Below are 144,179 nucleotides of genomic sequence, written 5' to 3'. Positions count from 1 at the left end.
TGTTCACATGTAGTGGAATTGGTGCGGATTTGCCATGTCACAATCTGCACCGTTGGTGGTAGTTGAAGTTGACTTCTTCTGGTCAGCAGTGATTAAACTGGTTTCTGAGTGAGTAAAACGATCTGCGATACTAATAAGGAGGTTGGGTGACACATTCACAGCATAGCACACCCTTCAATTTGGATACCTTTGTAATAATCCTATGGTTTTTATGTAGCATCGCTGGGTGTGAAGGCCCTGCTCACACCCACTGCTTATTTATTTTCTGTGGCGCGGGGAGAGGTTATGGGGTTGATAGGAAGTCATTGTTATCACCCGGTAAATAGGCCTGTGTGTTTGTGGGTCAGATTTTGATGTTAGAGGCATTCTTCTTAGGGCCCTTTTCACACTGGATGGAATTACGCCGCAGACAAATCTGCAACTGCGGGGTTCCACGATAAAATCTGCAGGTCTAACTGCGGATTCTGATACTGATTGCAGGCAGGTTTTCAGCCATTTTCAATCTGCTGGTAGTTTGCAGAATTTACTGCGGCTTGCAGTATGTTGTGCGGCCCCTTAAGGGATTGTCTCATGAACAGAAGTTATTCTGTAGCCATAGTTTAGTGGGATAACTATCTCATGGGGGTCCAATCTGTGGGATACCCACAAGTCTAGAAAATGGGGGTACTAAAGGTCACAAAATAAATGGGGTGGTCACATATGCACTACTGCTCCATTCCTGTTAATGGCACTGCCAGAGATTGAGTTCCAGTGGTCAGCTATTTCTAGCAGTCCTATTGAAATGAGTGGAGTGGTAGTGTGCATTCGTAACCATCTCTCCACTCATTTCGCAATCTTAGTGCTTTTGATAAGTGGGATCCCAATGGTTAAAACCTCACCAATTAAGTTAATTATCCCCATCCTACACAAGCCCTTTGAGGAGCTGGTGAGACCTGGTTCTTAGGGGCTTCGTAAGGACTGGGCTCCCAGGAGCAACCAAAGAATGTAAACCTTTTACTACCCTGGACCACCAGGGACTTCACAAATAACACTTTCACCGCCTTAGACCACCAAGGACATTACTATAAACCTCTTCAGACGTTTCTTGCATGTTCTGTCTGTGTAAAGGCAGATAGCAACTGACTGTTTCCTTTTAGATACTTTAATGGATGCCATTAAAGGGGTTGTCCATGCATACTTGCCCGCCCGATCTGACATTGAGCATGGAGATACACAGCTGAATGCTAGGTGGCTAGGTTGCCAAGGCCACAGTTCAGTGCCCTTCGAGTATCGTACATAGGTCCCATTAATTAGAATAGGCCCATGCATTATACTTGCAGGGTGTTGGATGGTTGCCCACTATGTATCTCCTTCTTGGAAATTTTATGAATAAATTGACAATTGGGTGTCACCAGTAGGTAGATTGGGTGGGGGAGATGGCATCCCGTGCTTATATATTTTATTAAGGCATATGAACGTCATAGAGTGGGGTCACCTATCCTAGAATAGAGAGCCACTCAGTAAGGGCGGTTCCTGTCCCAGCGGACCTTCTTCCCCCCTGTTATTACTGGAACAGTTACATAGGAAATGTCATGGTGGCAGCAGCTTTCCTTTGCAATATCAGCTGATTGCCGGGGGTTCGGAGAACATGACTTGGAACAGTTATCTGATCGCCCCGCAAAGGGGTTGTGCATCTTGGCATTTTAGAGAGGACCTTTTAGCTCACCTAAAATATGTTTTAGTAGCCATTATATCTCCAAGCACTTGGCGTTGACTAAGTATAATCAGAGACAAATTATAATATATATGAATGGGGATTCATATATGGAAGAGCCCATCCATATATAGCAAGTAAAAAATCACCATGACTTCAGCACATACTGTGGCTTTTCAAGTGTAAATAAGCATGTCTGTTATTTTGTGCTGTTGCCACATTCTTGCCAAAGAGTTCCATGGCAAAAATGACATGCAGTACTTGTATTGCATTGTATATTAATTGCTGATTTGCAATACAAAAACTGCTGCATCTGGGGTATGCATGTAGATTGTCGGCTTACCATTCCCATGGTGTGCACTACAGCTGACATCTGTATAGACAGCCTAGGAACTTTTTGTCTCTTCCCCACCAAGATAATAGTTAATGGAGAACAATCTCTAAAAAAAAAACCAGGCGAATAATTGTATTCCCAAGTATCTAGTATATGGGGGAAATATCCTACGTGGATGCATATCACTTCCATTTTTAGGAAGCAGAAGGAGTTTGTCTTTGTGAAGCGACAAGTGACAATGGCAGAGGCCCTTTATTAAATCATGGCTAAGCCCGCGGAGCTGGATGCTGATCCTGGCTGGAGTTTCTCACACAGCCGTCTCACTAGGTGACAATTAGTCATACATTGGGGGAGGGAGACCTTATCCACAATGACTCCATGATGAAATTAATAAGTCTGTGTGAATGAAGTTGGTCTTCCTACAGGATCTGTGACTGATCATTCATTCCCACCTTCATCTTATTACATGGATGCCTTTTTTAAAACAAGTTAAGAAAGAAGAAAGTAAAGCAAAACTTTTTTTTTCTCAAGTATTTCTGCAGCCGGCTCGCTTTTCATGTATGCTGCAATAAATGCGTCGTATACCTCTCCTTCAGGTAAGGGAGCATTCACTTCGTTAGATCTGTCACTTATAAATAGTTTTTGGAGCAAAGCAACTTGAATTAAAAGTGATATAGACTTTCTATCCCCCCCCACCCATTGATTTCAATGTGTTTAACATTCCGTTTATTTCCATACGATTAAAAAATAAAAACCCAGCGCAGGACAGACAGAATTAGGGCTCTTACTCAATTGCGTTTCACCGCTGTGATATCGCTGCAGTTTTTTAACGCGATTGTCAATAGGACTTTCTAATGTTAAAAACGCATCGCACAAAAAATCGCAAAACACAAACTAGCGATGCGTTTTTAACATTAGAAAGTCCCATTGACAGACGTGTTAAAAAAACGCAGCGATATCGCAGCATTAAAAAACCGCAAGTGAGTGTGAGCCCTTATAATGGAAGTTCTGGGTTGTGAGGTAGAAATGGGGTTAACAACAACCTAAGGCTATGTTCACACAAACATGAACTCCGTTCTTCTGAATGGATTCATACATATGAGTGATGGTTTCCCTCACAGCGATGCCGCATGCCCTATATTTTAGCGATTCTTGGAACTCATCGCCCATTGACTTCAATGGGTCACTCCAGAACATCACATGCCGTGTGATGTGCATGCAAGTGCGATGTGATGTTTCTCATCGAAATCAGCGGGATACTCTCACCGATCCTCCGCGTGCGAAACAAGTGCCGAAGGATCACAGTTTCCCAGAAGTGATGCGCGGCATTTTTGCGTGAAATACACCTTGCATCTGCAGGTAAGATGTGCAATATCGTGCTCGCCTATGTGAATGTAGCCTGCTTTCACACATGCAAAATTAATTCGCAAGACAAGGCTTTAAAGGGTTATCCAGGCAGTGTCGGCTGTTAGTGTCAGGCTACACCAGGGTCGAAGTGGACACCACTGCTCCAACCCCTCTGTAGTGGCCGGCGCTCGGAATTGCAAGTGCAATTAATAGCAGCGGCCACTTCACGGGGGGCGGAGCAGCGGCTTGTGCTCTGACCCTGGTGTAGCCTGACAGCCAGCGCTGCCTTTAAAACCCCCCTTTAATTTGCTGTAGCAGTTTTCTGCCCCATAGCCTGCATGTACAAATGCAGATTCTGGCGTAGAATTTTCTGCGTTTTTGTGTCTTGCAGAATAATTTTGCCCTGCATGAAAGCGCCCTTAGGCCTCCTGCACACGAACTAATTTATTGTTGCGCCTAATATTCTCAAACTCTTTTCGGACATCCTATCCGATGTGCGTGACACAGCAAATTGACATGAATTGGCCCAAAAAATAGGACATCCTGCGTCTATTTTTTTTTAATCCCATGTGAGTACACCCAATCAAAGGAGCGGGTACTATTTCCATCCGATTTTTGGACTAGTACAGCCTAACGATCACAAGTTTTTCTAAGTGTTATTGCAGGATAGAGCTGGCATATAATGCCATTTATAGTACCGCAGGATGAGGGTGTGAATAGCGGGGAAATTGGAAATTTTAACATTGCAGGTACTGAGGAGAATTTTCTGTGTGAATTTCCAGGTTTTTCATTGCTGCAGGTGAGGCCCCCTTCACACAAGCGTGTGTATTTGCACATACCTGAGCACTGCGTATTTGCAGAAAGTACAATGCTTTTTTTGTGTGTGCATTGGCGTATTTTACTGTACGTTTGGCGCCCACAAGGCATGCTGATTTTTTTTTTCCTGCGCAGTTTTGCAGTGTTTCACGCATCTTCTAGCATATTTTGCACACATTTGTGCATCCTCATTGACTTGTACAGGAAAATGGAGCATGCTGCATTATTTTTGCGCATGTGTGCATGTGAATGAACCCACTGGAATCAAAGGGTTCTGTTCTCTGTGCATTGCTCGCACAAATATGAGCGTGCAATGTTTTCTTCTATGGGACCTTTATTCTGGGCTCACGCGACCGTATTACGTGGGCTCTGTAGGCACGTGTTGTATGTGGTAGCTTGCAGGTAGTCAATTACATTGCTCACTCAGTTCAGCTCACATTAGCATGTCGGAATTGCGTGATCAACGCGCACAGAATAGAACGCAGCCTGTTCTGTTTTGCCATGTATATACGCCAGATATACAGCCCGTTGTTCTCTAGTGTCACGTATATGCTGCAGCCCATACACAATGACATTGCGGACGGGTTGTGGGTGACCTCGTCATCTCTAAACGACAGCCGGGAAGTACAAACCCCAAAAAAACGTGTGTAATGTGTATGCCTGCGTGAGTACGTGGACGTGCGCAGTACAATCTTCCGCCATACGTGGCTGTACACAGGGTCACGACCGGGTTCACTGGTGTAAAATGCGGCGTTCTACGTTTGCGGTCGTGTGAGCCCGGCTTTGGGGTCTGCTCGCACTTGGCACATTTGTAGCAGCTTTCTGCAGCTTTTCCACAAGCATTGACATGAACAGCAGAAATGCGTTCACAGAAATCCCCATTACCGTATATTCTGCTAAATAATATATATTTTCCTCTAGTTTCAAACTTTGCATCATTTTACCCCAAGATTAAATCAGCTAGGATGACGGGTACCATCCTTTTTTTTCACTTTTTGAAATTCTAGCAGGTTGCAATTCAAATGGATATTAATTCTGTAATTCCCCTGATTTCGTGTATTCTGAGTGGACGGAGTGTTCCCGGCCCCTCGGTGCACGGGAGCTGCATTTAACCTCTTCTCCACCGGCAGGCAGGCATGCTTACATAAGGCAGCGCTGCACCCTGTAATGTGAGGCTAGAGGCAGATGTAGAGGTGGAGCCCGGCTCTCCCAATCAGCTCGGTGACAGCGGCAGGGGCATTGCTTTTATTTTATGTATCATTAATTAATCAGTGTCAGCGAGCGAAGTGTGTGTGTGCGCTGCTGTAGCATGTCACATGTGGGGCTGTAACCTGCAGCCCAAATCCTCTTAGCTTCTCCCCCTCAATCTGCTTCTTAGCTCCGTCTCCTGCCAGGGTCTGTAATAGAGCCACCTGCAGTGAGGATGGAGCCTATACGAGGCATAGCTGCACTCCGGCTGACAAACAGTTAAAGTCCTAAAAGGTACGTGATTGTCCCAGCGGCGTGGGATGCCCCCGCTGTAGCCGTGAGGCCGGCGCTGTCTGCAGGCGCAACTGCTGCTTAATGACTTTGTAGTAAAGCTGCGCGTTATCCCGGCCCGTCCGCCGCCGCCGCTCCGAGTCATCCGTCATAGAAATCATTATTTTCTATTTGATGATGAGAAATGTTTGGCCTGCGTCTCCTAGGACGTGGCTTCACATGGTAATGGGAGTTGCGCAAAAGTGCAATTCTATGAAAAATGGGAGCACATCTGGACCTTGTTAGGCTAAATAGCCTTTTAAATCAGGGCGGGGGTGTCTTGCGCACACGTGTCAACATGCCCTGTGTGTGCAAAATGTACAGTACTGTGCCCTGATACGCACGCAAAGCTTCCTCGCTCAGGCCCAATGCACATGGCTGTCCGCCTCCGGATTCTGCTGCAAATGCTGCCCATAGACATGCTATAGAAAATCGCTTTTCTGTGTCCACAAGCGGAAATCAATTGCGATTTACCGCTCGTGGAGGGAAAAGTGCAGCATGTTCTATTTCTATGTGGATTCCGTGTGGACAATTTTACATTGTCGCATTTTACTCCCTTCCCCGCACCAAGTGTGTGTATATAATATAGCTGCTGTCCTAAATACTATATACTATGCTTGCCACATGCAAAGCTGCGTATACGGACGCATTCTGTTCCATCGTGGGAACAAGAAACGCCCATCCGGTGACAGAAGCCATTGGTGCCCAGTGGACCGCAGTGAGTATATAGGGGTTTGTTAGGCCGCTATCATGTCACCTGCCAAAAAATAGCGCAGTAGGAGGAGTTTTAAAAAGCAAAATAGTGCAACGTCTTGTACTATTTCACCATGATTTTGTGCTCACGCAGGTAATACTCACGGGTTTCATTGGCAGATACTACATGCGTGTGAGAACAGTAACGGCGTGTATTAAAATCCCTGAACCATAAGATTACCCGGGTCTGGAGCACCCGATTACATTTACACCGCCATCTATCCCCACACCCCTCATCTGGCGGCTCTCACACTCGCATTAGGCCTCATTTCAGGGTTTCCATCTTTTGCTCTGTTTTTGGAGAAAACAAACAAATAAAAATAATACGGATCCATTTTTTCTCCTTTTTGATTTCAATGCGGTTTTAAAAAAACGGAAGCCCTTCTGATATTTTGAAACCTGATTGAAATCAATAAGGGAAAAAATGGATCCGTTTTTGGTGGGTTTTATTTAGATTTCTCTCCTCCAAAATCTGCGCAGAAACGAAAACTCTGACCGTAGCGCTAACGCAGGTGTGAAAGCGACCTTAAGGCTCCTCTCCCGAGAGGATGACATGATTGTGCTGTGAATGGAGCGCCAGCATGTGTTCTCGTTGGCGTATCCGCGCTGCTTGCTGTAGATTTCTGCATTGCCGGGCTCGCTTACATCGGCAATACCCGTGCCAGTTTTGAACCAGCTTAGCAGCCTAATTAGTTCCCGGTGTTCTCAATTAACACTGCGAAATTGCGCAGTTCACACGTTATTTCGTCTGGATGGTGTGCGCAAATAATAGAACATGTCGCATATTTTTTCACTCACCGGAAATGCGGGCGCTAAAAGGCTGAATGTGAGGGAACCCACTGAAATAATCAGCAGGTTCTAATATCAGTGGTTGGCATGTGTGGAAACACCCGCGTGTTACCACAAACTGCCCATCTCGCTTGCAGAAAGGCCGCAGCCGTAGACCTGAATGCGATGCATTAGTGACAATTGCGCAGTGTGTTAGAGGATTGGAGGTCCGTCTCCGCTCTACTAGAATCCAGGCTCTTGCATAATGTTAGTGTTTGCTTCGCTGCTGCAGTTCTGTTACCTTGGCTACCTGCTCCGTGTGTGACTCCTCATGGTGAAGTGATGGCGGCGCTGCCGCTGACCTGCTAATTGTGGTAGACAGCTAGAAATAAGCCAAATAAGAAAATAGTGGTTTTTGTAGGATTTCCTAAGCATGCTTCTATCTGGGGCCTACCGGACGGAGGTAATTAGTTACATTCACCTCGCTTCTGTTTGATGATGATTATTTGTATTATTACTTCAACAGCTTGGGGGCTTTACAAATCACCGGAGCCGCCATCGCCTAACTTTTTGCTTCTTTTCTCTTCCAGTGTAGCTCCTGGGGTTGTTTACCCGGTTGCTAAAATGGCACTATTTTATTAGTTTATTCTTGTTGGATTATAAAAAAGACTATTTACTATCAAACACTGTTCTACCAGGGCGGCTCTCACGCCCGCGTTAGGGCTCCGCTCAGGGTTTCCATCTCTTTGCTCCGTTTTTGGAGGAGACAAGCTTAAATAAAATGGAAAGAAACGGATTTGTTTTTTTGTTTTTTTTGTTTTTTTAAAAATAAAAAACAATACGCAGAAATTAGGACCCTATTTGTTCACGCACACATATCTGGCGTGCGCTATTCAGTTGCGCAAATACGCGGCATGCTCCATATCCCTGTGCATTTGCGCAGGGAAAGAACATCGTGCAGTTATTAAACGGATCGGCCAGTTCAGTGACTGAGCAGCGGTGTGAGGTTTTTTGTTTGCGCAATAGTGCACAGCTCGAGCGTGCTAAATATCATGTAAAAAACAGAATTGCACACGTATGCACGCAAGGCATGATGTGCAGAAACATGGCATAACACACACATGCATGCGCTCATGGGAATCTGGCTATATGCTTTCCTTGGCAGTTCCCTGCTGTCAGTAGCCCGCGGGCAGCATGCAGTGGCAGCTTTGGGAGTAGATAGCCGGGAAATGCCAAAGAGCCTTGCATCGGTGCATTCAGCGCCTCGGCTCCTGCGAGGACATAACTTTACTTTATGGGGTATACAAGCTGGCAGATTACCTTTTAAACATTGCATTCTTCATGCTACTTATTAACCGCCATGTGATTTTGCAGGCAGCGGTAGTATTCGCTAAACCGCACGGATATTACCAATCAGTTTGAACAATGGGCCAATTTGTGGTAAAACCATGTCAAAATGGTATTTTGTCAACCTGGCAGCTACGCTGGGGCGGCTATGTGTGAGCTCGCCCTTCACAAGCCTCCTGTTGACTCAATTTGTGGGAAAAACTACAGAAAACTACAGATCTCAATCCCCCAAATACCCCAAGACCCTCCTTGTTTGTGGGGTGAACTGTAGCTTTTATTGGTACCATTTTTTGGGAACATAGAAGATATTGCGCAGCTTCTATTTATTTTTGGACGGCAGGGAGTAAAAAAAAAACACCAATTTTGCCACTGAGTTTTTACTTTTCTTTTTTTTTTTTTTTTACCAATACCAACATTTTATATGTATATATATATTTTTTACGTTTTCGCGAAATAACCCTCTTTGCAGGATAAAAAATAAAGTGAGTTCAGCATATTGTGCGGGTATGGCTCTACGAACGATGATGCGGTGCCAATATGCTGCATTTAATAAGTCGGTGTGAGAGCCCGTGCTGATACCAGGACCACCGGGTAGCATCGGACATTACTTGTACTGCTGCTGATTGGCTGCCTGTAAGGGGAAGACACACAGCTACTAATTGGCTGGATCTAGGGGGTTGATGCACAGCTGCTGATTGGCTAGCTATATTGGTGACCTAATTCGTTATCCATACAGCCAGCAAATCGGCAGCTGTGTGGGTGATGTCTTAGGCAACCCAGCGGTCCTGGCTGTAGCAAAGACTCACACTGCCTGATGGAAGAATTATTGCTCCCTGGCTGTACTGCACCAGGCGGAGGCTCGCTTATGTTCATGCAAGTGTGGAAAAATGCAATAAAGTAAAATAATTTTGAAAAAAATGCGTCTGATTTGCTCCAAACTTATTCTGCAGCAGGACAACGACCCCAAACATCCACCCAACGTCATTAATAACTATCTTCAATGTAAAGAAGAACAAGGAGTCCTGGAGGTGATGATCTGACCCCACATGATCTAATCATCCTCCAGCCTGCCTGCGATCACATGAAGACACATTTGTGGTTAGTTCTCCACGATGTCTAGAAAAACCTCTCTGCGAGTTCCTTCAAAACCGTATACAAGTGTACCTAGAAGAACTCGCGCTTTCTTTATGGCAAAGGGCGGTCACACCAAATATTAATTGGTTTTATATATCTCTTTTGTTCATTCACTGTATTTTGTTAATTCACAAAACTAAACTATTAACCCTTTCCAATCCATTGTCTGACGTCCGAAGACATTCTGATTGAAGGCTGTACAGCTTCGATGTCGGAAGACGTCCGGCAGGGTATTCTTACTGCGGATTACTGGCTGCTTTGTTGTCGGGGGCCTCTCCAGCATGTCCCATACCGCAGTACTGGCTGTAGCCAGCAGATGGCGCCATTGTATAATGGCAGAGAGAGAGAGAGCCCCCTAGGAAACCCTGAATCTAAAATTGGATTGCAAAGGTTAACCCTTCTATAGCTGAAAGCATTCTTACGTTGCAGCATTTTTCCCCACCTGCCTAAAACTTTTGTCCGGTCCTGTATAATCCATCATTTAGCTGAGATGCAGAAAACGGCATCTTCCAAAACAGCAAGTATTACATACCATAACTTGACAAAGAATCAATACACATGGTTGGATATTTGGGGTCGTTGCAAAGTTACATAAAGTATTTTTTTGTTCCATAGCAATCCATGGGGATTACATAACGGTAAGCCTACAACTTCTATCACAACTCTCGGATGGCAGCAAGTCAACATATAGCTTGGCCTAACCGTTTCATCTATGACCAGTTATAAACAGGATAGAAAATGGCATCGTTCAAGATCTGGAAACCAAGACCCCACTGAATGAAGAGGTCCGGGGTCTTGGCAAACAGCTGGCACCTTTTACCACTTTAGCTTTTCATTTGGGATTTTTCCAAATGTTGTGGTAGCCTCAGCACAGATTTCTATTGATTTTAGTGGAGTAAGACACTGTGTACATTGCTAAATAAATCAAGAATTTAATGTTTGGCTGCACAATAAATGAATTAAAAAAAATAAATAAAAAAAAAAATCCTCGAAGTGCCCCTTTAAGTGACGTGTCGGGGAATGTGGAGAGCAGAGAACCTCTTTCTCGGCAGACCTTGCAATTTAGTTGACTTGTTATCACAGCCTGGCAGCTGGAAGACATATCTCTTGACACATGATTTACAAGCACTCTTATCTCTGCAGAATACATATAAAGTCAACCTAAATTCTCTGCATACATTTTCCCTGTTGATTCTCGTTATCTTGGGATCTACAGATAAATGTTTTTCTTTCAATATTGACTTTCTATTTATCCGCCTGCCTTTTACATGCAGAGAGTGAGCCGAGTGTTCAGCTTGTCTCCTGCTAGATGTCGGGCTCCAGAAAAACCTCTTCTATTTCTGTATGCCGGTCGGTCGGCTGAATATATTTATTTTTCTCCTGTTTGCCGAAATAAAGAAAATAGTGCGCGTTCCATCTCCGGGGATTGTTTCTCCTGCCCTCGTAATGTACTTGTCTATTATCTCCACAATACTGTAAAACAATTGACAAGCCCTGCGCAGTAGAGGATGATTAGCGTGTCTATAAACTCGCCACACCTGTCAGTAATACACCGTGCCTTCTGGAGTCGGCCTTGGAATAATAATTAGAAAGGCTTGGAGTTCAGGACTCTACGAAAACCAGAGTGAAAAACCCTGTTGGCGCTGCGGAGGCCATATTGGTTGTCGCTAGAAATGAGCAAATTGATTTTTTTCTGATTTTGATGAGTTGCAAGTCCATAGAAGGCGCTGCGTGAATCAATTCGCTTATTACTGCCAAAAGGGAAACGGCGCATTGAGTCTCCTAATAAATCGTCAAACTGCGAACTAGTGATCGGTAGTTGCCACCTATGGTAGCTTTCTCGGCATCTAGGAATTTAAAGAGACCATTCCCAGTTCAAAGATTTATGGCTGATGCTTCCTCCTTTCCGTAGAAGTCAAAGGAGAGAGCACCGCGCAGACTACCAATGGAGGCTGTGGCGGCCCGGAGTTGTTAAATGGGGTCATCGGATCCCCTTTTTCTTCATAGGTTAGGGACCAGCACCTATTGGGCAGTTATGGCATACATTCTTAAAATGGGAATACCCATTTAACAAGTCAAGTTTTACATGCTCAATCTGTACAAGCGCTTTAACTTTGCTATGAGGCCCTTTTACACGAAACAATTATCATTTAGATTGTTGCTGTATCGCGGGAATCTGAATGATCGGTCGCTGTAAATACTGCCAGTGACATAGACCAACAATAATTTTTTGGTTATTGTTATAGTTTCTGCAGGCATAAAAATCAAAGCTGATCTGCCGGTGTCATCCATGAATGACTGCCAGTTTACTGTGAGTGGCGGACAGAAGAGATCTCCAGCCCGCTCCGTTCACTGAGCGATCATCACTCCTGCGTGAAAACACAGGAGCAGTTATCGCTGAGACGACCGTTGGGTACGCTGAAGTGCCAAACAGTCGTCTGAGTGATGATCGCTGGGCATCTCTCTTACCCACCAGCCTCCATTCACAGTAAACAGAACGACCGCCATTTGCTTTTTACACCTACAGAAACTGAACAAATGAATTATTATTCGTCGTTGAGTCGCTGCCAGGATTTACACTTAAAGGGGTTGTCTCGCGGCAGCAAGTGGGGTTAAGTGCTTCTGTATGGCCATATTAATGCACTTTGTAATATACATCGTGCATTAAATATGAGCCATACAGAAGTTATTCACTTACCTGCTCCGTTGCTGGCGTCCCCGTCTCCATGGCTCCGTCTAATTTCGCTGGCTTCTTGCTTTTTTAGACGCGCTTGCGCAGATGGGTCTTCTCCCTTCGGCTCGGCAGCAGCGGCGTTTTGGCTCCGCCTCCTTGTACGCGTCATCACGTAGCTCCGCCCCGTCACATGTGCCGATTCCAGCCTCCTGATTGTTCCGTGTAAACAGGCAGTCATTCATAAGTGAATGTCTGCCTGTTTACACAGAACAATGTGTCATTCAGTTCTCTGCATGCAGAAAATAAGTAAGCCTGCCTCCTCCGTGGAAGCCGCCGCCTGGGAACAGCAGCAAGCAGACGGATCTCTGCGGTGAGCTTGTTTGACAGATAGGCTCACCGCGGAGAATCGCGTCAATTTGCAGCATGCTGCGATTTGCCGTCCACGAGCGGAGAATTGCTAGGATTCTCCGCTTGTGGACAGGGGGGCCGCGCTTTCCGTAGCACCGCTATGGAAAGCGCGTACTGCGTTTCCCACGGCCAGATTATCGCCGTGGGGAACGCAATGCAAAAACCCCCGTGAACAGGCAGCCTTACGAACGAGAAGTCAACGACTTCATGTTTATCATTCAGTTGCTGCGTGAACGATAATTGGTCATGAGAATCTGGACTATAATCGTTCCGTGTGAAAGCGCCTTAACCCTTCTTTCCTCCCACTTTTACTGTTGGGAGGGAGTTGAGAGGCCCCCATTCACATTGGATGTCCAGCAGATTCGGATGACCGGTTGGGTTAACACATTGGGGGAGATTTATCATATACGACTCTTATGTGTGACCTTTGGTCCAAGTACTCCTCTATTATGAGAAAGACTCATCAAAAAGTCCTTGGCACTGGAGTAGCTGTGCGACTTTTTAGAAATCCAGTCTAAACCTCTCCACCACCTAAATCATACCCTTAAACTAAAATGACGTAACCAGGCGTGAATAATATAAAATAGTCACGCAGCTTTCATAAATTACTCGTCACTTAGACTTAAAAAGTCGCATCATAGACCAAAATCTAGGCGCATGAGCTTTCGTAATTCTCCAGTTGTGTCCAACCAGTTTTCTGCCTACTCTGGACCTAGCTGACCGTTCTGCGCTGTTCTGGCTCCATAGATAGATGGTAAAATACCGCAGTCAGCATATTTCTGTCCAGCTCAAGATGATGATTAGGATCGCAACTAATACCGCCAGATACAAAGCTGATCCCATAGGAAACTATAGGATCAGCATTGTCATCTTTTTCCCTCCAGCGTTTTTGTACTGCGCCTGAGGAAATCATGACGTGTGTGTCGAATATAAGTGAAGGCGGATTAGGCCATCGCCGTTTGGTTTTTAAACTACTTGGAAAGTAGTTGTATTTTACGTGATTTCTCTTGATCAGAAATGCACACTAAAGTTGGCCATAATTTCAGATCTACAACATTTTTTTGTAAAAGTTACAAAATTTCGACAATGTTATCACCACATCGAAAGGGGAGCTGCAATATTAAGAACGCTGAACTGTACAACAATACAGATAGGCTGCTTAGTTTTGTTTGCCCAAATGAAAGAAATAACATCTAATTTTTTTTTCTAGATCAAGATTGATTTGGCCATTTTAGAGGTTTAGGCCAGACTCACACGAGCGTTTCGGTATAGTGCATTCCGTGCACGTTTTACCAGTCTCCCTTAGACTGCCATGTTACTCCTTACACAAAATACGCACGCAGTAAAGATCGCAGCATGTTCTATCTTGGTGCGTATTACGCATGCATACTAATCAAGATAGGGCGGCACACAGCCAGTAGGCAATGTCGTTGCATACTGACTGTGGGTCGGGCGCATATATCTCACAGGCTGCGGGATACGGTTGTGTGAGCCCAGCCTTTAAGGGTTTATCTGGTTATCATATTTTAAAATTAGCGCCATAAAACAACGGGTACTTCTCCTGGCATCCACGCTCGCATGTTGGGTGCCATAATGCCAGGAGTTCTGAATGGTTACTCCGCGGCCTCCAATTGCAGGGACTTTTGTTCTCGATCAGTGGGGGCACCAGCAGTTGGAACCCCACCAATCTATTAGTTTTCACTCATTTAGCGGATAGGTGAAAACTTGAAAAAACTCTCTGGAATGAACCTTTTAAGAGGGCCTGTCATGGGGTCACCCGCATAGCTGTGTGAAGGTGCTGCCGATCACCCAACAAACAAGCGAATGCTTGTTTGCATCTTTCATAAACCGCACGTGTCCTCTTTATCAGTGGCACATCCTCCCATGTAAGCGGATGATGTGCTGGTGCCCCCATCCAAATCGGTTTTATTTAGCCGGGCGAAGGATCCATAGAAGATGCGAAAGCTCGCTATAACCTCATGTTCGCCATTAAAAGGTATCATATCTACAAGATTACTTGGTTTCCCTTACTGAGAACAGTGACAATCATGACTCTATATAGGGAAAGAATGATCATATGAGCCATTGTTCGTCAACTGGTTTTAATTGGCCTGTGTAGAGGCCAGGTAGAGAGATGCCAATTTCATTGTGGACCTAAGTCCAAGTTCTTGGCTATCTTCAGCAGTTCCATTGATGAGACTGGCGCAGTAGTGCAGGCGTGACAACTACTCCATTCATTCGGAGATAGTTGAGACCCTTTCAAAGCTGTATCAGATTTGCTAATGCTGTATATGTATTAGTATATTGGACATGACCACGATTGGTGAAGTCTTCGGCGGGTGCGGTTATGACGTAGCATCAATACAATAATGCTGTATAAAACATCTGCTATATACCGTATTACCACCAAGAATTGTACGGCACATTACAGAAGTCTGTAGTTTCACAGTCCTGATTTAGAGGTTTTCAGAAAGGATCAAATAAAACCTGTCAGACGTTCATGTCCCCTGCACACATTATCTACGTTTATTTCCATTCGCGGTTACTTTCCATGTTGCGCAGATATTTTACATTATTTGTAGCAGAATATATCTTGTGAAGTTGACTTGTATTCCACACAGGAAGTTGCGACATACGAGTCCATCCGAGACGACCATTTTAAACCACCACAAAATGTACTTGCGTTGTGGCGAATCAACAAGTTCCTTCTTGATTTACGGCTAGTCTGTATTTCCTTTTGATGATTTACTTAGCTTATTAGAACCAAGACAATGATTTAAGATGATGGCGATGCTAAACCATGTACAGATGAAGCCCATCACACATTGGCATGTCATGTATGTGTGCGGATGGCTGATTCATGGGTAACCTATGACCTAGGGGTAGAGAGGACCTGCCGACCCCCTGACATGTCTGTCTTAGTGAATACTTGCATCCCCCCTAATATAACAATTCTGGATTAGGTCCTTGTAGTATTCTGCGGTTTGCCATTCCAAGAAACAATCAGGCCTTAAACGCGGAGCGATTATCGTGTACGAAAAAAGTTCCCAATGATTGTCTGGTGGAAACGCCTGCAGGAATTGCGCAAAGTTGCTGGACGGCGGTACATCTCCTTGTGTAAACTGACCTCTGCTAGTCCCGAATAGAAGAGACGGAAGGAAAGATAAGCGACCTCGAGTGATCGAAATTACGCAAAAATATCGTCCCTACATATAAATGCATTTCGGTCAAACATTAATGCTCACTATATTCTAAATTGGCGCTTGTTTTTTTATCTTCATGTGTAAAAGGATCCTTAGGCGCGGTTCACATGGGGCGGAGTTGCCGGGGAATTTCCGTGCAGACTTTCTGCACGGAAATTCCGCCTGCGGCTTTTTATCCCGGGATTAGCCAGCAAAGTGGACGAGATTTACAAAAATCTTGTCCACACGCTGCAGCATGTCAATTCTTTCCCCGTTTCCGTGGTGGACTCTGTCCTCTCTATGGGGAGAGATGGCCACAGCGGAATGCAGAAGCTGCTTCAAAACCTGCGACGAAAGGATGCGTGTTTTGAAGCTGCCTTTCTCCCGCTGAAATTTTGTGGTATTTCCGTGCGCTCACTCCGCGGGATTTTAGTCACATGTCAACCCACCCTTAAAGAAAGATGCCAGATCCTCTTTAACGATATGTTCACACACAGCAGAAAAGCTGCGGATTTTCCGCATTAAAAACCAATGCTGTGGATTTTGACTCTGATTCAGCTGCGGATCCATAGCTGACTTCAGCCTGGATGCCTGGCAGAAGTAAAGGATAGCGCCGTGCCGTGATCACTACTCCATCCTGGCCCAGCAGTCTATACCCCGCTACTGCCATCTTTCCCATTGGAACAGGCAGCAGTTGGGGGCTTATGGACTACACGTGGTCCACAAGGGGCTGCTGCAATGGCCCTCCAACTTGTACTTCATCGCAACTACAGAGAAGTGAGGTGCTAACCAGCAGCCGGGCCAGGAGGACGCAAGCTGACTAGTGTCCAGACCTAAAATGTAATGAATGGGCAAGAATGGCGCTAGACACAATCGGTGCAGCGCAGATACCGGGCAGAGCTGGCAGTAGTGACCATGGCACAGTGTTATCCTCTATTTGTGACCCTTTTTTTTCTTAATGCTGAAATCTGCTGTGGATCCGCAGTTGAATACGAGTCGAAATCCACACCAATGGTTCTGTGGCTGCGGAAAATCTGTATACATATGAACCTACCCTAAAGCTGGTACATTGCTGGAGGATTCCTTCCGACTTCCCCTGCACAGCAGGATTGGCGCAGGCACCGCTGACTCCCTTTAGACAGGACGACTTATTGCTTGAGCGATGTCGGCGCTCGCTGGTGCATCCCATTTAAAAAGACAGATAAATCATTCACTCGTTTGCTCGCTAAATCGTTCAATTGCTCACATTGTATAAATGAATGACGACAACTGAATGATCGGTATGTAAACCGAATGATTAGCGAACGAGACAACGATTATTTTTATTCTTGCATGAAATGAATGATAAACGATAAGCGAACAAATTATCGTTTATTGCTCGATCATTCGCCGTGTTCACGGTAAACGATAGCGGTAAAATTTGAGCGACTGAGCATTTTCTTTAACATTTATCATTCAGTCTAAACGCACCGTAACAAAGGTGCTGAAATCCCACCCTTTTCTCTCATGGCAGCCGTCAGAGGATTATCGCACTGACCTCATAATCGGCCCTCTGAAATCGGCCATCTCTAGGGTTGTGCCAAACCTTGTGGCCCCCAGACTAGCCTTGATTCATTCACACTTGGCAAGTCTGCCGATTTTCCGTTTGGTTTGGTTGTACCCCCTTGGACTCCTATGAGTGTACATTGCTGGGCATGTAATAGGCAGTACACAGCATATACACATGTACCATGCGTAATAGGCACCGTAGCCTAGAATGGGGAATATTAAATAGGACACTTTTTGTTTTTCTTGCAAAAACATCGCAGCTGCTTTCGATTTTCTCGCACAATTTCACCCCGTTTTTTTTTGCGCGAACGTCAATAGGACTTCCTAATGTTAGAAATGCAGCACACGAAAATCGCAAGTTCGTGCTTTGTGACGCGTAAAAAAGGAGGATCCATAGGGAAATATTGAAGATTAAAAAAAAAAATCACACATTGCAGAAAGATGGGGCATGCCGCAATATTTGTTTTCTCATAACACGAGTGAAAATATCGCAAATGTGAAGGAAACCATTGGTTTCATAATGTTGCATTTTTACTCACTGTTGCAATTTTATCACCCGCATGAAACCACCCTAAACTGCACGTGTCTTTGGCCACTGTCGCACATGCGTTTTTTCCAGCGGTTAACGCTTTTTCAGCACAGCGCTAAACGCCCGAAAAAAGCTACAATTTTGAACCCTGCGTTTTTCAAGCACTGTCTGTTCTATTTACATGCGTCTTAAAACGCCATGCTTTGCCCACTGAAATGAATGGGGTGCAGTTTGAGCGCTGCTGAAAACGCGCTGGAATGTGGTTACTGCGTTTGTGCAGTTCTGGCATTCTTTTCATGTCTTTCTTGCCATGTGTGCTCACGCCAACTGCGTGGGTTGACTATACATTAATATACTGCAGATACTTGGACTAGAATGGTTAATTGTGACTCTTCCAACTTCCTTCTATTGGGACTGTGGAGCGCAGGAATTGAACTCCTGATCCTTGGAGGTGCTGCCCATCTAGAGCTTTGTGCAGATTCAGCGTTCTGCAGGGCGGTACTGCTGTGTATTATCAGCTTGTGTTGTATCCCACCAGGTTGTGATCTGTCTGTGCCAGGCTTGAGATGGAGAAGGCATGACAAGAGGACTTGTGAATTCTGTAGCGTCGACAAAAATATTCTTTTGTCCAAGCAAAAATCAACAACAACTTTGTCCCTTTCACTTTGTGCCTGCTGCAGCAGCCTCAGCGGGAGGAATTGTGTGCGCCCCTCCCTGTTGGTAAAGGGGGAGGGTCGGATCTCGCGGCTCAGCACTTACCAGCGGATTTGTGCAGCTAGTTTGCCAGCTGTCACTAGGAGTAGAGGACACAAGATAAGCTTCTATGAAGGAATGTTCTAGCCTAGTTTGCACTTTCCTTTCCATAGGGCGTAATATGTACCGTATGTCATATTAGCCATATATACAATAGTGCCAATTTTTGCACATATTGAATTTCATTTTTTTTAGATTTATTTATTTATTGTAATATTAAAAGTTGTTGGTGTTACATTTTGGGATGGACCTCCAGTAATTTATATAGGCTCTTTCAGTTGAAAAGTTCTTTGGCGCATCTGATGGAACTCGGCACTTATAGAAACTCATAACAAAAAGTGGTTTTTATACCAGCTTCCTCATTAACCCCTTAGGGACGCGGCCCTTTCCCCCCCCCATTTTCGGTTTTTCCTCCCTACTTTTAAAAAATAACAACTGTTTTATTTATCCCTCGACGTAGCTGTATGAGGGCTTGTTTTTTGTTGCAGAAGTTGTATTTTTTTTTTTTAGTCATACTATATAATGTACTAAAAAACATTTAACAAATTCTAAGTGGAGTGAAATGGAAAAAATGAAATTCTGGCATCTTTTTGGGGAGGAGGGTCTTGTTTCTGCGGCGTACACACTGCAACAAAATTTCCTGATCACTTTATGGGTCAGTACGATCACAATACCGAATTTATACAGTTTTTTTTTTTTGCTGTAGTACTTTTTATTTCTTTCCAAAGATTTAATTTTTAAAAATTATTTTCGGCCGCCATCTTCTGACAGCCATAACTTTTTTTTTTTTTTAAGTTTTCTGTCGACATAGTTGTGCGAGGGCTCATTTTTTTGCGGGACGTCCTGTAGTTTTCTATTGGTACCATTTTTGCAGTACATACAATGTTTTGATTGCTTCGTATTACATTTAATCTTGGAGATGAGATGACCAACAATAGCGCAATTTGGGCGTTATTTTTTTTCCCTGTCTATGTTCACCGTGCAGGACAAATAACGCACTACGTTGATAGATCGGACTTTTACGGACACAGCGATATTTAATATCTATAATATTTGGATTCTAACTTTTTAAAACTATTCTTTACATTGATTTTTAGTCCCCACAGGGAACAAGAACTTGTGATGCTTTAATCGCTCCTGCAGTATGATATAATGCCATAGCATTACCTTATACCGTGATCTAACAGGCAATCTCTTAAGCCACTGCAGTGGCAGTCCTGGGGCACTGCGAGTCCCCCAAAGACCAATCAGGGCATTTAAATGCCATTGTCAGAATTGACCGCAGCATTTAAAGGGTTAACTGCTCCGATCAGCAGTGCTGCTTATGAGAGCTCTTGAAGGTGGGATCGACCTCTATACAAACCTTGAACCTGCAGGACGAAAATGTACGTCCTGTAGCGTTAAAGGGGTTGTCCCGCGGCAGCAAGTGGGTCTATACACTTCTGTATGGCCATATTAATGCACTTTGTAATGTACATTGTGCATTAATTATGAGCCATACAGAAGTTATAAAAAGTTTTATACTTACCTGCTCCGTTGCTGGCGTCCTCGTTCCCATGGAGCCGACTAATTTTCGCCCTCCGATGGCCAAATTAGCCGCACTTGCGCAGTCCAGGTCTTCTCCTGTTCTCTATGGGGCTCCGTGTAGCTCCGCCCCGTCACGTGCCGATTCCAGCCAATCAGGAGGCTGGAATCGGCAATGGACCGCACAGAAGAGCTGCGGTCCACGGAGGAAGAGGATCCCGGCGGCCATCTTCACCGGTAAGTATAGAAGTCACCGGAGCGCGGGGATTAAGGTAAGCGCTCCGGTAAGCTTTCTTTAGGTCCCTGCATCGGGGTTGTCTCGCGCCGAACGGGGGGGGGGGGGGGGGGGGGGGTTGAAAAGAAAAAAAAAACGTTTCGGCGCGGGACAACCCCTTTAAGGGGTTAAAGGAGTTGTCTGCCCTCTTCTTTACTGATGACCTATTCTCTAGCTGCTCAGGACCCTCATCCATCAGCCGATCGTGTGGTCCACTGTCAGTGGAGCAGAGCAGACATTGTCATTAACTGTCGGCACAGGAAGTGCGTGCGCCGACTTCAGTCCCATTTAAATCAATGGGAAAGTTGCGCTACTATGTCACTTCCTGCTTCTCTGCTGGTCCGGATGTCACATCCAGTCCGAACCAGGAGAGGAAAAGGAAATGCTGAATCAGTACGGCCCTCCCATTCATTTCATTGGCAGTGAACCTGGCGAAGGCACTTTCTCCCCTGTCCGCTTATGACCATTTCCGTCTCTGGACAGCGGGACGGATGATCAGCTGATGGACAGGCGTCCTGAGCAGCGGACCCCTCTTCCATCAACTACTGAATGAGAGGGCAGAAAACGCCTTTAACTGTTCAACTTCTGTCTGATTCCCTATGAACATTGAGCCGGTCTGGTGATCTCAATAGCCGCAGATTTTCCTAAATGAACCTGTCGCTGACGTAACGCAGTTTCCCCCCATGCCTGCATTACATGTGCGGTACGTTACGCCGTCTTGTTGAATGTAATCTTCAGGATTTTGTCGTCCCTTCCTTCACCATATTTATTCAGAAATGCCCTTTGACACGGTTTATGGTTTGTACTCTCAAACAGTTGCGCTGTTCAACTACGTATAAGTTGTGGCACACGGCTATTTGGTGGTCACGTCTCAAGGTCACTTGGAAAGTCCACTTTGTTGAAGGGTGTGATGGTTTGATGAGGTTTATGAAACGGTCTAAAACAAAACCTCTGTTGCCTATAACAACCAATCACAGCTCAGCTTTCACTCCTCATAGTGCTCTTGAAAAATAAAAGCTGCTCTGTGATTGGTTGCTATGGGCAGCAAAGACCATTTTTCTTTTAGTCAGTTTTCGTAAATCTGCTCCATAATCTTTATCTATGTCAATTTTCAAGAGAACTGTAGAAAAATTTCAAAGTTATTTGAGGAATACTTGGGTTTCCTAATAGGAGAATCGCCCTGTATGTACAAAGTGCTGGCCATACGCCTTAGACGAACACTGGCTACTGGAAATTCTGGCGTTATTATTTCCCTGTCTGTTCACCGTGCAGGATAAATAATGCATTACTTTGATAGATCGGACTTTTATGGACACAGCGATACCAAATATGTTTTTGGGTTTTGATATTTAGGCGAAAGGTTTTTTTTTTTTTTACTTTTATTACCTTTTATTTTTTACTAATTTAATAAAACTTTTTAAAACTATTCTTTACATTGTTTTTTAGTCCCCACAGGGAACAAGAACTTGTGATGCTTTATTCGCTCCTGCAGTATGATATAATGCCATAGCATTACCTTATACCGTGATCTAACAATCTATAAAGGCATGGCTTGATAGGCAATGTGCAGTGGCAGTGTTGGGGCAGTGCTGGTCCCCCAAACATCAATCAGGGCATTTAAATGCCGTTGTCAGAATTGGTTCCTGATTTTGATAGAATTTTTTTTTATATACGGGCTGTGATTTCTGTATTAAAGGAAACCTGTCATTGGTATTACTGTATCTTGACGCCACCGGAACTGATGGGTGGAGAGATGGTTTAGGTTGTTTGACGGCCAGGTCACGCCCCCAGTAGATGATTGGCTGCAGTCCGGTGGCGTCAAGAAACAGTACCAATGTATGAGTTCTCCCTGGTTCCCACCCACCCTCCCATCACTTACCCTGCCCCCCTCCTACCATCTGCAGTGCGTGACAGTGTGCTTGAAAATCTGACTCTTTTCAGACTCCCATACGCCACTCTCCCATAGACTTATATAGGACAGCGTGGTGCGCACAAGACTCTGAAAAGAGTCAGATTTTCCGGTTGTGCACCAGCTTCAATTGGGGGATGATTATCACCAGAACTTGCTGTTTCCAACGAGAATTCAGGTGATAATTGCCCCGTGTAAAGTACCCTTTACACAAGGAGAGCCCAGGTTGCAGAGGTGCCATTTTATATACCATCTAACAAAGTTGACTACTAACAGCGCTGCCAAGTTACCTGCCAGCCATCATAGAACCCCAAAGCTCCAGACCAACATCTTGGATGAGAACGAGAACAGTTACTGAGCTCAAGAGCATGCAATTGAATATGCCAATAAAATGTAAAACGTGAAATCTGCGACAATGTCTGAGCCCCATTTTAACGACTATTATTAGACTTTCTAATTGCATGGGGGTAAACATGCGCCTCTCTAGATGTGAAGGCCACTTCTGCATGCAGCGTCTTGGGAGCACATTTATTGACTCCATTCCCTCTCCTGCTTTTGTAAATCACAAGGAGTTTTTGTTAATGTTAGAGTGCAAATTAGGGATTGCATCAGCGTAGTAAAGTAGGTCCCTAATGCGCTCAGGAAGCCGTAATTCAGTCATTAATTGCAGGGTAATGTGTGTTTATTAAACCATCTTCTCAGTTGCACATTGACGAGTCTGCGCTAAAACATTTATGAGCTTCCATCTGACCATCTCTGTAAGTGGAATGTTCCCCTTTCATGGAAAGTGACATTTGTCTCAATGAGGCTGAAGTAATGCTGCTTGCATCTACTGTTAAGTATTGCAGGACGAGGATGAACACGTAAGAGGAGAATCTGCCCCGCGTTGTCTGTTAATGCATGTGCCTATAAATCATGACGGTGCGTTTATACAGAACAATCATCGTTCGGATTCCTGCGTCGCACGAGAATCTGAAGGTTATCGCTCAGTGTGAGTGCATGCAGCGGCGAAACGCCAAACCAAAAGTGTTTCACTTCTTCTTCATCATTCCGTGTGTAAATAGGCCGCCGTTCACTTAGCAACGACAGCCTGCTTACTGTGAATGGAGGCGGTTGGCTAGAACGATCCCCGGCTCGCTCCACCTCCATTCAGTCAGCGATGCTCGTGCCTGTGTAAAAACACAATTATCGCTGGGTTGAACTGTCGGGCATCTATTGTCCAACAGATTGTCCCGTGTAAAAACACCCTAAATTGTACTTGCTACTTATTTTTATGTCTGCTTGTGCAGCTGTGAGTTCAGAGCTCAGTGGGCATTCACTAAAAAACGTTTTTTCTGTTTAACCATTTTCACACTGCTGATAAAATCATGTGAGATTTGTACGTTGCGGGCCGCGGAGGATCGCTACTTCCGCCAAAGTGATGCAAGACGTTTTTGCTACAAAGACCTCTCCCATCCGTGGCTCAATCGCATGTTTGTGAGTGTGGGATCATGCTGTGATTCACGGCCCAATATCGCACTCCCGTGTGAAGTTAGCCTTAGGCTGTGTTCACACGTTTCCTTTTATGTCTGGTTCTGAACTGCAGCATAATAAATGCAGTTTTATATCACTTGTGGTTTTTAAAAATCCTCATGTATTTTTAAAAGCTGCATTTTTTTTTTTAATTTAGAAAATCACAATCTGTTTTTTTTTTTTTTTGCTATGGTTCAAATGCGCACAACCCAGCTTCCCTCCCGCCGCAAAGTGTGAACACAGTCATAGTGTGAGTTCACACAGATGAATTACTGCAGCAATGTAAGTGAATAAGATTTTAACTAAATTTTGACTAGCAGCAGAAAAAATTCCCCAGTGGAAGATGGTCATGATGCGGATTTAAAAAATCACTCTGCATGCTCAACTTGTTGCCAAAATGCAGAAATAATTGCAGTGTAATGAGTGGATTCTGCAGCGCCATCCGCATGCAGCACCGCACAGACGCAGTATGGTCTTCCAGTTCTCACAAGCCATGACGGTTTAGTCTGCATTAATTACAGTGCATCGCCCCTGCTCTCCATGGAACATCAGCAGAAATGTCCAGAACTGCGTCTGACGCGTCCGGTCGGCGAGGAGCTCCTCGCCGCCACGCTTACGTGTTGTATAATGAATACTAGAGATGCACCTGTTGAGCGCTGAAGCATTTTCTAATGTTGGCAACTATTCCGTAATCAGTGAAGTGAGGTAAATGACTCATTAACAAACCTTTATATTATTGGTGCCCACAAGGTGACTAAATATTTGCATTGTGAAGTGTCTCGTTGGAGTTGGAGAGCCGGGCCGGCCGTGTTTAAACTAGTATTAGGTCTGTGAATCACCTCTGCATCGCAGGGACTTTGTGACACTGCGAAAACAAACAGCCTGTTCACGTGCAGTTATGCGCGCGCCATTCATTCACTGTATGTGGTTTGCTTTTTCAGCTAGTGAATGTAATAATGATTTTATGGCAGCGCCACATTACCAATGCCCCTATAGTACTGGTAGAATCAGGTTGGGTTCCGCCTATGAGCCAGGCCGCTAACCGTGCACTGCCAATTTCTCTGTATTGCGCATGACTGCGGCAACTCAAACAGTACGTTTTTTTTTTTGTTTTTTTTTTTTTAAAGCTTTGTATTTCCTGTGCTGTCGCTAAACGATGACGCGGGTAACCGCAGACCATACGCAATGTTAATTGTATATGGGCTAAGGGTCGGACACCTCCCTTGACTTCAATTGAGGCTGTTCACGCAAATTCCGCGGCAAAATAGAGCATGCTGCGATTTTTCTTCTGCTCACGGAAAGCGCAGTTTGTATGCGCAAATGTGAAGGAGGAATCAAAACCTCATGGCTTCTTGCGTTTTATTGCAGATGGCGATCGTGAATTCCGCAATTAGAATCCGTTTGTGTAAGACTGCCCCCCTTAATAGCATAATCTTATGTTTTGCATCGATATACAGTAAACCCCAGTTATCAGCCAATCGCAGTGCTGCTTTCATTTTACCAGAACTGTTTCAGAAATTAAATCTGAGCCCTGATTGGTTACCCTTTTTAGACCATTTTGATAAATGAGGTCCAGTATGTTTTAGGGCCCATTCACATGGATGTATTTGCGCATGCAATAAGCAGAGAATAGAACACAAATGGATTCAGTTCATTACTCCTTTTTGTGTGCGCAGTCCGCAAAGAAGACGCAGCAGGCTCTATTTTTGTGTGCATTTGCACACTTAGGCTGCATGTCCACCAGCGTAGCCATATCCCGTGGTGGATCTCAACCACAGGCCGCCGCTGGGGAGCAGGAGACGGCTGATGGTTCTCCACATTGAGCCTATCTGACATGCTGCGATTTGCCACCCGCGAGCAGAGAATCGCTATGCTTCTCCGCTGATGGACAGGGGGGCTGCATTGCTATGGAAAGCGTTCTCTGTGGCCGGAGTATCGCTGCGGGGAACGCAATGAAAATTCGCCCGTGGAGAGGCAGCCTAAAGGCCCCATTTAAGTCTATGGGAGGTGCGCAATTCTGCAGTATACTGCACAATTCCAGGATTTAAAAAAAAAAAACAAAAAAAACACATCTGGACCTCATTAGGCTATATAGCCTTTTAAACCTTGGGAGGACTGTGTGGCGCGTGCGAACTGGCCCTGCATGCATAAAAAGTACAGTACTATGTGCTGATACATGCAGACATTTACCTCATCCCTCTTCATCCATTGCACAAATACTTTGTATTTGCATGTACACTTCTGTGAAGCCCCATTAAGCCTGGTTTAGACACAACAATTTTTTGAGCGATAATCGTGTGCTTACAGTGCAAGGTGATTGCTGAAACGTTGAGTGATCACCTTGCGCTCCGAGAGGGGGATGCAGAAGACAAGTGGGGCTGCTTGTCTTCTGCATCTAGCTGTTCCCCACTTGGAGCACCCAGCTGTTATACAGCTGAGCGCTCCAAGCGGGGCCACTTGTTTTCTGCATCCAGCTGTTCTCCACACGGAGTGCCCAGCTGTTATACAGCTGAGCACTCTGAGTGGGGTATGAAGAACACAGCTGGACCACTGTTTTTCATACCCCACCTGTTTTCCGGGAGCGGGATACAGCTGAAACAATAGTATCATCTGTATCCCGCTGTGAATCCCTGATAACTGATTGCTGATTTTTCAGCACGCTGAAAGATCCGCGTCGGCTTAACGAAAACGTCACGATGTCAGTGCAGTTACACACAATTATCGCTCAAAAGATGACGTTGAGCGTTTTTTGCTTTAAAAAGAAACAAAACCTTGTCTAAACGGGCTTTTAGGCCGGACTCACACGAGCAGATAGTAATTGCTGATTCTGCTAGCGATTGATCAACGGTGGTAAGCGAATCAATCAAATACATTAAATTATGCAGTTTCGCTCATATTAGCGGGTCGGAATTGCGTAATCCATTTACGGAAAATAGCATGCATCATGTTCTATTTACCATGGAATCTGTGACACAGAGCCCATTGCGCTCTATAGTCGCTGATATACCCGCAGCACACATGCAATTACATTGTGTATGGGTTGCAGGTACCCGTGTCGTCGCTTAGGGACAGTGTGGGAAATGTCAATCGAAAAAAAAAGTTGTACAGCGTAATGTACACAGTCCTACAACAGTACATTACACAGCCGTATGTAGGGTCATGGCTGGGCTTACAGCTGGAATTCACTGTGGACTTCTGCATACAGCAATGTGAGCCCGGCCTTATAAAGGCTCCCTGTCCACGGTAGTGATTTCACGCTGGCCGGGGCTTCCCATAGAATTGCCATGGAAAGCGCCGGCACCTGTCCACGAGCGGGGAGTCATTGCGATTCTCCGCTCGCAGCGGGCAATTCGGAGAATGCGATAGGGCTGACCGGCGGAGGCTCCTGCTCCCGGGCGGCGGCAGAGCTTCGCCACGGGATACCGCATCGCCTGTGGACAGCTGCTAATTCTGTTGTGAAAAATGTATTTATTTTGTTGGAATGTTATGGAATGTTACTACTATATAGTCTGGCCACGGAATATTGGCAGAGAAGCACTACTGCGCATGCACAGGGTTTGTAATCTACTGCATGGTTGGCAGAAATTGTGATATTTCATTTCTAAACGGGGTAAAATTGAAACCTATCCTCAAAATACTTCATAACCCGATCCAAATTGAGTAGTAAATTAGTTGTAAATCAATCAGTGGTGCCCTGGATAAAAAAGCGACAGGATTTGGGTCAGGATTGTCACCGAACAGAAAGGGGCGCTGTGGAAGGGAACAGATTGCAAGCCCTACGGAAAACCACTTACTTTTACAAGTCGACTGGAAAAATGGAAGGCAAGCTGCAGTTGGAACAAAGTGGTGGTCTCATAGATCCAGGAAGAAACGGCTTGAAACGCCTTACATGGACTAAGCCATTTAAGAATCAGAGTTGCGAAATCTGGGAAAAAGTGTTCTCTCATCCGTCAACGACTAAAACGATGGATGATTGCTTCTTTTATGTAAGACGGAAGCTGGGAGAAGAATTCCCAGAGGACTGCATTGTCCAAAGAGTAACCCATCCAGACAAACTGATAGTTTGGGGTGTCATCTCAGTAAAGGGGGCTGCTTGTGTCTACACAGTAAAAGGAATGATGGATCAGATCAAGGATAGGAATGTGATTGAGAGGCACCGCTTTAATCAGCTCAATGAGTGTTTTGGGGATGGGAGTTGCACTTTTTTCACTGATGGAACTCGGTCATACGGCACAGAATGTGGTGCATGAGTTTAACAAATCCAGACTCGGGGCGCTTCCATAGCCGGGCAATAGCCTGAACTTGAGCCCAACCGAGAACGTTTGGTGCAGCACGAAGCATTAAAATATGTTGTTTGATGTTTGTATTCTTCTAATTCTACTTGGCAATGAGATAGACAAGTAACTAGTTGTACAACGGTGCGTCTAACCAGTAACATTACATCTAGATAATCAGCTTATAGAAACCACAGACTACACCTAATAAACCTAGAAACTTCCCCTGTGCCAACTTTTTTTTTTGGCAGATTATCGACGATAGAACTTGATAAACCGCCAACAACCTCGGTAATTGGCCTGTAACATGCTGACGTAGTGTGACGACTGCTCTGCATCTGCCATACCTATAATACAGGCATTGTATGTGCCAGTGTTCTACTACTGAGAATTGTATTTAACTAGTTTTACCTTTTTTATTTTAAATTCAGATCGGTTTTCTTCTGGTAAAGAATATATTTTAGTTTTGTATGCCCATCCGTTATATTGAACCCGCTAGTCCTTTATAGCATATGGGTTAATAACGTTTAATTTTTACAACATGGCAGTTTGTGTATATCTTCTATCTTCTCTTTTCAGGAAGTCCTGCTTACTTCCCCTTTCGTACTCTCTCAGCAGTCAATAGAACTGACTGTTGAGGCCGATCGGTGTTCGAGCCGTCAACACTTCCTGTTTATAGAGCAAGCAACTACTTACTACTCCGACCATCTACCAATCTGCAGCAATAGGGAGGTATTTGGCGGACAGTAGAAAGCTGACATCTATGAGCCGGATCTGCTAATAACATTGACGTGAACCAAAAATGCATCACGTTCCCCTAATAATATGGACCGCATAATCTACCGAACATCATATAGAAGTATGCACGAGTTACCATGGTTTTACATTAAAATATACCGTCATTCCCAATGCCTCCAGCTGTTTTCCATTTGTGAATGACATAACCTCTTTAACGTTAAAGCATAGCCAAAAAGTTAATGTTATGTTGCGGTATTATTTTGTGTAACATGCCTGTCACTAAGGTAATGCCAACCTCGTCTGATCCGCAGCCAACGCTGTCATGCTTACCATGCTCTACTAATATGCCAGTGCCCGTAAACACCACATTACTTGTATTGGCAAAAAGTTGGTTTTAGTAACATAGTAATTGGTTTCTGGGGCCAGTTCCCTCGCGGTGATTCATTGCGAGGTTTGTTAACATAATGGCTTGTAAATTAAGCACGGTTACGTTTGTCATCATTCTTCTTTAATTAGCGTAACCCGTACTGTAATTTTCTCCTTAGACGGCGCACTGTAAATATACCTTTTATTAGAAGCTACTAAAAATTTCTTCCCTGCTTTCTGCTCGGTAAAGTCAGTAAATGGGTATTCTGTATTACTTGGATGGGAGAACAAATCGCTGCCGAGATTCGGGGCTTCTCAGTGAGGAGGAAGTGTGAACGTCCATCAATAGGAAGCAGATTCGAAGAATGGATGGATAGTGCCGCATTAAATGGCACAGAATTACCGCAGCATCTACAGTATAAGCCGTGTGAAGGTGATCTTATAAATACCCACCAAATCCACAGTGTTTTTGAAAAATGCTGTGGATTCTAAATCTACAGTATGCCCATTTATGCCGCAGTCTTCAACCCTGGAAGTGCAAGCGTTAAAATCCAAAGCAGATCCGCAACAATGTACTCGCCATTTTTAGGCCAGCGGCATACGACCCGGCCGGCGACCCTGCGTACCTGTCATTTTCTGTAATGCGGATGACCGTGACGGCTTGCTGTCGGTCAGGCGCAGTACATTTAGTTGTTTTTTTTTCTCTAAATGCTCGTATTTCCTACGCTGACGCTAGACGATAACGCAGGTATCTGCAGCCTATCCGCAGTGTTAATTGCGGATGGGCCGTGGGTCAGACAGCTTCCGTTGACTTCAATGGAAGCCGTCCATGCGGAGTCTGCAGCAAAATAGAGCATGCTTACAAAAATTCGCGAGTATGCGGGAAAAGCTTTTTTTCCCCCCGATACCTTTCAATGCCTTTTGCTGCAGATCCTCCGTGCGGACGCCGGCCACGGATTCTGCAATTCAGTCTCTTCACCAGCCTTAGGTGTGGATTTGCAGAGTATATGAACGCCATGCGTGAAGGTACCTTTATGGATCTGTGCAGTAGCGATCTGTAATACAATGCCCATAGCCTGCTATACATCCATACCTCCGTGTGCCTCCGTTTTTTATACGCAGGCAGGTTTTTTTTCCTCCCTCACAGAATCCATGAAGCAAGAGGCGTCATTGTATGTTATTATACAGGTAAGCTGCTTTACAAGGGACACTGGGCCCTAGAACTGATTTCACACACAGTGTATTTGCTGCCGGTTTTTCACAGTGGCAAACCTACAGCAAAAAATACGTCGAAAATCCACGGCGACCAAATCCGCAACTAAGGCCACCTGCAGACGAGCGGGTCGGATCCGGCGGCGTGAATTCACCCGCGCCCCGCCTCTTTCATGTGCCGGCTGATGCGCAGACCGGAGCCGGCGGCCGGGTGAGTGACGTATTTGCGTATGTGCGAGCCCCGCACAAAAATAGGACATGCCGCGGTTTGTTTGCCACGCGACATTTCGCGCGGCCAAACCGCGGCCGTCGGCATAGGAGTGCGTATTGTAATGCACTCCTATGCAGGCTTTCAGCGGCGGAAATCCGGCGGGAAATCCCGCCCGTGTGCAGGCGGCTTAAATGGTACAGATTTTGTAGCGGATTTTCCTGCAGGTCTGCTAAGGGTTTTAGCCTTTTATATTCCAAGGCTTGAAATCTGCATTATAAGGCCATTATCACACAAGCAATTTTTTTGCTGCATATTACACACGCACGAAATAAGCAGCACTAAATCTCCCATGTATTTCAATGGGGCCTCTCACATTAGCGTTTTTGCGCCGCATATGTTACGAGTGCAAAATCACACGCAGTATGTTCTATTTTCAACATTTTAGTGTGTATTTCGCGCATAAATCGCCCCTTGAAATGAATGGGGTGATAAAAAAAAATTGCAGTAAATATGCAATTGCGCACGTAATACTGCTTTTTACTTCGTTTGCTACGCAGGTGACTATGCCACTGTGAGGAGAGAAAAAGATGTGACATCAGTTTGTCTGCGTTTTTACTGTGCAGCAATACGCAGTAAAACGCAGGCAAACACGCACAAGAAAGCAGCTGTGCATGCAGTAAACCGCTGCGTAAAAAAGCAGCATTTTCCCATACAGTCGTGTGAGAGCGGCCTGAGGGGGCTGCATCAATAGGCATGCTGAGGAATAGAATCTGCATCGCTTTTCAAGAAAGGTTTCCCCTCCGTGCAAGGAAGATTTTTTTGAGATCTCTGCATGGCTTGTCATGTAAATGCAGTAAAGCTCTCTGTGCGAAGCCCACGGTGAAGGGGGCCTAACAGCGAAGGCAACCATTTACAGTACAAGAACTGTGGATGCGGTGTTCAAAATCCCGTCCACATGGAAGGAAAATATTTCTGGGAATTCAGGACCGGCTGCGGACCTTCATAACTGGAGCATAGAAATTGCAGTTCTTCACTACATTTTTTTTTTTTTACCGCGTATCACACGCGGGTTTTGCATGTTTAATACGCGGTAACTAACGTTACATTACCAGGAATGGTGCCTAAAAAAAGTAACATGCTCTAACTTGGTGCATATCGTGCGCCAAGATTGTGTATGTACATTTGTCAGCACGCAGCAGTATGTAGTGTACTTCTGCATGTCCCCCCCCCCCCCCCCCCCATAGAAAACACGCGCTGGCATTTTCCCCCCCCCCACTTCTGGCATTTTCCCACTTTTATGACAACCACCAGTTTTCTCCACTTCTTTGATCATTGTGGTAATGATGTCACTGAAAACTGCAGAAAGTTTTGTGTGATCTTGAAGTCCATTGTATGAATGCTAACTTGTATCCTCTAACTCCCAAGGCGGCAACGTGAACCTGACCTTGTAGTCTTAAGTGTCCACATCTCCCATCACTTTGTATGAACTCCTTGTATTTCGCCAGCCTGGAGGTGTAAATCCTTGCCCCGCTCTGCCTTCTAACCTGCGGTGCTAATTTATGGGGACATTAGTCACACATGTTTCGGCCCTTTTGTTTGCAGTGGACACAAGGGTCAGAACCTATCATTACTCCCTCTGGGGCCCGGCCTGTCACTCCTACTGCAGTGGGCAGGACGATTTACTGCCATATAATAACCAGCTTTGATGGATACGAAGTAGATATTAATTTCCTTAAACTTGACCTAGTGGCTTGGTGAGGCTGATTAAGATTTCAGAATCGGGCCAGCTAATTTGTTCTTTGAAGGCTTTAGCTAAACGTACAATGGACGGGCTGCCATGACAAGCTGTGCTTGGAAGATGGCCTGTGGAGATAAGGGATGAAATATATGCTATCATCAGATTAGGATGCTTTGTGCCGGCGATTCTCTAATGTCTTCCTCATTATGAAGGAGATGAGTGGGCTATGTGCGGCCGCTTGTGGAGGGCCCATGGCTTGGATAATAATTGGAACAATGCGCCACTCGCAGTGCAGACGGGTACGTGCCGGCGGGGCAGTATTCTCCACTCAGAAAGGGTTTATCAGTGGAGAGGGCTGCGGCGCTCCCATTCATGTCCTCTATACGTGCTACCCGCTAATGATTGTGGTTTTCACGGTTATTTGCTTGGATTTGTTTTGGAATTATTTATTCACTTTTTATTTCCCTGTAGAATCCATTCTATAAAGAAACGTTGCCATCAGGCCGGCGTACAACAACCATATGAAGATTTGCGCACGCCTCTGTGCAACTTTTTTGCACACAGAACTAGGATTTTTGGCACGCGTAATGGCATATTTTCTTTTACTTTTTCCACCCACAGGGCACGCTTATTGGCGCTCTGCAAACAGACGCATCAATTGAAATGGTTAATTTGTCTGTGTTCTTCTTCCAGCAGTGTATTATGCATCTCCTTGCGTATTGTGCACGAATTTGTGCACCCTCCACATCGACTGCCATGAAGACATTTGGTGCGCAGAAAAGTAGAGCATGCAAAATACGGAAATGTGAACAAACCCGTTGAAATCAATGGGTTATATTCTCTGTGTATTGCACGCGTACATTTTGCGTGCGCATTACGCCTGTATGACGCTAGCCTTGGGCCAACTTCACATAATTGTATTCACACATGCAATACACCGAGAGTAGAACCCATTTATTTCACACGCGCATATTTTTTTCTTGCACATTTTGGTTGCCCAAAAAACACCCCAAAAAGCGCGCTATTTATTTTGCTGCGCCTTTGCGCACTCAGTCCCTATAGAAGTCAATGGGAATGCGCAAATGTGCTAGCAAGTGTGTGAAACACTGCGTAATTGTGCAGAAAAAAAGAACACATCTGGAAATCAGACTAATTAGCTATTTGAATTGGTGCGGCTTTGTTTGAAAGATGATTCCGCTTTCCTTTCCTTTTGTGCATAGATCACATGGCAATACTCGGTGAAAATACGGTCGTGGACATGAGCCTTTAGGGCTCTTTCATACAGGCAAATTTGCACAAAAAGACAATACTGAAACCCCATTGATTTGCATTGGGTTATTCAGACCAACATTTTTTACGTGCATATTTACGCTTGTGAGGAAAAACGCAGCGTCCTATTCTTGGTCCGTATTATAGACTGAAAGAGCCCATTGAAGTCAATGGATTGTGCAAATATGCATCATATATGCGTATTCACGGAGTATTTACATGAGACCACCGGGCCGGGCCTGTGATTTCTATGCACACGTGAAAAACACAGTTAATGCACACAAAAAAATGTAAACAGGGATATGCAGGGAAGAGGCACCATTGTGGTCCGTGAAGCACTACTCGGACCGAAAATAAAGGCTCCTGTGTGAACGGGCCCTTATGGTCTCCGGCTCTCATGGAAATGCATGATTGGTGGTTTAAGGAATCCATTTGTATAAGGCTAGGGTCACAAGGGACGGAATTCCAGCAGAATTGTAGCGGAATGAATGCACCGCGAAATTCCGCTGGAAAAGCGCAGCTTCAAAACCTATGGCTTAAGGCTTTGCCGCTGCAGCCGTCTCTCCCTATAGAGAGATATCCACGACGCATGTCCGTTACCGCGCGGCTTGGCCACAGCGTGGATAAGATTTTTGCAGAATTTTTGCTGGCTAGTCCCGGGATTAGGAGCCGCGGGCGGAATTGCCATGCGGACATTCCACATGGAAATTCCACAGCAATTCCACCCCGTGTAAACCCAGCCCAAAGGGGACTATATTAAAGGAAAATACATGAGATGCAAGTTGTTTTTCTACTGATTCTATATACATAACTGATTCTGCATGTTGTTAAGGCACCCAGCAGTAAAGGCCGTTTATACAGGACGCTTATCGTTCAAAATTCGTTCCAGTGAAGGAAATTGATCGTCCCGTATAAACACAACAAAAATCGTTTACTATTCATTCACTTTTCGTTTGCATATAAACCATCACTGGATCGAGGGCTTCTCGCAGCGTGTAAACGCTCCCTGCTCAGCGCTTCAGGCGGATTTCACACGGGGAGAGCGTGATATTGGGCCAAGAAACGCCTCGCATAGCTTCTGTGAAATTGTGATCCTTTTTGCGCACATTTCATGCACGAGGATCAGAGGTGTTTCCCATTGATTTCACAATCACTGCACATCGCACGTTGTACAAGTGCCATGTAATGGGCGATGCGTTCTGAGGAACACAAAAAATAGGACATGCAGCAATTTTATTCCTTGCAGCATCGCTTTGGGGGAGAACGTCACTAATGTGTATGACTTCATTCAAAAGAACGGAGTTCATATTCCCGCGAGTTTTGTGCATCTCTCAACGCACTAAATTTGTGTGAGATTCATGCTTGTGTGAAAGTAGCTTTGCATAGAATGTGAAGCGATGAGCGACAAACCTGCGATCCATCGGTGTTCTCTGTCTAATTTCTCTGCACGAGTGCTAACGACCTTAGTCGTGACGTCAGCGCTCATGCAGTTGTTTGGACAACTCTTGTCCCGTGTAAATAGGATAGAAGGCTCTGCTCACTTCTGTGTTGAGGGTTTAGTTGCAGATCCTGTTGTTTTTGATGCATTGCTGTTTTTGTCAAGCATCGGATGCCTTATAATGGATCTTATTATAAGCCAGTGAGGTTTGCCTTGCGCTGGATCCAGAACTGCATCATGGTTTCTGCTAATAGTGTAAACCTCCATGTATTAGCGGCCTTTCTTTCTTTAGGCTTCCAGGTCACGGGTTATCAGCAGAGCTGCACTTTGGACTTTTCTGATTACTTATTAGATGTGCTAGCCTGTTTGGAGACCACAGAGAGCTTCTTTTTGGTGCTGCTTTACTACATAGTTGCAGATATGTGCTATTCCCTGCCCATAGTGTCCTCATATGAAGATGTATAGCTCAGACTAAAGACCTGCTATCCCAGTAATGTATCCCCTTGATTGCTAAAATGAAGGGGCTTTTTACTTGCTACTGATCTCAATATTCACCTTCACACGTGGAGTTAATACGACACCCAAATAAACTAAAGTTCTTATAAAATGTTTCTGGATTTGATTGGATAAGAGAGTGCCACAAAACTGCGGCCAACCGCTGCGGAAAACCTTTCTTTTTCATACTGCATTTTGTGCGTAGTACTTTGGGCATCCCATTTATTACGCCTCCCTCACAGTGACGTTTTTTTTTCAATGGAGCCTCTCACACAGCCTCAGACAGCCGCTCGAAAATCGTTCTATTTTTGGGAGTCTGTTCTATTTTTGGGCGTTGAGCGCTCCTCATCAATGAAGAGCGCTAAGAGCCGGCATCGCTGTGGCCGAAAAGGAAAGCAAAACGTGGCAAAGCATCGCAATTTGAATCGCAGTGCTTTCAGCAACGCCTGTGTGAGGGAGGCCGGGCCTGGTCACAGCATGCTTTACCTATCCATCGATAAACAAGAGTATTGAGATGTGTGTATATGTGTGTATGTATATGTATATGTATATATATATATATATATATATATATATATATATATATATATACACTGCTTCATGTACCCATAGATTAAACATTGTAACCAATTGCTAATCTATAGGTACGTGGAGCAGTACGGAGTTGCAAACGACATACTTTTGACCACGTTTGTGTGAACTTTTTCTTTGTGGAATACATTCGTGTAGCATACTATGCTTTTCTGTCCTTTAAAAAAAGTCTATTCAATGTATACTTTTTTTTGTCTTTTTACTACATTAGTCATTAGAAGACATGGAAACCTAAAGCTTTACCTCTCAGTATGTTTAACATGTTTTTATTGTTCTCAAATGCCTAAAGAAGTGTTCAATTGTAAAACTTTTTTTCCATAAGAAAGACTTTACACTAAAAACAAATCCTTTTATGCAAAAATAGACCCAGATGTATGGAGCTCTATAGATAAAACACAGCGGGCGGGTTCACATCTGCATTCTTTTATCTGTTATTAGTGGATTTAGTTTTTTTCTCTCTTGAAAACAAAACAAAGAAAAAATGATTTCTAAATGACCCAAACATTTGTAAAATAATAGCTTTGTTTGCAGCGGTAGAAGTTCCTTCGGATCAGTTCTTAAATGTGTCGCTTTTTTGTTTGTTTGCAATGTGTATCTATTTTACAACTGCACATGTAATTGTATTAATGGACCCGCTAATTGGAACACAAATGGAATAGTTTGTGTCCATCGCCAATAGAGTACATTGTGTGTTTAAGATATATATATATATATCTATCTATGTTCAAAAAAAACTGAAACCAGATGAAACTGAAGCAAACGGACACAAAATAAGTCCTATTGGAGATTCTACTAGTTGGCTTATTTTTTTTCCTTCCTACTGCGCTTAGGATAGAACAGAAATACGATAAACAACATGCTGATGTCATCCTATACTTGGCGCTCATTCACATTTGCGCAGCGTATGACACGCACTCTATGCAGTGACTGGAACACATTGATTTCAATGGGTTTTATTGAGTTGAGCGTATTTTTGATGCAATATGCAACTGCATGAAAAAAAAAAAAAAATAGGCGGCTGGTCCTATCTTGGCCCTCCTGTCAGCGCCACTACACATGGGAGTTAGGCAGAAGCTACCACTCCGACCGCTGTCTGTATTGGTGGACCCTTGCTGATCAACTATTGAGGAAGGGTCATCAATAGAGATGAGCGAGCGTACTCGGAAAAGCACTACTCGCTCGAGTAATTTGCTTTATCCGAGTATCGCTGTGCTCGGGTCTGAAGATTCGGGTGCCGCTGCGGCTGACAGGTGAGTCGCAGCGGGGAGCAGGGGAGAGCGGGCGGGAGAGAGGGAGAGAAAGATCTTACCTCCGTTCCTCCCCGCTCTCCCCTGCAGCTCCCCGCTCCGTGCCGGCACCCGAATCTTTAGGGACGAGCACTGTGCTACTCGGATAAAGCAAATTACTCGAGCGAGTAGTGCTTTTCCGAGTACGCTCGCTCATCTCTAGTCATCAATGCTAATTTACCTGGAAAAGAAATGTGATAAGGCCCATTTAGACACAACGATTATCGCTCAAAGGCAATCTTTTAAGCAATAATCGTTGTGTGCGTTTATGTGCTCCGAGAACTGCTGTGTTCTGCATACTCCTGCTGTGTTCACGGAGCGCTCAGCTGGTATACAGCTGCGCGCTCTTAGCAGGGTATACAGAACACAGCTGGAGTGCTGTCTTCTGTATACTCCTGCTGTGTTCACGGAGCGCTCAGCTGGTATATGATGGCCGCCGTTTAGATACAACGATTAGCAGTGTTTTTTCGTGGCCCACAATCGCCAGCGAGCAAACTGCCCATAGGACTCACAATTTACGTAGAACTCGCACTAAACAAAGACGTGTCGCGGTCATGCGAGGCCTGCGAAGAGCAGAAGTATCTCAACACCTGTCTTAAAATCGCCCAGCTGTGGATACCATTGGTTTATAGGCTAAAATGGATACGGCACCCTAAGGCAGGGTTCACACAGGATTTAATGGTAACACATCCGCCTGCGGCCGCTAATCCCTGTATTAGCCAGGCATTTGGCCAGATTTTCCAGAAATCTCGTCCACACGGGACAGCGAATCCGTTGCGACAAAGCCGGCAGAGGCCAGTGTTGCGGCGCGGATTCCACGGCCGCAGCATGTCCATTCCCCCCCCCGTTGCGGCCGCGTTCTCCTCTCTGGGAGCACCGGGTAAGTACCGCAGGTTTTGAAGCAGTGCTTTCCCGGCGGAAATCTCACGTTTTTTTCGCTGCGGACAAACTGCGAGATTTCCGCCAGGAATGCACTGTGTGCAAACCCAGCCTAAGACGCTATTCACATTTTCTGTCAAGCGTATACGGTTTAATACAAAAACCGTATTGCTTGACGTACCCACTAACTAGAATTGGTGAATGTAATTCGAAAGTGCATAATTTCGATGTGTTAAAAAAGCATATTGGCAAGTGCCATATTACGCTTGCCTTTGTGCATGGGCCCTCACATATACCTATATTTACACTGAAAATGGCATCCATTTGTACATGGACATCCTTATGGGGACAGCCCCTGACATTGGCCTTCTCACTGTGCCCGAGCTCTGCCTACAATGGGCCTCACGACACAAGCCATTACACGGCAGCTGACTGGTTGCTATGGGCAACCGCTGCACGTCGGCCTGCGCCAGTGTGCGAAGATCTTGGGCCTAGTGTAAAAATAGAAAAGTAGACCGGTAACCCATAGCAACCAATCAGCTCTCAGCTTTCATTTTCCGACTGTGCTATGAAAGCCGCCGTGATTGGTCGGCTTCACTTCTTTACTTTCCCAGCGTTGCACTGTTCGTATCTTGTCACGGAGGAGTTAATGCGGCGGTATGGAGGAGTAGTGACAGGGCCGGCCATGGCTCCGAGGCTGTGACGGAGGTGAGGCGTAGGAAGAAGCCATTGGAGGGTTCGTTGCATAATCCCCAGTCACTCGCGCGGCTCCCCCCCTCCCCTCCGAGAGGAAACTGTAAATAACAGAAACCGGCCGCAGCCTCCTGGACCAAACTCCAGCGCCTGATCCCTCCATAGTAAACAGAGGGCGAGCTGCACGCCAATTGGGCGGCTGTCAGGGAGTGCGGGGAGGTGGAGCCGCCGGGCTGCTGCTGCTGCTGGGGACACGGGAGGCACAGTCACTCCGGGAGGTGGCACTCCGCCGGCTGATCATCACGTTCTCCCGCTTCCTAGCACGCTGGGACTTGTAGTTCCTCGGCACTGGATGTCGCCCCCAGGGAGATGATCCCCAACACGGACTTCGGATGACAGCGATGTGAGTGGAGGTAAAAACTTGGAAACTTTTTTGCTGAGGAAGCAGATCTAGAGCTTCACCAACATGGAGTCTGCGAGGAGGGGGGCAGCTGCTGACCTTGGTCACCACATGACCCCTGACCTTTCATGAGGCAGGCTGGGAGTTGTAGTCAGTTCTCCCCCCTCCTGGGTGTTTGGGAATCACCACTACGCTGGCGGCCGGCCATGGCAATGCACTGGTTTTGCATATGAATAGCAGAATTCATTGGAAGCTCAAAATGCTGATCTTGCGCAGAGCGAGAGGCGACTGTGCCATCAGCGGCGGCATCGTTAGGCGCAAAAGGCACAAAAACTACTTTTCTGCTTCTGTTGTCGTGAAGCGATTACCCTGGCGATGCCTGTCTGAAGTCTTTTTCCTGTTACCCTGGCAACAGGGGGAGTTTTTAGCATTGCGAGTCTTCCGGCGCCGCTACGGTATCTGCGTCTTCCACAGATGCCTTATTCCTGTTGTTATGAAACTGCATTCCTGACTCCGCCGGCCCTCCTGACAACTCGCCGAGGTGGAGTGCAGTTAAGCAGATACTCAGCTGGTTTCCCTTTGTAGAACCGGCATAACCAGTTTGCCCCCTCCTCCTCCTCCGCCTCCATTACTAATGACATAGTTTAATGATTATCATCTTGTTATGACCTTCCCGTAGTCATTCCAGTAATGGAGGGACGCACTTCTGTTGTGTTGGGTAGGAGAGGGGTACAATGTGTTGGTAGTGGGCCATGATTTGTAAAGAGACACACAGGTTCATGCCGGATCAAAGGTGAACACTTCTTTGTATCCAGGAATTGTTGGTTTGTGTATTGTGAAGCGTGTATATACTATATACAGGGGAGGGATTTAATCTGCCCTTTCACAGAATGTAGTGTCAGGCCTAATGAGGGGGGCAGGGAACCAATGGACTAAGAGGGTAATAGTGCTGTAACTGCCGAACATTACTGGGGTCTCATTACTGGTTCAGCTGCGCTCCGTCTTCTGGATTTGCTTTGTATTGGGAAACAAGTGCCGGACTATCAGATGCCGGATGGAAGCTGTTTTGAGCTGTTCCTTTCATCCGCAGGATCTCTGCTCAGTTGCATTTCGGTTGGACTTCCAGGTATGTTCACATGTAGTGTATTTTGGTGCTGATTTGCGCCAAAGTTCATAGTATACGAATGCTCTGCCGATTTGCACCAAAATGCCCGTCAAAATCTGCACCATTGATGTGGTTTTCACCACGAATCTGCAGCAGATTACACCTTTTCAGTTGAAGTCTGCTTCAGATCTGCAGCAAAAGCCACATCAATGGTGCGGATTTTGATGTGGATTTCATAGATTTTGTATGGATTTTCTGCTGTGGAAATCGGCACCAATCCCGCTATGTGTGAGTGCACACCGACGGTACTTGTTGGCCACAAGGATAGTGCAGCACTGTTTTAGCGGTCTAGAAGAACATAATCGTGGCAGATTGTATTTGGGTGGATTCACACATAGCATAAAAAGCACACCACTAACAAGTCCACATGGCTGGCATGTACCGATCCAGGCTGAAATGTCTATCATATGGTACCTGGAGGAAAGCCACACAAGTATGGGAGAATATACAAACTCCATGCAGTGGTTATCTTTGTGGGATTTGAACACAGGACCCCAGCGCTGCAGGGCAACGTTGCTAACCACCGAGTCACCATGCTGCCCTGTTACCTGGAAGATAAACTGCTGCCAGAGGCGTCTGACAATAGAACATCTGCACCTCCCGACGGAGGATGCATGCGTGCCGGGGTCCCGGGCACGATGGTGGTCGGCAGACCTCTAATGCGCATGGCCACCCTTACTGTTTATGGCTGTCTTTCATTTTCGAGGCCTATACACCAAGTGATAACTGCTTAGGCTCCATTTACATCAGCATTATGTATCAGTTTTTAATGGATCTGCTGTAAAATTGAAGCAAACTGCTGAGAAATGGATGCAGAACAGGAACAATGTGTCCCTTTTTAACAGAAAAGTTTAAGGCTGGGTTCACACAGGGCGGATTTGCCGTGGCAAATCCGTCTGCGGCCGCTAATCTCGGGATTAGCCAGCCATGTGAGAAATCTCGTCCACACGGGACGGCCAATCCGCTGCGGTAAGTCAGGCAGACCGTAGGCTTTAGAATATGCAGCATGTCTATTTATTTTTCTTTCCGCTGCGGCCGTGCTCTCCTCTATGGGAAGAACTGCGGGATTTCCGGCGGGAATCCACCCTGTGTGAACCCAGCCTAATGGATCCGTAAAAAAAACAAAAAAACACTTTGATCTCTGTTTTGATTGTGCTTCCGTTTCTCATCAGCTCGTTGATTATAGCCTGCGCATGTGTAGTTGAGAAAAACAGATCTGTTAAATGGAATTGATGACCGATAGAAACAGATACCATTCCATTTGCATCCATTTTTTCCTTGGCTTCAATGTAAAAAAAAAAAGACGGCCATACCGTCGTGGTTCAATTACTTTAATCGGAAGAAATAGCTCTGCAATCTGCGTGATTTGCGCCATCCAGAAATCGGAACCATGACTGAACAGATGCAAACTACAGTGAACGGAAGCCCTTTTCCCGCCTATTAATGGGACTTTTAACAGATCCATTTATTTCCATTTTTCTGGTCCAAGAACGGAGCAGAAAGTAATGCTGATGTGAATTGAGGCTTAGATGTAAATTACAGTGGTTCCACGATGATTGCCGTGTGTGAATGAGCAATAAATAATTGTCACAATTGGTTAGTGAAACTTAGAAATGATTGGTAGTTTATACCGGAAGAGTGAATGAACAGACAATAACGCGGCGCGGGGCGACCTGCTGGGCCGCTGACTCTCTGTACTCGCGCTGCTTTCCCATTTGCGTTAGGTTTCAGTTCAGGGTTTCCGTCTTTGTTTCATTTTTGAGAGAGACTGAAAGTGGAAAACACGAATCAGACTTTTCCCCCATTGGTTTAAAAAAAAAAAAAAAGAAAAAAAAAAGGGAAAACCGAAAAGCTTCAGTTTGCTTCCGTTTCGTTAGGTTTCTGTCTCCATCTGCAGCGTTATCTTTTTGCAAAAAAAAACCTGACTGAATGGAGGTAACGGATTTTTTTCTGCAGCGTGTGGATGCGGTTTTGAAAATCTTTTCCACTTTGCTGCTACGGCTTTTCTGTGCGACGGGTCTAATCAGAAAATCTGCAGCGAATCCGCCCCATGTGAATACATCCTTACTCTCTTACCCGTTAGTTCTCAACATTTTATCAAGTACTTTTGATAAAGGTGAAATTATTTTGTCCTAACTGTAGAAGTGCCGGGTGTTTCATCTGGTCCTTTTACACTGGCCGATTGTCGGGCTTGAACCTTCCTCTGAAGGCTCGTTCACACGATAATCAGGCAGTGGGAAAGGGTCAGCGATCAGCCAACAAGTGAGTCAATGATCCATCAGCTGATCAGCTGTACATCTCCCTGTGAAAACAGTAACACAGCCAGCCTATGGGAAGAAGCAATCATGATCGCCCCGCCCATAAGCTGATTTTTGGCCGTTTATGAAGCGAAACGAGTACCGATTATTGTGCGTTTCAAACTGCATCGGGGAAATCGGACCAAGAACTTGGCCAGTCTAAAATGACCCTTATACCAAGTGCCTGGCTGGGAAACACCACCCTAGAAGTTCACCTGGGGCAAGTTGAGATCTGAGGGCTTCAGTACAGACTGGCCCTATCCTCTTTCCTAGTACTATATAAATTGCTTGCTGTGATTCTCCCATTTAGGGCTCTTTCACACAAGCGGTTACGTTTTCTCGTCTGCGGCGTAAATTTTCATGAATGGACTATTTTCTGCAATCACAGCCAGAGATAATTAGCGTTTTCTCATCCCTTCACATGATTGTGAGCGTCGGTTTTAGTGAAAAAATACGCTGCACCCCGAAAAACCCTCGCTCCCTTAATAGAGGCACCTGTAAGCTTTTCGCAGCGGTTTTTTTTCCCATAGGTTCCAGAACTATCTTTTTACCAACCATATATTCGCCACCGCTGTATTTCGGTTGCATATGTTCCATTTTTTTTTTGCTGTGCAACGTTTTCCCGCGCCATATATTTGCTCGTGTGACCGAATGCATTGGAAACCAATGCCTCAGATGGTCATGTATATTGGTCGGCTGTAAAAACGCGCCGTGTGTGAAGTCCAAGTGCTAAGATGAAATAACAGAAGCCCTCATCTGGGTGCCCGATCGGCTCTTTTGGGCTCTCCTATAGTTGTTTGTGGACTTTGTAGAATATTGGAGTGTCTGCACCACCCGCCGATCACAGCTGAAGGGCACAGCGCTCATTTAGTGCTCCTACACCTTTGTTTTAGCTCAGCACTGGGGATGCCTCAGCACCTGGACCCTCGCTGATCAAAATTCCTGGCGTCTCGCTGACATGTCGAGCTTTAAAAAGGTTTGAGCTAAGCTTTTAAATCGCCACTAAAAATACGTGGAACCTCGCAAATTTAGCCTTTGATTCATACATTTGTCCAATTTTAAAGCCTATTGGGAAATATACCAAAATGTGGATGAAGCCCAGAACATAGACTGTTGGTATGTAGGCATTGGATTCTATTATTTCTTCTCCTCTTATACTCTTCAGTAGCATTTCATCATATTGGTAGCATCTGCTCTGCTTCTAAATGTTGTATAGGGGTGCGTTCACACGTCGCTGATTTGCTGCAGATTTCACTCATCCAAATTGAATTCAATAGAAATGGTGAAATCTGCTGCAGATCTGCACCAAAATCTGCAGCCAATCAGCGACTTGTTCACACAGCCCAACAGCCCTGTCGGCAAATACTAGCGCCCCGCTACGGTACGGTAACCTTATGAGCCATTTACCAATATGACGAAATGCATCAACCCTGATGATGCCGGAGTTCAACCTCTAAGACCCCCTACATTACCTGCCATAAGTACAGTTTTTGAGCCGGACGTGGATTCAGCAGGAAGGAGGAATAGACTTCTGTCCGTTCTGGTTTGGGGTCTAAAACGGCGTTGAAGGACTGCGGCGAGAACTGCACATGTGACTCCAGCATTCCCATTCTCTATCACATCAATGCTCCGATATCTTAACGGCTTTCACTACTTCTGAAATATCGTGGAATCACCTTTTAGAGGCATTTTCAAGAACATATTGCAAACCAGCATACCGCCTTTATCCCTAATATGATGATATTAGAAGCTTCCTCTAGCCGCAGGAGTGATCAGATTATAAACAGCAGGGCTGCCAGAAATCTGCAAATCCTCGCTGTTGCTGCGTAGATCTGTCAGCAGTCAGATTGTCTAATGACAGCCTGTCACACAGTTCATTGACGGACTACAGACTGCCCTGCTGATGGATGTGCCGTGCATTCAGGTGGGATGCGGTATTACCCGCACTCCTGCAGGAGGCTTGTAGGTACAAGAAACATTTTTGATAACATTTTTGCAATACTGAAGCTTTGCTGTTCTATGAAGAACATCTGTGTCTAAACAGAGAGAGGAGGAAAACTGCTGGGCATTATCACTGAGCTGCACATGTCGATCTGTTGGCTTATCGTTTCCTTTTCTTCTTTACTCTAGTTGCTGATATGTGTTCAAGATGAGTGGAATAGGAGATAATCCCTCGGACCCTTCCAGGGTGGAGCAGCGGAAGAGGAAAGAAAGTCCCGATCAGCTTGGCCCAAGGTAACTGTGCTGTTGGATGGTGATTGGGCAGTAAATCGTGAGATGTGCAGCGTGGGGAGAACTTGGTTTCCTTGGCTTACATGTTTAAACTTTGCACAGAATAAAAATGGCGCAGGACTCGTTACCATAGAGAGCTGCGCAGCACAACATTATCAGGCAGGTTTTGAGATTCCCTTCACTGCCGACCAACAGATTATGAAAACTGATAAATGAAAACTCAAAAGTACATTCATTGAAAGGGTATTTCCATCTCAAGATTGGATTGGCATATCCATAGTCTGGTAGATGTGGATCCCACCACTGGGGCCCACACTTATCACAAGTTCTGTCCTCCCCAGCTGTATGGGGTGGTCGGGATTACTGAAAGATTGGAGCGGCCTGCTTTATGCCACTTCCATAACCCCTATTGCAAAGAATGATGGTTCTGGAAACATCGCAGCACAGCGAACTATGCCATTACTGCACCTCCATTTACGGGAACTGCTCACGTTCGCTGTGCTACGCTGTTTCCGCAGCTCTTATTAACCTCTTTTGACTTACAGAAATGGCATAAGAAAGCCAGCTTGACTGTTTCCATAGTTCCATCCGCCTTAGGCTCCCCGCACACTAGTGTATTTTACGTTGTGTGCAGTCCTTGCTTATCCATGAGTATGACCCGGCCCCCCATTATATGTCTGAGAGCATGCACATTGACAGGCACCATTGGTCCATGTGGAGAAAACCTCATGGCGTGTCCTATTCCTGTCCGTTTAATGGATGAGAAATGGGGCATGCCAGTGTATGTCAACCAGCGGCTTCTGTGTCAATCAAACAGCACACGGACTTGTGTCCATGTACTGTGCAATGCGAGTTGTGCCCAAGCTTCTCAGATGCAACGCAAATACATGACTAGCGTGCACCAAGCATTAAACAGGAGTATTCTAAAAAAAAATGTCACACATATCGGGCTGGGTGGGTAGTCAAATTAATTTGATAAGTACGCCACCAGCATGACTCATGACTTTGTCTTAGTACAGAATTGTGAAGTCTAATTTTCATGCTGACCTGTCAAAAGGTAAAGACATGCTCTCAGACAAGGCCCTCCAAAACATACAACCTATCAGCCCTGTCCCCACTTCACCATCATCATGACTATGGGGGGCGGCCATCTTTCCTGAGCTGCATTTAACAGCATTTAGAGATATGCTTTACAGCAGCTTCATGGGCCATTCACACAATAAACAGGAGGGACCCCCCTGGTAGATGGTCACAGCATGACCTATTGTGATCCTGCGTTATCTACATCTAGCGGTTAACTCTCTGCCTGTGAGATGACTGCTGAGGACGTGACAGACTTTATTATTAAGCTTTGTGGTCAGTGTGAAAAATGCTGCATTTTAGTTTTTTTTAACAATCTCTAGATTGTGATCAAAAATGTAAAAACAAATCACCAGAAATGAACACAAAATGATATATAAAGGGTCATTTTCTGATGCCGTTAGTCCCTTTAACATGTTTGATGGATAGGGGCAACCATTTATCAGATAATGTCATTGTGTTTTTAATTGTCATGTTTCTCTGAAGTTTTGTCATTAGAAGTTTGTCTTTGGTTTCCTTAATAATGAGTACAATGTGACTTGTATGCGTGCCATGGACATCGGGCTGCACTACACGCATGCATACATGTAACCTTCTGAGGGATGTAGGAGGAGGGACAAGTCCTGTGACTAACACCATCTTGTGACTGTCTTGTGTGTTGGAGATACATATTTTACTCAGGACTGAAGACTAGAAACATTGTTTTAGCGTTGTAAGCCAGTGTGTGGTGTTACAGGGCGCTAATTCCCTCAGAGTCTTATTATCGTACACATTCCCATTAAGCCCATGCGAGTAAGGAATATTGCTCACATGGCTCAAAGCAAGTAAGCAGTACTAATCATATTCCATGGCTTATTCTGCCCTGTCATAACATTAATGTGCGCGGTCATGTACAGAAGGGAGATCTCCTCCCCTGGCCACTCATGTAGACCCATCAGCCAGATCCACACAACCACCACCTTTTGCCTGTGATCCTAGTTGGGTCACGGGTCTGTTTTTGTTCTTGTTGCAGAGCATCTCGCGATGCCTTTTAGAAATATAATGGTTTTGCTTTGTGGTTGGCTTCTTGCTATTTGTCTGACATGCAGCTCTTTCTTAAGGCCTCATGTCCATTAGGAAATTGGGGCCCTCATGGATTCTCCATGCAGAATCCCGCAGCTGGTCCCTCCTTTCCCGCGGACATGAAAATAAGACCTGTCTGGACATTGCTGATCTCCCCTCCGTCGTGGCCGGATCTTCTTTCTTCGACCCAGCCAATGTGCTCGGCATGTCGGCAGCGTGCCATACGCATGCTCCGTGCACTTTTTTTTTTTTTAACTCCTGCGCTCCCGCGGCAGAGCAGAAATTCAGCTGCGGGTGCACCGCGGATACGGACGGCTTCCATAGGCTTCAATGGAAGCCTGTGGGAGCCGCCCGTGTGGGAAACCTGCAGAAAATGGAGCATGCTGTGGGTGATTTCCCGCACATGCGATCTGCGCGGCAGGGACAAAGGACATCTACAGGTCTTTACTTACCTGCAGGTGTCCAATGCATCCCTATGGGCACGGATCGTGCATGCGGGACACCCACACGGCTTTGCTAAATCCATTTGCCTAGTGGACATGAGGCCTTAGGACAGCTTTACATGTTTCCTCAATTCGCACAATTTGCAACCAATTCCCGATAGTCTCAGTGTGTGAACGCTTGCAGGAACCACTTTAGCAGATCTTCAGGAGTGCTAACAAGTTTTATCACAAGATCATCACTGTGCGTAAATGATCCTTAAATGAAAAAAGATGTTGCCGTGCAACTGTGTAATAGCATGCACAGCGCTGATTGTGACGATGCATTCCACAATGTGTAGAATAATCGCCACACATAAAGACACATCATATACCTCCTTCGTGATCCGGTCCGGTGTTCGAAACGTTGATTGTAAACATATAATTGAAACATGTAGAGTCCCCATTGAGCTTGTGCCAGTAATTGGCTTGCTCTTGGCAGACCGGGGATTCTGGCTTGGGTAAGCTGGCAGTTCTAGGTCTATGGGCAGTAACAGAACAGGTTAGGTTTTTTCTGTCCTGTTTTATTGCTTTCACACTACCAATTACATTTAAAGGGGGTGTTCTCCAATTTTAATCTCTCGATAGCCTGCACCATACATTTGCGTCGCTGGCGCTATAGTTGTTGCCAAGCCCTGTAATTGTATGGTGCAAGCACAACTCTTCACTGCGGCTCTGAGATATATAATTACAGCTGTAGTCAATGGCGATTAAGTGTGGGTTACAACGGACCTCCCCTTGTTTACCCAATCTGTGGCCCTATGGCACTATTGTGGGGTGCCTATGGGTTTTATGGCATCTACAGGCCTAAAGAAGGCAATGTGGTCTGCCTTCCCTGTATGTCTATTAGGCTCTGTATACACCGACGGGCATAATGAAGCGATTGCTTAGGGTGTATTTACATTGGCTTTTTTCTGTCCTTTGCGAGATCCACAGAAATTGCACGTTGAAAAAAACATTATTTTAAATGTATATGTAATGTATTTACGTGGACTATTCTTCATGAGTGATGCTGCAAGATAGAAGAATTGCACTATGGCCTGTTCTTGAGAGACTGTTGAGGAATGGCCCATTATTTCCTATGGAAGGCAAAAAAAAAAATTGCTTTGCACTTTCATGTAAATGTAATTTTCATGTGACTGCGATTTGCAATTTTCTACTTTTACTATTGGAACAACATGCGATATTTCATGCACATGAAAAACAGGTGAAAATCGCATGTGCAATGATACATTTTTCTCATAAAGTGCATCAGACTTGCAGGAAAAATCTCAGGTTTACCAGTGCGATAAACTATATGGCACTCGCCCATGCAGCGCTTTTTCTTCCATCCCAAAACCGGGCAGCTGGACGGAAAGCAGGAAGACCCCATTACAATCAATGGGGTCCACCCAGCGGCGTTCTGTTCCATCCACAGATGGGACCGATTAGACATTGGGATTCCCCTTTTCTGTTTTCCAAGCAGAACAGGAAAGCGAAATCCCCAGCGCAGATGGTGAAGCACCGCAATCACTTCTGACAAATGATCAGCATGTACCTATTATCCATCAGTAGCCAACGATAGTAGCATTCTGTGCATAAGGTGTGTTCTAAACATGTACCATGAAGCAGCGAGGGCTGTCAGAGCTCTCATATATTCTCCTTCTCCAGCTTTACAACCTTTTTTCTTATTTAAAGATCCATTTACAATCAAGCAGATTAGAGCCAAGTCAGAAACTTTCCTGAAATGAAGAAAAAGTGTCTAGTTGTCTGGAGAAGTTTCCAGCAGCGGATCCCATCCTGTCATTACCGCGTTTATTCCAGAAGCCGTTGCGTTGATAGTTTTTTGGCATTTTGTCCACCTCTTCACGGCAGTTGTGTTGTTATGGTAGGAGAATGGGCTGGAAGCCGCGTCTGTTCGGATCCAACATCTGGACTCGGATCACAAGAGGGCTTTAGGTTTTTTTCCCTTGCATGCTATAAAAATAATCAAAATGATTATTAGAGGAAAAGTCACCATTATGAAGTGCGTACCTAAAAGTGTTTCCTGCCGTCCTCCACCACCTCGTTTTCTGATACAAATACCCTATGAAACACTTACCTGAAACCCACTGTGCTGCTGATAGGAACGTGCTAGAGATTATACATTCTAAACCTGCACACCATCTTGTGTTCGTGTGGCATTAGCACATGTTACATGTATGAATAATATGTTATTCCGCATTAGGACTTGACATCTACATGCAGAATAAGCGTGACATGGCCCTTGTTAAGGCCTCCTATGCATGGGTGTAACGATATCCCATGGCAGATCTCTGCCGCCGGAGAGCAGGGGAGAGCTGACGGCTCTCCACGCTGAGCCTATCTGACAGGTAGGCTCACTGCGGAGAATCGCTGCTAATCGCAGCATGCCATGATTTAAATCCTGTGAGCGGAGAATCGCTATGACCCTCGGCTCGTGGACAGACGGGCTGCGCTTTCCACAGTAGTCTATGGAAAGCGTTTACTGCGTTTCCCGCGGCCGGATTATCACCGTGAAAAACGCAGTGAAAAATTGCCCGTGGACTGGCAGCCTAACACAGATTCTATGTGAGAAAATCTGCCTGTGGATTTAGCTCATTGGGTTAAACCGGCATGCGGATCCACAGATTGAATAACCACAAAACCACATGAGAAATCCATGGCAACCACACATTTCTGAAATGGAATTTTCATTGAAATCCATGTTGGAAAAATCTGACGTGGATTTAGGCCATGCGAACGTGGCTAAACCTGTATGCTGCAAACCTGCGCTATCTGGGATCGTTGTTTCTTCATTGGCTTTCGAAGTAAATACACTCCAGTCTTTAGCTACGTTGTCAATACATTAATATAGTAAATCACCAGCTCAAAGTTTATTTGCAGTGGTCGTTTCGCACGCAAGCTTGACAAACACTCCATTATGGAGTTGAAACGTTGCGTCTTTTAACCTGCGTATACCAAGATCCTTTTTTGACAATGGGAATGGCAACACACAGCTGTCTATTGTAAATCCAAAATGCCAGCTCACCACACGGATACAACCTCGGATGGGTGCAGGCACACCCCACAGCAATAGAAAACAAAAACTTCTGGCACTTTGGTGCATATCAGGATAAAAGCAGTATTTTATTTTGACATCTTCCCAAAAAAAGTTTTTTTGCGCTTCCATGTTTCGAGCAGAGTTCTTATTCATAGTTCTGTCTATGCATTCATACGGTTCCATGAGGACCAATGGTCCTTATAGACAGGACGAGAATCTCACAATTCTCGTTTGCCCAAGCGAATGAGCTGATGGCATCATCACGTCCGCGCTTGTGCAGCGTGTTTAGACTGCGCGATTCTCGTTCACGAGTTCTGCAAATGTATTCCACCATGCTATTACAGAAACCAGAGACCTCAGCCGTTCTGTCACACCCATTGCTACAGTATAGGGAACATAGTGTCTTCTACTAGACATGGTGTGTGATGTGTGCCGTACTTTGTGGAGCAGAGGAATCTGCCCCAGTCGCCTGTGTCCGCCTCTAATATTTTTTCCCTTTCAATGTATTTTGCAGCCCCAAGAGGAGCACTGAGAAGCGTAACCGCGAGCAGGAGAATAGATACATTGAGGAGCTGGCAGAGCTGATTTTTGCAAATTTCAATGATATCGACAACTTCAACTTTAAACCCGATAAATGTGCAATCTTGAAGGAAACTGTGAAGCAGATTCGACAGATCAAAGAGCAAGGTAAGACTTCTGGGAAGTGGGTGAACCATCTGCAAACACCTGTACAGTTAGAACTGTTTGTATGGAGCCGGGTTCTTTAAAGGTGCCGTGCCAATTGGGACATTGCAGCTTTCCTGTACAACCAGCTTTGCCAGTCTTATTATATTTTCTCCACTTATTATTTTTTATATGACGTGTGTAATATTATGCAAGACTTGTCTTCAGCCAGAAGCTCGTTAGGATAAGACTGAGAATAGGTCTTGCTAAAACCACGCAAGTATCTGTCAAATTAAGACTACTAACCATGCCTTGTCCTGTCACATGCATTTACCAGAAGTACTTACACGGTTATCTACTGTCAGTTTCTACAGAGGGTTTCCATCCAGCTTTCCCAGGATGGAACTGGCAAATCTGCTCAGTTCTACAGCAATATGAATGAGTGCCTAGCTTCGAAAACTTGCATTTCAGAAGTCTGGAAAAGCTTGGTTACAGCAATATCTAATGGTGGCCATATTGGTTGGCCATCCCAGAAACTAAAATAATTGCCATAGTTAGAGAGCTACTTGAACAGCTTGACAGAAAAGGACTGATCAAGAATTTAGATGGGTTTTATTGATGACCTATCCTCAGCGATTAAAGATCTGCTTTAGTTTAGTAACCAGCACCCCATGCAGATCGTCTGTTCACGGCTCCATACGTTGTGCAGCGGCTCAGGATGGTACTTCAATGGGAATGAGGCTATAGCGCCATCCTGAGCTGCTGCGCAGCGTATGGAGCTGTCCTAGCTGAGGCATAATGGCTAATGGTGGAGGTGTCCCGGTGTTGGATCCCCACTGATTTATGGATGACCTGTTCTAAGGGTGCTTTTAGACCAGCCGATTTATCGTTTGAATGAGCGAATGACGTCAGAGTTGGCTCATTCAGACAAGGGATCATTCAGTCTTTGAAATTCGCTGTACAAATACGAATGAGCAAGAGCTGTTTACACCGAATGTTAAGTGAATGAGCCAACGGGGGTTCTTATGCCTGCTTATAGTGAACGATTATCATTCGTCCGAGCGTTGGCACGTGTTTAGACTGAATGAATATTCACTTTTTTTTGAATGATTGCTCTGTCTAAAAGCATCTTAAGGATAGGTCACTAATTTTAGCCAAAAAGGCAGAAAATCCTATTTGAACTGAAGGATTATTTAAAAAATGTGTATTTATTTTTTTTTACAAAGTAGTTCTCTTTAACTCTCTGCAGTAGTTCTAAGCTGGATTTTGTTTCATTCACTGTCCTCCTGAGGGTTTTCCCTTTGAGTAAGGCCGCCTGCAAACGGGCGGGTCAGACCCTGCATGCGGGATTCCCGCAGTGGAGTTCAACCCCGTGCCCAGCCAGTGACCCCTGCTTATCTGTCCGGTGTCTTTTCCTGTGCTGCCTGATGTGCCAGCTAACACGCCGATGTATATGCACTGTACAGGGAATGCTGCGCCGTCGATATGGCAAGGACGCGGCAGCCGCGTCCATTCTGCTACAATAATTTCAGAATGTCCGCGAGATGGACGGCTTCCATTGACTTCAATGGAAGCCAGACGTGCGTAGCCCGCACAAAATCGCAGCATGCCGCGATTTCTCCCTTGCGAGTGGATAATCGCAATTGAATTCCGCTCGTAGGCAGGAAATCACATTTTGTCATAGCATGCTATGGGCTGGATTTGCTGCAGAATCCGGAGACGGAATCCTGCTCCGGATTTTGCAATGCAAATCCACCCGTGTGCAGGAGGCGTAAATGAGTTTATGGCTTGTAGAGATATAGTTTGAACATGTTTGAATATTTGAAAACACAGGTCCATCAAGTGTAATCTATAATCCTACCGTATGGGTATTGCTGAGGGCAGGTGCCCCCCCTTTCCCTACCCGGCCCCCGTGAAACAGATGTCCGTTGCCCCATATTAGGAGGAAAAATTCCTTTCCTCCTCTACCACAGAATAAATCTCTAGATCAGCGCCCCATCTCCCGAAGTCTAGTACCCATAGCCTGTAATATTAGATCCTTCAAGAAAGGGAATCCAGACTCCTTTAAACCTCAGTGAATCAACCATTACAACGCTGTGTGGGAGAGATTTCCCCAGTCTTGCTGCTCTTACAGAAAAGACTCTGTAGTAATGCTGCACCCATCTTTCCTCTGGCTGTAGTGATGCTGCACCCATCTTTCCTCTGGCTGTAGAGGATGCCTCCTTCTCTTGTATCAAAAGATTATAAGAAACATCTCTGTACATTGTAATTAGATCGCCCCCTAAGTAAGTGAATCACCCCAAGTTATGATCTTGGTACTGCAATCCACCCATTTCCTTCATTGCACTTGTTACCCTCCTTTGCACCTGCTTCAGTTTAGCTATGTTCTTCTTGCGGTCCTTTAAGGCTGCTTTCACATCTGCGGCTGGGTTCCGTTTTCCTACTCCATTCGGGGAGCAGAAAAGGGGAATCCCCTGACCAAATGGATTCTTCTTTTGATGGAACTGAACAATGCCAAATGTACCCCATTGACTAGAATGGGGTCCAGCGCCAAACGTACCCCTTTGACTATAATGGGGTCTGTTCGGTTTCCGCTCAGCTGCCCATCATTTTAGCACTATTTTGGAACCTATGAATGGGGGTTCCCATGCAGTTGTGAACCCGGCTATATAAGAAATGCTGATCGCTCCTTTCACTGGCCTCCTCATAGGCTAATTCAGACAGTAGGGGCTCAATCACACAAATGTGTGCAGTTTTGGTGAGTGAAAATTGTGCCGCATTTTTTTTTTAAAACATGCACTGCATTTTTTATGTGTGCAAAAAAACCATCCAAGAAGGTCCAATTCATTTGAATTTTTGGGTTTTTGCTGGCTGTGTGTAAAAACACAGTATGCATGTAACAGACATTCACTGTTATTTTTATTTAACTATTTTTTTTTTAATGCTCCCATAAACTTGAATGGGTTATTCTGGACCAAAATAGGACATGCTGTCCATATTACATCCATAAAACATACAGATGCAAAATCCGCCCGTGTGAATGAGCTCTAAGGGGGATGAACAATCATTCATGTGATCGTTTGCCCCCCTGTATGGCTATCTTGGTGTCAGCAGCACATTCCCTGGTTACATGGGGAGATATCTGTTGACAACGGTGACTTTTGGTACCACATCCAACAAGTGATTGTGACACATTAACCCCGCAGTTGATCAGCTGAACAAACGTTTGGACACAATCATCTGCCCGTGTAAAAGCCCCTTATACACAGGGACCGAGAACTGTCCCCATATGCCAGGTGTGGGCTAGTGATTTGCTCTCCTTCGGGCGTCTGGGCCTTTGGATGCATCTTATGATTCATATACTGAATGAAGTAGTGTAACGTGCGGGACGCCTAATGACATTCCTCAATGTGAAGACTTCCTTCAGACATTCCTTGCAGGGAAGGACTCTACATTCTCCGGGCAGTGTGTAAGTAGCATCTGCAGGGCACCTGGGCACGTGCAATCTGGCACTGATGAGGGCATGGTGACGGAAGCAGGTTATTAATTAGAGGCACTTGTTAGCCTGTCATTACAAATTCAACTACCCACCAGTGAAGTATTTGCTTGCACCAGGCTTCTTGGCATACAAGCAGGTTTCCGTATATCACTTGGCACATGGGTACATGATCTGCCAGGTGTTGTGTATTTACAGCCCTCTGCAGGGTCCGGATACAACTACCATATACCACTCCTTGTGTAAGTCTATGGCATTAGTCAGATTTTTATTTTAAAAAATATCTATAACTACATTATGGCGGTAAATCTGTTTTACTGCGGATGATGCGCAAATCTTGGGGATCCACTTTTACAAGTTCTCCAGAGGCCCAGCCGGCTCAGGTACGACTTGTGTTTGTATCTCCAGGAAAACTTTGCTTTTGAGTTCAGAAGTTGTCTAAGTGATGTCATTACTGTAGTCTCTTGGCAGAATGTGGGCCACCCCGTCCCTGAGCAGACCCTCGGGTGCCCACGTTGCTTTCTGGTTTAATCTAAGTATGACTGTGCCATCTATTAGGGACAGAACTTGGTGAGGTGTGGCACTATTACCTGGCGATATTTGCAGGCCATACAGTAAGAAAGCTGCGACATTCTTGGCTCCTGGTTTACGAAATCTGGTGAATGAGTGTTTTATGTTGCAGCCATTAATGAATGGTATAGTAGTGTTTATCACGCCGCTGATCCCCTCCCCCACGCAAGCACTCCTAAAGCGTTCCAGAGAAGTATGAAGAAAGATGCCGTGTATCTAATTGTAGGCATTTTCCTCATATACGATCCCTGAAGGACCGCGGCCGCCCTCCAGCTCCCTTCTCACCTGAGCAGAAGCAGCTGAGGCTATTACAAACCTGTAAGGAAATGGTGGAAACAAAGCGCCAAAAGACAAGTACTACGAAAGTGCAGGCATAGGTTCTCTAAATACTGGGATATACGAGAGCAGACCAGGCGCCCTAGAATTTGTTGGATATTGGGAGGCGCTTGCACAGGTTTGTTTGTTTTTTTAACTTGTGTGTTTGCTTTGGGGGAGTTTCTTCACAGCTGCCAAAACCAGCCTTGTGATGGTAGCCCCAAATGGAGCTATTCACCGTCGTCAGTAAAACGGGCACCGCTTTGATATCCGTTCTACAAGGGTTCCATTAATTTCTATTATGTTTGGAGTATAGAATAATGGATTTGACTATTCTACTCTCCAAATCAACCCAAAGTGGAGTCCGTTTCCTTAATGTTAGTGACTGGTTCCATTGGGGGCTCTGTGCAGTTTTCAGCAGCGTGAAGGAACCCCCTGATGTAATCACACAACACGTAGTAAATATTGCTTTTCTTGATAGTTGGACACTGCAGCCAAAATAGGTACCCTAAAATCCAGTCCTTCAATGGCCATCTAAAGGCCGCTGGAGACGATGCTACATGCTTGGGTGTCTTCTCACGGTGAGATTTGTTTTTGTCTCTGAAGTTTCAGATTTTCCCCTGCATTCTATTGGGCCCGCTCGTGTGGCCGCTGCAGCGTTGTGAGTCCTGCCCTATAGTAGAATTATTCCTCTCATGTGTCTCACTTCTGCATTTTAGGTTTCATTTTTATATTGACTATCCGGGTCTTTCCGGTAAACCATTTGTGTAATAATACAGTTTCCGAAATTTAGAATAAAGTTGACATTCAGAGGCTGTTCATGCGTTCTTGCAACATAAGACCCAGAACATGACATTCAGTCAGACTTGCCATTTTGCATTGCTGTCCCCAATATTGCAGCATGCGTTGTTGGCTCAGTGTGTGAAGGCGGCAGAAGTATTCTAAAGGGGACACCTAACGGAAAGCTTTCCGAGCTCCGAGGTTCCTTCCTAAGGCAATGACAGGTGAACAACTGAGAGAGAAAGCGCAGCATTTAAATAATGTATGATAATGACCCGATATGGAAATTTTTGCAGTGGTTCCTGGTCGGTGTCTACAATTGCATGGGTTGTGGGAGCGGAGGAGGTAAGAAAGGACACATCCAAACTTCATAAAATTAGACGGCTGCATTCACACCTGGATCATCGATCGCTGCACATTGATTTCTATGAGATTTTTAGGCTTTCCGTTGGTTTCTGTTCCGTTCGCTTTCAGTTTTTTACTTTAGCTGGTAAAATAGCGCCACTTGTAGGGTTTCCCACAATGTACATTTATCACCTATGCACAGAATAAATGATTCCTATCCGATTGCTGGGACCCCTATGATCACTGGAACTGTGGAGCCACCCTCCCCCTTACCTAAAAGTAGGGGGCCTTCACACTTGCGATCGCGATATCGCAGCGTTTTTTTTGTTTTGTTTTTTTACACAAATGTCAATAGCACTTTCTAATGTTAAAAACGCATAGCACAAAATCACAAGTTTGCGATTTTTGTGTGATGTGTTTTTAACATTAGAAAGTCCTATTGACATTAGCATTACACAAAAACGCAGCGAATGTCAATAGGTGCTCAAAATTTGTTCGAAAGATAACTTTAATGACCCTTTGAGCAATCATTTTGCATAAACTACTAATGGGTAATAATGCCAATTAGCTTCATTTGCATGTAAATGAGGCTCCCTTCACTGTATGCAGATAACAGAGGGTGGTCTGCTATCTACATGCAGCTCCATTGTTCTCCCACAGGACTGCAGCTGAAAACAATGTTATATCAGCGCTCCCCACCGAGAATTACAGTGTTTGGTCCCTGCTATCAGCTAGCCAGCCTAAAGATGGTTTTTATGCTGAACTAAAAATAATCATTCGGCCGAAAAGCTAGCGATCGTAGCATTAACGCGCAGCGATTAACCCTCAAAAGACATAATTTGAACGAATTTTGAGGGATAATCGGTGTGTAAATGGCCCTTTAGTAGGTTAGATTGTTATCCAAGTCATGATTATAGACAAATACTATCAGACATTTATTTGTAATCAATACAGAAATCCTGCTAATTCCAAGGGGGTTCATTTACTTTTTTCTTGCAACTGTAAAGACTATCCTCCCTTTTTGTAACCAATTTTATTTTATTATTTTATTGGATATTTAAAAAAAATAACTGAAGTCTTAGGAAAAAAATCTCCACTTCTTGCAGTTCTGGTTCTGCACCTGCAGCCCCCATGCACTGCTGTTCGTTTCCATGGTTACAGAATGCAAACTAAGAGTCAAATTTTGCAGTCAAACTCCCTTCCACTCTCCCATTCTTCTTGTTTCTATCCGACCAATTATATTTTAGCAAGAAGTAGGGAAAGAGAAACATGAATATTTATTTGTAGTCTGCATGAGAGCCATAGGCACAAAATCTATTTCAAAGCTAGGCATTCCACAGCGGAGCAATAATACTAGTATTGTGGTGCCTGCAGGGGAGTCTACATTGTCCCTCAGAAGTGAAGGTGCTCTTACACCGGCCCGTAATAGTTTGGGTTCAGTGTAAATACATGCAGCGACTGAATGATGAATGAGAAGTCATTCGCTTCTTGTTCGTCATTCAGTTCCTGCATGTAGAATACTGAACGATGAATCGGCCCATCTAAATAGACAGTCGTTCACTTGTGCGTTAGTTTGCTGTACGGTCTGCCGGCCAGGTTTGTCCCACAAGCCTTGTGTTGGATGTTTGGCTTAATCGTACCACACCTGTAATAATTTGCATATCTGCATGCCGAGTTTTGCAGCAACCCAACAATTCTGCATTATTATTTCATTAATGAGTAATATAGATTATTATGTACATGTTGTTCTTGTAGTATGTGGGCTAGAGGTCCTCCTCTCCGCCGCGGAGTACGCCGTGCGCTCTTAGTACTTGGAAAGGATTCTAGTTTCTTTTCTACAAATTAGTGACAGATAGCGGTGAAATGTCATCGTATGGGTTAACTTTATAATAACCAAAAGTGTTGAGCGCTCTGCGATCCTCCTCTGTATGCTTAGTCATCTTGTCACGCGCTTCACAAAACAATTCCTGGCATAGCTGACAGTGCATCAGAGTCTCACTTTCTCAGCTAGGAAGGGAAAAACGGAATTGCGCCTAGGCCGGTGATATCTTTTTTTGGGGGGGAAACTGTGATTTTGCTAATAAGGGTGAAGTGTATATGTGAAAAGGGGAAGTGGTGGCATGATGTGCTGCAGGCGGCTCCCAGTGAGAACCAGTGCAGCTGCGCCCGTCGCTTGACGCTTTTTTTTCTTCCAGGCACTGTGGGAGTTTTCAGCAGCCAGATGATATATGGTACATTAATGTTGAAAAGATAAACAGATTCGGAGAGCGCAGGAAGGGCCTTGTGTTTTCATGCTAGCAGAATGCTTCCTAATGAATACGAATGTGATGCCGGCTTCACCAGGCCATATGGCAGCTTTTCTAATTTTAGTATTGTGCAGATGTATAATTGTCTCATTTGCTTACCTCCTAAAGCTTTCCTGAGCAGCAACATGTCCTTAACTCCTTTAAATCCCACAAGGCCTACATTGTAGGCAGGCCGGCTATTGTAAAGAGGCACATGGAAGATGCGATTAATGATCATATCTCACACAGTCCTCCCATTAATAGGTACTCTCCTCCTTACACACACTTAATAAAAGCCCCCCCTTCCCCACACGCACAATTTTCTTATACCTTTACTTTGGCTTTCACAAAAAGACACAATCATTGTTAACCCTTTTATGGTTATGACATATTTTGGACCTAAGGATGCAACGCTATTTGAGTTTTTTTAATCTCCTTGTTTCAAAATACATAGCATTATTTTCCTATTGACATAACTGCTTTTTGTGAGAAGTAGAGATGAGCGAGCATACTCTCTAAGGCAAAGTTCTCGAGCGAGTAGTGCCTTATTCGAGTACCTGCCCCCTCGTCTCTAAAGATTCGACTTCCGGCGGGGAGGAAGGGAGGGGAGATCTCTCTTACACTCTCCCCCCTGCTCACTCCCACAACTCACCGCTCTCCCGCAGCGGCAGCCGAATCTTTAGAGACGAGCGGGCAGGTACTCGAACGCTCGAGTAGTTTGCCTTAGCGAGTACGCTCGCTCATCTCTAGTGAGAAGCAAAATGAACAAAGAAAGCATTTTGGCTCCTTTTTAAAAAAAAATAGCATTTGGCAAGATAAGAAGTGTTTTCAGTTTATCATACTTGTTACGGTTGGGGCGATTCCAAACATAAGGCACTTTTTATCATTCTAATTATTTATTTCCTAACTAAAAAGAAAAAGTGCACTAAAAGGGTCCTTTCCCCCCTATTAAAAAATATAAATAGTTATTCCATCCCCACCCCCTTTTTTATGTTTTTTTAGGGGAACTTGCAATCTTATTATCAGTCAAATAATACACTGCAGAACTACTGTACTGCAGTGTATTATCACTACTCTTTTACATTGGAAGCCATGGCAACCCATCAGCCCTCTAGAATTTCATGGCAGAGGTCTGATGACTTAGAGGGAGCTGCCTCTCTCTTTTTTTCAAACCATACATGCTGCGATCAACATGGACTGCTGTATGTAAGGGGTCAACAGAGGGGGTCGGTGTTCTCACTGATGAAGCTGGAGCCCAGCTGTCAATCATAGCCGACCTCCTCCTGCTGTGGATCGTACAGAATCGGCTCCTGAGCTCACACCATCCATATGATGTAAATAACGGTCATTTTGCAGGAACTCCTCCTTCCCACCCAGCAAGTATATATATTTCCTGTGGTGGGAAGGGGTAATAATGGACGTTGGCTCTCCTGGCATGAATAATTGTATTCCCCATGAGATAGCCATTCTAGAGCACTCTTTTTCTTATAGCTTTGTGCTGTACTATTCCTCTGTTAATACTCCTAGATACTTCTGAATAAATTGACAAGTGGGTGTTACCAGCTGGGGGCATATTCATACACACCAGCATTGTCCAATCAGCATCAGACTGTAGGGGGCGCTCTTCTCTGATGGGGAATGCTAAAAGCCAGTATTCATTTATTCATCAATCTCTAGGAGGAATAATAGAGGAACCACCCAACGCAGCATTTTAAGAAAAGGGTCTGTGGAATTGCAGTGTCATGGGGGATACAAGTCTTTACTAGAGCTGACGGGTCATACTACCAAGAACCAGGTCTTTATGTGATGATGGGTTTGTTTGTAATTATCGGCTTAGTCCAATAATCTGGTAATGTTACTGTATCCAACATAGGTCTGTTGTGCTGAGATGGACTTATTTACTTCTTGCAATCTAGTCTGTTGGAGGCTCAGTAGTAGGAGTTGTTTCCACACTGATACAATGACACATTTTCTTCAAAAACAAATGTTTTATTAAGGCCATAACCGCTATCTGAGCACTTTACTGCAGCTGAGTCATATTGTGAATCACTATTGCCCAGCCTTTCCATCTTGGGGGCTGAACAAGCCGGGTGTTATGTGAGCTTGTTGTCTACCAGTTGCCTCATTCCAGTCACTGAGCGGTGAGACCGTGTAGGAAATGTTCGCACCTACTGTAGCTGGCCCTACTGTTTGCACCTACTGTAGGCGGTCCTACTGTTTGCACCTACTGTAGGTGGTCCTACTGTTTGCACCTACTGTAGGTGGTCCTACTGTTTGCACCTACTGTAGGTGGTCCTACTGTTTGCACCTACTGTAGGTGGTCCTACTGTTTGCACCTATTGTAGGTGGCCCTACTGTTTGCACCTATTGTAGGTGGCCCTACTATTCGCACCTACTGTAGGTGGCCCTACTATTCGCACCTACTGTAGGCGGCCCTACTGTGTGCACCTACTGTAGGCGGCCCTACTGTGTGCACCTACTGTAGGCGGCCCTACTGTGTGCACCTACTGTAGGCGGCCCTACTGTGTGCACCTACTGTAGGCGGCCCTACTGTGTGCACCTACTGTAGGCGGCCCTACTGTGTGCACCTACTGTAGGCGGCCCTACTGTGTGCACCTACTGTAGGCGGCCCTACTGTGTGCACCTACTGTAGGCGGCCCTACTGTGTGCACCTACTGTAGGCGGCCCTACTGTGTGCACCTACTGTAGGCGGCCCTACTGTGTGCACCTACTGTAGGCGGCCCTACTGTGTGCACCTACTGTAGGCGGCCCTACTGTGTGCACCTACTGTAGGCGGCCCTACTGTGTGCACCTACTGTAGGCGGCCCTACTGTGTGCACCTACTGTAGGCGGCCCTACTGTGTGCACCTACTGTAGGCGGCCCTACTGTGTGCACCTACTGTAGGCGGCCCTACTGTGTGCACCTACTGTAGGCGGCCCTACTGTGTGCACCTACTGTAGGCGGCCCTACTGTGTGCACCTACTGTAGGCGGCCCTACTGTGTGCACCTACTGTAGGCGGCCCTACTGTGTGCACCTACTGTAGGCGGCCCTACTGTGTGCACCTACTGTAGGCGGCCCTACTGTGTGCACCTACTGTAGGCGGCCCTACTGTGTGCACCTACTGTAGGCGGCCCTACTGTGTGCACCTACTGTAGGCGGCCCTACTGTGTGCACCTACTGTAGGCGGCCCTACTGTGTGCACCTACTGTAGGCGGCCCTACTGTGTGCACCTACTGTAGGCGGCCCTACTGTGTGCACCTACTGTAGGCGGCCCTACTGTGTGCACCTACTGTAGGCGGCCCTACTGTGTGCACCTACTGTAGGCGGCCCTACTGTGTGCACCTACTGTAGGCGGCCCTACTGTGTGCACCTACTGTAGGCGGCCCTACTGTGTGCACCTACTGTAGGCGGCCCTACTGTGTGCACCTACTGTAGGCGGCCCTACTGTGTGCACCTACTGTAGGCGGCCCTACTGTGTGCACCTACTGTAGGCGGCCCTACTGTGTGCACCTACTGTAGGCGGCCCTACTGTGTGCACCTACTGTAGCTGTAGTGGTCCTACTGTGCTGGAAAATCCATGTCATGGTTTATAATCATCTGTCCGGACTTGTGGAGGGCCGTTTTATACTAACGATTCGCTGATCCGTCGTGGGAACAGTAAAACAGAAAACATTTCCACTTTGCAGCCATAGAAATGCATTGGGACAGAAGGTCTTCAGTTTGAATAAGGTTCCCGCATTTTTCATCCCCATTCTTTTCTTAAACTTGCACTTTTATTTCCGGTTTTGGAAGTACACACGGGTGGTCTTTTTTATTTTTTTATTTTTTATATTTCTTTGTACTTAATGGCAGGCGGATGAAACATGAAGACAATTGTTTTTTTTTTTTATTCCAAATTTAGTCTTTTTTTTCAGTGGTGCCACCTTTTCAGTGGATGTGGCTTAGTGGTTAGCACTGCTGCCTTACAATACTGGGGTACTGGGTTCAAGCCTCATCAATGCCAACATCGATATTGGAAATTTCTTACAGCCATCACCTTCAGCATTACAAGGGAGCCGTGCCAAGGACGGAGCTGTCAGGGGGAAACAAAAAAACGCGGTTCAAAATGCGTAGGAGGAAGACCTTTTGAACCATAATTTGTAGCTATGAATACTCTTAGAATTTTTACTCTTTGAAGAAATTGGATTTTATTCCAGCGCTGGATTGTTTTTTTTAAACCTTCTGCCTCGTTACTCCAGAATTTAGGATCTACTCTCAGCTGTTGTTGAAAATAATGCATGCCTCGGCCTCTTTAAGGCAGGCTCACCCCTGTGTATATATGGAGCTGTGATCACCGTGATTGTGTATGCCTGCCCATGACAGTGTATCTCATGCTCGCTGCCATGCACTGGCTTCCTGGTTACTTCCCTTTTTTCTTTTTCGTTTCTTTTACTTTCCTTGTATTGTTTCCTAGCAACATGCATATAAAACAGAGCACCTAAGCAATGTAATTGTGTATGTACAGTGTCTTCATACGCACCCATAGAGAACAATAGGGCTTTATCACGCGTAATACACTGCGAAATAGAACCCGCTGCGTTCTTTTTCACGTGCGTATTATATGCAATGAATATACACAAGTGTGAATGGATCAATGAGAATGAATGTACTTTCCCTGACTCCATTCACCGCGTATCACACTCATGTGAGCTGGCACTTAGTGACGTTATTGGGGATAACAGCAGAGGATTGGGTACACTGCAGTACATAGATTGCAGTAGTCACATGTTACAGTGGTGCTAAAAGGGCTTCATGAAAACTTGTGCAGTTGATAAAAAAAAATGCTGTGGTTATTGTCAGTTTTTGTTGTGTTTTTTTTCCTTCCTCCGTCTTCCGCCCAACCTCATTGGGTGCCATTGGAAGAAAATTACAGTGGAAGCCACAATTACAATTTTAATTTTCAGTACTACACTGAGGTTTTCTATAAATACATGTTTTTCACAAGAAAAACCTCCATTAATGGTTTCCATGAAAGGGAAGGAAAAAAAAAGTGCGTTGGTAATCCTGCCTGTTGTATACAGAGAATTGATCTGATGATAGACAAGGCTACGCCTATAAAATCAATATACGCCACACTATAATTAGCAAGATTTCACAAAGGCTTATTGTAACAAGTTAATTAAGCATATTAAAAATGGCAGCTTTTCAAACTCCTAAAAGCATCTGGTAGTCGACCAATTAACGATACCGATATATAAGACCTGGGTTAGGTCAGAATTATTCCAGAACGTATTGCATGTATCCTAAATATTAAAATCATTGCTTTTAAACCCGGGTATACAGCAATATTCGATCAGTAACATTAGCGTCCTGACACGGTATCAAATATGTATGATTTACCATCCCTGGGTAGATCAGGTTTTACCAGTGGTGATTATGATTAATATTCAGGTTATATGCGACGTGCTGTGGAATAATTTTGACCTCCTCTAAGGCCGGGATCCCAGGGAACGGATATCCCACGGAAATCTCATGGAAGGTCCGCAGTGAGACTGCATGGCAAGTTTTCCTCAGTGGAAAGGCAGCTTTTCTGCCCGTGTTCCGCTGTGGAAATCTCCCTCCATAGCGAGAACAGAGCCCACAGCAGAATCGGCGATACCATTGACACGTTGCGGATTTGAATTCTGTGCCGCATGTACGGTTTTGCGCGGCTTTTCTGCAGCGTGTGAACAAGATTTTTTCTAAATTTGGCCAGTTTGCTGCTTAGTCGCAGGTTTAAAGACACAGGTGGAAATTGCGCAGTAGTTCGGCCCCGTGTGAACCCAGCCTAAGTCTTATATATGGATATTAGTTGGTAATTGTTATTAGATGCATCTATTGTGTTCACAGTATCGCTGACTTTTATGAATATGGAAAGCTGTAATTTTTTTATTGTGTTTTGCTAACTTGTTGCAATAAACTTTTGTGGTATTTTGCTAATTATGGCGTCCATTGATTTATAGCAGAAGTTTACCTATAAGGCTGGGTTCACACTTTGCGTATTCCCGGCAGAAATCCCGCGGTTTGGCCGCAGCAAAAACCGCGAGATTTCCGCCGGGAGAACCGCCACGGAAAAACCTGCGGCAGCTTTGAAGCGGCCCGGCCGCTCGCTTTTTCGCTGCGGCCAGTGCTCCCATAGAGGAGAGCGTGGCTGCGGCGGAAACAAAAGATAAAATGACATGCTGCATATTTTGAAACCGCAGCTGCGGCCGCCGCAGCCACGGTTCCAGCCTGACTTACCGCAGCGGATTGGCCGTCCCGTGTGGATGAGATTTCTGAGAAATCTCATCCACATGGCTGGCTAATCCCGAGATTAGCGGCCGCGGGCGGATTTGCCGCGGCAAAATTCTGCGCGGAATTTCCGCTGCAAATCCGCCCTGTGTGAACCCAGCCTAAATCTACGCTGTGATGGATATTCTTGGAGGGGCCCTATTGTTTGTGTAGGTGACCTATTGTTCGTCTTGCAAGAAAACGGCAGCAAGTTTATTTCCTGCGCACTTGTTTAATATTAGGTCAATGCATGAGCAGTAATTGATGAGCAGCATATATAATTATCATAAGTGTACGTTCCTCGTAGATTCACAACGCTTCAGACCTGCCGGCTGAATGAGAGTGAGCGTTCCCGTCTTGGCCGAGCTCATCGCTGTTTCCTCCTATCGCTACAGAAAGCCCAATTGAAGTGTATTTGGCACATACTGGAAATGACTCTATTTACTTAGGCTTCTGGAAGGGTGCTACAAAGCCCCAATGTATGTTCACGTTTCTCCGCGACTACATTACCGTAGCCCGCGTATTTTTCATAAAAGGTCGGATTGAGTTTGAAATCTAGGACAAGATTCAACTTAAACCCCAGAAATCCCCAGGCGCTGATTTTACTAGAGAGCAGTAGGAAACGTCTGTTTGCTCTTACATTTGCCAGATTAAAGTGCATTTTTCGTGTGTCGGCTGTAAACCAGGCGAACGTCAGTCGTCCAGAATAGCTTCATATTGATGTGGCCATTTACAGCTCCTGGTGGAATGGAGCTTCTACTACCTCTAACTTGTGTCTGTTCGCTCATCGTGTCCGGAGGAGTTCTCCCTTATGGTGATCTGCCTAAAATGGCGCCATCGCACTACCTAACGCATAGATTGGTTTGCAGTGTATTAGGGGGATTTTTTTTTTTTAAAGAATACAAGACATTTTTGTATTGAAAAAAAAAAAGTTTTCCTACAATTATGGAAATGGCTGCCAAAAAAGCAACAAAAGCCTCTTTGTAAATACATCTTTATAGTCCCTCATGTAAATCAGTAGTTATCTTATCAGTAGTGTGAATCTTATATGCATCCTTGGGAAACAAATGACAAGCTGACATAGATGGCGCTGAGCTCTTCATGCTTGTTGTGTGGCAAGGAGTTTGCTGGCAGCTACAACTGTGGAGGCGCTCTCGTCCACGAGACCTTATTGGATAATGGTTATGTGACTTGGGTACCTGGGACCTACAATCCATGTATTCAGCCATCTGCTTGTATCCGTATACTGGATTGTATCCACTGTGCACACTATATCATTAATCTCTAGTAGGTTGTTTCTGATTCAGCACAGTTTTGTTCGGGGTCCAATCGGGTGGTGGTGGATGGGGGGGACAGTTTATTTAGCCTCTTAATGACCACTCTATAGACTTTTTACGTCCTGCTTTGCTGGGCTTCAATCCCCAAGGACATAAAACGCGCTTCCTCTGGGAGTTAAAGCCCTGCAGGCTGTGGATGTGACCGGCCACACATTCACATTAAAGTCAATATAAAGTTAACAGCTTAGCTCCCCTTACGGATCGTACTCTCCCCTCCGCGATGTCCCACAGCGTTCTAGTCCTCCAGGACCTGACGCCGGCGTTTGCACATGTGCGCCAGACATCATTGCGTCATACGTACAAGCAGAGGATCGGGAGGCCAAGGAAATAAAAAAAAAACCTCTGCTCCTGGCTAGTAGCCGAGAGCAGGGAGCTGTCAGCTTTAGCTGCTGTTTAACAGCGATTATGTAGAAGTAAAAAAAAAAAATAAAAAAAAATCCATGCCCACGAGGGGAGATGACGTGACGTAACTAAGACACCCAGATTTATCCTCGGACCTTGCCCAGGCTTCTGCGCAAGCGCCCATCGCCAAGGTGGTGGCCGAATGCGCAAAAGCGGCAGATTGCCAGGGAAATTGAAAATCTCCTGGCTATCAAACGTACCCAAGAGTTTGGAGATTTCACGGGGGGCCGCGGTATGCAGGTCTTATGGATAACTGTGATTACATAAAAGTTTAAAAAAAAAAAAAAAGTGTTTCGCCTCCCGTCACTGATCTGATCCATGAAGGAAGGTGAAATTACTTATCTGAGGCCTACGGCGATGTCCCCCCGATGGGATCCTTATCCGTGGACCTTTCCCCAGCTTCAGCACATTCTCTCGTTGCCAAAATGGCAGACGCAATAACAGAAGCTAGGGAGGGCCTGGGAAATGTAAAATCTCCCTGCTCCTGGCTACTAAAGGTAGCCGAGAGCCTGGTGCAGTGACTAAGGCCTCATGTCCACGGGGAAAATCAGATCCGCTGCAGATTCTACATGTAGAATCTGCAGCGGGTCCCTCCTGCCCCGCGGACATGAGCGCCGAAAATAGCAATTTAAAAGTATTTACCTATCCGGCGCGGGCGGGGAATGTCAGCTGTTCCTCACGGCCGGATCTTCATTTTCGGCCGGCGGATGAATTCCTGACGCCGGCGGCACGTCGCCGGCACGTCGTCGACGTGCCGCGCGCATGCGCCGGGCACATCCGCCGAGCCGAAGCAAGGAAGATGCGGCCGTGAGGAACAGCTGACATTCCGCGCCCGCGCCGGATAGGTAAATACTTTAAATTCCTATTTTAGGTCTCCCGCGGATCCGGACGGCTTCCATAGGCTTCAATAGAAGCCCGCGGGAGCCGTCCCCGCGGGAGACCCGCATGAAAATGGAGCATGGTCCAGATTTTTTCATGCTCCATTTTTTTTTAAATCACTTTTATTGACGATCCGCGGGTATTTATGTACCCGCGGGTGGTCAATGCATCCCTATGGGGTGCGGATCCGCGCGCGGGAGATCCGCTGCGGATTTTAAATGTCATTTTGCCCGTGGACATGAGCCCTAAGGGCCGTGGTGAGCGGTCCTCAGTCACGTGATCCCTGTTATCAAACTGATGATAGCGATTACGTAAAATTTAAGACAGTTGAAGTTTGATGCTCCTTTTGGTTTGGGCCCCGTTGTGCATACAAACATAAGATTAGGGCCACAATGGGTATGTCTCTGAACACAGGACAACCAGGAGTATGCATTTTGGCATAAAAGTCTTCACTGAGATGCGTGCTGTACAAAAAAACTCTTTAAAATGACAAATGCTATAAGAATAAAATGTTTAATTTTTTTCCCCTTCTGCTATGCTCAGATTCATTCCAAAACTGAGGTATCAGAATACGCTATATACCCCTAGATAAATTCGTTAAGGGGTCTCGTTTTCAAAATTTGTGGGGGTTCTCTGTCGTTTTGGCCACTCAAGGGCTCTATAAGTGTGCTATGGGGCCTAGAACACCATCAAGTAAAATGTCTGTTCTGAAAACCACCGCCTGTTCCTTTCGGTTTGGGCCCCGTTGTGCATACGGACATAAGATTAGGGCCATAATGGGTATGTTTCTGAACACTGGAGAAACGGGTATCCATTTTGGGGGAGCAGAGCCTCATTTTCATGTGCACGGTGCTCTGCTGAGGGGTGTATACTGGGATGTTCTGCTGCAGATTCCGCCCCGTGTGGACCCATACTTGTATTTAGGTGCATTCTTAAAGTACTCACGGTATTTCGGCTGCTCTTTACACCTTCTAAGGATTCTCATTTTTCTACGCAGAAAAAGCAGCAGCTTCAAATGAAGATGAAGTTCAGAAAGCGGATGTATCCTCAACCGGCCAAAGTGTCATAGACAAGGATGCGCTTGGACCCATGATGCTGGAGGTATGGTGTCCGCTCTGGCTCTGCTGTCAAGTGGGCTGTTTGTGTTGTTACCTGCCGTTCCCTTTACTTGTACTCACAGAATAGTGTCTAGGTGATATCTGCATGGACAGCTGCTAGATTGTGCTGGGTGCTGCAGGGAGAGGGCATCTCTGCTGTTGTCATACAGTCTCGTTTCTGCACGTGTCCCGCTCTCTACGCTTCGTGCAGTAAGCAGCCTCAACTTTCTGTAGTGACAAGCATAAAAATAAACAAGATGACACGGAGACGTCAGACATTCTTCTGATGAATCCTACCAAGAATGTATCATTCCTTTGAAGACATAACATGACTGTTGCTTCTTGCGCCATGAATCAGCTTGTTTTATAGATGAATATTAACCCCTTAAAGATCAGAGTGTCTCGGGCCTAAAGGACCAGGCACTTTTTTAGTGATTTTACACATAGCCTTATTTTTTTGTTGGGTTGCCAAAATTATTTTTGCTGCTTTATTTGTGACATATAGGACTATTTTCGAATACTCTTTTTCACAGATTTTTTTTTTTTTTAAATTGAGGGTAATGTGTGAAGAAAAAAAAAATATATATTTTTTTGATTTTTAGTTATTTTTATAATTATTGTATTTCATAGAATCATAGAATTGCAGAGTTGGAAGGGACCTCCAGGGCCATCAGGTCCAACCCCCTGCTCAGTGCAGGATCACTAAATCATCCCAGACAGATGTCTGTCCAGCCTAGTCACTGAGAGTTGGTCTGGGGTCTGCTAAAACGCTGCAGCTCTGACATGTTGGGGGTCTCCGGTGGTCATGTGATCGCCAAGTCCCATACAAGCACCGCCACTTCCTGCATTCTCTATGTAGCTTTTGTCTTCTCTGACAGACAAGAACCCGCCTCCTGCTAGATCACAGGAGGTCTAATCCCACGCCATACTTTTATTTTGGCACAGGTCTAAAGCCCAGGACAAAGCACCATATATTTACAGCGCTTAGTCCTTAATGGGTTAAAGGGAGAATGTCACCAGGTTCCACCCCTTTAAACCACTCTCTATTGGGTCTTTGCAGGAGTCGCCTATGGCTCGTGTCCAAAGTGTGACTAAAGCTGCAGTTCTATACAGCGCAGGAGTTTTCCTATTTTGCTTGGTACGGCATACTGAGCTACAGGGGACCAGTCGTTTAGAAGGGGTGTCTTGTCCTACAGCCTGCTGAGAATGGTTCATTGGGGTGAAGCCTGGCGACAGGTTCCCATTGTAGCCTGCCTACCATGAGGGTGTGTAGGGGTATCTGTGGGGCGATCTGCTGCTCGGGCTGCATGTCAGAAGCAAGAAGCACTTTCAGTAAGGAAGCATCTGCTTTTTAATTGTCTTGAAATGTCAGCACGTTTGCATGTCATAAGTATATGGCCGTTGCTAAGCAACAGAGCAGGAATTGCAGTTTCCTCCGGAGAAGTAAACATCACATGACTGTGCAGAGCTCCTCGCTGTGTCCTCTCCATACAGAACATGCTTGCTTCTGCCTCGTTAGGCTCTGTTCACATCTGTTAGGGTCTTTGTCATTGTGGTCCATCGGGCGCGGTTGGTATCTGTTGTGACAGATTCGGCAATCCATCGCTGTCATTTTATTACTTCTAGAACACAACAACAATGACAGGGCTGACAACAGTTAGTAATAGTGCATGTCCTCAACCTGGTGTATTGTACTAGTGATAGGACCATTGCAAGTTCAGCGCCCTGTGGGACTTGATGCAAAGATCTTTTTATACGTTATTACAAAAAATGATAAAAACTTTAAAAAGACCCGTTTCCCAGTTGTGACATCAAAAGAAATAGGAAACCGAATTGGTAAAAGTGCGATCTGTTGAAATGTGATATTAATTGTCGCACAAAATGAGTGCCATTAGGGAAAAATACACAATGCCAGAACTGCCCTTTTTTTTTTTTTTTAAGGTTACCCCATCTCCATTGAACAAAAAGTGATCAAAAAGTCATATAGACCCCAAAATGGTACCAATAGAAACTACAGCCCACCCTGTGTTGTTTTTTTCCCCCTTCCCCTATTTTACCTCATGTTGGAATCTCTAAATGGTTTCCAATATATTATATGATACATTAAATGGTGACCTTAAAATTACAGCTCGTCCTATATAAAACAAGCCCCGTGCGGCTGTCTATGGAAATATAAATCCTGATTTTTCTCAGAAGTAGGAATAGAAAAATGCACAATGGCTGCAGCGGGAATGGGTTAACTAATTTTTCTTATCAAAAATATCAAAGATATTTGCCTATCCATAGGATAGATGATGAATAAGTGATCACTGAAGGGACTGCTGGGACCCCTAAGGATCATTGGAATGGCGCACCCAGATTCCCCCTATTCAGGCTGCCTGTCCACGGCCGATAGTCATAGCTTGATCCGTGATGACAAATCGCCCACGGATCAGGATATGAAAAGCTTTCCAAGGACTAACTATGGAAAGCGCATCCTGACATCCACGAGCGGAGAATTATAGCGATTCTCCGCTCGCGGGATTAAAATCGCGTCATGCTGCGATTTGCCGCGGTGAGCCCATCTATTAGATAGGCTCATTGCAGACACCTGTCGGTGCTCCCCCCTCCTCCCACGCGGCGGAATATCACTAGCAATATTCCGTTACAGCCGTGCACAGGCAGCAATACACCACGGGGTACATTCATGACCACTGCTCTCTTCACAAGGGGGTCCGTCACCATTCCTCAATTACAAGAATTGTTTCACTGCATTCGTCTTCCTTTCCTTGATTCCTCTGTCGGTGTGGGATGTTAGCGCTTCATCTAATACATTCATGGGAGCCAGTTCAGATCGGTAAACAGATGAATCATGAAACTAAACCCACATGTGCGTCCTGGCAAGTAACTCACGCATTATACTTGGACTACAATCCGGGGATCGGGATTGATTTTCTGGGACATTAAACAATAAATAAAGATGGCAGACGAGGAAGAATTTTATTTAGCGGTAGCTGCAACAACCAAAAATTAACAATCTTATTACTGAGCAAAAATTTGAATAGAAAACCCATCCTTATTAACCCCTTGATGAAGCGACATTCGAAACGAGGCAGGTAGTAGGTAATGATGATATGGGTTTGCTGGCACTGTATGTTATGCCCGTGTGGATCGGAATATAATGGCCATTCATTGGCTGTGTACGATGTAATGACTGATCCACTGACCTGCTGTTCATTAGCTGCTGTTCTATATGTTAATGGGTTTTATAGATTTGTTTGGACTTAGTAAAAATGTGTGTTTCTACTTACATTTTTGCTTACTGTTCGTCTTTTAATTGGAGTATATAACTGGATATGGGCACCGAGCATTTGCGTGGTTAGATAGTGGCCCTATGTTTTTTGTAAAAATGTTAATACTGCAAGGGCATGTTCACACGGGGCAGATTCCCTGTATTTACAGTAGCAGCAAAGTGGATTTGATTATCAAAATCTCATCCACATGCTGCGTAAAAAAACCCTTGCAGAAATTGACATGCAGAGTGGGATTTAAGTCCGCAGTATGGCCATTTTAGCACTGGATGTGCTGCGGGATCCACCTCTTCTGAATGAGGGGGTGAATTCTGCACCGAAATCCACATTAAAAACCATGTCAAAGTCTGCACCAATGAAAAAGTCAAGTTAGAGTTTGCTGCAACTGTCCTGGATTTAACGAGTCATGTGGCAAGTTAGTGTTGGCTACTTCTGTACTTTTAAGGGTGCTATTGCACGATTGCTGTTGATGCTCGGGTAGCAGCACTAATTGCCGGGCTACATCTACATTTGCAAGTTCAGCCCGGCAATTGTCAGGAAAATGTGAACCCTGGTGGCAGCCGCTAGCGCTTGGATAACGGCGCTCCAAGTGATTTAGCTGCTAGTCCTAAAGATTTATGTCCAGCTTCTAGTTTAAAACTCAATTGCCGCTGAACTTGTGCACATAGCGCTAGTGTGACACCGCATATACCGTGGGCATCTGAAGTCTCCGTCTGGAGGAATCGTGACAGAAACCTCAGACATACGGTTAATGGGTGCTATTTCGTGGCTCCATCACCCATAGGCTAGTGGTGTAACAGCAGATATACTGTGCACCATACACTGGATGCCTCTGCATAGAATAGCGCAGTCTGCCTGTTATTCAATGAAGTTAAGGGAAAAAGCCACTCCAAACAAACATCTAATTGGCCTCCTCTGGTTGAATGGGGAGGTATGGATCATTGGGGAACACTGTTTTAATGTATGTATCAGGGACTCACCTTATGCATGTGGTGAACATACACTTCAGATGCAGCGTCAAAGCAGCTTGACTAAGGCCGGACTCCCATAACCAGGTTGGATTCCGCATGCGAGCGTCCGGCCGCAGAAGCTGATCATGGAATCTGCAAATCTGGCCTTACACGACCCGATTTGAATTGCGGATTCCGCTACCTGCAGCAATGGTAAAACGTGGGCATTGAAGGGCATGCTTTTTCAAATTTTCCTTCATACTTGGAGATACGAAATGCAGATATCGTGAGTGGAAGAAAAATTACAGCAAGCTCTATTTTACTGCGGAATGCATTTGGACATCCTACATTGATGTCAATGGAGGTGTGCGACCCGCACCATCGCTAAGTGACAGCGCGTGAAATGCAATTTAAAAAAACCCAAACCTTTACTTACTGCGTATAACTGCCTGTGTGGCTCCGCGGTCATGCACAATACAATTAATTGTCATACGTAGTAGCTCACAGCCGGAATCCACTGCGGGCCTCCTGCATGCAGAATCCGACCCGTCATGTGAGCTCAGCCTAACAAATGAGTCCACATGGAGAAAAATCCCTCTTCCAGCTGCAGGAAGCAGACCGCTGCGTACATTGCGCAGTGGCTTAGTTGGTACAGAGCGCTGAGTTCTATTGAAGCGAGTAGGACTTGGCAGCGGAAGAAGTCCACATGCTTCTCCCCTCCATTCATTTCAATGGGACCACCAGCGATAACCGATTTGGTTATCTCCCCTATGGTTAAGCACTTTTTAGGGCATAAAAGTGAGTCCACTGAACCACAGAATGCTCGGTGCACAAAAATGCCTGCTTCTGCCCTCCGGCATTTTTTTTACGTGCCATCATTTGATTGGGGGGGGGGGGGGGGGGGGGAATACAGAATTCTTCCCCATCCCTCTGATATAATTGCAGCCCGCCCTGCATTATGATCTACAGAGCAAAATGTAATTGTTAGTATGAACTGAACTTTATAGTAGCTATATGTAAAACTGTGTTACGTGTTTCTTTCCCCAGGCCTTGGACGGGTTCTTTTTTGTGGTGAACCGTGAGGGGAATGTAGTGTTTGTCTCTGAGAATGTGACTCAGTATCTCCGGTACAACCAGGAAGAGCTAATGAATACCAGTGTATACAACATATTACACGTCGGAGATCACAATGAGTTCATCAAAAACCTGCTGCCAAAGTCTTTAGGTAATATACACCATCATTGTTTTCATTCGGATCTCTGCGTTGCTCATTCTCTTTTACTGCTTCTTAGAAACTGTTTCAGTTTGGAGACTTACAGTGTTCTTCACATTTTCCCCCACAGTTAATGGGGGACCTAGACGTAATAGCCATACCTTTAATTGTCGTATGCTGGTGAAGCCAATATCAGAGTGTGAAGAAGAAACTCATGACAGCCGGGAAACGCACCAGAAATATGAAACTATGCAGTGCTTTGCAGTATCCCAACCAAAGTCCATTAAGGAAGAAGGAGAAGGTATGCTTATTGTGAGGCTCAGCAGATCAAGGACTTTCACCTTGTTTTCTTGAGCTGGCATGTCATATAATGTCCTTATGATTCCCCTTCACCAGCATCATCCCCTGTTCCTTGTAGTCTGTAGTTCATTTTATGTCAGTAAATGTAAATAGCCCATAAACAAAGCCATCATCCCCTTCTTATCTGCTTGTTGGGTTTAAATGCCTCGTTCTTGTATGAAATAATCGTTTCTCTGTTTTGAAGATTTACAGTCTTGCTTGATATGTGTGGCCAGAAGAGTTCCAATGAAAGAAAGACCTCCTGCTCCTTCATCCGAAACATTCTCAACTCGTCAGGACTTGCAAGGTAATCATCCACCTTGCTGTCATTACCTGTCTGTATCAGAGAGACCAGTAAGCATATTGCAGGATTTTTAGGAGTTTATTTGCAGACCTGTAACCCTGATGGATATTATTTAATACGGGTAGTTTTACAAAAGTTAAAGGGGTGTTCCCATCTCAGACCTTTATGACATGCCCACCAGATAAGCCATGGAAGTCTGATAGACCTTTTGGGATCTGCACCTATCTCAAGACTTGAGCCTGACCATTTCTGGCCTAACTATATGTTGTGGCTAGGAGGGATCAAAAGTTATGGAAATCTCTATAAAGAGTTTGTATAACTCCCATAAAAGTTAATGGGAGTTAAAGAAACAGAGTAGCACACTGAGTAACGCTGTTTCCACACCTCCCAAGTTACAGAAACAGGATAGATTGGTGTGCTTTGCGGTTTCCACAACTCTTATTCACTTCTATTGGAGTTATAGAAATCATGTAGCGCAGCCCTGTCGGTGGCCACATATACACTGAACACCTATTGTTTTAAGTCCCTCTTTCAAGAGATTATTTGGCCGATAGCTGTCCAAATGTTTTGCCCAAATTATCTTTTCGCCGTACTGTATCTCTGTGCATTTCCAGATGCAGTATACTGGTGGGTGGAGTTATGATTACCTTGTCCTTTCAGGTAAAATCACATCTCTGGACACGAGCACCATGAGGGCGCTAATGAGACCAGGCTGGGAGGATTTAGTGCGGCGCTGCATTCAAAAATTCCATTCTCATGATGGCGAATTGTCTCTCAGCAAAAGGCATCATCAAGAAGGTAAAGTCTTCATAGTGGCATCCTGAAAGCTATGAAAGTGATAGTTCTTTTGCTGTGATTTTATTACTCAGTTGCCATGTAGTCAGTGTTGAGATATTCACCTCATCTTCCTCTTTATTTTTAATTTTACTTTCTTTTTCTGGTAACTTCTTAAAGGCAAAGTTGGAGTACGTTGACAAAAGATCTGATCCCGGCACAGGCACATACATTCCTAAAGGCAGCACAGATAGTGATTCCCTCTAGTTTTTCATAGTATTAGTGGCACCTGCCTTACCTGCATTTCTGCTGGGTTAACCAGTATTACAGCTAGTTATGTGCTTTTTCATGATTCTGCAGTTTAATACCTTTCTACTTCTCATGGTAACGTCAATAACTGTGTTTATGGAGTCTTTTTATAATGTTGTGTTCGCGTTGAACTGTGTTAAGAGTCAGTGCGGCCCATGGAGCTGCACATCAGCTTTTTGCTACCTGCTTTGCGTTTCAGATTTTCAGCTGCAGTTGTGCATGGTGCGTTGTAATACATTGATAATGAGCCTATAGATAAGGAAATACAGCATACAAATCTTGTTGTAGGACTTACTCGTTGGCAGCACATCACCCTGTGTCATCGGCATGTACTGCCGGTAAACTGTGTGGGGACGAGCAATCTTATTAATGATCTAGCATTCATCTGCCACATGCAAACAGCAGTAACAAGCCCTGATCAGCTTCCTACATGGTCGATCAATGCTTGTTAACAAGAGGGAAAATCTGCAGTGTAAAAGTCCCCTAAAGGGCCATTTACATGGAACAATTATTGCTCAAAATTCATTCAAATGAATGAAATTGAGGGAATCGTCCCATATAAATGCAAAAAATCATTTGCTGTTCGTTCACTTCTCATTATTGCTGACTTTCAGTCAGCATAAAAAACATTGTTGGATCGCTTGATTCTTGCTGAGTGTTAATACTCAGTGCGTCACATAGAAGGTTAAGCGCTGAACGAGAAGTCCGCGATCCAGCGGTGGTTTCTGCCTGTCTAAACGCTCTGCACGAGTGCCAACGACCTTAGTGGTAACGGCGCTCGTTTCGTCAATTAGACTACTCTCATCCCATCCTAATGGGACTTTAGGCTCTGTTCACATCATTCTACAAGCCCTATTTCGTAGTAATACATTGAGAGGGTTTCCAGATGGAAGACTGCAACAGGATAACATTGCTAATAGGCTCTTGTTGTAAAGAAAAGTATGTGCTTGTATACCTTTGTATGGAATAGTCTAATGTCTGTTAATATTGCCTTCCTCTCTTCTTCCTCCAGTTCTCAGGGTAGGACTTGCATTAAGTCCTATATACCGATTTTCATTGTCTGACGGCACAGTTGTTGCTGCCCAAACGAGGAGCAAGCTGATCCGCTCTCAGAATACAAATGAACCTCAGCTTGTAATATCCATACACATGCTTCAAAGGTAAGGACCTATGTGCTGTTCAATGACGGTTATTACCGTGATACATATACAGTTAGTGTTTGGGAAGGTTGAACCAGTCACATGCCCTCAAGATTTATATTAGATGGCAAAGAATGCCAAAAAAGCAAGCTATCCCTACGTAGAGAAATACTAATGAGCCATTATCATTCATGACTGACTGTGTGGGTGTCATGAGCTACAGGTGCCAGAAGGATCCGGGGTAGGGTTGCAGAGATCGCAGTACCAAGCGTTTGTATGTGTGTAAGCTTTTAGGACTTGAGAGTCTGGCTGTGAAGATTTACTATGCCAAAGTTTTAAGTTACAGCAGTTGCAAAACAGGTGCCAAGTTGTAGCCGAGTATCTATAGTTAGCCGGCCGCAGATTGTCGGCACTACCGTTACACTTTTGTTGTATTGTCTTCTGTAATTACTTTTATACCCCTCTTTGCCGATTTGCTGCGATCTCCCTTACTTCAATATCACTAAGTTTATTATACTTTGTTGTAGTTTTTACATTTGTTTGTAAACTATTTTAACTAGGCAGTCTTACTATTTGACCTGCATACCAGTATATTTTAGCACTGTGATGCTGGATGCTGCAAGTAATATTAAGCATCAGTAAAATGATGATGTGTGATTTATGGATTTTTTTTTTTTGCCTCCCAGAGAACAGAATCTATGTGGAATGAATCAGGACATGACTGGACAAAACATGGGCAGCCCGGCTCATCAAGCGGTGTGCAGTGGGAACCCCGGTCAGGACATGACCATAAGTAGCAATATGAATTATGCCATAAATGGCCCAAAGGAACAAATGGGCTTGTCAGCTGGCAGATATGTTGGCTCGGGTGGGATGAATCATGTCTCCAGCATGCAAGCTACCACTCCTCAGGGTAATAACTATGCACTCAAAATGAATAGCCCTTCACAGGGAAGTCCTGGTATGGGCCAGGGTCAACCTAACTCTATGCTTTCCCCAAGGCATCGTGTAAGTCCGGGAGTGGCAGGAAGTCCTCGTATTGCACCCAGTCAGTTTTCCCCTGCAGGAAGTTTGCATTCTCCAGTTTGTAGTAGCACAGGAAATAGCCATAGTTTTGCCAATAGCTCTCTGAATGCACTTCAGGCTCTTAGTGAGGGCCACGGGGTTCCCCTTGCCCCACCCATGGCATCACCTGACCTGAAAAGTGGAAATGTACAAAATTCACCAGGTAGCATGAACCCACCCCAACTGAGAAAAATGGGGAGTGTGGATGCTAAAGAATCTTTTGGGCTTTATGGGGAGCAGCCTGAGGGTGGAACTGGGCAAGCAGAGACTAACTGCCGCTCATCGGACCAGAAGGATTGTAACGAAAGCATGGCTCCTGGTGGGGACAAAATGGATGGTCAGAACCGATTGATGGACAGCAAAGGCCAGACCAAACTATTGCAGTTACTTACCACCAAATCTGATCAGATGGAGCCTTCACCACTCAACCCTTTGGGAGATACAAACAGCAAAGACTCCTTGGGACATTTTGCAGCCAATAGTTTGTCTGCCTCAGCACATGGAACCTCACTGAAAGAGAAGCATAAAATTTTGCACAGACTTCTTCAGGACAGTAGCTCGCCCGTTGACCTGGCCAAGCTCACTGCAGAGGCCACTGGGAAAGAACTGAATCAGGAGTCCAATAGCACAGGCCCTGGCTCTGATGTTACCATAAAGCAGGAACCAGTGAGCCCCAAAAAGAAAGAAAATGCACTACTTCGTTACTTGTTAGATAAGGATGATAGTAAGGATAATCTAGCGGATATCACACCCAAGCTGGAGCGTTTGGATAACAAGATGGACGCTGCCAACTGCAACAAGTCAACACCTATCAAGATCGAAAAAGAGGAGCCTGGATTTCCATCTGATCACGTAAGAACAAATCAAATGTCTGCTGACATCTTGCATGTTTATTGATTTGCTTAACCCCTTGAGTGGCAGGTTTCCTACCACCCTGTCGTGCCCACCAGGGCAGGTTTTTTAAAATGGTCTAATCATTGAATTTCAACTAGTTTTGCAGTTGCGTCTCAAGAGCCATAACTTTTTCATTTTTCCATTGACATGGCCATATAAGGGCTTGTTTTTTGCGGGACAAGTTGTGATTTTTTAAACAGGGGGGAGGAAAAAAAGAAATGGGGAAAAAAGAAAAAAAGGGGCCATGTCATTAAGGGGTTAAATAATGTATTAACTTCCTTCTCTGGGTCATTACGACGCATGGATACCACATGTGTGATTGTATTTTTGATTTTTTACAAAGTAAAGGGAGACAAGTGTTTTTTTTAATTTTTTTTAAAATTTATTTTTTTTGTCCCTTTAGGGGACTTCCACAGGGACCCATCAGGACCCCTGATCACATTCCAGGGGTCCGATGGTGGCAGCCCTTTACATGCTGCAGTGACAACCCTTTACATGCTGCAGTCACATAGACTGCAGCATGTAAAGGGTTAACACAGCAGAGATCGGAGGTTTTCTCTGATCTCTGCTGTAAGAGCTAGTACCTAGCAATATCTTCTGCTGGTTTTTCAAAGCCCTTGCACTGCTCTGTGTGGGTCTGTGCAGGCAGAGCACACTGTCACAGCTTGTGGCATTGTGCTCTGCAGCTCCCATAGTGATACATAGCCCGGAAATCTTCCGGGCTATGTTGCTATGAGCAGTGGAGCTTGTCCCCGGAAATTTTAGGGGCGTGCCACTCAAGGGGTTAAAGGGGTTCTCGGAGACCTCCTGAAAATGATGGGGTTGAAGGGCAGAGACAAGAATAACCTAAGAAAAGAAATCTTCCGCTCTTGATATAACCCTGTTGCTCCAGGGCTGCTATCTTGTAGTGGTTACGTGCCGACTATATGTACATGATGGCTGCACCATCACTGAGTGCGATAGTCACGTGTGGTAGTCAGTACTTCATCACTGCAGGAAGACGGTACTGAAACGGGATTGGGGGGGGTGGTGAAATATGGTTTCATATTTACCACAGCCCCTGCTTTTAGCTAACTTTTCTGTGTCTTGGAAAGGCCCTTTAAGGCGTCTTTGACATCTGGTTTCTGGCATTCCATTCTCCTTTTCTGTCATAGAAGCAGGAAATGCAGAATGTCAGCCAGGAACAGGTTAATCACATGACAGAAACGACGGCACCCAGCAGACCCTATTGCTTTTAACGGGGTCCATCAGGCTTCCGTTGTGTTACACAAAGGGTTTTGTGCCGGATCGCTGCGTCCAACTCCCATGTGAACAGAACCCAAGCTGTATTATATAAGCCAGTATTACAGCATACCTACCACTGGGTAAAGGGGGTGTGGAGGGGGTGTCTTTGGTTTATCAGCCCCTGTAATGGGAAAACCCAGTTCTTTAAATTGGCTGTCATTGACCGCGCGGCCTGCATAGTTTTCCCATCCTGGTGGAAGAGGACAAAAAATGCGAAATCTTGCTGGTTATTGTAAGATCTGACAGCTGTGAATAAAATATTGGTGTTAAATTTGAATTCTAGCAAAATAATTCAGCTCTCCATTATTTACATCTGCCAGATCCAGAGCTTTCACATGTCTCTTCTGCTGGACTTTATGGGAAAAACTCCATTTTTCATAATAGGTGTGTGGCCTGAAAAGGCATTTGAGGGTTTTTTGCTTGTTTTAATTTTTTTTTTATTATGTTGGAAAAGAAAATGTTGTTTTTGCTGCGCATCCAATTACCATGTGACAAAACCAACTGAACTTTCTTTTTTTTGCAAATTTCCCCAGTTTAGAGATGCGGTTTTTGGCCGCAGGGCTTACTTCTGCAGGTACATAACTAAGGTAATTAGTGGTAAAACACGCACGCGTTTGTCACATGGTGCTATACATTAATCGTATTCCAGAACATATTTCTTGCGGAGTGGGCTTTGTTGACACTTGCACTGTTCCTTATCTGGCTTAGAACGATATTGATTTTATTTTTACTACTTTTGCACCATAAAAACAAGTTTTTAAAGAAAAACAATTTAATCTGCATCGCCGTATTCTAAGGCCAATAACATTTTTATTCCTCTAGCAACGGAGCCGTGTCAGGTCTTGTTTTTGCCGGAAGAGTTATAATTTTTATTGGTACTATTTTGAGGTACACGTGACTTTTGGATTGTTTTTTATGACCTTTTTTTTTGGGAAGCTAACAAAAGAAAATGAGCAATTTTGGCATTACTTTTTAAAATTTATATTTACGATGTGCGCCATTCAAGAATAATTTCATTGTCTGGGTCGTTACGAATGCAGTAAGAGGAGTTTCACAGGGTAATTCCAATATCACCGCGGCAAAATTGCGTCTTTGTTCACGTGATTTTTGAGCGTCAGTGCTGCTTTTTCTCAATAAATCAATGCTGCCACTTTTTTTTTTTTTTAAAGTGTCATTTTGCCGCGATTTTCTCACAAGAAAGACTATGGGACTTTCTAATGTTAAAAACACATCACACGAAGTTTGGAAACCATTGAAAAGCATGGGGTTCATAATTTTGCGATTTCACACACTCCTCTCTTGAAAATCTCGCAATTTTATTACCTGTGTGAAATCGGCTTAATGCCTATAGAAGCCGTGTTGCTTTTTAACAAAATGTTTGTATTTTATCTGTTTAAGGCTCCCTGCACACGAGCAGAAATTCCGCGGCGGGATTTCCCGCGGAATTTCCTCTGCTGGAAGCCTGCATAGGATTGCGCTAACCAACGCAATCCTATGCAGACAGCTGTGATTTGGCCGCGCGAAATATCGCGCGGCAAACAAATCGTGGCGGCCCCGCACAGAAATGTCACTCACCCGCCGCCGTCTCCGGTCTGCGCATGCGCCGGCTGCCTGGCAAGCCGGCACATCAAGGAGCCAGCGGGCGCGGGTGAGTATACGCTGGTCCCTGCAGGTGCTCGGGTCGGGTCCCGCGGCGAGAATTCTCGCTGCTGGATCCGACCCGCCCATCTGCAGGCGCCTAAACCGTTTTTTTTTTTGACAAGTTAAAATTTGAACAGTTGTAAACTGTTTTTTTTCCCTTTCAGTTAAACTGTATTGGACCTTTTTTGGCTATATGTGTGCATTACTAATGTAGTGCATTCTACTAAGCCTATGACTTATTCAAATCTGCAGGAGGTGTGGCCTGATGGGCAGACATGGAGGCCTTTGTCAGGCTTCTTGCTGCCATGGGACCCCATTGGTGCCTCAGAATCACATTGAGAGGTGTTTATGCGGTGACAGAGCCCCATCTCCCTGTCAAGTGCTTTCATGTTGCAGTTGCTTTTGCTTGTGGCATCTAAGGGGTTAAGCTGCCAGGGTGTGAGCTTTCTCCATTCCTGCCTGTAGTCAGTGAAGCCACTGCCTTTAAAAAGATATAGCGTATATTCAGGTTTAAAGCCCATTAGTGAGGTCAGTAAAAAGGTGTATTGCGGTCACCAGGGCGTTAATATCTGTGTTCTCAGCTAGCATCATGTAATGTGCAAAGTGCATTTTGCTTCTGCTTTTTGTGCCGACCCTTTATCATATTGCCGTTGCTCCACCCAGCTGTATGTGTATTCTCACTTCCTACTCGTAGCTCGGACTCATTAGCACCCTCTCATCAATCTACAGGATGAGCCGGTCCTTTACTGTAGGGATACTGTACTGGAGCAGCAGTAATTCATGGGTGGATGTTCACCTGTCATCTAAATATAGAAGAAATCTGCATAAAACGTGTAGAAACTTAGTAATTATAGCCTGGCTGATGGCCCATTCCTATTCCCTGCTGGTTCAGTGTCTGGAGACTTTCTGGGAGGGCTGACTTTATATGTGGCGCTGTAAGGGGAGGGTCTCACGTAGTCGTGGCCAACAGCCCTGCAGTCATGGAGGTTGACGCAGTGCAAATACATTGAGTGGTAAAACTAAGGTTGATTGTTATTGGCTGTGGCCATTGTCCATAAACAGGTGAGTTAACCTTTCATTCATTTACAAGGGAAGGGTATTGTTTCTCCTAATCTAAGGCCCCTGTGCATGGCTGTGACGGAATATCACCAGCGACATTCCCACCTCGGGGGACATGGGGGAGCGCTGACAGGTCTCAGCAGTGAGCCTATCTAACATATAGGCTCACCGCAGAGAATTACGGCAAATCGCGGCATGCTGCGATTTATATCCTGAGAGCGAAGAATCGCTATGATTTTCCGCTCATGGAAGTCGGCGCTGCGCTTTCCATAGCAACGCTATAGAAAACGTCACACAGCGTGATCGCCGGCGGATCATTGCCCGTGGACATGCAGCCTTACATTGGCTTGCAGGAATGCTGCCATCCAATAGGTGGCGCTGCAGAGGTATTATTCCATTTTCCTTCTACTCATTTGCAATTCACTCTGACCGTTCCATGAGATCCTACCCTAACTGCCAGTAGGAATGTTCGCTTCCTCTAGCTCCTTGCAGCATTTTTTCCGGCTCGTTCACACTTGAATGAATAGACTCTGTCCTTTGCCACTTGACTATAATGGGTTCCATCCAGCCGGCATTTTTGCAGACAACATACACAGCTTGCAGCACTATAAGGCTGGGTTCACATGGGGCAGATTTGCAGCGGAAATTCCGTCCAGAATTTCGCCGCGGCAAATCCGCCTGTGGCCGCTAATCCCGGGATTAGCCAGCCACGTGGACTAGCCCGGGATTAGCCAGCCACATGGACACGGGACGGGAAATCCGCCGCGGCAAAGCCGGCACTGCGGTGCGGATTAGCCGGCCGCAGCATGCTGATTCTTTTTCTTCCTCCGCTGCGGCCGCGCTCTCCTCTATGGGAGCGCCGGCTGCAGTGGAAGAGCGAGCGGCCGGGCCACTTCAAAATCTGCAGCTAAGTGCCACGGGTTTTGAAGCAGCGCTTCTCCTGGCGGAAATCTCGCGTTTTTTCCGCTGCGGCCAAACCACGAGATTTCCGCCGGGAATCCAGTGTGTGAGAACCCAGGCTTAATCTGCAACAGAGACTCTAGCGCAGGTGTGAATGAAGCCTTGATAATGTTTACTATATAGAGTATATCGATTTTGTCTCCCGAAGGTTTTTAGAAGAGCCCTTTGGCGTAACTATAGGGGATGCAGTTGCACCCGGGCCCAGGACCCTTGGGGGGCCCATAAGGCCTCACTTCTCCATATAGGGAGCCCAGTACTATGAATAAAGCATTATAGTTGGGGGCCCTGTTACAGGTTTTGCATTGGGGCCCAGAAGATTCAAGTTACGGCTCTGGCCACAACCAAGTAACATTGGGTTTTACTGGCTAGAATATTATAAATGGAAGTCGTATCAAAATTTGGGAATACTTTTGGTATATATGAAAAAATGCAATAAGCGCTGCTATTAAACGTATTAATTCTCCTTAATCCAGTAAGACACAACAGCCGGGCTGAGACATAACAGCAGCACAATCAGATTCAGGCCAGTTTCTTAGCATCGGAATCTCAGAGCGGCGTCCTTCCTCAAGGTTAATCCCAGCTACTGGCTGTTCCTTACATGCGCTGCAGAAAGTTTGCTGACCTGGAATACAATGCTATGTTTCTGCTCTATTAGGAAGCTTTTCTTACTTTTGCCGTGGTGGCAGCGTTTCATTTCCGTCTTCTGGTGGGTATATGAATGTCTTCACGGATGTATGGAAATGGGGATTTTATCATCTGAACACATAACAGGTATTAATGAACGTGGGGTACCTGGCAGTGGGGTCCTAATGATGGAGATCGGGGAATCTGGTGCTTGTACAGAGATGTCATGGGTTGCTAAACCTTTACCGGATCTCCGTAGGCCTCTGATTTCATATGCTGGTTTGCCGCATCTTCTGTTTTTGGGTGATTCTTGTTCAAGAATCGCCCATTATTTTTTATGGGAGTGTTAAAACGTACCGCACTTGTGTGCCAAGTGAGTGTGATTCGTTTTTAAAGCATTTTACTATTGGATCCACATACGAATCCCACACGTAAGGCCAGGCTCACACAAGTGTGCGGTAAAATGCTGCGCGTATAATAGCGCTTTACCGCTGTGTGAGCCTGCATATCGCCGCGATTTTTACCTGCACATGACAGTATCTCACACGCTGTCGTGCGCAGTTTATTCGGTTTCAATTTATTTTTCTCATTTCAAATACATTTGTGTAAGCCTGGCCTAAACCTGATCCATATCGCACGATTTTGACACAAAAGCTCATCAGTCTTAGGCGTACACGGGTGATTTTTTTCATGCATTAGTTCTGCGTGTTGCAAACCAGACAAATCTTGCACATTAATTTCCAATGGAGTAATTCACATGAGCAGTTTTTCTCTTGCACCGATAGTGCCAGATTGAACAATAGCAGCACTTCCACTCTGGGAATCACTCTTTCTGCGCAAAAGAAATCGCACCTGCATGTCTGTGACTTGTATGCGAGTACGATGCGTCTTTTTAAACTTTATTGGAACCACTTTTAATTTTTTAAAAAACTTATTTATATGTGTGTTTTGAACATTGTTTTTGCGCAAATGCATTGCGCATGCTTAAAAAAACACGTGCAAAATTGGTTTACGAGTGCGATACTGGTCCTATTGCAAATAAGGGAGATGGAATAAAACCTCCACAGTGCTACCTATTGGAAGGCAGCATTCCTTCAAGCCAAAGTTAGACTCTTTATACAAGCCTTGTAACAATGACCGGGAATTAAAAGCAAAGCCAGAGTTATTTGCATATTACCCAGAGGAGCGTGCATGGTCATTTGAGTCGCCTCACTCACCGTTTATAGTTCCTCTCCCTAAGGAGAACAGATAGCGTTGCTGACTGGTCCAATTTTATTGGATTGACACCACACTCGCCCTTGTAAATATATCCCTAAGGTACCTCTACATGGGACAAACGGCCCACAGACTATCGCTTCTGTGCTTTCAGAGAATGTAGACGGAGTGATCGGAGATCTCTTCCACCGCCCGCCTCCATTCACTGCCAACAGGCCGTCATAGATGAACGACTATGTGCTTACACAGGCTGACAGCTGTTTTGGTTTTCAGGTGAGCCAAAAACCAACTCGGACAGGTAAGCGATTTCTCTTAGTGCCATGTTGTCGGCTGCCTGTACACAGGACAACAATCGCACAAATTTGGAGTTTCTAACAAGTGTTGGTCAATAATCGCCCTGTGTAAGGGTACCTTTTACTCCGAGGCAGTACAGCTCCTTCAGTATGTAGAGCACATAACAATATACATCATTACTGAGATTGAGTACGTTTGGGGAAATTCTCAGATAGCTTTTCATTGCAGCCAGCATTGAGGATTGGGGGATAACCCCAGTACCCCCCACTTAGCCCGCCGGTCCTGACTTGTCATGCTGGTACATGTAGTCGTACAACATAAAGGTTGGGTTATGCCTTTGCTTTAGGTCTGCAGTTTGCAGACATTGAAGACTGGTTAACGCTTGCTGTTCCCAGAAATGTTAAGTCCGTCTCCTGCATACAAATTTTTCGGCTTTTTCATGCTAAAGTAAAGGGCAGTGCAGCATTTTATGTTCTTCTTCTTGGATGGCTGACATTTCTCTAATGAGGCTGCTGCCGCTTCCCCACTCATTACAAAGCGAACACATCTTGATTGTTACCGTCTGCTGTCGTTCGCTGGAAAACCGTGTATTTTAGATGCTAGACTTTGATAAAGTCCAGCTGAAGTGGCCTCTACAGGAGTACAAACGGCTACAAGCAGGAAATGTGCGCCCAATGGCAATACTTTCCCACTTCTGCAAGGAAGCCTCTATGGGATGATGTGTTACTTGATCGCGTTCCACCGGTAATGGCGAGAAGTGGGGGGGGGGGGGATAATGGCAACAATCGGTCAAGCCCGGAAACAGAGTCTTGTAGAAAGGGGTCAAATAAAATAGTGGTCCCCCTCGTCTTGGGCTCTGGGGCAATTTGTCGTTTGCTCTATCTCCGTGAAGCAGCACAAGCCTCAGCCGCTTTGTCACACTTAGGCCAGGCGTAATTTGATTGCATATAACGGACATAATGTACATGCGCGGAATACACGGTGAAGGGAGTCCATAAAAGTCCATTGATTTTCATTGATCCATCCACACTTTTCTTGCGTAAATAAGAGCGCAGCATGTTCTATCGTACCACATTTTACACACGTACAGCCCTATTGTTTTCTGCAGGTGCGTACGGAACGCAGTGCATGTTTTTTACGCATGTTGCTAAAAAATATTGGAAGAAAGTTACCAAAAAAAAAAAGCCAGTGCAAGACCGCGTACGTAAAATAAGCTGTTCGCACACAGGCAAAAACAGAGATACGAAGATCCCACCGCCGATAGAATGCTGTGACTTTTACGCAGCGTTTTACCCTACGATCGTGTGAGCCTGGCTTAAGGGTTAGGTTCACACAAGGTAGAAATGCCAGGGAAGATCTGCAGCACATTACAGTATACCGGCAGTGCGGATGAGGCTCGGAAGAATCTTATCTACATAATGCCGGAGAAATCTGCAGCATAAATGATTTTCAGCGTGGATTCCACCTCCCAAATGAGTTGCTGAAATCCCGGTCAATCTGTATGTTACATGTGGATGTTGATGTGGAGACGGGAAGGGTAAACAGAAGTAGAGGACTTCTGGGACCCACATAGAAGACCTTCTCATCCTTGTAGACTGCAGTGTTTACAGGGACCGATATCAGTATGAACGTTCACCCTGATGTTTGTCTACCTGATACTCGGCCGCCCGAGTGTGCGAGAGATAAGCTGATGAATGAGCAGACGGTTCGTTGGCTGTACACCTCCCTGGTAAACTATCGTTCCTCCCCATAAAACCGATCGCCTGATCCTCCAGAGCGAGCGCTGCTGCTACCGTGAGGGTCCTTTTATTGTTAGAATGAGCAAACGAGACTGTGACATCATTAATTAGTTCGCTGGGGCAGCCCGTTTATACAAACAGATACATTGTTGGATCGTTCAGTCTTTCATATTCTCTGTATTAGCGAATGTGAAAGACTGAATGAACGCTGTTCAAATCGAACACTAAGTGAATGAACCAACGATTTTTACACCTGCATATAATGAACGACGAATGAAAAGTAAACTTATTGTTTGGTCGTTGGTTTAAGACTGAACGATTATTATTTACTTTTGCTCGTTTGAACGGTAATCGTTCAGTCTAAAAGCATCTTATTAACTGTTTGGGCCTGTCGTCTATTAACCAATCAGGAAATCTACCTTTTATTATGGCCCAAATTGGTATGAGTATTAAATTACATCTATGCATGCCAGGCTTTACCACCTATTATAAAGCTCCCTTTACACGGGGCAATTATCATCTAAATGAGGGTGCCTTCACATGGACGCTAAAGCGCTGCGTTTTTTGCTTTTTGCGAGAGCGAGTAGGCCTTAGCAGCCGCATCTCAGCGCTAGAGCAGGGGGTAAAACAGCGTCGTCGGGGTGTATGTAACCCGTGCAAAGAAATGTATTCCCGGGCAGACAGCCGGGCTGCCGCACAGCATTCTACACCATGGGGGAGCACAGCGTTGGTATTGATTTGACCGTGCCCTTGATGGTTAAGGTTTGCTTTCCTGTTTGGCTTAGAGTGTAAGCCCTAAATGCGTCCATGTTACCGCTGTAACATGGAAGCATTTACCACAAATAATGTAAGCCTAACTGGAAAACTAATCCCTAACCCTCCAGGGCAAGGTCAAATCTATACCGACGTTGCTAGGACCTTTCTAGGACCTGCAATATATCTACCAATCGGGAGCTAGGGGTGTGACAGGGGCATTACTCCATTCAGGCCCTGTAAAACCCCTAGCTTCCTGGTGGTGACGAGATACAATAATACCGTCCCTCTGACCAGTCTGATGTTGGTATTGATTAGGGGTCAGTATGGGCCCACTGACCGATCTGATGTTGGCAGTGAGTAGGGGTCAGTATAGGCCCGCTGACCGGTCTAATGGCAGTGAATAGGGGTCAGTATGGGCCCTCTGGCCGGTCTGATGTTGACAGTGAATAGGGGTCAGTGTGGGCCTGCTGACTGGTTTGATGTTGACAGTGAGTAGGGGTCTGTATGGGCCCGCCGACCGGTCTAATAGCAGTGAGTAGGGGTCAGTATGGGCTCTCTGACCAGTCTGATATTGGTATTAGGTGTCAGTATGGGCCCTCTGACCGGTCTGATGTTTGTAGTGAATAGGGGTCAGTATGAGTCCGCTGACCGGTTTAATCGCAGTGAATAGGGGTCCGTATGGGCCCGCTGACCGGTCTGAAGTTCAGGTTTTGTCAGTCAAGCTCTCTGCTGACAGTTTAGTGGTTTCCGATCTGGTATTGTGTTTCCTGCTCCCACCTCAGCTCTGCTGTATTGCATCCTGGGGGATGTCGGGTTCACAAGCATCACAAGTTTACCTTCTTGTATTGGCTTTAGTTTTGTAAAGTTGTGTGTTCTTTATTTCCCAACTGTGTAAATTCATTTGTTTGCACCTATTTTCTGATACTTTTGGTTTAGTTTTTATTTACATTTGGATTCCAATACTAACAGAGTTTAGTGGAGTTTTTCACTTGGGTTTCTTTTGCTGATGGGTTTTCCCTCCCAGAACGGCTTTGTGCTCCCAATATCAATCACTAATTTAAAATAAAGTCTCTGGTAGCAATTGAAATGGCGTTTGAGTTAAAGCTGAAATTGTCTAAGGCATTTTGGTTTTTGCCTGGCGGGTCTGGTTCCGCTGCCCTCCGCTTGCTGCGCGTTCTTCGCCTGCGCACCGCCAGCCATTGGTATTCTTCTCCCATAAACTGTGAGCATTGTAGTTATTTTAAGATGTTTTGTATGATTAAGCTGTAATGATTATCTCTCCTTATGTGACAAAAATACTGTTTGGGTGATCCGGGGGTAGCAATGCCATCTGGACCGCTTGGCTGTTCCTCTGCTTTTCAGAAAGTATTCTGGGACTTGCGCGTCTGTTGTTTAATTGAGAGCCATTACTTGGACTGGGCGGCACGGATTACAGCTGGTTATGTTTTAGAAAGGCTTCTTGCTGTGTAGCAGGTTCAGTGTTTGTACAAGGGCAGCGCCAAGAAAAGCTGACACGGAGGCAGACTGCCACTGTTAACCATTTCTGTGCCGCAACAGCCTGTGTGCTCAGATTCATCTCCGTCATGGATGTCTCAGCCTCGTTTCTCTCTCTCGTATGATGCCATCCATTCATCTCACCTCACGGTTGGCTACCTGTCCCCAAATGACCTACATCCCAATGTCTTCTCACAGATGCGGTGAGCGTTCTCATGAGGTGCTGTGTCTGTGACTTGCTGACGTCGGCGCTTGTGATCACTGCTACATCCCTGGCATGTTACAGTTAGGAGAGACTTCTGCCATCTTAGTCAGTGCATTGATAGCAGAAACGTCATATCCAGGAGGATGAGTGGGCATTGATGATGGTGCCAATGACACTGGCACTACTATGTGTAGTACAGAAAAATTGTTGAGTGATAGTAGGTTACTACTAGGATTATTTGTCCTGGCAAACAGACAGTTAAAGGCGACCAAATAAGAATGTATAAATACATTAGGGGACAATACAAGGATCTCTCCCATGATCTGTAACAAGAGGAACGAAAGTTTCACCACTAACACAGAAGAGGGTTCTTTACTGTAAGAGCAGTGACACTGTTGAACTCTCTGCCTGAGGACATGGTGATGGGAAAATCCGTAGAGGAGTCTAAGAGGGGACTAGATGTCTTTTTAGAGTGCTATGATATTACAGGATATAGACATTAAATAATCGCTATCACCACCGTGCCCCACTCTCTTCCCCTGCGCACACCTCCTGTGCCTTGTCCATGCTTTAACGGTGTGTCGGTTAAAGCCGTGGTCCTGAGAACTTGTGGTTTTGACTAACCCTTTGTTCAAACTCTTCTCGAGTCTATCATCATGTCTGGAAGATGTTATGCCATTGGTGCGAACAACGCAACTTCCATCCTATGCTATGCGTTTTTTGCTATCTGGACTTCTGCCTTTTCCACAAGCAGGCTGGGATATGCAAATGGCTTTGGCTCTCTGAAGGGTCAGGTGTCTGCGATGTCTTATTTTTTCCCTCAACAGCCTCTGTCCTCAAAGTCAGCCCTCTGTACCTTCCTACAAGGAGTTGCTCATGCTGCTCTTCCATACCGTTCTCCTGTCCCTCCTTGGGACCTTAATCTGGACCTGGACGCGCTCAGGTTCACCCCTTCGAGCCATTGTGCAACATCCCAACTCATCTTTTGTCCTTTTAAAGTAGCCTTTTTTTAGTAGCGATCACTTGGATCCACAGAGTTTCTGAGCTAGCAGCCTCAAGGTGGTCCTATGTCCTGTGTCGTTCTCCTTACCTAAGGTAGTGTCGGTCTTCCCCATGAGAGGACATCATTTTGCCTTGTTTCTGTCCCTTCGCTACATACCCGAGGGAATCTGCTCTCTCCATAAGCTAGACTTGCCCAGCGAAGGCCGGGGAGGCTGCAGGGCACTTTCTCCCGCCCCTCTCCATTGACTTAATGAACATAGCGGCCGTTCAATACTGAACGCCTTTTATTTACACTAAACAATCAGCTCATGGTCCATCATACATGCAGCATAAATGTTGGACGATTAGCTAAACAATGATCGTTCAATGTAAATAGCAGCCGTTCAGTGCTTAACGGCCGCTATGTTATGTCAATGGTGAGGGGCGGGGGAGCATGAGGAGAGAAATCTTCTCCAGCTGCCCTGCTATGAGCCAGGGATACTCGCTCCTGTGCAGCAGCACAAAAGTGAGTATGTGCAGGGACAAGTATTGGGCATCGTCTGCCCAACATTCGTCCCGTTTAAATGGGCCTTAAGTATTGTTTAACCTGTTTTTATCCTGCTTGCATACTGGCTAGCTTGGTGTCTGCAGGGAATGTATAGCCGGTCGGAGGAGCTGACGCTTTCTTTGCTTAGTGTCCGCCTCCTAGTGGCAGTAGCTATACCCTCAGTCCTAGGCTGTGTCCCTTTATGAATGAGACGAGAAAAAGTACAAAAAGCTGATTTTTAGCAGAGCTAAAAACCAAGAGACTTGGCCCGTGTGAACAGGCAGTCGTTGAGCTATGAATGAGCTGTGAGTAGAGGCAGGCAGGCTGGAATGATCTTTGCGGCTCCACCTCCATTGACTGAACAGCACGGGGGCGGTAGTTGGTGGGATGGCTATCGGGTGCCGGATAACAAGCAGAAATCAACAATATTGGCGCTCATTTAAAGGGCCTTGTCAAGGGCCGATGCAACTATTTGGTAGACAAACTTTCTAAATTGTCTGCAGCACTTCGCTGTTTACATGGGGAGATGCGCTGCCGACAGTAATTTTTGCTGCTGCATACAAGATGCGATTACACGATGAACGAGTGTTTGCTTGTTTATCGGCTGATCGGCACTACGGTCAGATGGGACACTAATACAGGAACATTTCTTCAGTCTGGTATCTGTATGCTAGGTTACTAAATATTCAGAATTATTAGAAAGTCATCTTGTGCTCTTAAGAAATCCCATATTCTCTTGCAGTTCTCTGCTGCCTGCATTACTAGATGTTGGATTAGATCAGTTCCGCTGTAGTTGTAGGATCACTGCACCTTACTAATCGTTGCTTTTTTTTTTTTTTACCTTTGAAGCTTTTACCGACCAGCTCTGATTTGGATAACTTGGATGAAATTCTGGACGATTTACATAACAGCCAGTTTAACCAGCTTTACTCCGACACCCGGCCTGATGCTAACTCTGTCGATAAACAAGCGATCATCAATGACCTGATGCAGATCGCTGGTGATAACAACTCAGCCCTACCTCCCGGACTGCAGAGGCAGAGAGCTCTCCGGATGCAGCAGAGCAGTAAGTCTCCGACCCTCATGTAGGATTTCCTCTTCCTGATTGTGTTTCTCTCTCCATCTGAGAGTATCAGCTTCTTGTTTTCTTTGTGTTTTGCCTAATAGGCTGTTTGTAAACAAGCAGCGCCCCCTGCTGCTAACTGGGGAGTAGATAATTGGGAGAGAATTTTACTGCATCTGTCCACCATAGAATAGTAGGATCAATTATCTCAATGTCTGATGATGATTCTGTTTTTTTAGGAATCAGTAAATTGGTTACACCAACCTAAAGTTATATCGGACCTGCTCAAAAACAGAATTCTCAAACAGGTTTTTCAGGACATAGTATTAATGACCTATCCTCAGGATAGGCCATCAATAGTTGATAAGCCAGGCTCTGCTGATCGGGCGCCTGCTGTGAGCTTCACAACACACAAGGTACGGAGCGGAAGCTGTTGCTCTGACCCCTGTATAGTGGGCCAGCACTTGTAACTGCAGGCACAGCTCTCATTAAAATTAATGGGAGCTGCATCTGTAGTTAAAAGCGCCGGCCACTACACAGGGGTCAGAGCAACAGCTTCTCCTCCCTACCCCTGTGTGGTGCAGTGCTGACAGCAGGTGCCCGATCAGCTGATTGGCTGGGGTCCAGAGCAGTGGACCCCAGCCAATCGAGTATTGATGACCTATCCTGAAGGTAGGCCATCAATAGTATTTCCCTGGAAAACCCCTTTAAGCCATGACCATGGAAGCAATGATTGATATGAAAGACATTACTTTAAAGGGAATTATCTGTTATATCTTTGCTATAATCTCTTCTGTTTTCCATCATATAAACCTATATAGCAAGATTTTGTTACACGTTGCATTAACCATTTCATATTTGTATCCTATGAGATGTACAGCAGTAATAACCGTGGACGTGTGTGCTAGCATTTTTCTCACATTATGTCTCTGCAGTGTTCAATGCCCGGGCTGCACAGCTTCAGCTTGGAAGACTTTTACCAAACCAGAATGTACCTTTGGACATCGGATTACAAAACCAGACCACTGCTGGATCCTTTCAGCCAATGAGGAATACGAGCCCCTTTTCTGCCATGCCACCTTCTGGGATGATCAGCAGTCAGGGAATGATGGGAGGACAGGGAGTGGGCAACAGTAGTCCTGGTAGGTGACCTCTGATTTACTGTGTGTTTTTCATCATCTGACGTAGGGTTATTTGTTCCTGGAAGTTTGTTCTGGATTACATTTTGTATTCACTTTTGTTTTACTATGCAGCTGCTGTATACATGTATTTGATGGTTTCACACAAACTGACATACAGCTGTTTTGCAGAGATTTTGACCCCTGAGAGCCACTAAAAGTTAGGCTTTGTTTCCTTTCACATTTGGTGCATTCGTCAGGACGGATCCTGTTGTACATGGCGAATCTATCCATAGACCTCCATACGCCTAGTGTCTGCCGAGAGCATCCTTTTGGCACGCATTGGGTCAGTATGTGTTGTCATGGTCTTTTGTCGCTACTGTATAGAAAAGCATACTTTGCTTAGTGATTTAATTTTTTTTTCTTTTTCTTTTTTCTTCCCCCTTTTAAAAAAATTGTAACTCCTTCATTTATCCATCGACATAGCTGTATGTGGGCTTGTTTTTTGCGGGGCAAGTCGTATTTTTCAATGGTAGTATTAAATGTACCATGTAATGTACTGGAAAACTTTTAAAAAATTCAAAATGGCAAAAGATGAAATTCTGCAATTTTTTGGTGCTTCTTGTTTCTACGGCACACAGACTTAAGGGTTAACAGCCACGATGTGCTGCGCAGCTTGTCGGAGCTGTTGCCCGCGGATGTCACTTGTAATAAACAACTGGCACCTGCGTTGTATGGAGGGAGATCGCGCTGTGATCTCCCTCCATACACATCCTGCAACAGCAGGACGTAGGAACACATTAGGGCGGTCACTAAGGGGTTGTCCAAGTTGTAGTATCTCGACACAACCCATTCCTGTGCAGTAACGTAAGAAGTAGTCATATACTCACAATAAATTACATCAAAAAACGGATTTAAAAAAATGGAAAATGTTTGAAAATCTGATTTTTAATTGGCAAAGAAGTGATACTTTTGCTTTTAACCCCTTCCCGCTATAGGATATAGGGTATGTATGAAGAGAGGTTGCGCTGTGATCTCCCTTCGTGCAACGTGGGCGCCAGCTTTTTCTTATAGCCAACAACTGGCGGCAACAGCTCGGATAAGCCGCACGGCTGATTGGAGTTGTTAACCCTTTAAATGCCCTGCACGAGGTTTAAGGGTCCCGTACAGCCTCCCTTTGATGAGATCACAAGGTGTCATGGCAGCCAGGGGCTTTTGAAAGGCCCCAGGGCTGTCTTAGCAGAATGCCTATCCAGCCATGCCTGTGGTGTAGCTTGTTAGATTACCTCCTCGATCGCAGTATGATCTAATGCTATTGCTTTTTTGGTCACCCTGTCTCCAAGAAAAAATGCAATAAAAAGCGATCAAAAAGTCGTATGTATTCCAAAATAGTACCAACGCAATCTACAGGAAGTCCCGCAATTAATGAGCCCTCGCACAACTATGTAGACGGAAAAATAGAAATGTTATTGTGCTGAGAAGATGGCGGCAGAAAATAATTAAAAAAAAATAAATATCTTTCAAAAAAGATAATAGTACAGCAAAAAAATTATATATAAATGTATATTTCGTATTGTAGTAATTGTACTGACCCATATAATAAAGTTATATCGTTTTATTGCAGTTTGTGTGCTGTAGAAACAAGACACACTGAAAGAGATGGAATTTTGTGTTTTTGTTTTTTTTCATTTTACTCCACTTAAAAAAAATTTTTGAAATTTTTTATTACATTATTTGGTACTTTAAATAGTACCATGGAAAAATACAATAATTCCTGCAAAAAACAAGCCCTTAGACAGCTACATCGATAAATAAACAAAGGAGCTACAATTTTTTTTTGAGGGGGGGGGGGGGGGGCGCATGTCCTTAAGGGGAAATGACAAAAGCCATATAAACATTGTAAAATAAAATTCACTCTATTTAGAAAAACAACATTAAATAAAACTACATTATATGTATAATATATATATATATATATATATATATATATATATATATATATATATATATATATATATATATATATATATATATATATATATATATATATATATATATATATATATATATATATATATATATATATATAAAAGTTATAAAATCCTTTGATTCATAAGGGTATCATTTAAATTGCAATTTAGTTAACTTGTATGGAATGTCCACCAGGGGGAGCTATCTGGTCACTGTACAGCAGCTTGTGTTGTGCAATTCAAGTCTCACCAAAACTTGTTCGCAAGTCACCCAACATTTTTAGTCTTCACAGTTTTCTCCTTTTATATAATATGATGTCAGTATTCTATACATGCAGCTTTTAGTGTATTTAAAGGGGTATACCGGGACTCTTATTTTTGCTATTGATGACAAGCATTTTAAATTGAATTCACCAGGGCTGCGCCTGAAATACTGACCTTGGCCACTATAGTCAGTGCTTTCTGCTTCCTGCGCTGACCGCAATGACAGTGGCCCAGAAATCAGCTGATCAGCAGGATCTGAGCTGCGGGTCCCTGCTGATAATATATGGATGACCTGTCTGTCATGAATAACAAAAATAAAAAGTACCGTATATACCGGCGTATAAGACGACTTTTGAACCCCGAAAAATCTGCTCTGAAGTCGGGGGTCGTCTTATACGCCGGTAATACAAAAAAAAAAGTGTCAAAAAAAAAAAAAACAGTACTCACCTCCCCCGGCGGTCTGTCGCGCTCCGGCAGGCTATCGCTCCCATCTGGTCCCGGCAGAACATTGCTTTCTGAATGCGGGGCTTGAAATCCCCGCCTCCAGAAAGCTAATACACACGCCGTCAGCCAGTTACAGCCATTCAATGACATCATTGAATGGCTGTGATTGGCTGAAGGCGCACGTGTGTTAGCAATCACACCCATTCAATGATGTCATTGAATAGTGTGATTGGCTGAAGCCACGTGTGTTTTAGCCAATCACAGCCATTCAATGATGTCATTGAATGGCTGTAACTGGCTGACGGCGTGTGTATTAGCTTTCTGGAGGCGGGGATTTCAAGCCCCGCATTCAGAAAGCAATGTTCTGCCGGGACCAGATGGGAGCGATAGCCTGCCGGAGCGCGACAGACCGCCGGGGGAGGTGAGTACTGATTTTTTTTTCTCCACTGTATTACCGGCGTATAAGGTGAAAGTTGGGGGGTCGTCTTATACGCCCCGTCGCCTTATACGTCGGTATATACGGTACCAGAATACCCCTTTAATAAAGTAAACATCATGTCCAAGTTGTATATAAATTTTAGTGTCATGCAATTTAATGTTCCCATGGGCTGCAACAAAGGTCTGTGTAGAATAATGTTAGCAAGTTACATGGAAGACCTTTTACCTTATGAATCCCATGAGCATAAGCCTTCTGGACAGAGGTGAATTATGGAGTATGCAATGCTTTACTAAATCCAGGCATATATGTATCTTCTGATAGTTATGCTCCTTAACAGGGTTGGCTCATCTGGACAACCCCTTTAATATGCTTCTAGAATATATATTTACGTCATACATTAGGGGTTACGAACTGGAAAGAAAACCAAATCTGCCTCTAAGCATTATTCATTAAGTATACATGTGATTTAAACTTTAAAAATTACTGAAAGTAGTATTGACTGTTTTTCAGGAATTATGGGTGGAAATGGTCCTAGGCCAACGTTACAGTCGCCGGAGTGGGGTACACAGACAGCAAATCCTGTGAGAGCAGCCTGTCCCACAACTGGCAGTGCCATGAACAGGCCAATGCAGAGCATGATTCGCAGTCCAACCTCAAGTATTCCAATGAGGCCCAGCAACCAGACATGTCCTAGGCCAATGATGCTGTCCCCTGTTATGAGTATAGGTAAGTCAGGCCATTCTGGATAGTCACATTCTTGCATCCTAATATCTCATTAATAAAGGCTGATTATTCTTGTTGCTTATTTTATGAAAACCGGTACAGATAGTCCCCGACTTGCGAACATTCGACTTACGAATTTCGCTAGATACGAACTATCTGTCCTGCACAGTATGATGTAATGCTATGGCATTACATCATGCTGTGCAGGGACCGGACAAGCTTCTATCAAGCCTGATAGAAGCCTGTCCGGTCAGATCGCGGTTGCTAGGCAGCCGGGGGCCTTCTGAAAGGCCCTAGGGCTGTCTATGTAGAGCGCCTATAAAGCCGTGCGCTTGATGGGCACTCTGCATAGGCAGCCCTGGGGCCTTTCAGGAGGTCCCCGGCTGCCTAGCAACCGCACAGCGTCCCGCGATCTCATCGTGGGACGCTGTATGGGCCCCCTGAACGTCGGGTGCAGGCTGTTTCTGACAGCGGGCACCCGGCGGCAGCAGTTCCGACGAGCCGCGCCGCTCGTCAGAACTGTTAACACTTTAAATACCGCTGTCAGAGCGGTATTTAAAGTGTTAACAGTTCTGACAAGCGGCGCGGCTCGTCGGAACTGCTGCCGCCGGGTGCCCGCTGTGAGAACAGCCGGCAACCGACGTTGTATGGAGCCGGATCCACCCGCTCCATACCATTTGTTCGACTTGCGAACAAAACGGACTTGCGAACGGGCTCCCGGAACGGAACCTGTTCGCAAGTCGGGGACCATCTGTACATGCTTTATTCTCCATCAGGGTATGTTCACACAATGGCTATTTGACACAGAATCCACAACAAATCATCTTGTAAGGCCTCCCTCACACAGGCGTTTGCAGAAATGCTGCATTTACTGCGGTAACAGCAGTGTTGTCATGCATTTTTGATAACGTTTTGGCTGCGTTTTCAGCTGTGTTCAGTGAAGCTAGGAATAAAAACAATACTCGCCTAGCTGGCACCGTACGGGTCCCTGCTTATGCTCTTTGGCGCTCCTGCAGGCTTCTGGACACTTATCACCGACAGAGCATCATTTGCTGGTAACGGAGTTTGAAGACCCCGCCTCCAGCAAGAGATTGCTCTGATTAGCTGAACTCTGGGCTCGGCTAATTAGAGCCAGCGCTGAATGCACCAATCACAGCCAATTATTGAATGGCTGTGATTTGTTCATTGAGTGCTGGCTCTGATTGGCTGAGACAGCACTCGAGGAACCAGTCGGAGAAATTTCTTACTGGAGGCGGGGTCTTCAAACCCCGTTACCAGCAAAAGATGCTCTGTCGGCGATGACAAGTGCCTGGAAATTAGCGGCAGGGACCCAGACAGCACCTGCTAGGTGAGTATTGATTTTTTTTTATTTTTTAAAGTAGGGTAGTTAGGACTTTTGTTTAGCACTGCCAAAAATGCAGCATCAAGTGTGCGGAAACCACTGCCTATTCACTTCAATGGGCGACGCACAACTGAAAATGGCCAAAGATAGAACATGCATTGCTGTCTAAGCGCAGCGTTTTGACACTTGTTTGAGCAGCCCCATTGAAACGAATGGGAGCGTTGTACAGCGTTTAGCGTAGCGTTGTACAAAAACGCATGTGTGAGTGGGGATTTTATTGTCATTTTACTTTTTTCCATATGTGGATTTAAATTTCTGCATATGGGGAAAAAAGTGACGTGTAACTTCTTGATGCGGAATCCACACCAAATCTGTGTTGGAAAGTCTGCAATCAAATTTGCCTGTTTGATAATGGCTAAATCCGCATTTGTGGATCCACTGTATATTGACGTTCAAATCCATTGGCTCGGATTTTGAGGCGAAATCCATGCAGAAAAGTAAGATGCAGATTCATCTGTTTGAACATAGCTTTGCCCACTGATGTCGGGCAGCAACTGCAGCATTTGTCAAAGATGTATTTCGAAGAACTTAATAGAAATGCTTTATTGGAGTCCTTTTACAAACAAACCTTTGTTCACAATCATTACCTCTTGTAAACAGGGCAGCAATCCGTCGACAACAGGCCAACCGCTATGAAAGTGTATGGGGCATGATGGCAATGAGAGTCTATGGAGGATTGTTCACCTTTAGTGCAGTCTGATGCAGTCTGTGTGAATGCCATTTAAACGAGTGCCAATCTCCTTGATTGCTGCTCGTTATTTGGGCCGTATCAAGATGTTTAAAGGGTGTTTTACTCAGAGAACTGACCTTACGAATAAATTCTTAAACTTTACTGCATAATTAACTAAATTCTTTTTTGCATTTAAGGAACTTCTGAACTAGACATGAATATGACTGGACCACAATACGCCCAGCAGCAGGCACCTCCTAACCAAACGGCTCCATGGCCTGATAGTATTTTGCCTATTGATCAAACTTTCAGCAATCAGAACAGGTAAATTTCTTACATGCAGCTCAAACAGGGTCCAGTTTGATGTGGATGGAATGTGAAAACCTTAGAGAAACAGTAAAAAATGTGATTAATGGAATTCTTTTAATATTTATGTGATGGCTTCAATTCTCTCATTTTTAGGCAGCAATTCAGTTCATCGGAAGACTTGATTTGTCAACCACCTTCTTCATCAGTGTCTCCAAGTGAAGAGGGGAACCTTCTCGATCAGCTTTATATGGCTTTGCGAAATTTTGATGGTTTGGAGGAGATTGACAGAGCTCTTGGGATACCAGAACTAGTCAGCCAGGTAAGTTTCCTGGTTGATGATATACTTTTCTTGTTTGTTTATTATTAAATCATAGCATGTATATCTAGGTCCTGATTGTTAATTAGATCTTGTGATTTTTGTTTTTTAGAGTCAGAGTGTTGATCCAGAATCATTTGTTAGTCAAGATACAAACCTGATCATGGAACAGAAAGCTTCTCTGTTTAACCACGCTTACACTGCTCAAGGGCAGATGGCTCAGAATAGCTATGCTCAAATGCAGGATCCGAACTTCCACCCTATGGGGCAGCGTCCAAACTATGGAATGCTGCGCATGCAAACCCGGCCTGGATTGAGGCCCACTGGAATGGTACAAAACCAACCAAACCAGCTACGGCTACAGCTACAGCATCGGCTCCAACAGGCACAGCAGGTATCTTTTTTTAACCTTTTCACATGATTACTTATTGTACTTCCTCATTTTTTCCCCAATGCAGGTTAGCTTAAAGGAAGGGAGGTGGGGGGGGGGGGGGGCAGCACCACTACTCCTCCTCCATTCATTGTCTTTGGGACTGGCCGAATCAACAGGTGTTTTACTCAACTGTTTCCATCATTCTCATAGACTTTGAATGGTGTGGCAGGGCACTTACTCAATTCCATTTAAACTCCCCTTTGCTGCAGTCATGTAGTCAAGAGGAATGAGGGTCTTGGTGACCCCCTAATGATCCCTAGTGATTGTGGGAATCCTCAGCAGTCATACATTTCATTTGTGCAGAAAACCATTATATCTGAAAATACATAGAAAAGTGTTCTTAAATGTCCATTGATAATTAATTGTTATCACTGACTCCTAATTTTGTTTAATAGAATCGGCTACCACTAATGAATCCTATGAATAATGTCTCCAACATGAACATGCCTATGAGGCCAGGAGTACCAGCACAGATGAGGGAGCAGGTAACGATTAGTGTAGAGCACATTGTGAGTTCAAGCAGCCATTTTTTTACCTATTGTGAAGCTATAGTGTATGAAAGTGCACGTAATGTTGATCATCCGAAAGTCTTCTGTCTTTGAGCTTTAAACATTGAGACATTTTTTAGTAGTTCTACATTGTAAGTCCTATAAAGGATGCATGATCTTGGATAGTAAAGAACAGAGTTGTACGTTAATGTGTTAAATAAAGTCAAATTCTTCTCTTTCTTCTTTAAAGTTTTATTGTGGATCCACAAAATGATCCATGTTTTATATGCATATTAATATTGTGCCTAGTTAATACATTTACATAAAGCAGCAGTTTGTAAAGTCTCTCAAATCTACTTTTAGGGGCCCATCAATGCACAAATGATGGCACAAAGGCAAAGGGAGATCTTGAGTCAACACCTACGGCAAAAACAACTTCAACAGCAGCAGCAGCAAGTGCAACACAGGGCCATGCTGATGAGAGGACAAGGACTGTCTATGCCACCAAACATGGTGGCTTCTGCAGCCATGTCAGGATCAATAAGCAGCCCTCGGATACCACAAGCCAATGCACAGCAGTTTCCCTTTCCTCCAAACTACGGTACTGGAATTCCATCCCCGCCACCTTTCACCAGTCCTTTCTCCCCAGTGCCCCCCAGCCCTGGGTCACAGTCGCTCTCTCACAGCTCTTTGCATGGCTCCCAGATGAATCTGGCTAACCAAGGGATCATGGGGAGTATGGGAGGACAGTATGGGCCTGTCTTGAATCCCGCAGTTCAGCACAATGCCTTCCAGTTTGCCAGCTCAGGTACCACCTTCCACTTTTAAGTGCAGGTCTTGCTTAATCTCTTTAGTGTCGCTAGGCCTGCAACCTATTGCAAAGCAGTACATTGCAGTCCAGCCCCTTACCTTGATGGGGTTTCAAGTATCAGCAGTCTTCATAGGCTTGACGAGTTCTTGGAAGTGACTGGGTGGCAAACAAAGAACCAGTCTTTGAACAATAGTCATCGCAAGTTTTTCACTCTTACATATGCTGGAATCAGTTTTTCATTTTCACAGCGCTTAAAAGAGTTGTCTAGTTGTAAACTATTGATGACCTATCCTTGGGATAGGCCATCAATAGTAGATCGGTCAGAGTCTACCACCTGGGACCCATGCCAATCATCTGTAAGCTTTGCTTTTGTCCTTGTGCACGAAGTTCTTACTATAGTGGCCAGGCTTGGTGTTGTGGGCTAAGTTCCAATTAACTTCAGTGCCTGTAATACCAAGCCTGGCCACTGCGGTAAGAATGGAGCTGTCTGCTGAAATCAGCTCAGTACATGAGCACAAAAGCCCAGTTGCAGCTGATCGGCAGAGATGTTAGGCAGTGGACCCTTGCCAATCTACTATTGATGGCCTATCCTAAGGATAGGCCATCAATAGTTTTCAACTGAACAACCCCTTTAAAGATTTTAATCTGATTTATGACCTCAATGCCTCTTGATCCCAGTAAATGAATCCATCTACATACTGATTGTTTCATCCTACAATATAATTGACTGAATTTGGAGTTGGCAATGGATTCACTTTTAGCATTTACAAGAGTGAAAATAATAAAATCTCATTATTCTCTTGATCCCTGCAACTAAAGTACAGTTCCAAATATCTCAGAAGTTGACATATTTAACTGCATGTGATTACTAACATGTCATTAACATCCATTGACCAATCTAATACATCTCCTAGATTTGTTTTAACCTGTGACTACTAGGCCAGTACACCGAATTTGCCAAGCCTATAAACATAAATGAGCTTTGTCATTACTGTGCTTGTATAAAGCTTTCCTCTGCTCTGTTTCTGGCGTTGACCTGTCCTGTGCTTAGATCACATCTTCATCTTTTTACATATAGCCTCCACTTCTTCTGGCTTGTGCTTCTCTTCCAATGCGAATGTTTCATGCATTTATAGTGAACCATACAACCACTATTTAACTATGTCAGATTTGGTCATTAGGACTAGATGACACCGAGCAATGGCTGACCGACCGGACTGAGCACAGATAATTGCACCACGGCTCTAGAGCCTAAGTAGGGCGACAACCTCTGCCATATCAATGGAAACCAGAACAAGTGGTACATTATAGTTGGAGGGCATTCTATAGATTTAGTTTGAGGGACTGGAAACTTTAACTTACACCTCTGCATACAGCACAGTCTTTCTTGACTAAACGGCCATTTACACATGTGATTGTGTTCCCGTTGATAAGCGCCAATCAGTGAGATTGGTGCTCGTTTACCTGGCCTTCTCACAGGCTGATAGAAAGTTAATGGGGAATGAGCATTCCCCTTGCAGTTCTATCATTACCGATGGCACATCCTCTGTGCACTTACAGTTCACAAAAGACCTGATCAGCTGATGGATGAGCATTTGCTGGTTCGTCAGCTCGTCACGTGTACATTCACAAAGGGCGATGGTTGGGAAAGTGAACATTCATGCCCGATTATTGCCCCATGTAAAAGGCCCGTAGCACAGACTGTCTTTTGTGCTAGGGAAGTTCATGGTGTTAATCTATAAATGTAGGGCATATTTGCGCACACGTCTTTAGTTCCTCATACCAACCTGTTACCGTCTTGCACTCCACTGAGCACTTGTTAATCCCACCACCTTTATAATGTTCATCAGCACTAGTGAAAAGGACGGCGACCAGATCGGATTATACAGTAGGTGAACAGGAAAAGTACCGGAGTTCACATCCTCCACGAAGAATGTAATCTATTGAATCTAAATTAGAAAATAAGGTTAAATAAGTAGTTAAAGTTTCACAGACGCAGCAGGGGATTGCTTCACTTGTTTCCTATGCAATCATGCATCTCTCCATAAGGATCTTACCATTTCTGCTATGCTTTGGGTCTGATCTCTCTTTGGTTGGTGTTAGTAGGTGCTTTACAGTGCTTGTCTTTCTGTTTGATGTGTTGCATGCTTTGTGATGTGTGACCGAAGTCTAAACGACTGTGTTCTTTAGGAATGAGCCAGCAGTCAGACCCTGGATTCACTGGGGCAACGACTCCTCAGAGCCCAATTATGTCACCCAGAATGGCCCATTCGCAGAGTCCCATGATGCAACAGTCACAAGCCAACCCAGCGTACCAGTCCGCTGACATGAATGGATGGGCGCAGACAAATAATGGAGGAAACAGGTATAAAGTTGGGGCATTTTGTCACTATTAACCCATGTTTACCTTCCAGTTGTACATATTGTTGAGTTACTGTATTTGCAGTTGACATTTAAAGGGGTTCTACCAAGACTACAAGTTATCTATGCACAGGATAGGGAAACACTTGCTGATCAGTGGCGATCTCAATCTTTAGAACGGGTGTCCTGTGTCCCCCTCTACCTGTTAATGCATTGGTCGCTTCTCCTCCCACAGTGACTTCAGAATGAATGCAGCATGGGCTGAGCATGTGCGGTTGGCGCTTCATTAATTCATTTCAATGGGGCTGACTGAAATACTCAAGTTCTTGCTGCTCAGCCATCTCTGCCTGTCCCATTGAAAGTGAACAGCGTGTCAGCAGTCTTGTGTGACCGGCGCTCCATTCAGTCTCTGCCTGACTGCGAGTTGTGCAGTAAGCCCATGGTGAGGAGGAGGGGGACATGGGAACTCCAGTCTCGAAATCGGTGGGGATCTCAATGGTGAGACCCTCATCGATAAGAAAGTTGTCCCATATCCTGTGGACAGGGGATAGCTTGTAATCTTGGTACAACATCTTTAAGGACTCAAGATTACCTGTGTGATACTGCAGTGTTTTTAGTAGATGTCTATAATCTTATTTTGTCTTTCAGCATGTTTTCACAACCATCTCCACCACACTTTGGTCAACAAACTGGTGCTGGCATGTATAATACCAATATGAATATCAACGTCTCAATGGCAACCAATGGAAATGGCATGAATAGCATGAATCAGATGGCTGGACAGATCAATATGACTTCAGTGACCTCTGTGCCTACATCAGGACTATCCTCTATGGGTCCAGAGCAGGTAAGCCCCGTCCATTTTTACTTGCTTTTCAAGAGCCTCAGTGATAGAATCCTGTGCCAATGCAAATATTTTCGGATGTATGCTCCATCTTAATTTCAGTCCAGGTTATCAAAGCCATGGCATCAAGACAAGGCGAGAAAAAAATAGCAAAACACAGACAGATAGGGCATGCAGCGATTTCCAAATCTCACATCACATGACAAGAAACCTCTTACATGGGAATGAAGGCATTGAAAATCATGGGTTTCATAATTCTGCGTTTTCTCGCACTCCTGCATTGCTGAAAAATCGTGCGTTTTTTTTCCTTCCCCCCCCCCCCCCCCCCCTCGCCCGTGTGAAGGCGGCGTTAGTGTGCAATGGCGCCTGAAATGATTTTCAAGCAAAATTTGTCTTCTGAAAGTCACTAATTTGCTCATTTCTTTTTGTGCCTTGCTGTGTGTAGAGACTTAAAATTAGGGCCACATTGGAGGTATTTCGGTACACAAAAGTAACAGGGGTGTCAGTTTTGGGGTGCATATCTTAATTGTTATGTACGCTGTACAAAAAAACCCAGTAATCACACATTTACAAAAAAAAATGACACTAATTTTTCCTCCCGTGATTTGCATAAAAAGAGACAGGGAATCAAAATACTCCTAACGTCCCTCAATGAATACCTTAAGGGGTATGTTTTTCAAAATGTGGATATTTCTGGCGGTTATCATTCTGACACCTCTGCACACTTGGCTTGGTGTAGGAAAATATTATGTGCTTCAGTTTAATAATTGATGTTACGTTTCTACGTCTCCTAAATTGTTAAAAAAAGAGTAGAGTTTTCCAAATGTGCTTCCAAAATAAAGTAGACAGATTAAAATATATGATGAAAAACACGTATACGGTATGTATGTTCATACGTGGCATTACTGCAGTTGAAGATAGAAAAAAATTTTTTCCGAAATTTGGGCGTTTTCAGGAAACATACGCAATTCGTATCAGTCTACTCTTCCCACCTAAATGAAGTACAATATATGGTGAAAAAATATGCCAGAATGTCTTGGATGTGCAAAGCCTTTACAGAGTTATTCTCTGCAACACATACCAGATTTACCAAACTTGACTTGTTCATAAAGTCACAAACCGGCTTCATCACCAAGAGTTAAGCAGTGCCTTAATTGTTTTGAGCAGTGTCTGTACAAGGCTTCTCAAGCCTTTTTATGTAATTCTAGCTATACATCGAAAATATGTAAAATGATGTTCAAAGGTGAACCTATTCTTTAAAGAGGTTTTCCCGATCGCTGTGTCCCTTGTGGTTGCTGCTGACCGGGACATGTGACTGCTGCAGCCAATCACTGGCCAGAGCAGTGGCCTTCTGTAGCCAGTAATCAGCTGCAGTAACGAGGAAGGACCGAGCAGTTGTGAAACGATTGTCCTGGATAAACATAATTTTATTAACACTTTATAGAATATTCTCATTTTATATAGCATGTGTGTTGCACTGAATTCCAGTCAACTTTTTACGTTGACTTAGAAGAGTTTCCTCACATTGCCGAGAAAATCATGTGATTTTCTTGCGATACGAGAGTGAGTAAAAACGTATGATGACGAAACCAATGATTTTCAGTTGTTTCATTCTCATTTGCAGTGTTTTAATTCCTGCGTGGAAAAAAAATTGCAGCATATCCTTTTTTTTTGTGATATATCGCCCATTGTTCTCAGTAGGAGAACATCACGATCTCCGCGGGGATGAAGGGAACCCCCGTAGGGATGCGAGGCTGTTTCCATGTGTAAATGCCTCCCATCCAGGGGTTTTCCGAAGCATTGTGAGGGCGATGATAGGCCATGAATCACTGCCCGATATCGCCATCGCCAGTGTGCAGGAGCCCTCAGGGATGTTGGTAATCTGTAAGCTGAAAGGTATTTGCTTACCTTTCCAGGTTAGTGATCCCACTCTGAGAGGAGGCAGTCTATTTCCAAACCAGCTACCTGGAATGGATATGATAAAACAAGGAGATGCATCAAGGGTAAGCGTGCAGTAAGGTATCAGAACGCATCATATAATCTGTCTACTGGTGATCCCTACTTAGAAGAATAAGGTCTAGAACATAAGGCATTGTTTCACAATCGCGCAGTCGACAATATGTAGGTAGAAGCACCACTCAGTACGACTTGCCCCACTCCATTTCCTGTGTCCGGCCTGTACTGAACTGCAAGTCAGTTGCTGCTTCTTGTTTTTCTTTTCACAAGATGAATAGCGTTCACCATGTGGGCTAACTAATGAAATAATTTCATGATTCGAGTTGTTACAAATGTGCCAACACCAATTTTTGTAGGGTTTTAGATAATCCATGGCATTTCATTGGTAAAATAGCACAAAAATATTTAATACATTGCTAACTTTTTAATGACCTAAGGCCCCTGCACACGGGCGGAAAATTCTGTGGCTGGATTTCCCGCAGAATTTCCGCCCGTGAAAGCTGCCATTAGCAAACGCAATCCTAGGGAGATGGCTGCGATTTCTCCGCTTGAAATCACGTGCGAAAAACCACGGCATGCTCTATCTCTGTGCGGGGCTCGCAGAAATCTCACTCCCCGGCCGCTTGCTCCGCTCTGCGCATGCATCGGCTGGCCTGCAGCCAGCACATTAAAGAGCCGCGAGAGAGGTGAATGCCGCGCTGGTTCCTGCAGGTCCTCGGGCCGTCTGCAGGTGGCCTAAGAGTAGTGCAGCATCAGGCCTTGAATACAAACGTCAGGCGCTTTTTAGAATAAGTGCTGCAACCATATGTTCTATATTCTGTGTGCAGTTTTACATACAAAATGTTATTACATAAGTTGTCTATTACTGGGGCTCTTTTATGGTTGGGGGGGGGGGGGACTTAAGTGATTTGGCCCTTTTTAGTACGTTGTTCATTGGGAGTGCAGGCAGAGGTTTCTTTTAACTGTTTAAAGACATTGTTGAATGTATGTCACACATTATATCTGCACCGATGGGTTTTTCAGCCTTCATAAATGATAAATGTGATTTGCCAACGTGAAGACGCTGTCCGCGCACATTATCTGCTTGTACATGTAATTTGTGGGACAACCATTTTGTAAGTTTCTCTGGGACTGTAATGTTGGATCTTGGCAGTGGCAAAAGTACTTGATTCGTGTGTTCTCTGCCTGCTCACCCATTAAACTTCATTCAACTTATAGTAGAACTTCTATAAATAATTGAACATATACTGCTGGAAAGGGTAATGACCTCAGAAATGCTAAACTTGTACTATTACCAATTACTCTTAAGTACAGTGGTACCTTGGGTTAAGAGTGTAATTCTTTAATTCTCCGTGACGGAGCTCTTAACCCAAAACACTCGTAAGTTAACTCAATTTTCCCCATTAAAATGAATGGAAAAGCCATCAATCCGTTCCGGATCGCAAAGCTCTCCCATTGATTTCAATAGGGATGACGTCGCCCCATTAAAAGCAATAAGACGTCGGCACCCCCGCAGTGATTTTCGGGGAAGGGTTTTAAATATAAGCCCTACCCTGAAAATCATCCCTAGCTATAGTTTAAAAAAATAAAAAAATTTTTTTTTTTTACACACACACACACACACACACACACACACACACACACACACACACACACACACACACACACACACACACACACACACACACACACACACACACACACACACACTCACTCACTCACTCACTCACTCACTCACTCACCTACCTGTCTTCCGGGGTTTAAGGTGCGTCTAGCCGCTGCTTGTTCTCCTTGCCCTGCTCGGAAGCTTTTCAGCAGGCAGGGATTAAAAATCCAGGGAGAACAGGCGGTGGCTAGACACGCCTGAACCCCGCAGCGGCGGACAGGTGAGTATATATTTTTTACCACCGCTAGGGAAGATTTTTCAGGGAAGGGGTTATATTTAAAGCCCTTCCTCGAAAAATCACTGCAGGGGTTGCCGGCAGGCCATTGCTTTCAGTGGAGCCACCGGCAGCACCAGCGGCAGCCCCCATTGAGAGCAAAGCTCTTAATCCAAGTTTTTGCTCTTAAATCAGAGCAAAAACTCGGGAGAGACCCTGCTCTCAAGTCAAAAAGCTTGTAGGCTGAGGCACTCTTAACCCAAGGTATCACTGTATATAGCTTGTCTGTGTAGCCTTTCACCTCTAGCACTTAGTACTAAAATCAATGCACAATTTACTGGGGTCCAGCGCTGTAAGCTAATATGACAATGTCATGTTCTCAGTTATGAAGCCATGGCTTACACATATTTTGCAGTATTTGCTCTTGGCTTCACTTTCAAGCAATACCACTGAAAATTTCATTTTGGGTTGTCATGGTGTCTCCTGTTGCAGATAAGGGGTTTCCCTGCCCCTCTGCTTCACCAACGGTCGGTCTAACCAAACGAGGGAAGACCGTTATCATGCTCAGTTCTCTTTGGGTCTGTAACTGGATTAGCGGTGTTGTCATGGTGCCTTTGTCTATCATAGTGGGCAAAAGTGTTAATAAATCCTTGTGTCATGGCTCAAGCTATGTAAGTACAGCCTGACACCTGGTACTGGCTTATCACCCTGGGAACAAAAGTATCGGGTGCTGAAATTAAACCTGAAATCTCGTGCACATCTGGTGCTCCCCTCCTACGTCGTCTATGTATGGGGCGCACAGTGCATGTGCAAGAGTTCAGCACTACAGGCCCCGACGTATTCACAAAGCGGATGGCAGCGAGAGGTAGGAGGAGGCTGGCTATCCTTTGTGATGACTTGACTTAGAGTGAGGATAGCACCACCTCTTTGACTCGAAGCGGCGCATTAGCATATTGCACATGCAAGTCAAAGGAAGCCCTCCGGACTGCGGCACACCAGGAGCTGTCGCTCCTGGTGTTCCATGCGAAAGCAGTAGACTTTTTAAAAAAAAAATAAAAAATCTTCACTTCGCACGTACGGCGGGCGTGCCGTCTGGCTGGCACGCTCACATGCCAGCGTGCCCGCCAACATGCAGGGAGGAGAAGATGGATGATGCGGACTGGTAAGTAATGTCGTCATGCTGCGGGCAGGATGGGATTCCGCAGTGGGGCTCCCGCCCCGCCCGTGTGCATGAAGCCATAGGGTCTGTTAGAAAGCTGTTTATGCGGTTTATGGCAATATATACACTACGGGGAGACCTAACTATCCTAATGAACAGATTAATGCCTCATGCCAAGTCATGTATAAGTTAAAAAACTGTGTAAGAGTGTAAAATGATAAAACAAGGTAAACGTTTAGCAGCTACTTAGCTTGCATGGAGGAGCAGATGGGTCTGAGAGGCTGGAAGAAAAGCTATTGCACCGCAGTGCCAGCAGACACCGTTTTATGCGCTTTATACGCTGTACTAATCCACTATAGGCTCCCATGTTGCCGCTTACACATTTCATGCTTGCTGCGCGACTGTCTCATGCTGGCGGCACACAGCGACTTACGCTCATATGAAGCCGCCCTTAATATAATCCACCGTGCTGCACAAAAGGAAACGAAGCTTCAGCTGATGTACGATGCCCATTGCCGGTTAACGGAGTGCAAGGGAGTCACATGACATTTTAATTTCCTTTACTTCACTCATTTGAAATGTAGAAAACAACCAAACCCAAAGGAGGTGACAATGCATGTTCTGTTTGGGCAACTTTGTTTCGATTTGAGATATTAATTGTTTGTATTTTGTTTGTCTCTTTGTTCCAGAAGTACTGCTGACCCTAAAGATGCCGGGGATGTGTTGTCTTTCTGCTGACCAACGAGAACCTTTCTCTGGTCTGGAAGAGTTACCTTCACCTTGGTCGTGTTCTTATAGACTGGTGTGAGATGCCAGCTTGCAGGCCCTTATTGAGGTGATCTGACCTGCCTCCAGATTCAAAACTGAAGTTGTGTTTTCCGTGATGCAGCCTCTTCACCGGGCAGTGTGGAGCTAGAATACAGACAGGGGTCCCGTCTGTTCACTGCATTCACCTTAGTGCGACTTAGATACCTGCTGTGGAGTCATTATGGACAGGCAAATTTCATTGGACTATTTGAAATGAATGTATTTAATTGTATGTATTTAAGGAAAAATATGCTTTTTTTTTTGTTTTTCTTCTTGTTTTTCATTTTTTCCTCTTTCTCAAGTTTTTGACACTGGTTTCTAACCTTATATTTCTTGGGCTTTTAGCCTACTAGATACTTTTGCTACCACATGAAGGCTTTTCCCCATTTTCCTTCATTTTGGAAATGTATATTTTTTATTTGTGGGTGGGAAGTTATAAATTTATGGGCGAAAGACAGGTTTTTTGCAAAAATGCACCGCATCAAAAGCATGACTAAATTTAAAGGCACTGTGGATTACTATTCTACACCTACACAAACTGGGTATTTCATAGAAAAAAAAATGGTTTAAGTAGGCAGGTTTTATTTTGACTACTCTTTTTAGATGTTTTATGTTTTCCGAGGCTAGTCAATTGTAGCAGGGAGTGTACAACGATCTCTTAACAAAAATATATTCTATGATTTGTAGAACAGCCTTCTGCTGTTTCTATAAGTGCTTTGCTGTGCATTATAATTACGTATAGCTGAATGTGAATTTTTTTTTTTTTAATTTGAAGATGATGGGATGCAAACCGTTTTACACACCTAATTGCAAACCCTTCCTTTTTTTATCGTTCATTGAAGAACAAGCATGTCACCTCCGGTTGCTTTTCAGTGCTGCCACTTCTACACATTTGAGTTGCTTAAATAAATGTATGAGGCCAAGAAGGGGTTAATCTGTGGATAGCCTCCTCATCTCTCTGTTCAATGTGTCCACTCCCGCCATTACCGAAACATTTTAACTCGCAAAGAATCTTTATGAAATCCAACTTTTCCAAACTCTTCAGGTTTAATTTCCTATAACAGGGTGGATTTTTTTATGGTACATAAAATATAGCTTCTGTGTAACCGAGCAATAATTTAAGTTGAAAAGAGGTTTTTATTTGTAAACGTTTTTGTTTTGTAAAAAAATAATTAAAAAAACAAGAAAAAAAAAAATGTGTGTCCATTGGAAGAAAAGAAAAAAAAAAGGTACTTCAGTATTATATAGGTAATTTCTGAACTGTGTGGCCGCTGTGTGGCTTTCATGGTCACAACGCTTTTGATAGAACTAGTTTGTAGGCATAACTCTTTCTAAATTCAGCGTCTTGCTTCAAATTCTGTATAATCTGAGGTGTATATTAGTCTAGAGCGCATCCAAAATAAAATGTGTACATTTTTTTGTTAACTCTAGAAAGAAAAAATGTTTTAGAGGAGATCACCCTGTAATTTACCTTGTCCACCATTGATGAGAAACCATCGGGCTCTTGCACACAGTTGGCATTGGTATTTGAAGTGCTTCAGATTTACACTCGGGATGATAGTGGCAACTGGTAAAAAGTAGAGCAGCCTTGTAACATGCTCCTAAAACAAACAGTTGCGATTCTCACAGAGGCATCACTTTTACTAGGTCTTGTGATTCCCCCCAGTGTATAAAGGAAAGGTGCTGTTAAGTTCATCCAAATCATTTTCAGTGTTGCACTTCTTGCTAAAAATAAAAACAACTACGCCAAACTTTGTCCTTAAATGGTTTAAGGATAGAAAATATTTATTGCAGTGAATTCTCTTAGATCTCAAGAACCTTGGCTGTATATACAGAGTTCCTCCACAGCCCAAGAGTAAGGACATCAATTGCATTCCTCATCTGCAATAAACAGGTATGCCCCTGAGAAACCCCTTTTAAGAACTGAAGGTCTCTAAATCTGTTTTAATGGTGTGTTGGCCACTTTAGGGTTAACCCCTTCCAATCCAGTTTTGGATTCAGAGTTTCCTAAAAGGCGTTCTCTTTTTTCGGTTATACTATGGTGCCATCTGCTGGCTAAAGCCAGTGTGTGCGTGCCAGAGAGGCTCCGACAGCGGAGTGGCTGGCAATAGCTGGTAAGAATACCCTGTCGGACATCTTCTGACATTGGCGCTTTACAAGCTTCAATCAGAATGTTGGAAGACATCAGGCAGTGGATTGGAAAGGGTTAAATCTAAGCAAAAACATTTTTCATATGGATGCATGACCCGTAGGCCAGTTTCAGACAAGACATGTTACAGATAACATTACAAAAATATATCAATATTTCATCTTTATTTGCTATCATTTTTTTTTCTACTGGGCTAATACTGGCCTTTGCTCAATAGAAAATAATCGCAATGTGGAGGCAAAAAATAGGTCATGCTGCGGTTTTAAAAAGACAGCCGTGAAAAACCTGGCCATATGAAGAAATGCATCAATTCACTTAAGCTCCTTATTATGGAGATCAACTATGTTTGTCTGAAAGTGGCGTTACTAATATACCTTTATTACAGTCTCTGTGTCGATCTTCTAAACTAATGAAGCCATGCCCCCTCTTGATCGGCCCCTTCCTACTGTACCAACAACTGTCTTACTCAAAAGGTTGGCTCATATAGAGAGCATAAGACCAGAAACCTCACTCGGCCTCCTCCAGTGCGCCTGCATGGTATGTCACAATGGAGGAGGCCGTATGAGGGTTCTGGCCATAAGCCCCTCTATATGTGGCCACCTTATGAATGAGACAGCTGGCAGAATGGTAGGAAGAGGTCGACCAAGCAGGGGTCATGGCTTCGGTATTTAAGAAGAACAATAAGGATCACATTCATATTAAAGACCCTTTTTGTTTGGAATTAACCCGGAAGTGGCCAACGTCTTTAATGTTGCTCATTTACAAACCTTGTGTTTATATATTATCAGAATTCTACATTGAAATGATAAATATATTATGTAGATGTCATTTATTTACTCTGTAATAACTTTTAAAACTTTTTTTTTTCTGGTTTGGTTATTGGTTTTCACAGTGTAACTTGGCATAAAATGTACCCATCACCCAGAGGGAAGATAATTTGTGGGCTTATTGCATTTTTCGCAACCAGTGACCTTTCTAAAGAGCAAACATGGTGCTGCAGTAAAGTTTTAGAAGTTTCACATTTTTCTTAAAGTGAATGTCTACCCTTGGATACCATTTTCTGTAAATATAAATATTAATCCAACCAGGATATTAAAACTATCTGACACCTATGAAGTTGTATGGAGAGCTTGGTTTTTCTGATAGAGATTAGAGATGAGCGAGCGTACTCGGAAAAGCACTACTCGCTCGAGTAATTTGCTTTATCCGAGTATCGCTGTGCTCGTCCCTGAAGATTCGGGTGCCGGCACGGAGCGGAGAGCTGCAGGGGAGAGCGGGGAGGAACGGAGGGGAGATCTTTCTCTCCCTCTCTCCCGCCCGCTCTCCCCTGCTCCCCGCTGCGACTCACCTGTCAGCCGCAGCGGCACCCGAATCTTCAGACCCGAGCACAGCGATACTCGGATAAAGCAAATTACTCGAGCTAGTAGTACTTTTCCGAGTACGCTCGCTCATCTCTAATAGAGATCCATATTCCCTGCATAAGCATTGCAAAACCTACAGTCTAGCCCCCTGCTATAATTCAGGCATCTAACTATAAAGGGAATTTGGAGCTCTACACCAGAACACCAGAGCTTGCACCCCTATAAAATTATATTAGCACATTATTCGGCACAGATTAACAATGTGGCATTAAAAGGTAGCAATTCACTTTCAAAGGAGAACTATGTCCACAAACGCTTTCATTTAATTTCCCGCATGCCCTGCAGGACCAGTGTGTTGGGTAGAATTGTGATTTCCCAATGGTTGAATTTGTTCTACACCTAAACAACAACTTCATTGACCCCCGGCGACGGTGCTGTGCATCTCTCAGTCCTTCTCATGTTCATATGCTTTTACACACGTATACCTCACTTGGCTAATTCACAAAGAGAACTATGCTCCTGTTTTTAAAACCACCAAGTACTGAAGTCTGATCATGCGGCGTGTCCAGGTGTGTGGAACTGAAAAAATTGCACTTTTTGGACATAAATATAATGTAAATACTTTTTATCTCCTCATCCACATTAGTCTGATTTCACCACATCATGTTTTACACTATGAGAATATTCTAAGGGAGCCCTGTAAGTCCACATCTAAAAAGACCCTATACAGGCTTGTTCTTTTCCTATATTGCAAGTGAATTAATTTGTGACACAATTAAAATCTTTCAGCGATTTTGTGGTCTTTCTTCAATGTATTCTGGCTGGAGTGGGGCTCCTGGCACTTTTATTCTTAGTTCTTTACCTCCTACATATATTTTGCATCCACCGTATTGAGCACCAGGCATAGAGACACTTATGTTTTGTTCTTGTTTTTTCTTATACAATGCTAACCAATGAATGTGAAATGCAAATAATGTGAAATCTCTTTACCTTTCAGGGCCATCTAAAGCAATGTAGTCATATAGGTCAGAATACAGTGCGGAAGAAAAAGTTTATAGTACATTTGGGTAAACATACCGTTAAATAAATATCAATTCTGTAATATAACCATGTAGCGAAATTTAACCCAACACTCATCACTTGCTGCAACGTGGTTTCTTAACACAACCAAACCCTTTAAAAAGGCAAGACAAAGTTGTGGCACAGTTTAACACATTGGCAAGTTAGACTTAGTTGAATCTCTACATTAATTATGAGAATGCCTTCCTTTACAAGTCGAAGAGTTTGCGGGACATTGATAGTTAGAATAAACGTTCCTGTAGTCTGCAGATCGGTCCACAGAATACCGGCTGTCCTTTCAGCTGTCTGCGTTCTGTAAAATAGAAAACGGCTTGTGTCTGCTGAATGGGAAGCAATGGGGGATTTTCCATGGCTTTCCTGCCGCAAAAGTGTGTTAGGAAATTGTTGGTTCTGCCGTCTATAATAAGCAGTCCTGTCACGTATAATTATAAATCCGTAGTCCCAAACAACTTTCTTGTCAAGATCTATTATTTCTGTCACTACTTGGCGCTCTCCTCAAGGAGAACTTTTATGTCTAAAAGCACAAGCCAAGTTCTCTTGCAGTCTGAGTTACAAAGAACCGAGTATGGGGACTGAGTCTTAAAGCTGATTCATATGGCCATATTGGACATGTGGTTGTCTGAGAGAGTGCCCCCCACCCCCCCATTTTTTTTAGACAGGAGAGCTGGAAGACTCGGCAGAACCACAACTAACATGGTTTCTAATAAAATTGGCGAAAGTCAGCGGCACCTGCACATTTCGCCTACTAATGATAACCAGGAAAGGGTGGTTGCAACATGAGGATGGGTTGTCTTGATTGAAGTTCTAGAATTACACCTTTCTTTTATAAGCCTATTAATACAATCTGGGAGGATCCCCTTTATTAGAGTTTACATATAGAGGTATTACATCCCACATTACCCTTACTACAGAGAGATAACTGGTTAATTGTTGCGCACCTTCTTGTGGCAGCTCTTCTTCCATTCATCCTTCCCAACATTTGGCAGAGCGGACGTGCTCATGTAACACATTTCATGCTGCATGTTCTCCTTTGAAAACTGATCAGTTGTTACCGGTTCCAAAAAAAAAGTTATGAAATGAAAATGTCAAAACTGATATTTGGTGCCATTTGGTGATCAGTTGTTTCCATTTTATAGTCTATTTTGTATATATGAACTTCATTATTCACAAGACATCCCTCCTTTATGGCACAGACTAACCCCATATAGAACAGTGAACTGATACTATCCTGAACAGCAGAAATTCCCTTTTCTCATATCTACAAATGGCAAACTTACACAAGATAGGCGGTGGCCATGAGAACGTTTTCATTTTTGTGGAGTGACCCCACTCATTGTATGCTGGATTTACCAAGACCGGTAGTAAAATACAGAATCGTGACAAAACGCAAACATTTCCTAAATCTTTTCATTGTTCGACCTGCTGTAGAAATATAAAAGCTGTAATATGGTTGCTTTTGGACAACTCCTTCAGTTTTGTGCACTATTTCTTATACATAAGGGCCAATACTGTGGGTCATACTCAGATTATGACATCATATTGAAGATTAAGCGCCACTTGTTATCTAGCTGTGCCCACAGCTCACCCCTGGCATACATTAGGAATAGTATAGGCTCTCATGAAAAGGACACAATCTATCATTTATTATGGTGTGTTCACACATTGGGGAAACCTTGCCATGTCTCCGCAGTGTGGAGAAAAACGCATCGGAAATGTTTACTAGTAAAGTGAATAGAATTAAAGCAAGTTCTGTTCACACATATAGAGGGTATGTTAGCTATAACCTTTGGTTTTGCTATGGAAATACCACAACGAATCCACAGCATTTCACTACGTGCGAACACACCGTAAAAAGGGTTTTCTAGGATTTCAGTATTGGTGATCTATCCTCAGAACAGGTAGGGGTCCACAGCTCAGATGACTGAAAAGGCCATGGCTCTCAAGTCAGTGTGATGTCACGTTCATCAGTCACATAGTTCAGTCCGATCCAAGTGATTTGAGCTGAGCTGCAGTACCAGGCATAGCCTCTATGAAATGCGCAGCGCTAAGCCTAGTATGCAGTGCTTACCTGAATGCCACAGTCACTTTAAAAGATGATCCTCTGGGATTCCAAGTGGCAGCCCCCAACTGTTTAGATGACCTATTCTGAGGATAGATCATGAATATGTTAGCCCCAGAAAACTCCTTTAATTTAGTTACAGTACAACGCCTATCATCCAGTCTGATCTACTATGCATCCTAAATTGAGTAACTCATCCGAACATCCAGCATTAAGAGCTGGCATTGTTTTTTTTTTAAAGTCGAAGATGGCGGCTATCTCTTATCTCCGCATTATTGCCCAGTTTCCTTACCACACAAATAGCCTCACGGTCCTTGATTTGACTTATACCAATGTGGTGTTTGTGTTTTTATTTGGGGGGGAGTTTATATAATGTACAGTTTTGGGTGTGGACATGACTCGTCTTTACCAGTGGTATAACTCCACTTTATAGATCCCAAAGATTCACAATCAGTTCCGAAACTCAACAAAAGCCATTAACTGTAAGTGTGAATTAGACATTTTTGTAGCATTTGTAATGTAGACTGCTGCCTATTTACAAGAAAAAAAAACATTGTCTGCACAACCTTTGGTGTAACCGGCTTTTTTTTAAAGCTCCTACCCCATTTTAGAATACTTCTGTCAGCGCTGAAAGATAAATTGCTAGATTCTAAACCAATAGCCTGGACAGCTCTACCCAGCGCTCTCGAAGTGTACCTCACTTGTTGTTTTTTTGTCTTCTTTCCTCCCAGTTATTTCTTTAAAGACTAAAACTGATTATTTAAGTTTCTTACTACAGGTGAATAAAAAGAAAAACAAACAAAAAAAAGCTACTTGCAAGAACCTCAAAATGCTAATGAAAATAGCAAAATGCCTTAGATCTGTTTTTAAGTATTGTATATTCCTACATAGCTGTTTGATGTATAATATTTGTATAGTATATTGTGTACATTTTGGGACGGCGGCTCCATCTCGAATCCTCGGTTTGAATCGGTCAGGATGGACCTCTTTCCAAAATCCTTTTAATTGTATTCTCTGCCATCTACCTATTTTCCTGTTGGTTGTGAATTTTATTTGTACAGCTGAACTCCTCTACAAAAACTAGTGTGTGTGCGTGTGTGCATTTACATGGAGTAAAAGAAGTATACAAGGGTAAAATAAAGCAATATATAAAATATGGTTCTTCAGGAGAAAGCTTACAGTATTGCAGGTCTTGACTCTTTCTTCGCTTCCTTTTGGATAGTTGAGTTTCCTCTAAACCGCTCTTTGTCTCACCTGCATTGATGTCTATTTCTATAGTGTGAGCAGTTTATGCAAAGGTAGATCTATTTAGAGAGATTTTAAATACACTTATGCAAGTTAATATTGCTTTGCTGATGCTTATTTGCGTATTTGATGTCAAATAATGCTACTGTAAATAAAGAATTGTTACTGCATCAATTAATAAATTTTAATGCCTTTTGGGTTTATACACTATCTGAAGTCTCTTTGTAGCAGGCCATGGTCAACTAAATTTGGTACATTTCAGCATTCGAACATACATCGGCTCATTGGAATATGCGAGTAAATTCGAAAGAGGTGGGGGATACAAGTGAATAGTATCTAACCTGATGCATGTGGGTCTGCGCTTGTCATAGGCAATGGTTCGTTGGCAAATCTTCCGACTGATATCCAAAGTCTATTGGTAGTGCACTTGAACATGAGAATTTACATTCCAAAATTGATACTCCTGTATTCAGAGACATACCCATTGTAGCTGTAATATTATGTCTGTATACGTAACGGGGCCCAAAGCGAAAGGAGCAGCCGGTGGCTTTCAGAACAGACATTTTGCTTGAAGGTGTTTCAGGCCCCATTGCACACTTGTAGAGCCCCTCAGTTGCCAAAACGATGGAGATCCCCCACAAATGGCCCCATTTTGGAAACTTGACCCCTTAATGAATTCATCTAGGGGTGTACTGCATATTTGGACCACACAATTTTTGATTGAATCTAAGCAAAGTGGAAGGAAAAAAGTACAATTTTAATTTCTTTTTTGTCAATTAAAAAAGTTTTTTTTTTCCGTACACGACACATATGAATGAGGACTTGCACCCCAAAATGGTTACCCCCCGTTTGTTCTTTGTTGAGGAACCTACCCATTGTGGCCCCAATCTACTTACTGGACACATGGCTAGGCCTGTAATGAAGGGCACACCCATTGGATTTCAGGACACAACAATAAATTTCTAGGCCCAATTGCTCACTTGTGCAGAAAAAATATAGACTCTCTAAAAATAATGGTCACACACCCCTCACCACCCTTTTTGGCATTCCCTCTAAATCTTACATAAAAGTAATACTGTAAACTGTGGTATGTGCGAAAACAGGTAATTACGAAGGCCCAGTTGGGATGGGCACATGGGGCAATAAAACCGTGTATCCTCCCTCCTCCTCATGCTTGCTGCAAACCCAACACTTTTTGGGGGGGTATTTTTGGACCTCCGTGACAGGGATGGGGTGTAAAAAGTGGTGCTCAGTGAGGCTTAGTAGGCTTGCTGAGATGTGGGGGTCTCACACAGAAGGCGTTCACCAAGCTGCTCCTAGAACTGCAGGAAGGCGAGTGTTCCCCGGGGGCTTCTTGTAAATTATGTCGCCATTACAGGTAGCGGTCTGAAAAATATCGAGCTCACATGGCCGTATGTGGAATCCGCTTGCAGAGGCTAGCAGTGGATCATAGCTCTGAGCCTGGCTGTGGCCCTTAATACGGCTGTGTAATGTACTGTGCACAACTGCGTGCTTACACAGTCGGTCATGTGCAGTACACCTTTTTTTGTTTGTATTTCCTGCGCTGTCGCTTAGCAATGACGTGGGTACATGCAGCCTGTACAAAATGTAGTTGCGTATGGGCTGCGGGTATATCCGCGACCATAGAGTACAATGGGCTCTATGTTGCAGATATCAGCAAAATGGACCATTCTGTTATCTGTGAGTGGTTTACGTAATTCCGACCTGCTAAAGGGAGCGGAATTGTGTAATTTAATGAATTTGGTTGATCCGTATATTACTGCGAATCAAACACATGCAGAATCCGTAATTTCTATCTGGTCATGTGAGACCTGCCTAAGATAGATCGTTACCTTTTTATTATGTGACCAGGAACCGCTCAGCGAGGCCAATGGGCACAGCTCCAGGCTCTCTGCGCCCCTTGGTAGCCCGGAGCAAGGAGATTTTAAATTTCCCAGGCTCCCCGGCTTCTGTGCATGTGTCCACTATTTCGACGGTCCGTTGAGGAGAATTGCTTTGGCGTTCAAAAGCTGAGGCCTCCGGTAAGAACTTTTAGCTACTCTCGATTGTATTGGTGAGAGTAGATAAAACTTCCTTTTTTTCCCCTAACTTTTACGTGATCGCCATTATGCATTGGATAACGGTGATCACGTGACCACTAAGGGGTTTTAGTTAAAAAGGATATTGTGGATTTTTTTGAATCCTAAGTTAACCCCTTAACTACCGGCCCATAATCTTTTTACGTCCTCACTTGCTGGGCCTTATTCCCTGAGGATGTAGAAATATGTTTCCTGCAGGGATTAAGGCCCTGCAAGCTGAGGACGTGGCAGCTCCATGCAGCCGGCTCCCGGAGGTAGCCGGCAACCTGGAGCTGCCATTCCGGGCCGCGGGTCCCCTCCCCCGGTCACATGATCGCCGGCATTTACCAAATGCCGGCGATCATATAAAAGTCAGCAAAAAGTTTAAATAAGGGAAAGATTCAGCTGCCCCGGTGGATCGGATCCATCGGGGCAGCTGAAAGTACTCACCCGCCTTCGCCCCGATGACCAGCGGTGTCCCAGCCTCCAAGTACCGTCGGCGCCTTCTGCGCATGTGCGCCAGATGTCATACGTCGGGCACGTGCTCAGAAGGCGTGCGCGGCCCGGGAAATTTAAAAATTCTTCTGCTCCCGGCTCCCATGTGTAGCCGAGAGCAGAGAGATGTCACCGGGAGCCGCTGTATGCAGTTCCCGGTCACATGATCTCTGCTATCCAATGGATAGCAGCGATCATGTAAAGTAAAAAAAGGTTTTTAAAAAAAGGGGAAAAAAAAGTTTTTCATCTCCCCTCACGGATCATATCCGTGAGGGGAGATGACATAATGTACCTAAGGAACCGCATTTATCCGTGGACTTCACCACGGCTTCTGCGCACGCGCCCGCCGCCAATATGGCGGACGCATGTGCAAAAGGCGCAGATTGCCAGGGTAATTTAAAATCTCCCTGCTCCTGGCTACCAAATGTAGCCAAGAGCCTGGAGATTTCACCAGGACCCGCAAAACGCGGTTCCTGGTCACGTGATCGCCGTTTTCCAATTAAAAATGGCGATCACGTAAAAGTAAAGAGTGAAAATTTCACCTCCAATCACAGATCAGATTCGTGAGGGGAGGTGAAATTACTTACCTAAGGCCTTCGGCGATGTCCCCCAACAGGATCTTTATCCACGGACCTTTCCCCAACTTTGGCGCATGTGCCCATTAGCAAAATGGCGGACGCAAGCGCAAAAGCTGTTGAGGGCCCTGGAAATTCAAAGTCTCCTTGCTCCTGGCTACTAAATGTAGCCAAGAGCCTGGAGCAGTGACCAAGGGCCGCAGTGAGTGGTTTACGGTCACGTGATCGCCATTATCCATAGATAATGGCGATTACGTAAAATTTAAGACAGTTGAAGTTTGATGCGCCTTTCCTTTTGAGTCCCGTTGTGCATACAGACATAATATTAAGGCCACAATGGGTATATCTCTGAAAACGGGACAAAAGGGGGTATCTATTTTGGGGTGAACTTTTTCATTCCTATGTACGCTGTACAAAAAAGTGTTTTTAAAATGACACAACTGCCAAAAAAAATAAAATCGTAATTTTTTCCATCTGCTTTGCTCAGATTCATTCAAAAGCTGTGGGGTTAAAATATACAGTACACCCCTAGGTGTATGCGTTAAGTGGTCTAGTTTTCAAAATGGGGTCATTTTTGGGGGTCCTCTGTCGTTTTGGCCGCTCAAGGGTTCTACAAGTGGGCAGTGGGGCCTAAAACGCCTTCACGCAAAATGTCTGTTCTAAAAGCCACCGGCTGCTCCTTTCGTTTTGGGCCCCCATGTGAATACGGACATAATTTTAGGGCCACAATGGGTATGTTTCTGAACACGGGACAAACGGGGGTATCTATTTTGGGGTGAAAGTCTTCATTTATAGGTGTGCTGTCCAAAAAAAAAAAACGGGTTTAAAAGTGACATGATTGCCAAAAAAATGAAAATCGTAATTTTTTTCCTTCGGCTTTGCTTAGATTCATTCAAAAACCGTGGGGTCAAAATACGCAGTACACCCCTAGAGGAATTCGTTAAGGGGTCTAGTTTTCAAAATGGGGTCATTTGTGGGGTTCTCTGTCATTTTGGTCCATCAAGGGCTCTACAATTGGGCAATGGGGCTGAAATCGCCTTCAAGCAAAATGACTGTTCTAAAAGTCACCGTCTGCTCTTTTCGGTTTGGACCCCGTTGTGCATATGGACAGAAGATTAGGGCTACAATGGGTATGTCTCTGAACACAGGACAAACGGGGGTATCCATTTTGGGTGCAAATACGCATTTTCATGTGCATTATAGAAAAAAAATCCCATCTTTTAAATGGAATATTTGCAAAAACATGACATTTTATTTTTTCTCCTCTAAATTGCATTAATTCCTGAATCTAAAGGTAAAAATACTCACGACCCCCCTCAGTGAATACATTAAGGGGTGTAGTTTTTAAAATAGGGTCATTTGTGGGGGTATCTATCATTCTGACACCTATGAGCCTTTGTAATCTTCGCTTGGTGCCGGAAAATAAAGTGTTCCTCAAAATGCTGAAAATCAATGTTAAATTTGCACGTCTCTTAAATGGTTAAAAAAAAAACAACTTTTTTTAATGTGCGCCCAGAATAAAGCAAACAGATGGAAATATAGATCTTATCAAGAATTTGTACAGTATGTTTGCGCATATTTGAGATATCGCAGTTGAAAATGTGAAAAAATGAATTTTTTTTCAAAATTTTCCCAATTTTGGCGCTTTTAGTAAATATACACAAATTCTATTGGACTATTTTCACCACCTAAATGAATACAACATGTGGCGAAAACACAATGTCAGAATCACTTGGATAAGCAAAACCTTTACGGAGTTATGCTATGTCAAAGTGACATGTCAAATTTCCAAAATTTGGTCTGGTCATTAAGGCGCAAACAGGCTTGGTCACTAAGGGGTTAAGAATTTGAGATTTTGATATGTTAGTTTTATAGTAGGATACTTCACCAAATTTTTAAATATTAGAAACTGCAGGTAATGACCGAGACTGGTTCAATAGATATAAAATGAGATCATCCACAATTTTGTGGTCTGTATTCCACACCCTAATCACAGAGATGTCTTGTGACGATGTTTTATATTCTGCGATGGGTTGCATAACTAAAGCAAAAGTTAGCGTGGACATTGGGCATCCTTGCCTAGTACTATTACTGATAATGAAAGGTTTAGACAAAAAAGCTGAGGAATAAACAAAGGCATCGGCGTTGGAATATAAAGACATGGCTGCTAATAGAAAGCATCCTTGAATCCCACATTTTTTGAGAACAGAGTAAATATTCCCAATATACCCTGTCAAATGCCTTTTCCACATCTAGTAGGGAATTAATCTTATTTTTTTTCAGAGAATTTAATCGTTAATGAAGACTCTAATGGCATTGAAGATTGTCTATTTTTGATAATTACCTAATCATTTTGAGTTAAATTTGGAAGGATATCTGCAAGTCTAGAAGTCAGAGTTTTCAGCATATAACAATGTCAGAATCAAGTAGAGAGATCGGTCTAAAGTTTATAGGAGATGCTTGCAGTTTGACTCATTTAGAAAGCATGATCATTAATGCATTTAAAATTTCAGAAGGGAACAAGGTGTCTTTCTCACAAGCATTTTTTTAAACTTGTTTTATTGAAGTTTGTACATTCCACATACAGGCAAAGCACAACAAACAGAAATTTAGTACATGAAGCACAATAATTTGGCGTGCAGAAAAAGCAAGGGAGAGGAGAGAGAACTAAGCCCCCCTCAGCAATTACCACAATTGAGCCACCAGAATAAACATGGTCAACATGCACTCTATCTCTTTTAGTCTCTTTTCATAGTTTTTCTTTTTTTTTTTTTTTAAAGAAGTGACCTTTCGCAACTGCCTTATGTGCATTCCAAATAGAAGTAATTGCAGTCTCATCAACATCATTACAAGTAAAGTATTCTTTTGACAATGTTCCGCATTCCTTCAGGGAAATTCAAATAGTTGAGCCGATGGTTATTAAAGGTCCATTTACACACACAGATGATCACTCAAAATTCGTCAAACTGAAAGTTTTGAGCGATGATTTTGCATTCGCAAAAATAGAAGCTAACTAGTGTCATTTGCATGTATTTAGTGAACAGCGGGTGGTCTGTTCTCTAAACATATTGTTATTGTTCTCCAGTGGGACAGCTGCTGAAAGAATGTTATCAGAGCTGCCCGTGGAGAACTCGGCGTGCGGTTTGTTTTATCAGTCCCGATGTATTTTAAGCTGAGCGATAGACAAAGTGCCCAATGGGCACACATTTACACATGATTATAGCTCAAAAGGTGGCTTTTGGGCAAATTTTGAGAGATAATCATTGTGTGTTAAAGGGCCTTTAGGCTCTATGGAGAAGATGGAGATATATTATAGTTTTCCTTAATAGTAAAGGAGGTAGGGGCATGATCAGACCAAGTCATTAGGTCTATGTGGGAGGAAATAATTATTTGCAATAACCATCTATCACTGAAAAAGAAATCTATGCAAGAGTATAATTTATGAGGGTTTGTAAAGAATGAGTATTTGCATTTATTAGCATGTATTCTCCATACATAATATAGGCCTTTTTTTTTTTTAAAGATTAGCTGCTCCATGTCATAAGTTTTATCCATGGGATATGTAACATTTCTATCTAAGGAAGAAATAGGTTCTATGTTAAAATCACCACACACAATAACAGCCCCTTGTTGAACTCCATTAACGTGATCTAACATACCACGTAAAAAAGTAATTTGCTTAGTATTTGGGGAGTAGAGAGTAAGAATAGTATATGGAGAGCTATTGATTAGGCAAACTAAGATGACTATTTGTCCAGGCATGAACTTTTGTCTAACTAACAACAGGTGTTTAAATCTGATGTTAAAGAGGTGCAACTTACAACCTGATAGAGTATTTACTCCCTGCTGGTTAAACACATTTGCAAATGAAAAATGAGAAAGCAGACATCTAACAAATGAGCCGGACATACGGCATGTCTTAGCGTGTTAAGTTTTGAATGTGTTGGTCGGCGGATGTAATAAGCCTTCTTTGATGTAGTTTTAATGTAATAGTTGACTGTTGTAATAAAGTGACCTCTTGACATAGCTTTTTTAATGCACAGGCCATCTGGCTGAACGTGGCTCTTTTTCGGACTTTGAAAACTAAAGCTTTCTTCGATTTATTACCGTAGATCAACATGAGCTCCAGACGCTTTGACTGCATTTTGAAGCCTAATACTTTTCCTTTCTGATTGCTGCTTTAGAATCGGCTGGTCTCCTGCCAAGAGATCATTCACTGGGTGTCTGAGTATAAGGACTCTTGGACTTTCACTCCTGACAATCAGCATGGCTGCACTTCATTACAGAAAGCTCTTTAGGATTAGAGACTTAAAAAGTACACAAACTGCTTCCAGAAACGGTCCTGTTACTACTGTTACACAAAATATAGCCGTATACTTTATATTGGTGCTGATGCATCATTCTTTATCCCTCCGTTTCTGGGCTGATAACACCATTGAGTGGCTAGATCATCCTTCCATCATTCACAGCTACTGTTTAATAAAAGTTGTAAGCAGCAAGAATTTCTAGCGGCATCCTCAAAGTTCCCGGCCTACCATATTGTCCTGGACTCACTTTAAAGAGCTCAGCCATTGACCAATCCCCTATGTTATGCTGGCCAGATTCCGGGCACGAGATGCTGATAACCTTATTTACTTCTACATCCGAAAAGCCACTATGACCCCAGAAGGGCACTTGCTGTGGTTGAGGCTGAGCAAGCTTCCATAGTGCCAGCAGAGGCCCCCTCAGGTGGATAGGGCACCCAAACCTTCACTCCAGCTTCATCCTACACGAGGAAGCCAGAAAATGCAAGCACTGGTCATATATGTGGAAAACTAAGTATTTGAAGTCTGCAGAACCCAGTGGTGCACATTTATTACTGGTGTTGTGGCACAATTCTTGTTGAAGGCCAGCTTCACACGGGCAAGAAAATTGCTCGAGATTTGGACATTGCAAGATGGACAAATCTTGCACAAATATGAGCCCCATTCTTTAGAATGCGGTCTTGCCCACGAGCGATGCTTTCCTGCATGGCACCTCAATGCGATGGAGGAAACAAAGTGCAGCATGTTCTATCTTTCTGCATGCTCTTGCATTGCGATGCCCATTGTTTTCAATGATGCCGACAGCAGCATTACAATGTCTACCATTGAAAACAATAGGAGAAACTCCATGATCCTCAGCCGGGGCTGATAGCCACAGCAGAGGATTGCTTCTTCCCCAAAGTAATGCGATGCTGTTTTGACATAAAAACCACCTTGTATCAAATGATGGGGAGCGCGATATGGAGCCGTGATTCACAGCCCCATATTGCGTTTGTCCATGTGAAGTTAACCTAAATTGCACCTTTTTTGGTGCGAACCAGTTTAGACAAAGTACTATTATTTTTCACCAAAAAGAACAGATCTTTTGCCTCTCACTCCACCTTTTAAAAGCATCTAGAAAAGATGGCGGGGTTTGAGTGTTGAAAGGTTTTAAGAGGCATTTATTAAAGTCCCAAAATTTGTTGCACTCTGTCCGGTGACACATTTGCACACCTCTTCATATGTTAGGTGAATCTAACGCCCTCTTTTCACAAGTCGCCCTCTAATTTGCAGAAAAGTTACAAGGCAGGTGCAGAGAGCAAAAGAATCACAACATTTTTTTCACAAGTGAGCTTCGTTTTTGTAACTTTTCTGCAGCAGTATTCTGGCATTAGACCCTAAGTAAAAGTCCCTCACTGTGAGAATTTTGATAAATTTGTTGTATCTTTAAACTGGAGAAAAGCTGCCAAAAAAGTGGTATCAAAAATTCTGTTGATGAATCCCACAAGTGTGGGTAAATGCATAAATGTAGGTGCCATCTTGTGGTGAATGAGCAAACTGCATGAGTCACCAGTGCACAAGCACATGATAAGCAAAGCAGGAGCAATTAGAGCACAGGATCCATCATGTGGTAAAAAGTGAGAATTGCAGGCATCCTTAATACATATAGCAATATAGCCTGAAGGCACTGGCGTAATTATAGGGGATGCAGGGGATGCGGTTGCACTCGGGCCCAGGACCCTTAGGGGGCCCATAAGGCCTCTCTTCTCCATATAGGGAGCCCTGTACTATGAATAAAGCATTATAGTTGGGGGCCCTGTTACAGATTTTGTATTGGGGCCCAGAAGCTTCAAGTTACGCCTCTGCCTGAAGGTACAAATATTGCACAAGTGCCATCGTCTGGCGAGTTTGCAGATATGAGGTAAATACAAATGCAAGAAGCTCCATATACACTGGTGGAAATTGAAAGTGTTACACCCAGAAGGAATTGGTGGGACTTCATGAAACATTCTGCAAAAAGGTCCCTTAATTCAGCGCTGCTGTTCAGCTACCCGTCTGTAGAACGAGTGGGCAACTGAACTGCAGTGACAAGCTTTATCCATCCATTCATTTCAATACTATCAGGTCGTGCTGAGACACTGCAGGGCAGAGTATACCAACATATCCGACTGCTCCATGGGTGTTTTGGATCCTGCGACAGCATGGCTGTATTATAATAGTACCAGAGGCATTGGATTGCTGACGGAAAAGGGCCCATAATTTCAGGCTATGGAAAGGCTATAGAGGAGATTTGTACTTTATGGTTTACTTAGGCTGAATAAAGACAATGTCCATCTAGTTTAGCCTGTTTCACACCCCCGCCCCACCTTGTTGCTCCAGGGGAAGTAAAAAAAAAAAAAACAAGCAGCCATTTAGCTCATTTGGAGGAAAGAAATTCCTTCCTGACTCCATAATGGCAGCCAGTGTAATCCCTGGATCAACATTCGAGATAAACAACCCCGCTGGTCACCTAATGTTTATATCCTGTAATATCATAGCACTCTAGAGAGGCATCTAGTGCCCTCTTAAACTCCTCTATGGATTTGCCATCATCACATCCTCAGGCAGAGAGTTCCACAGTCTCACTGCTCTTACAGCAAAGAACCCCCTTCTGTGTTGGTGATGAAACCTGGATTCTTTTAGACGCAGAGGATGCCCTCTTGTTACCGTCACAGTCCTGGGTATAAACAGATCCTGGGAGAGATCCTTGTATTGTTCCCTAATGTATTTACACATAGTTATTTGGTCGCCCCTTAACAGTCTCTTTTCCGGGGTAAATAATCCCAACTTTGATAGGCTCTCTGGGTATTCTAGTCCTTCCATTCCGTTTAGTTGCTCTTCTTCGAACCCCCTCAAGCACTGCAACAACTCTCCTGAGTACCAGTGTCCAGAACTGTACACAATATTCAATATAGTGGAAGAGTAATGTTCTCCTCCCTCGCCCCTATACCTCTTTTAATGCACCTCAAGACTTTATTAGCTTTTGCAGCAGCTGACTGGCATTGATTGCTCCAGTTAAATCTACAGTCCACTAGTACCCCCAGGTCTTTTTCCATATCACTTTCCCCTAGCAGTACCCCATTTAGTGTATATTGGTGACATCCATTTCTCCTGCCCATGTGCATAACCTTACAGTTATCAATATTGAACTTCATTTGCCATTTTTCTACCCAAGCCTCCAGCTTATCTAGGTCATTTTGCAGCTGTACACTGTCCTCCTTTGTATTAATTGTCTTGTGTAATTGTATATCATCTGCAAATATTGATATTTTACTGTGCAGCCCCTCTATCAGGTCATTGATAAATATATTGATCAGAATGGGGCCCAATACTGAACCCTGTGGCACCCCACTAGCAAAGGTGACCCAGTCAGTGTACAATCCATTTATTTATTGAAAGGGTACAAAGGGTACACAGGGCATTATTATTCGGTGGAGGAACGCACAATTGGTGATATTACTGTGTGCGGGCATAGAGTGCACTATTTGTGGGGGCACAGTGGGACACAATTACTTTGTTGGGCACTGTTACTGTGTGGGGCACTGAGAGGGGCATTGGAAGTAGCAGCAGGATGGGAAGAGTTTATAAAGACAAGTTGTAGCTAGAAGAAGTTTGGGCCCAGATAGGGAAGAGAAAGGGAATGACACCAATCAGAGAAGACATCACCTGTGGTCACTGAAGGTAACTGCACTGTAATCACTAACACTGTGTAGAACTGGTATCTAACTATTACATGGTGACTGTATTTATTTAGAGGTGGACTAGACCTGACCCAATGTATCGTAACCCGCTATGCTATGAAAATTGTCTCCTACATATAATTTTACTTCTCCTAACTAAAAAATATATTGAAAAGCTTGTGTCCATGATCTTTTATGACATTAGCAATGCTCCTGGCTGCCAGCACTGCATTGAAGGGTCACTTAAATGGGTGTTCCTAAATTTAAAAAGATTTATGAATAGGAAACTGTGTAAAATAAAAAAAGTAATACTCGACTCTTGAATCCCCCTTCCCCCTCCTCTGGTCCAGCTGACCAGGTCCCGGGCTCTCCTACAGGATGATGTGCCATTTTTTGTTCGTTTAGCAGCTGCAACTGATCACTGAAGCCTGTGATTGGCTCCAGTGGTCACGTGAACAATAAACAGCATTTGACCTCTACAGCAGCAGGGAATGGGGTGGCTGTGCTATGCTGGGGCACATTTAAGAGGTGAATTGCTTATTATGCTTATTTTTCTTTTATTTTACACTATTCCCTGCCTATAATACATTTTTAGTCCTTACATCAAGGACTAAAATCTATTACCTGCAGGACTAGCTGCAGCCTGTGGGCTGGATAGTGAGAGACGCTCATGCCCATAGGTGAATAGAGCAGTGGAAGAGAAACTGGTAATCTGCAGAAATAAGACCTTTGCTGTCACCAAGTGGTCTTTTACTGGAAGAACACCCTGTATTATACTCTTGCTATAGAATCTTGAGTTTGAAACTGTAATCCAAGTACCAGACTGCAGCTGATGTGACAGACTCGAAATGATATACATTCTGCACTCGTCTACATGCAAGATGCCTTCACTTCTGGCTGTGCTTTCTTATATCTAAAATACACCCTCTGCTTGCATGGCCCCTACTAAGCAAGCAAAACTCACTAATAGGGTGCTGCAGATTGCGAAACCTGGTGCTATGGGCAATACCAATCCTGGTATGCCTGGCGCGCCCCTGGGGTCTCTACCTGGATCCAGTACTCCAAGGCCAAGCATTGTGGATGTACTGAGAGCTATTACAGAGAGTCGATCCGTGCTTACGGAGAAAATTGTTGTTCTACAATCTGAGTTTGGATTACTACGGGCGGATGTCCATAGTCTATGAGAACGCACTATTACAGTGGAGACTCGAGTATCTGGCTTGGAAAGACATAGTCACACCACTCAGAGCGCAAGTGCAGGTGGTCAAATCTGTTATCTCAGCCCAGCAACTGAAGATTGATGACCTGGAGAATCGCTCCCGTAGGTGCAACATCAGGCTGGTCGGCCTACCAGAGGGAGTGGAGGGGAGACAACCCTGCGAATACCTTGAATCACTACTCAGGAACTTCTATAGCTCAGACTCCTTTTCATTCCTCTTATGTGGAACGTGTGCATCGTATCCTGGCTAAATCCCCACCACCAGGAGTACCTCCGCGCACGTTTATAGCTAAGCTCCTAAACAACAGAGACAAAGTGCTGGAATTGAACCGGAAAATAAATTCCCTAAAAGAAGAAGGCCAATATGTGAAAATTTTCCTTGACTACTCCCTAGAGGTGCAGAAGCATCATCAGTAGTTCACAGGGGCGAAGAGTCTCCTTCGCCCTAAACAGCTGGACTATGCAATGCTGTTCCCAGCTAAACTTAAGGTGATGACAGGATGTGATCATCTGGTTAGAGCGCCAATAAATCCTGAGTGCCCTATGGTACTTCAAGGGGACCAGTCAAGCTATCAACGCTCCCTATTGTCACCATTGATAATGCTGCTTTCCTCTGCGGAGGGGAGACGGACTCACCTTGGGGGGGAAGGGGAGGGGCTGGGGAAACGTGATTAATTGTATGTTATACTAAGTTAAGACAGATTCATGCATGTCCCATAATTGCATTGATGTAACTGCTTTATACTGTTTACTGCTTCTCTTCCTCTCTCTATTGGCTCTTGACTGGTTGACCCCAAGTACAAATTTAGGCCTGCAAATCAAATATGCTGTGGTTTTGGTGGGGGCTCTTGTCCTTAGAGTCCTTGTCTGGCTGGACTGATCCTGGGCTTCTTACAGGCCTATGCCTCTCGTACTATTATGGGTGCAGATGAGGGGGTTTCTCCCTCTTCTTCCGTCTTGCTCTGTATTTTTTACAGGGTTCCTTCTTTTCTGTTTCTTAGAAGTTGTTTGGTGGGCCCACGCACCCCTTCTCTTCATTGAAATGTTTCAGGGATTTAAACCTGTCCTCGGTTGGGTAGGGTGGGGAAGGAAGTTGGTGTTAATGAACAGTTTGATTTTCAGGATTGACCCGCGACACGACAATCTATATGAGGTTACTCAGGTGCCTTGTACCGGTGTGACCTTCTCGAGTTTTCTCTTAATTCCCAATGGCTGATCAACTTAAGCTGATCTCATGGAACGTCAGAGGCGTTAATTCTAAGGTAAAGAGAGCGTTAGTGTTTAATTTTCTTAAAAGCTACTCTCCCCATATCCTCTTGTTACAGGAGATGCATTTACAGGGCTTTAGGGTTATGCGCATTTGTCAGCTCAGCCTAACACGCCCAATATTCTAGCTATGTTATGAGGTGTGACAATCCTGGTGGCTAAATCTATACCATTTACCTTTGAAAGACTACATGCTGACCCTAATGGTCGTTTCCTTATATTGCAGGGCTCCTTCAGTGGGCAATTCCCAACAATAGTTAACGTTAATATACCTCCCCCAGCTGATACTCAGGTGCTGCATAAGGTCATGGCTAAAGTGGTGCTCTTAGATGCAGCCCCATTAATACTGATGGGAGGTTTTAACCAACTTATTGACCCAATACGGGACGTGTTCGCCAGACTGCCTTTGGTGGGAACCCAGCTACTGACATGGATATATGGCATCTGAAACATCCACATGATACTGCATACTCTTGCCATTCGGTGTCGCATGGCTCCTTTTCCAGAATGAATTTGTGTTTTGGGTCCCCAGAGTGTCTTCCCTTGGTGTGTGACGTCTTTTACTTGCCCCAGGCTATCTATAATCTCTCCCAACTTCAACTAGTTCTAAATTTGAGGTGTAGAAGGGGACAAAAACAGTCGACTATTTGCTTATCATGCTAGTGAAGATAACATCATACCTCCAATTGTGGAGGTCAGGGACGTGTCCGGAGCCATGGTCACTGACCCTGAGCTTATCAATAATACATTTAGTAACTTGTACACCACTTTGTATATGTCTGAACTCAATTGCCCTGGGGAAGACCTAAGAACTTACCTCAACACTATTGCATTCCTGACAGTACCCCAGAGTAGCATGGCTATGCTAGATGGGAACTTGGAGCTGCTAGAGGAGGTAGTAGAGGCTATCCTATCCTTCCTGAACAGAAAATCCATGGGCCCAGATGGCCTCCCTATAGAGTGGAAAAAGGAAACACGAAACTCAAAGCTCCTCAGGTTATATAATAATGTCCTTCGGGAAGGGATTTTGCCAGCAACCATGTGTGAGGCCCTGATAGTTTTAATTCCCAAATCTGGGTAGGACCCAGGGGACTGGGGTTCATACCGAACAATCTCCCTCCTTAACAGAGATATTAAAATCCAAGCAAACATACTGGCAATCCGCATTAATAGGGACCTTACCCATATCATACACGCTGATCCGTCGGGGTTCATGCCGGGCAAGAGTGCAACCATGAATATTAGACGACTTTTCACTAACGTTGAGTTGTCGCATTCCAACTGGGGAAAGCATACTCTGGTCTTCATGCACCAAGCTAAGGGCTTTGATTCAGTGGAATAAAGGTATCTGGGGGAGGCGATGACTCGGTTCAGTTGTGCTGCAAGCTTCATAAAATGGGTGCAAGCACTATACTATCTTGCAGTGGTACGGATACGCCTAAACACCTATATATCTAAGCAGTTCTTCCTGACTAGAGGAACGCATCAGGGCTGTCCCCAGCACTTTTTATAATTGCAATCGAACCACTGGCAATCCAACCGAGGTCACAGGGTTCCAACTGACAGCATAGGAAGAACAGATGGTGCTATACGCGGACGATACTCTCTTATTCTTGCAGGACCCAGAATCTTTCTTGGCTGCAATACTCTCTATTTATTATACGTTCAGAATAAACTCTGGGGTGAAGGTCAATTGGGATAAAACTGGGCTACTGGTGATCGATGTCCCTGTGACCTCTTTGGCCCTCCCTGCCCCTCTGAGTGGACATACAGGACTACTTACCTTGGGATAGTGGTGTGAAAGTCTGCTGACCATTTCTATGCAGACAACCTTGACCCACTTTTGAGTGGACAGGAGGTATGGCAATTCAATGGGTTTCACTCCTACTGACGCTAGTGGGTCAAATAAATCTAATTTCTATACATATTCTAGAATACACCATTTGATCCCTAAGAAGTTTTTTACGTCTCTCCGAAAAGATACTCCTCCATATACTGTGGTGAGGACCCACCCTGAGAATTAAACTAGAAACTCTCTCTCTGCTATCCCTCCCCCATTTTCACTACTACTACCTGGCTAGTCAACTGGTATGTGCGAGGTGGTGGCTGTCCTCTACTGATTATAACCCAGTAGTGGGGCTTGAGTGCAGAATAGTAATCCTAAACAAAGTCTGAGAGGATTATTGCTAAGGGGCCAGGCTTCACGCATAAATACCCTTCCTATACCTATGTGGGTGACCCCTAAAGTTTGGAGTATAGCCCTCCACCTGATACAGGACGAGGCAGCAAAATGGTCCCCTCATACTCCGCTGTGAAGAAATCCTAACCATCTGCACTTGCAAAGAATGCCAGACATTATCTTCTGGAGATGTCATGCGATTACTACCCTCTCGGATATGGTTGAGAGTGGTGTTCTTAGTACCTTCTCACAATTACGATCGGGCCTTCCTAGTAACTCCCTCTAGATATCTTCAACTCCGTCATGCCCTCGGAGCCCAATTTGGAGCCCTGAACATACCCCTTGCACTGACCCAACTAGAAGAGCTGGCACAGGTGGCCAATACTCTAAAGCTACTCTCTTGTTTTTATAGACAACTGACAAGGGGTCTTCCCAAAACATGTGCATGATGGTGCCCACACTCGCCATTAATCTTGGGCAGTCTGCATTGGGAATTAGCCCATGGTACACAGGCGAACGAGTATAATAGATTCTGTGTATGAACTTGACTTGGATAAACCTGCCTCTCGCACTGATCAAGGGCGATCCTGAGCTGTGCCCAAGATTAATGGTGAGTGTGGGCACCATCATGCACATGTTTTGGGAATGCCATATTTTGCAGGCCTATTGGAGAGATGTCCTTGAGTTCCTGGAGATGCATCTAGGGGCCCCGCATATTCTAAATCCTAAAATCTATCTCTTTGACTTTGTGGAAGACATTTCTATTGACACAGTAACATGCACTCTATATAAATTGCTGTTCTTTATGCTAAAAAAGTTATGTTGCTTAACTGGAAACACCCAAAAAAACCTACTAGGACTGCTTGGCAACGTGAAGTGAATGGGGTCATCCTTCTATATAAATTGACATATGTGGCCTGAGGCTGTCCTGCTAAATTAGGCATATCTGGCTAACGTCTTGGCCAGGAGGAAATTTGGAGGTCTCTCCTTCTTTACTTGTCACTATGTGCAAGGATGCTAAATGCTTGCTGTGATGATGGTTGTGTCATGTGTAAAACTTTAGTTTTTATGTTTTAGTTATTACAATTCCCTGAGTTGGGAATCTTGGGCTTTATTTTTGGGGAGGAAATAAATAAATAAAATAGAGGGGTATATGTAATTATGAAGGATGGAAAGAGTTTAAAGGTTTTGATTACTGATATTTATAAAATACTGTTGATGCCTCTTCCTTTGCATACTTGTATTATATTGTATAAGAATACCCAATAAACGTTTCTTTAAAAGAAGGGGAATAGGAGCGCAGGGCAGGCTAGACGGGTCCTGGTAGTGGGAGATTCCATTATTAGGGGGACAGATAGGGCAATTTGCCACAAAGACCGGGATCGTCGAACGGTGTGTTGTTCTCCTGGTGCTCAAGTTCAACACATTACGGATCGGATTGAGATATTACTGGGAGTGGCTGGTCATGATCCAGCTGTCATAATATACATTGGCACCAATGACGAAGTTAGAGGTAAGTGTAAAAGGTCCTTAAAAACTATTTCAGGGAAACTTGGATGTAAGCTGATGGGAAGGACCGCTTATGAAAAATTTTCTGAAATACTATCTGCACAACATGCCACACCAGAAAGGCAGCGGGAGATTAGAGAAGCAAGCAAGGCACTCCAGAGTTGGTGTAGAAAGGAAAGGTTTGGGTTCCTGGAGAAGTGAGCCGACTTTACTGTTGGCTACAAGTTCTACAATAGAGATGGGCTGCATCTGAATGGGGAGGGTATAGCTGTGCAGGGCAAGGAGACGGCTAGAAGGTTGGAGGAGTATTTAAACTAGGGACTGGGGAGAGGGCAACCAGAGAGATATAGGGGAAGACAGTGTAGACAGTGACCTGGGACTAAGTAATGGAAATGGGCATAGAGTATTGGGTGGGGTTAGTACAGTTAGAAGTGGCAGAACAGTTAGTAGGGATACACGTAATATAAAAAATAACCCAAAACTTCTAAACTATATGGTGACTAATGCAAGAAGTCTGATCAATAAAGTAGACTATCTAGACGTAATATTTGTCTGAGGAAAACAACGACATAGTGGGAATAACGGAAACCTGGTTGAATGAAAGCTGTGACTTGGCGGCCAACTTACAAACTTATAGTTTGTTCAAAAGAGATCATAAAAAACAGATAGGGGGAGGGGTTTGTCTCTATGCAAAATTCTGTTTAAAGCCCACATTACGGGAAGATATATAGGACAGAGATGAACATGTGGAGTCTTTATGAGTAGAAATACATGGAGGGGAAAACAAAAATAAAATCCTCATAGGGGTTTTCTATAGACTACCAAATATAACAGAAGCTACTGAAAATCTATTATTGAAGCAATTAGATGAAGCAGCAAATCACAATGAGGTAATTATTATGGGGGACTTTAACTATCCAGATGTAAACTGGGAAGCTGAAACCTGCAGCTCTCATAGAGGTAACAACTTTCTCTTGATTACTAAAGATTATTACCTTACCCAACTTTTATAGGATCAAACTAGAAGGACAGCCATTTTGGACTTAATATTAACCAACAGACCAGACAAAATAATAGGGGTGCAGGCTGGGAGGAACCTAGGAAATAGCAACCATAATATAATACATTTCAACTTGTCTTTTAGAAGAGAGTTTTATAGGGGAGTTATGAAAATACTAAACTTTAGAAAGGCCAAGTTCGATCAGCTTCATGGTGCCCCCAACCTTATTAACTGGGATAATGTCCCAAACAATAAATGGGAAATGTTTAAAAACATCCTACTGTGAGAGGTTCATACCTTACAGAAATAAAAGGGTTAGGAGTAGAAAAAAAAATCAATTTGGCTCATTAAAGATGTAAAGGGGACAGTAAACAGAAAAAGAAGCCTTTAAACTACTAAAACAAGAAGGCAGTGAAGAAGCACTAAAAACCTATAGGGAAAAATAAATAATATAAAAATCAAATAAAAGTAGCAAAGATGTAAAAAGAGAGACTTCCTGCCAAAGAGAGTAAAGCTAAGCCTAAACTGTTCTTCAACTATATGAATAGTAAAAAGATTAATACTGGAAGTATTGTCCCTTTAATAAATAATGTAGGGAAAATTGTTGAGGGTGATGAGGAGAAAGCAAATCTATTAAATAGTTTTTTCTCCAGTGTATTTACAGAGGAAAATGAAATGTCAGATGAGATGCAGAGTAATAATATAAACTAGAGATGGGATTCTGTGCCTGTGGAAAAAACAAAAAACTTGCTCCTCTCTCCTGAAAATACATCAGGAAGCGGACACTTGGGCTCAGGAATAGAAGGGGCGGTAGAAACATGCACTAACTCCCGTTGCTCCTAGGCCACCATATGACCGGACAGGTCTTGGATCACGACCACTAAATCCTGCAACTGACTTGCGAGGGTACTCATGGCCTCCATAGGAGAGCAATTTTAAGGGCCAGTTATTATGTTATGGTATACCACCCTTGATACGCCAGCCCGGGTGCCCTAGATCTCACCCAAAACCCCTGTCCCTGCCTACTTGCCTCCACTCCTGGCTAACCCCAGGTGGGCAACTGGGCGGCGATCCCTACTCTCACTAGGGCCTGAAAAAGGGACGCTGGCGTACCTGGATGGAAAGGGTAGAACATTGACAGAAAAAGCAGATGTAAATAACCAACACGAGCAATACTAACCAGAACTGAGGCAGATGGAAAAACCTGGCAGATAATAGCAAAGTATAGCAGACAAGATGACAGAAGCAGGAGACCAACCAAGGCAAACTAGCTAGCACACTGAGGGAAACCAATAACTGGCAGTGATTGCCAGTCTCTGCCCGACCTTTAAACAAAAGCCTCCACCCAGGGGTGGAGAGAGGGAAACAGCCAACTCCCAACAGAACATAATAAAAGGGAGCTCATGCACGGCAGCTGCACTCTCAGGTGCGTGCGTGCATGGTGCCGCGCACCACCAGCATCATGTCGGCCAGGCACCTGCACCCCTGGCAGCCGGACAACAAGCCAGGGGGATGTGCCCCGACCGCGGGACCCGGCACGCCGCCCCGGGAAGACCAGCAACCGCCGCATGGTAACAGGTTACCCTGAGAACAGGTCTAGGCAGACCAGAATGAACTCATACCTGCCCACCCTTGGCAGCTGGAAGTAGTCTACTTGAAGACGCTGGAATGGGTAGTCGGGACTAGGGGTGCACTGCATGACAGCCTATAGAGATCTACCCATGTTGTGCTGTGCACAAATCAGGCAGCCCTGTGTGTATTTAGCTGTTGTGATACAAAATCCTGGTGCAGACCAGTGACTAGCAACCACATCTGTCATATCTGTTTTTGATAGGTGTGTATTTCCATGGGAGGCCAGAGCCATGACGGGATAGGGGCCTGTGGAAGACAGAGCTTGTTGGATACGATCCATTTATCTTCAGGTGACTCTGTCCCTCCTGCTGGTTCCCATTGTTCCTATTTCCCCCCTGGTCTCCTGCTTTTGTAACTGCATCAACAGGTCATAATTCACCAGGGGTGACATCTGAGGAGGTACCTGTACCGCCCCAACCCCTGAAGGATCAAGTGTGGGCTTCTGTGTGGCTGTCTTCACAGACTGATCAGCCGGGTTATTTGAAGTTGCCTCTTTTGTGCCATACTTGGAGTGGCCTTTTGTTATGCTTTCAGGCCACTCTCTTGCGCAGCAAGAGGGCTTTCATCAGTGATTGTACACCTTTACTGTTTTTAATTGCTTTTTCATTTGCTTTTAAGAATGATTTCGCTCTCCAGATGCGTTCGTAGTCATGAGCAATGCCATAGGCATAGTGTGAGTCTGTGTAGAGTTAGCTGCATTCCATTGAGCATGCTTGCATGCTTCTTCCAGGGCTCACAATTCGGTTTCTTGGACTGGCATGCGAAATGTAAGGCGTTCGGCCTTGACCACATCATGTAAGGAGACCACAACATAACCTGTATAGAACCTGCCTTCTTGACCATACCTCGATCCATCCACAAAGAGTGCAAAATCAGGGTTGCCTAATAACTGATCAACAACATGACTGAATCCCCTTTCTCCTGGGCCATTAGCTCGTGCATAGTTTTTTCCTTTCAGCTTGATACACATGACTATCAGGTAATTATTCCCCCTTTCCCCTTTTTCCATAGGCAGCAAGGTAGCGGAATTGTGGGTGTTGCAACACTGACCCGTTGAGTGGCATGAGCAGGGTGCATCATAGGTAAAAGTGATGTTCTGTGGACCAAAGTCTGAGTGAATCTATGACAGTGTTGACTGAGACATCATGGGGCCAAATACTGTCATAGGAAAATTGAAACCTATCTCAGAATTTTTGTCCAGCTGCAGCTAGTGTTTTTAACACAAGAGAGTGCAACACAAGCAACAGGGTGAAGACATGTTGAGTAATATGCTATGGGGCATTGCCAACCATCCTAAGCCAGCATGAGGACAGCGCAGTATGTCCATAGCCCAGTATTTCAGGCTGAGGGAGTAAAAAATGAAACAATTTTTTTTTTGGTCATTAAAGCCTGGGCCGGCAAGAGGGAAAAGGTTTTACTGGGGAGACAATATTTATCACTGCTTATCCTGAGCTCCTGAGTTCATGAATAGAATATCACAGATGCAGTGAAGACTGACACTGACATATGCAAAGGCATAGAAATAGGAAAACAAAAATGTGGCTGAAATTCACATCCTACCCTTAGAGGTCATTAAAGTCTTATGCATAGGGGGAGAGAGATTTTTATCCCCAGTCAATATCTGCATCACACATTTTACATTTATCACAGCTTGAACACTGGTCACTAGCCTTCATCCATCCATGCGGTGAAGTTTCTCTCTCATATAAATATTAATGACCATATAATCCCTCCACACACAATGTTTACTGCTGTTATGGATTTCAGGAAACTGTGGATCCAATGGACCAACCAAACCAAGCTAAAGACAGTCCCCGAGTAGCCGACTCCTCAGATAGACGGACAGTGGACAGGGAAAGGATAACTTGGCTGCAGGGAGAATGGCAGACCCCTACCTATAAGCAGAGTGATCGCCCTCATAACAGCGAACCTGCACTGAAACCTCAGGTCTGACTCTCCTTGAAGGGGTAAAACTCAGAACCAGGTGGAACTGGCAAACTACAGAGGAGCACACAGATCCAGGAATATACAGATAGAGGCAGAACTGGCGACAATGCCAGCACAGAAAGCCTACAGCAGACCCACGGAGTCACAGAAGCATGGGATAGTTCACACAGATACAGAACCTGCACACTGTTCACACCAGGACATACAGATATGCCTGAAAGAGGCACAACACAGAATGGGTGACAAGAGACAGGTCAGACAGAGCTCAGAGAGGGGGGCAAAACTGAGACAGAACAGAGTGGCCAGAGAAGACTGAGTGTCACAAGCAATAAAAACACCTATTGAAAGACACTAAAGAAGTGCATCAGCTTAGCTGAAATAGGGGAGTGATGACTAATGAACCCCTCAGGTGAGCTGAGAAGGACAGAGCTGGGTAACCCTCTTAGTGCTGGACAAAAGCAGAGGGATGCTGGCAACTGGCCGAGACAGCATAGCATAAAAATTCACACAAGTACTACAACTCTCCTCATCTGTGTACAAATGCATTCAATCACTACATTCCTGTTATCAGAGAGAGAAGTGAAGAGAAGAAAAGCAAAACTTTAACTGTTTCTAACACCAGAACTGTACAACAGATTCCAAAGCTAATGCCAGCATCGCTAATATTTTCCCATAATAGGAACACTTAAGTCTCACATAGAGGTTACCAGCCACTTATTTCTCCTACATGACATTATCACACTGAAAACACAACAGTAACACCATTTAACAATCATACACATGTCCAACCAATCATAGAACTGACATTTACACAAATAACAGCAAGAATATACCTTAAAATTCCTATATCTTTCCTCATTAAACTTCCTATTTCTAAGACAGTGTAATTCACTTAATTCATGACAAGTTTCTATTCCAATCACGCAAACGAGTACTGCTGCCAGATTATGCAAGATTAATCACCCATTCCCCTCTGCTTCTCTCTCTGGCTGAACTCTGAAGAGGAAGGGGGGGGGGGTGAAGAGGAAGGGGGGGGTGAAGAGGAAGGGGGGGGTGAAGAGGAAGGGGGGGGTGAAGAGGAAGGGGGGGGGGGGTGAAGAGGAAGGGGGGGTGAAGAGGAAGGGGGGGGTGAAGAGGAAGGGGGGGGTGAAGAGGAAGGGGGGGGTGAAGAGGAAGGGGGGGGGTGAAGAGGAAGGGGGGGGTGAAGAGGAAGGGGGGGGTGAAGAGGAAGGGGGGGGGGGGGTGAAGAGGAAGGGGGGGGGTGAAGAGGAAGGGGGGGTGGGTGAAGAGGAAGGGAACTGCTTTGCTCACAAAACTTTGCAAGCACACATTGTTTAATCATTTATTTATTCCTATACACAAGAACACTCTTGCACTGACTCAAGACTCAAATTATCACGTAAAAATCCTTTATCTCTCTCTGAAAGTTTTTGTACTGCTTTCTGTTATCTTTTGATCCATATCAATGCTACTGTCACCCTTAGTGACCTGTCCCCTCAGCTCAGACACTACCTGACACTTGTATGAAGTGTCAGGCTAAGCCATACAACAATTATTAATGTTAAGACAAATAACGTAACATCAAGACATACAGGACAAACGGTGGTTATTTGCCACATATGACAGACACCTACTAATGAAAATTTTTTCACAGATTCTGCATGAACTTGCTTTATGTCACAGGGGACACAGACTGCATGAATGAGAGAATAAAAGTATTCTCTCCCTCCCACATATTGGAGCAGAAAAGATCACTTAGAGCTTTTCAGCAAACAACTATATGTGTTTATTGAAGAACAATACCGGGCAATTTAAGAACAATACCGGGCAAAGCAGGCTGCAGTGCAGATAATTGGGGGTGGGGGTTTTGAAGCCGGGATGGAGGGGTTTTGTTTATTCCTATGCAATTCAGAGAATGCACCCATCATTGCCCTACTACCAGTACAAGCATTGGGATGCCAGGTAAAGGATACATTGATGAGAAGTGAGAAGCCAGCCTGTGCCTGCTATGGAGCTAAGATGGCGCTCGGGCGGTGGACAAAGGTATTGTTACAGCAGATTCTAAAATGGCCGCTGGACCGTGACTGGCACTGAAATGGCCATCGGAGGCATGGCTTGACTGGGAGATGGTAAGGGGCAGGTATCAACGTATGCAGACTGTTACTGGCCACATTAACAACAGGGCCATCTAGGGGCGGGGCAATAAGGAGAAAACATCATCCATGACCTGGCCAGGGTGGAGCCCTCAGATAGTGAAGAATGGCTGGCCTTTTTTGCTTTCACACAAAGCACATGTAACAATAGCCATCTTGTAACTTCAAACTATCTTTTACTTTTCATCACCTATTTAAACGTTCTTCACCGGGCGGGTCTCTGCAAATTTTGGCAATCGTCTATCAACCAAAATTCTGCCATTATCATCT

At 44.4% G+C, this 144,179-nt stretch overlaps 1 protein-coding gene across 6 annotated transcripts; it reads left to right on the top strand.

Annotated features, from left to right (window-relative positions):
- The first annotated feature begins 39,106 nt into the window (after window positions 1-39,106).
- Window positions 39,107-115,463, top strand: NCOA2 (nuclear receptor coactivator 2). 6 transcript variants are annotated; one of them, XM_066578249.1, is made up of 22 exons: window positions 39,107-39,616; window positions 45,206-45,310; window positions 51,483-51,655; window positions 69,328-69,431; window positions 74,715-74,892; window positions 75,011-75,181; window positions 75,425-75,526; window positions 76,184-76,321; window positions 77,619-77,766; window positions 78,432-79,662; window positions 93,353-93,569; window positions 94,502-94,708; window positions 98,312-98,527; window positions 100,794-100,920; window positions 101,059-101,224; window positions 101,334-101,615; window positions 102,050-102,163; window positions 102,506-102,950; window positions 105,144-105,318; window positions 105,963-106,161; window positions 108,075-108,161; window positions 111,843-115,463. In XM_066578249.1, exons 2-22 carry the CDS (start codon window positions 45,225-45,227, stop codon window positions 111,852-111,854), a joined length of 4,578 nt encoding a protein of 1,525 aa, XP_066434346.1. In that variant the 5' UTR covers window positions 39,107-39,616; window positions 45,206-45,224; the 3' UTR covers window positions 111,855-115,463. The 6 variants fall into 6 exon arrangements, with proteins under 6 accessions (XP_066434346.1, XP_066434345.1, XP_066434347.1 ...); XM_066578248.1 differs by having other exon boundaries at window positions 39,107-39,626; XM_066578250.1 differs by having other exon boundaries at window positions 39,108-39,626; window positions 102,050-102,139; window positions 111,843-115,462.
- Window positions 115,464-144,179: the final 28,716 nt, after the last annotated feature.

Source organism: Eleutherodactylus coqui, chromosome 9 (assembly GCF_035609145.1).
Source record: "Eleutherodactylus coqui strain aEleCoq1 chromosome 9, aEleCoq1.hap1, whole genome shotgun sequence".
NCBI lineage: Eukaryota > Metazoa > Chordata > Amphibia > Anura > Eleutherodactylidae > Eleutherodactylus > Eleutherodactylus coqui.
The sequence above is the reverse complement of the archived record's forward strand: the minus strand, read 5'-3'. Positions and strand labels throughout refer to the sequence as shown.

Bases quoted from the DNA above. Each gene is read 5' to 3' on its own strand.
- NCOA2 (XM_066578249.1), top strand. From the start codon at position 45,225: ATGAGTGGAATAGGAGATAATCCCTCGGACCCTTCCAGGGTGGAGCAG. The intron at 74,893-75,010 runs GTAATATACACC...TTTCCCCCACAG, and splicing joins CCTGCTGCCAAAGTCTTTAG to TTAATGGGGGACCTAGACGT. The intron at 101,225-101,333 runs GTAAGTTTCCTG...TTTGTTTTTTAG, and splicing joins TACCAGAACTAGTCAGCCAG to AGTCAGAGTGTTGATCCAGA.